The 144,179-nt window shown below is 39.8% G+C and overlaps 2 protein-coding genes and 3 non-coding genes across 5 annotated transcripts; 1 reads left to right on the top strand and 4 right to left on the bottom strand.

Annotated features, from left to right (window-relative positions):
• Positions 1-78,659: 78,659 nt before the first annotated feature.
• Positions 78,660-81,716, bottom strand: RPS12 (ribosomal protein S12). Its single transcript, XM_052645798.1, has 5 exons — positions 81,666-81,716; positions 81,365-81,481; positions 80,343-80,445; positions 79,798-79,899; positions 78,660-78,750 (listed from the first exon to the last, which is right to left on the bottom strand). Exons 1-5 carry the CDS (start codon positions 81,677-81,679, stop codon positions 78,688-78,690), a joined length of 399 nt encoding a protein of 132 aa, XP_052501758.1. The 5' UTR covers positions 81,680-81,716; the 3' UTR covers positions 78,660-78,687.
• Positions 78,875-79,004, bottom strand: LOC128053641 (small nucleolar RNA SNORA33). The gene has a single exon (XR_008199957.1). It is a non-coding gene; the product is annotated as a small nucleolar RNA SNORA33 (small nucleolar RNA).
• Positions 79,981-80,057, bottom strand: LOC128053642 (small nucleolar RNA SNORD100). The gene has a single exon (XR_008199958.1). It is a non-coding gene; the product is annotated as a small nucleolar RNA SNORD100 (small nucleolar RNA).
• LOC128053634 (small nucleolar RNA SNORD101) lies at positions 81,072-81,144 on the bottom strand. The gene has a single exon (XR_008199951.1). It is a non-coding gene; the product is annotated as a small nucleolar RNA SNORD101 (small nucleolar RNA).
• A 19,743-nt stretch (positions 81,717-101,459) lies between the features above and the next one.
• SLC18B1 (solute carrier family 18 member B1) lies at positions 101,460-134,780 on the top strand. Its single transcript, XM_052645885.1, has 14 exons — positions 101,460-101,502; positions 103,147-103,286; positions 114,430-114,525; positions 114,841-114,914; positions 115,625-115,772; positions 117,907-118,063; positions 123,553-123,689; positions 127,741-127,842; positions 129,149-129,240; positions 130,711-130,806; positions 132,469-132,543; positions 133,860-133,953; positions 134,048-134,100; positions 134,331-134,780. The coding sequence occupies exons 1-14, from the start codon at positions 101,460-101,462 to the stop codon at positions 134,395-134,397; spliced, it is 1,374 nt and encodes a 457-aa protein (XP_052501845.1). The 3' UTR covers positions 134,398-134,780.
• Positions 134,781-144,179: the final 9,399 nt, after the last annotated feature.

Genomic DNA, 144,179 nt, shown 5'->3' with positions numbered 1-144,179 from the left:
CTCACCAATATGGGAAAAAAAAAACACAAGTATTTCTTAGAGAGAAATCTTAAGATGACTAAGAATGACGAGTTTCTGAGACATACAGCAGCATGAGAAGAGCCTTAGACTAAAGATAATCATTCACAAGAGTCAAGAGAATGAAGAGAAAGAGAAAATAGGAGAAAAAAGTTTGTCAAGGGAATGAGGTAAGAATGAGTTAAGAACCATTGAACCTGGGGATTAAGATGAGAGAATATAACCATGAAAAGGATGTGACTTCCCCAAACCACATTAAATATTAATAGAGTTTTTAGGAAGTAAGGTTCTAAAAAATACTGATGTAGTGCCAAATTAATCAAACTGTACAGAATCCTTTTAAAGCTCAATTTTAAGTCCAGAAAGATATATAAAGTACATAAGAATTACCTTATATAGAATGAAGGAGTTAAGTCCAAACTGTTTTGGATAGAAAATAATGTTAAAGGATATCTACTTCCACGACTTCCACAGCTACTGCCCTACTGCACACAAACTTCACTGTGACCTCTCCTGGGCATCTGACACATAACAATATCCGGATGTACTTCAGACTCCTCAGATAACAGCCAAGTGGTGAACTCATCTCTTTCACTGTCCCCTCCTCCAAAAAGCTCCTCTTTGTCCATAAATGACATCACCATAGTACCAGGTACCTAAACTCAATGCCTCCCTTTCTTATTTTCATTCATGTCTTTGGCCAATAAAACAGTAAATCCTGTTGACTCTGCCCGTTCTATTCCTCTTACATCGATACACCTAACCACCACCTTGTCTAAGACATATGATCATTTCTTTCACCTGTTAAAGTCATCCACTGGCTCTGCTTTGCCTATAAATGAAAATTCAAATTCCTTGGTGCCGCCTATGTGGTTCTTTACAGTACCCAAGACGGGCATGGGGGTTACTTACTGGGGCTGATGTTTTGCTAGTCTGTGATGCAGAGTGCTTTAGTTCTCTGAAATTTTTTCTCCTCAGTCTAGATTAAAAAAAAAAAAAAAATGACCAGAGCACCTCACCAATCACATTACTCCCCCTGAGTCAGTTCATCAAACCTCTCTATCATATGACATATCATGAATTTTTCACAACTCTGGACATTTGAACATGTTATTTCCTCTCTCTCCAACTAGCAGGCTCCCACCCATCCATCAAGATTCAGCTCAAATATCACCTGCTCTATGAAGCTTTCCCCAACTGCCCAAGGCAAAGTTTATTTCTCTCCACTGCATTCCCGTAGCATTTTTGTACTTCTCTCATGAAATATATTTTTCATTTAAAATCTCAATAGCCAGGATCTCCAGGGCCAAGCACAATTCACAGGATATACTTAATGAATGTCTCATGGACAACTGAATCTAGAGGTGTCCAACATGACAGCTCCATCAGAGACAGGTAACAAAGCAAATGTATCAATTAAAATAGTTCCTTAAAGACAGATGAAAATCAGTTAAGTGGAAAAAGACTCCCAGAAGATATGATTGGCACAAAACTCAGGTTAAAAAATGAGCTTTAAAAAGGCTCAGAAGAAACATTTTTATTTCAAACCATTACTTACTTTTGACTCTAACCTTGAGAACATTTTTAGCTGAATGACTGTATTTAGACTTTGGGGGGGGGGGGGGGGAGGAATCTAAGTTTTTCACTGTTTGTTATAAACCAAGTAGTGCACCAACCACCCCTTACCTAGTCTTCAATCTTATTCACAAATGTGTCCACCTTTCTACCCTACTTCTGAATCCCTTGTTTCTATCAACATTCATGGGCAAAACTGAGTGGCAGTAACAGTTTGGCACTATCACAAAACTGGAGTAGAAACAAAGGAATGAGGGATGAGCTCCTGAGAGCCCAGCCAGCTGAGAACATTCTGATGACCCAGCGGGGATACTTGAGAGGCAGGCACATTCAGGGATTTGGCAATAGTTTGTTTACCTTCCTTGCTACCACATTTAACACCCAGCCATGCCAATTCCTCTAATGTGTTTCACCCTTTCTTACCTTAGCCTATGTGAAGAATATACTCATCTGTACTCAGAGTTCAGCCTCACCAGCTGATTCTATCACAAGCCCCAAAAATCAGTAACTTTTATTCTAGTCATTTTCATAAGACAGTTCTGTAGTTTGACACCTGTCCTGAGGCTCTGTGATTGACTGTAAGAAAGCTAGTAAGTCAGTTTTTAAACTCTACTTTAGGACTTCCCCAGCAGTCCAGTGGTTAAGACTCCACCTTCCAATGCACAGGGCATGTGTTCAATCCCTGGTCAGGGAATTAAGGTCCCACATGCCATGGGGTGCAGCTTAAAAACATTTTTTTAATTAAAAAAGAAAAAGAAACATGGCCCCCAAACTCTTCACATTCTCCTGTTGAGAAGTGGGTCAGTGTTCCCTCCTCTTGAATCTAGGCCATCTGATTGCTTGACCTACAGCCAGATGAACTGATGCTGTGCTTTTGTGTTCAGATCTCAAGAAATTGGAGTTCTACTTCCTGTCTCTTGGGACTCTTGCTGTAGGATCACAGGCACCAGGACCCTAAGTAGGCTAAGTAGTTCAAGTAGAGAGGAAGCAAGGCCCCCAGTTCACAGCCTTGACTGAATTCTCAAGCTGACAGCCAGCACCATCTTGCCAACCAACAAAGATTCTTTTCTTGAATGAAGTTTGGTCAGGCTCCTGAAATTTTTCCTAGGCCCGTCTGCGCACTTCCTTGTAAGATCCAGTTTTAGCAAGAACCCTGCTAAGTGAGTTTAACCAGAGTCCTCCTATCCTTGATATCTGATCACCCTTGATATCTGATCAGGTTTCTCATCGGTCGTCATCCACCAGATGATGTCTGGCCATACTGGCCTGTCTTCAGTAAGAATCCTGTTAGGTGAGTGTAGCCAGAATCTCCCTTTCCGCTGATGTTTCCTCTTAGTAAATTTCCATCCACTCCCCTCAACCGTGTTCCTTGGCTACAAATTTCCACTTGCCTATGCTGTAACCAGAGTTGAGCCCAATCTTTCTCCCTCTCTGTAAAATTTCACTTCAGTGGTCCCTATTCTTTTGGTGATGTTCCTGAAAAAAGCTTTGCCTTACCATCATTAATGAATGTCATCTTCAAAGTAAATCCTCCAGACCTCCTCAGGTAACTTCATCATCAGATGCTACATGGAACAAAGATGAGTTGTGCTTGCTAACCTAGCCCACATTACAAATTCAGGATAAAAATAAATGGCTGTTTTTATTTTAAGCATGTAAATTTGGGAGTGGTTTGGGAAACAACACATGTGACTGATAGAGCAGGTAATTGACTAATGAATGACAAGTGTTTGATTCCAAACCAAGTTTTCATATAAGAAAATCATACTAAACTTAGAAACTATTTTGCTTTAAAAATGTAATTTTAACCTTTTATTCTAGAAAAGTTTAAACCATACAAAAAATAGTGACATGAGTCTATCCACCATGCATGTATCCAAGACCGAGCTTGAATAATTAACAACTCACAGAAAATCCACCATGAATTTTAAAGCAAATTCAAGATGTCATATCATTTCATTTTTAAATACCTCAGAGTGTGTCTTTAAAAGACAGTAATTCTTTTTAAAACATGACAATACCATTTTCACTCTAAAAAAAATTCACCATAGTCCTTAATGTTTCCTTAATATCACTGAATGTCCTATTACTATTCAAACTTCCCCAATTGTTTCTTAAGTGTTTGGTTTGGTTTGGTTTCAGCTTGTTTGTAAGGATCCATACAAATATTTTGTTTGACTCATCACTTGTGTCATTTTAAAATCTATAAGTTTTCCTTTTAGTTCTATTTTTCTCTTTGTTTTATTTACTGAAGAGCCCTAGTCACTTGTCCATGAAAACATATGTGGATCTAATAATGTTCTAAGTCTCTGCTGAGACACTAGACTACTAGATCCATACCAAAGACTCTTGCTTTTTGGGAAAGGATTCATCTTGGCTGCAAAATTCGAGTCTGGTATAGATTTCTCCATACTGCTATAGAATATCTAGGAATAGGACGAGCCCCATCCATAGGCAGAGTAAGAAACTGCTTGTTCAGAATTGTTTGAGGAATTGCCTCTGCTCCAACCAAATTACCTTCCTACTTGGCCATTGGAATGACCCTGTGACTTTCAGATACATAGAGTCATTTGGCTGGGAAGGGATAATGCTCCTAAATCATTATCCTGGAAGAGATTCATTTTTCATAGTAGCCATTTCTTACTTCTCAAGGTTTTCTTTAAGTAACCAGATGCAGAAGTCAATTTGATGTTAGGAGGAGGTCATGAACATTCTAAGGCTTGAAATGTTCCAGCAAAACAAATTCATGTGATGTAAGGAAATTAAAGGTAGTCAAAACCCAATGGGTAGCCTGAGATCAGGTATCTCAGAGAGGTGTGAACAGATGTACTGAAGAGACCATAAACCAGCCTAGTTTATGAAGGCTATGTCTTCCTTCACCTTTTGCCTCCCTTCATGCCATTCCCATCATACATGTCCCATTGTGTAGCTAATGTGCAGCTAGTAACTTTTCCCTTAGCAAAAATTATACTCAGAAAAAGCATCTGAGAGGATCTGATACAAACACTTACCTTTTGGTTTTTAAGCCTTATTTTAATTCTAGAGTGAAAGTTTTACTTCTTATTAAAGAAGTTCCAAGCATTTTGGAAGGAGTTAGGCTTGTTTTTATCTGGAAGTCTTCCTCATGCCCTTGTTGGCACAGGTTGTGTTATCTGGGATATTCAAACATTTAAGAAAAATCTGTATGTATATATACACACACATTCTTTATATATATATATATATATATATATAATATATATAAATATTTATATACATATTATATATATATCACTTTGCTATACAGCAGAAATTTTAAAAAATTACAATTTTTTTTACAAAAAAAGTTGTAAATTAACTATACTTCAATAAAAATAAAGTTTTCTGATTTGTTTTGATCATAAAATCTACTAAAGGAAGATAGATGTTATTAGTGTCTGCTTTGGACTTTTTAGGGACTTCCCTGTAGCTCAGACAGTAAAGAATCTGCCTGCAAGCCAGGAAATCTGGGTTTGATTCCTGGGTTGAGAAGATCCTCTGGAGAAAGGAAAGGCAACCCACTCCAGTATTCTTGCCTGGAGAATCCCATGGACAGAGGAGCCTGGTGGGGTTGGGGGGTCAGAAGAGTCAGACACAACTGAGTGACTAACACTACTATTTGGACTTTATAACCTGGGTTAAACATAAGTTTTTAAAAACAACTGTAAAATATTCTTTAGAAATTTCCAGAGCCAATCATTTTACTGGCATCTCCTAAATATGGGGGGAAGTTTTGTGGCACCAGTTATGCTGGGCTTCCCAGGTGGTTCAAGGGTAAAGAATCTGTCTGCCAATGAAGGAGATGCAAGAGATGCAGGTTCAATCCTTGGGTCAGGAAGATCCCCTGCAGAAGGAAGCGGCAAACCACTCCAGTATTCTTGCCTGGGAAATCCCATGGACAGAGGAGCCTGGCAGGCTACAGCAGTCCATGGGGTCCCAAAGAGTCAGACATGACTGAGTATGCGCATGCCGGCACAGGCACACACCAGCAATTATGCTACCTAACAAGTCCTGGAATTATTTTAATGACAATTAGCCATTCCAATGTTGCTGGTTATCTCCACAAGGAACTCTATGCTTAGTTCTCTCTTGTCTTTCAATAAGAAAATAATTTTTAAAATAACAATGTCTACCCTTGTCTATGTATTTTGTTTAAACTTTTTTTTTTTTTAAGAGTAGGGCTTCTTCCTTAGTTCCTTAGCATTTGCTGGAGTGATGTTGAAATTTTTTATTTATTTTTTTCATTTGTTTTTAGGTATCTAAACTACTAATGAAGAACCAGCAACATACTTGGAGCAAATTATTTTTAACACCTCTCCCATCAACAAAATTATCCCCAGTTGTAATCATGTAATGAAACCATGTAATGAAACAAGTAATAATATGACCAGAGAAAAAAATGTAAGCAGTGAATTTTTTTTTACTGAACTTATATATATATATATATATATATATATATATATATATATATATATTCATGTTAGTAAAAAAAAATAAATGTTTAATTTTAAAATGTGGGGAAATGTAATGAGTTAATATTTTATACATTAAATACTTAAACATTTAAATGTATTTTTTGAAAAAGAAAAAATTTATACTCACATATTAGTCAATTACAATAGTGAATAATAGACAACAACACATTTTCTGTTTTGGAAGCTTAACTTCTGTAAACTTGTAAATAATTTTATCAAAATTAACCTTTGTATAATCATAGGCAATGTAGTTAGATTCTTTTTATCTATCTTTACTTGTAGTTGGTTAAAAAACATTTTTATTCATTTTAAAGTCACGTATGGATGTGAGAGTTGGACTGTGAAGAAGGCTGAGCACCGAAGAATTGATGCGTTTGAACTGTGGTGTTGGAGAAGACTCTTGAGGGCCCCTTGGACTGCAAGGAGATCCAACCAGTCCATTCTGAAGGAGATCAGCCCTGGGATTTCTTTGGAAGGAATGATGCTAAAGCTGAAGCTCCAGTACTTTGGACACCTCATGGGAAGAGTTGGCTCATTGGACAAGACTCTGATGCTGGGAGAGATTGGGGGCAGGAGGAGAAGGGGACGACCCAGGATGAGATGGCTGGATGGCATCATGGACTCGATGGACATGAGTCTGAGTGAACTCCAGGAGGTGGTGATGGACAGCGAGGCGATTCATGGGGTCGCAAAGAGTTGGCATGCTGCGATTCATGGGGTCGCAAAGAGTTGGACACGACTGAGCGACTGAACTGAACTGAACTGAACTTTAAAAAGTGTCTTTCACATAAAGAAAAATGAAGTTGCTCAGTCATGTCAGACTCTTTGTGATCCCAAGGACTATAGCCCACCAGGCTCCTCCATCCATGGAATTTTCCAGGCCAGAGTACTGGAGTGGGCTGCCATTTCCTTTTCCAGGGGATCTTCCCGACCCAGGGATCGAACCTCAGTCTTCTGCATTGCAGGCAGAGGCTTTACCATCTGAGCCACCAGGGAAGCCCTTACAAGTTGGTTTGGTTACTGTTCAGCTGTAATTACATATGTGTGTGAGCTTCAAATCAGCACATTTTAATTACTTATTCTTTAATAAATATTATTTTATATGTAAAAGCTCCTTCAGAAAACTTCCAGCTTTATAGTCAGATCACAAGACACAGAGACTCAGCTACACACGTTCATTTTTAGAGCATGCTCTTAAAGGTTCTAGATCCTTCTAAAGGTTCTAGATCCTTCTAGCTCACTTTGGGCACAGTTTGTGTTCACAGTTCCTGTGATACTATGGCAGTCTTGTTTGTAAAGTACTAGCTTAGAAATAAATAATGAGAGGCTGATGATCACTAAGAGGAAGAAACAGAACTTGAATTACTTTAATTCTGTCATTCTGTGTATTCACTTAGAATTTGTATTTATATTTCAAACTTTTCAACCTGTGGAGACATTTGAAAGTCCCTATGCATTGGAGAAGGAAATGGCAACCCACTCGTGTTCTTGCCTGGAGAATCCCAGGGACGGGGGAGCCTGATGGGCTGCTGTCTATGGGGTCGCACAGAGTTGGAAACGACTGAAGCGACTTAGCAGCAGCAGTAGACCTGATTCCAAAGAAATAAATGCAGATTACAGTTTCAGGAATGTATTGTGAAATAGAATTTTTATGATTTCAAACAAATATACAAATAGGAAAATTCTTAACCATAAGGCTAAGTGTGACAAAGAATCATAGAAATTCAATTATTTTAAAAACAGGTTGATTAAAAGCTGGTTGTATTGTTTTTAAATTCACTATGGGCAGCACATTTTTTTCTGCTTTCTCTCAAGGCAGACTGCTGCCAGCACCTTGGCTTTGATATGCCACTGAGGAAAGAATAGTAACAATCTGGGAGCTTCACTGGTGACTCGTTGCTCGGGTTCCATCCCTGATCTTGGAAGACCCCATACACCACGGAGCAACTAAGCCAGTGCACCACAACCACTGAGCCTGCGCTCTAGGGCTAGAGCCTGTGCTCTACAAGAGAAGCCACTGCAATGAGCAGCCTGCGCTCCACAACCAGAGAGTAGCCCTCACTCTCTGCAACCAGGTAAAAGCCTGCCCAGCTACAAAGATACAGCCTGACCACTGCGGGGGGCGCTCCACAGAAAGAGAGAGGCAGTGGAACTTCCCTCAGCAAAGCCGAGGGGTCCCGAGGAGAGGTGAGAGAGGTGAGCCTGCTGTCTGGCAACCTAGCCCCTCGGCGAGCGAGAGACAATCAGACGTGACAGGGGTCCCATCTAAGCAGTTCCGCTTTATTGCCACAAACTCTTGGTTTATATAGGCAAGCAAAAACGAGTGACTTTCCATAGTTGCACCAATCACATTAAAGGTCAAATAGTAATATGCCATAGTCGCCCCAATCACGTTAAAGGTCAAATCGTCATGTGCCTTCATTATAACAGGAGTCTATGGTGCTCACGCGCTGTCCACGGGCACGGAAATCAAGAGAGCCAATCAAAAACTTTAACAGACCATGCCCCTATCTCTTCCGCCAGGCGCCATCTTAGCTCTAAACAGCAAAGCTAGCCCTTCTTTTTTGAGGTTTCCCATTTAGGGCCCCACAGACCACTGCCTCCTGCTCAATGAACTCAGTAAATATAATATGCTTGAAACATCCTGAAATGATCGGCCCCCTCACCCAGTCTATGGAAAAATTGTTTTCCACAAAACTGATCCCTGGTACCAAATAAGTGGGGGACTGCTGCTATACGGGAGACAGTTATGTGCAGAATCGCAGCATAAGCTGGGGCTGTCCAGAAAAAACTTGAAGGGGGAGATAAAAACTGAAATATATGTTCAAAGGTGGCTTGGTGAGGAGCAATAGAGTGGTAATAACAAGACTGAGGAATTCTAGTTGGAGAGAGGCAGACAGTCTGAACAAAGTGAGGATGTGACACCTGCATGCAAATTCTGAGAGCAATGATCTGATTAAAGAAGACTGCTTATGTGGGGAAGAGAATGTTGGATGGTAAAATGAGCCAGACTTTGGACAGCTTGAATATTAGAAGCAGAAATTTGAGTCTGATATAAAAGAAGTCATTTTAGATATTTGAAGGAAATCCAGGCTGTAAGGAATCAGTATAAACAATAGTGAAGAGTGAGAGATGGAAAGGCAGGCAAACCATTGTGGTCCAGGCAGGAAATGCTCTCTGTACAAGCTGATTATGGCTGTGAAATAAGGGAGGAAAATAGATATTCATGATGCATAAAGAGATTGATAACAGATAAGATATTAAAAATAAGGGAGAGAAAGATGACTAAATTTCCAAGCCTGGATAAGCATGAAAATCATGAAAAGCCAGCTTGAAAAAAAAGAAAAAAAATCTGAGTCCTAAATATTTTAAAAATATTATACAGTAAATGGACTTATTTTTAAGAATTTAGTCATTAAACATGAGACTTTTCCTGGACTTCTGGAATTAAATTTTCTAGTTCCATGTTTTCAGTATTAAATGCTCAAATAAATGCAGAAAAATCTTTGGATTTATTATGAACTCTAGCAAAATAGACTACTGGTTTGGCACAAATTATTCTTGTTTTTAAAACCAAACAGTGGCAGAATGCCATGACTGTGAAACCATTGTGATGCTTCACCAAATCAAAACTGGATGAGAGTGACCATATCAGAAAGCATTGAATATTTATTGTGCCACAAAATTTTCAGTGTACTTACAGAACGTAACTCTTTTGGGTGAAACACTGAAATAACTAGTCAGTCTTATCCTCATTCAGTAATCATTAAGCTGGTATTAAGTGAAAAAATTGTCAGCAAGTGAATAATTCATAAAATTGAATATAAACTGTTATAACTTATGGACCTTTGGATCTACTGTATTGCATCTGAGTGCAATCTGAATCCACGTTTATGAAAATAAAACTTTCTAATCAGGATTTTACCTTTAGTGATCAACCTTTATATACACTGACTTTTTAAAGAAAATTTTCAGTTTAATTGTCAGTAAATTGTCAGTTTAATCTTTTGATAATTTTCAAAGTGGTACAGTTATCCATTTCCACTTTTTTTTTATTTACACAACTTATTTTCAAATAATTGTACAATATAGATTATAAATGAAGATTTAGCTACTTTGCTTTATTCATATAAGTTTTTACCAAAGCCACTGTGGGTTTTTTGGTTTTATATTATGTTATGTCCTTTGTCCAAGAAAAATGCCCTTTCATCCCATTTTGTACATCTAAATTTGGATTAGGAAAAGAAATGTGTGCAGATTACATCTTCATTTTTTCTTTTTAATTTCTCATTGAGACATCTTCCGAGTCCAAATGGTAGAGTAGAACAGTCTTAAAATGTTGAGATCACAACTTTCTGCTTCACATGGGACATCCAGAGCAGGGTCAGCACCAGTGGGAAACATGTGCGTTTTCTTGAACATGTCTGGAATAGCAGCCTGCTTTGCTTTACTAACCATGAGGAATTTCTTCAGCAGCAAAACTCCTCTTGTTTGTCTGATTTTTAATTTTATAAATATTTCCTCATTTTAAAGAGCTTCCAAATTCTGTTAATCTACCAACAATATGAGAGCAATGAGCTCTCTTACAAAACTTGCATCATGTTATCATTTCTATCAGAAACTTTGTCCTAATTGTGTTACACGTTCTGCATAATGACATGTTTTCCTTACCTAAAAACATGGTGATCTCTGAGACTTTTTTTCCACTGCTAACTGTTGAATGAGCTCTGAATTCTGTGGGACCAGCAAAAATGCAAAAGTCTACAGATTTCACCAATTAAGGATCAACTGGGCATGGTTCATACTACAGCAAAATGCTTTGGAAATCTCTTTGCCCTCCTTTCTAAACACCTTCTAGCAAGCACAATGCTGCCTATGACTTTCATTCTCTCAATTATTCATCTGTCACTAGCAAAACTTCTTGAATGTATTTCTTGTCTTTGAGACATAACAAGAGAATATAATGTTTCCTTAGCATGAAGAAATTGGTAGCATGATGGATGAAACTTCAGGAACATTACACTAGCTGGTTGTTTAAGCTTTAATAAAAAACACACTTGGGTCTTCCTTGCTAGATCTGAAACTTTACATGAATTGGTCTGCAAGGAAAACTAAGTACCATTTTTTGGTACATTTGGATTTTTACCTGTAACAATTACTCAGAAAAAGTTATATTTTCTAATTGTTTGCTATTGAAGAGCTTTCTAAATCCTAGAATTTTTTAAAAAAATGTTTCTAAGGTTTTAACATAGTACTTTTCAAATCTGAGCCATATTTAAAACATTTCTCACATATTTTTAAAAAATTGTTTATCACATCATATAGTTTTATCATAAGTTATTTAACATATATTGCAAGTATCAAATTTTAATCTACCTAAAACAGCCCTTCTGTAACTCTCTTTGTATAGACAAAAAAAAAGAGGCCTCAGTTCTATTCTCCAGATCAAGCCTTTTGACCCATCTCAACAACTAGACCTGTGGTTTGGTCAATAATTATGGTATTTTTTATGGGAGCCCTGAAATGTTGTATAAAATATGATTCTAGAGGGCAAGGAGGGTGGTCATTAGGTACAAAATATAAAATGAGAACCAAACATGGGCATTAAAAATTTACTGTTTTCCATTTTCACCCCAAGAAACCTTTGAACAATGATGCTTCTTTGTTTGGTAGGCTTATACATTAATTAAGCCTTACTGTTGTTTCACGTGACTATTATTTAATAATATTTCCATACAGACCATAGCAACTTAAATACATAAAAGATTAAACAAAATGTATTTGTTTTAAATTATCCATATCAGATAGATTCAAAATTATTAAAGATAACTAGGTGATCCTTTCTTTTATCCAGATAAACATGTCTGTTCCTTAAAAAGTACTTTATTTTAATGTGTAAAGATAAAAAAGATCACATTCATCTCATTGGATGACAATGAATGTATTGTTCACTAATGAAATCAACTCATTTCTGAGATACTTGTGATTTCTTCCCCAATCAGCATGTCACACCAAAGACTGATTACCGTGGCAGCAATTTGTTTCAGATTTACTCTGTCAGTTCAGCCATTGATGACTTGAGACCATCCTTATCTGAGGTTGAAAATAGAGCTTTTTGTTAAGACGGGAAAAAAAATGTTTGTTTTTTTAAGCCATATCATCTTTCTATTTGAGACACATAAGAGTGGTGGATATGACTCTAACGAACTTGAATGCATTTTAAAGTACTGCTTATGTACACTTGTTTTATGTATTTTTAGTCCCAAGGAGTTTTGATTCCACTGACTACCTTGAAAAAAAAGTAAAAATAAAAATTCAGATATTTCTGTTTCCCACCAAACATTAAAAAGAGATACTTGTACTGAGAACTAGGAAGAAACAATAAACTAAAGCTTGTGATTTTTCAAATTATATACAGTAGTAGAGTGGATCTGCTACTCAAACATTTTGGAAATTCCCTCTTTTTAGTTTAAATGTCATTTTATTTCCAAAGATTTGTACAAAAGCAGTATTTGTGTCACTAGGTCATATGTTCTTCAAATGTATTCTCACTTTCTTTCATCTAATCAATAATGACTCTCAAAAGTTTAATCTGGTACAGTCCAGGTTATTGCATATTAACAATTTGTTAACTAGGTAACATGATTCAAGTCTGACTGTATCTTCCCCCATGTACAGGTCATTGTTTAAATGTCTCTTTGGGGTTTTCAAATTAGCCAGTTCTATACTCAGTATTCATATTTAGCTCCAAAGTCAATGCATGGTGGCCAAGTGCTCAGGCTCTGAGGTCCCATGTTAACTGTGTAATCTTGGGCATAAAAGTTAACCTTCTTAAGCTCTACATTACTCAGTTTCTAGGGGCCACTTGTCATAGTGTCCCCTCACAGAGCTGTGTGAGGATTATATGGGATGTTTTTAAAGAGTTCAGTGCCAGCAATGTGATAAACTCTCAATAAATCCAAATTGCTATTATTGTTTCACATTGATTGCTTTATCCGTGATTCTGAAATTTTTCTTAAGCTCCTTTGAATCTAGTAGGAAGTCGTAATTAGTTTTATTATTTCCAAAGAGAATGTTTATTTTAATTAGAGTTCTTTTGTGTGCAAACAACAGAGATCAATTTAACATGATAACAAAAAAAAAAAAAAGAGAGAGAGAGAGAGAGAAAGGAAAGGAGGAGGGAAAAGTGTGTTACAACAAAGTTCAGGAGTACTGAAGGATTCCTTTCCCTAGAAAGCATAGTCTCTTCTAAGACTTTTGGCCATGTCACTGGGTCCAGTCACTCATCTTCCTTTCTTAACAAATATGTTTTTGAAAGTGGCTCTACTTCTCATTTTCCAACCCATTGCTTCAATCTAGCTTCTGTCCCCTACGGCATTACTGTATCTGTATTGATTTTCCAATTGGACATTTTCCAGTTTTCCAATTGCCACATTTAAGAGAGTTTTCTTCTTAAAATTATTATCTTACTAGCTCTCTCTGCTATACATACAAACTGAGAATGACAGTCCTTTTTAAAACCCTCCACCCCATTTATTACCCTTATGCTGCACATTCTGAGTTCTTTTCATAATTTGACACCTGTGCCTTTTATCCTCCTTTATGAGACCTCCAGCCTATGCCTGCCCCATAAATGTCTGTATTCCCAGTAATCTACCTTCCTCATAGTGCTCCACAGGGGTGATCTCGTTTTCTGTTAATACTTATCTGCTACTGATTCCCAAATGTAAGTCACCAATTCGACCTTTCCTCATCTCTTCTCTTTGAAACTTTCCTCAATGTGAATCTCCAAGACCTCAGATTCAACACATCCCAAACTATTACGTCTTCAGCAGTTAGGGTCCCCAAGGAAATTGCTGATGCACTTGACGTAAGATAATTTCAGGAGAGCTGATTATAAAGATACTGTGACAAACATGTTGCTACAGGGGAACCAACCAAGACTGTCCAATAACACATCTTGGGCCAATGGAATGAAGGGAGGAAAAGTTAATAAAATAATGAAATCTGAAAGGAAGAAAACCTGTACAATGAGAATGTTGATGTCTATGCAGACATCAATCAAGAAGGAAGAATAGGTGGTAGATTTGGAGGAGCAAAAAGAAGCTATCCAGCACAATACGTCCTTTTCACTTAGCATCCATTCTCATCTTTTGTTAGGTGAAAAATGTGAAACATCAACACAGGGAATTCAAGAAGTCCCACCAGTTACTGTGTAATTGCCAAGTATTATATAATTAGTCTGGACATAACTCCACGTGACTCTTAGAATATTAGCTTAACATGTTCTTCATATACAGTAGGGACTAACGAAAGAATAAAATAAACAGATAACAGCAAATAAAGTGTGCAGAAGTATCTCACAGAATCCAATGAGAGAAATATATTAACAGCTAAGCCTCCAGAAAGAATCAAAGTGGAAACTGGGAGACTCTTGCGAGTTAAGGGACTGTTCTTTCCAGCTCTTCTCAGTGTTTTTCTTAGTAGATCTACTTTCTTCTATTTTCTTCTTCTTTTTTGTTGCAGTTCCATCCACCTAACAAGAAATGAACACACCATACATCCAGACTTATACATCTCCTATGTTCAAGAGGCTAATTCAGATGTACACTAACTGTTTTAGCCTCGATATTTCCTGAGACACAATATTATGACCCCAGCTTAAGTCCGTATAACCACCCCTGAACAAATAAGCTCTGCTCATGGACACCTGCTTTGAAACCAGTGCCAGAGAAGAGGAACCTGAAGGATAATCTAAGAATGTCTATTACAGCATAAACTCTAAAAATAGAATCTAGGTCTCATTTATTCTTGCTTCTCTTAGAAGACATAGCTGTTTGGGGGTTATAAAAATACTAAAGTCTGGTTGGTTGATTTTAATTTTCATCAGCAAAGGAAATATTTCATACTTGAGGATTGTGGCTTAATTTTCCCTTAATATTTGCTTCTCCGTTTTGAGTAATTCTGATGTTTCTCCCAACCACACCCCACCCCACCCCCCTGACCAGTGTCCTTCCTACTTGTATTTTCCTAGTCTCTAAGAATATATTTTTTTTAATTTCTGATAATGGCTTTACTTGTCTCATTGGAAAAGAACTGGAGAGTATGCATGGCGTTCTAGTTATGATTTCACCACAATGGACTAGTGCAAAATATAGAGGAATTGTTTTTCATTACCTACCCTATTCCTCACATTGTGCTAAACTATGTAACCATATATACACTTCTATAGCTCTCTAGAGAATTTTCTCCTCTGCTTGAAAATTCCCTAATTTTATTTTGTAGTAGGTTATTGTCATCTCCAAGTAACTGAAGAGGAATTAAATTAAATAGTGTGTAGCCCAAGAATAAAAAGAATCACACATACCACACATATACACATGCATAAATTAAACAATTCTCAGCGATAATATTGCTAGTGATATGGTCAGTATTGTTATTCAGAAGCTGTTATGTTGGCATTATATAAAAGCAAATTAGTAATTAACAAATTAGATCATATTCTAATTCTTTTTTTTTTTCATATTCTAATTCTAACAAATTCTTGAGAACTAGGAATCGCCACCTGTGAGAAAACAGGTACACGTTTATCAGAAAGTCTAAAATCCTGTCATCCCGCAGAAACACCAGTATAATTCTATCATAAACAAACTTTCTTTTGCGTATGTATGTATTGTAGGTAATACAATCCTAATCCTAGATAGGATTTACTTAGGATTTACTTCAAAATAATATGGGAGAAAGAAAGTACATTGGGATATAGATGGAAAAAAGACTGGTTTGTCTGCTAAGTCACTTCAGTCATGTCTGACTCTATGCAACACTATGGACTATAGCCTGCCAATCTCCTCTGTTCATGGGATTTCCCAGGCAAGAAGACTGGAGTGGGTTGCCATTTCCTTCTCCAAGGGATGTTCCTAACCGAGGGATCAAACCTGCATCTCTGACGTCTCCCACATTGGCAGGCAGGCTCTTATAGGGCTTCCAAATTGGGGTGTAGATGAAAAAAAGACTGGTTAGGAGTTGACAGTTATTTGTTTAATCTGTAGGTTGAGTATGAGTATAATCTGAAGTTTCTATATATTTGGAATTAGTCTACCTTTTTAAAGTGAAAATCAATAAATTAATTAAAATGTAGTGTGATGCAATGAAGGAAACGCTAAACAGGATGATGGGAAACCTACCTGCATTCTAGTCCCCCATTTACAGTATACAAACAAGATGCAAAGTCAAAGACAAATCATTTAACTTCTCAAAGATTTGTTGACTCATTTGTAGAGGTCAGATAAAACATATTAGCCTCAGAACAAGAAAACTAAACCAAATTTTCTATGGATTTAATTATAAGCCCTCAGGACAATTATTTGATAAACATCTTCAAACTTGTCACAACCTCCGTGATTGAAATTATATTACAACAGAACACACTGAAGTTTAATAAGCCAATTCTCCATTGGGTTCAGTGTCAGTTCAAATTATTCAGACCTAACATGGGTAAAATTCATACTGTTAACTGAAAAACACATCTAATAAATAGCCAACCTTTGTAATTTAATCATAAAATTAGGTTTCCACTGATATGTGCGATTACAATCAATTATTATTTCTAAAATCTTTACTTAAATCAGTATTGAAAACAGCCAATAAGATCTGAGATATTTTCATTCTAATTTTAGGTTAGTTTAATAATTATAACCAAATCCAAATATAATAGAAAATAAAATAAAATATGCAATGTATTTTTTCAGAGTGGAATTTTCAGGATCAACTTTACAAGCAGCCTGTTTTCAAAGATGAATTCTGTTAAAATGAATATTAAAAATATTCTTTCAAATCAGACCTAAATCCACACATATAATGTAGTAAAGAGCTCATCTCAATTACGTATTTCTGCATCTACTTAGACGGATCTACAGAGCTTGCTTTAGGCTGTAGAATTTTTTCTTGCTTAGTACATTGTACTTACAAATAACCAGAAAAATTTGTACTTTTCCAGTCCAACTTAAAAAAAAAAAAGAACTCATTTTAGGATTTTCCCTTACTCATATACACACTCATTCAACAAGTATACACACATGTGCGAACACACACGCTTTAGTTGTACTAAACTTAATGTGAAATTTTAGATTAGCGTCTCATTTATTGGCAATTCTGGGAAAGGGTTTTAGCTTAATCCTCAGTTAATGAAACCCTTGCTTGTGAATTTCCTTTGTCAACACTGCATTTAATGTATAGTGCTTCATACCTGCTGGATCATCAAAACCTGCAAAGTGATTAGGCTCAATTGGAATGCGAAAGTTGGAAGGAAGGATTTTTGTAATATTTTATAAAAAGAAGTTACATGGGCTGGCTCTATTTAAAAAACTATGCTTCAGCTCCTGTGTATTTCTATTAAAAGTAATAAATAGCTATGCTTCAAACATAACAAAGCAGTTCCTAGAAATCAAGCCTGATTGATAGGTAATTCCTTGAGAGAAAGCAACCAGGTCAGATACTGGCTCAGAAAAAGTCTGGCCACTGTTCCTTCTTTTGCTTTGTCAAGGCTGGACACGTATATGGAAATGACTCCCAGAAAATTACAGCAAATGCCTACCCAGACGATTTGGGGAAATGTATATGTGATCATCAAACATTTAGGTTTAAAAAAGCTATCAGTGACTCATACACTATTTTTATATAACCCATTTTCAAAAATATGGGCTACAAGAATATTCAATAAATACAAAATGCCATTTTTTGGAGCTAGAGCAGGCACTTCCAGACTTGGCATTGTCATCCAATAAGGTGCTTCCCAGGTGGTGCAGTGGTAAAGAATCTGCTTGCAGTACCGGAGATGCAAGAGAGGTGGGTTCAGTCCCTGGGACTGGAAGATTCCCTGGAGTAGGAAATGCCAAACTGCTCCAGTATTCTTGCCCAGAAAAGTCCATGGACAGAGGAGCCTGGGGTCACAAAGAGTTGCACACAACTGAGCACAGCACAGCATCAGTTCAGTTCAGTTCAGTCACTCAGTCGTGTCCGACTCTTTGCGACCCCATGAATCGCAGCACATCAGGCCTCCCTGTCCATCACCAACTCCTGGAGTTCACCCAGACTCACATCCATCGAGTCAGTGATGCCATCCAGGCATCTCATCCTCTGTCATTCCCTTCTCCTCCTGCCCCCAATCCCTCCCAGCATCAGAGTCTTTTCCATTGAGTCAACTCTTCTCATGAGGTGGCCAAAGTATTGGAGTTTCAGCTTTAGCATCATTCCTTCCAAAGAAATCCCAGGGCTGATCTCCTTCAGAATGGACTAATTGGATCTCCTTGCAGTCCAAGGGACTCTCAAGAGTCTTCTCCAACACCACAGTTCAAAAGCATCAATTCTTCGGCGCTCAGCCTTCTTCACAGTCCAACTCTCACATCCATACATGACCACAGGAAAAACCATAGTCTTATAGTAGTATCCAATAAGGGACCCCAGGTTGTTAGTGGAGAATTCCTACTAGCAATGGTGACAATCAGAAGACAGACAAGGGCATTACAGAGATAATCAAAAGCAACAACACTTGGCTGTTAGTCTGAAAAATCTATGATGAAGTTAAAATTTCATTTTATTGAATAGTATAAAATACAGCTCTTTGATCATAAAGTCTAAAGAAGATTCTACCCTGATCACTTCAGCTTTGGTGTCTCTTCAAGGAAATGAATCCATAATTTCTACACAGCATCACTTTAAAACCATAATAGATCCTTAAGCAGAATAAAGCAAGAACCTCAGTGTGGAACCAAGAATTGACAGCAAAATAGTAAAATACCATCTGCATCTGAAGTTGGTCTGCTAAAAAGACTCCTTATGTTTCTATGAACAGTTTCCTTATTTAAAAGCTGAAAATAGTATGTCAATCAGCCACGTGCTTTTCAGAAACTATTGCATCTTATCAGTTTGGTAGTTGCCATTTTTATTGAAAGAAAAGCTAGGCAACCGAATAATTATGACTTTAATCCAAAATATTCTATAATTTCAGAGACATAATTACCTTGACTGAACTTCTGCAAAGCTTGGCTATGTACCATGCAAAATCTAATGCACACAAGGAACAAAAACTTCAGATGGAGGTCTGCCATTTCCTTCTCCAGGGGATCTTCCCAACCCAAGAATCGAACCCAGGTCTCCTGCATTGTAGACAGACACTTTACCATCTGAGCCACTAGGGAAGAGCAGATGGAGGCCTAACCCCCAGTAAAATGTTTTCCAGCTCTTCAGAAGGACTGGTTAACCTCTTATGCAATGGAACAAGGTTGGATAACCTTGTCTGTCCTTTCAGGAACAAAACCAAGTATTTGTTTCCATGACTTCTGGTCCTGATTTTATCTGTCTATTACTTCAGTTTGTGAAAAGGTAATCTTTTTATTTCTTATAGCAATACTGAAAAAAAAAGTGACAGTGTTAGTCACTCAGTCCTGTCTGACTCTTTGTGAGCCCATATACTGCAGTATGCCAGACTCCTCTGTCCGGGGAATTCTCCAGGCAAGAATACTGGAGTGGGTTGCCATTCCCTTTTCCAGGGGATCTTCCCTGAACCAGGGATCCAACCCAGGTCTCTTGCACTGCAGGCAGATTCTTTACTGTCTGAGCTATCAGGGAAATCCCTATAGCAATACTATTTATTAATAATAACAACAAAAAAAATTCTAGGAAATTTCTTGGCCATCCAGTGATTAGGACTCAGCATCCTCATTGCCTAGAGCCCAGGTTCAGTCCCCAGTCAGGGAACTAAACCCCATGAGCCATGTGGCCAAGCACAAGACAATGGTGTAAAAATTTTTTTCTAGATTCTTTGTTCTACATGAAGGGATGTCATGATAAATAGAACTTCGGGCTTGTTACAAAAAACCGAGAGAAAATAGAGGTATGCATACATGTGTTCACATACATATAAGGTTTTAGCACCTTATATTACAATGAGGATATTAACTTTTTAAGAAAACCATTCATCAAAAGAGAAAACTGCAGGAAGGGGAAAGGAATATACAGTCCTTTCCTCTGATACATGTGTGTAAATAGTCTCTCATCACCTTATTCTGTCTGATGGCAGAATATTCTGGGACATGTCATGAGACTTTGCCCCACTGTGATTAAAATATCCTTTCCTTTCATGAAGTGAAGTGAAAGTTACTCAGTCACATCTGACTCTTTGCAACCCCATGGACTGTATAGTCCATGGAATTCTCCAGGCCAGAATACTGGAGTGGGTCCCTTCTCCAGGGGATCTTCCCAACCCAGGGATCAAACCCAGGTCTCCTGCATTGCAGGCAGATTCTTTTTTTTTTTTTTTTTAATTTTATTTTTTTATTATATTTTTATTTTTTTAATTTTAAAATCTTTAATTCTTACATGTGTTCCCAAACATGAACCCCCCTCCCACCTCCCTCCCCATAACATCTCTGTGGGTCACAGATTCTTAACCAGTTGAGCTACAAGGGAAGCTGTTTAAACATGGGATCAGAACTCTTTCCCCTTCATGAATTGGGGAAGAGGGAGTGTTGTGCACTCCATCTTTACAAGAACATTTTGGAATATATAACTGGACTGATTTAAATGGTTGCAATCGGTGCTCTAGTATTAAGAGCCCCTGAAGAGCCTTGAGAGTGTGTGGAAGTAAAATCTCCATAAATACTAATGAGGTCAATACTCTCATATTTTGAAGGGTGTGAGTGAAGGTTTATAGGATAAATGGAGCAAAGGCAGTCTAGGCCTGGATGTAGAGATTTTCAAATGTTTACAACACTCCTGCTCCAGTGACAGAGCAAAGCTGAAACTTACAGTCTCTTTAAAACATGAGACTTTAGCCCATTATTTCCATAGTGGGTATTCTCTCCATTCTTTTACTGCTCCCTGAAATCATTCCTTGGGTTTATAAGTAAGTGTGCATTATTTTAAAAAGAAAAGCAAAAAAATCACAAATAAACCAGTTAAAGCAGCAATTTGAACAGGTAGCACAAACACCCTTTAAATCCAAGCATGTACTCCTAGAAGAAAAGTAGAGAAATTAGGAATTTTAAAAAATCATTCATTAATGGTCAGAGACCTGAAGGAATAAATAAAAGAATGGGGTCCACAAATTTTGCTCTATGATTTCAAACAGCAAAAGTACAAATTCAAACAGTAAACTATAAGATTTAGTATCCATAAGATTAAAACATTACATCTATTTGGAAAAAGTCCTCTTTATAGTGAGACTAGAGAGAAAACTTTCCCACAGGTTCTCACAAGTGAGACCCTGCATAATGTCACAAACAGCATCCTTAATGTTGATATATCAACAAATTTAATACAGGCATCTTTTTAATAGTCTGTGTTAAAGGCTTCACCTGATGTACAATTTCACAAGCACAGTAAGGGTGAATCTGGGCAGAAGCGAGAGGTAGTAATAAACGTTGTACAGAATTGCAGCGCTCTGTGGTTTCACCTTGGGATAGAATTTAGAACATCTATGAATGGGTAAATAGCATATATTTCAAGCAATATTCCATACATAATCACCTGAGCTTTCAGGGGCTATTGAGTGATACTAATATAAAGACTAACATTCCTGTAAGTACCAAGAGTTACCAAGTAACAGAAATATGCAACTTTAATGAAAGATAATTCTAGAGGAGTACTGGATTCACAATGAAAATATCAATGTGATATTCTTTATATAATGGAGGGAGAAATTTTAAAAAAACTTAACATTTGAGGAATGAAACTTATGTAATAATTTTAAAGTCATTGGAAAATGAGATTACTGATGATTAGAGTAACCATATATTAAAATCCATTGCCAATCTATAATTATTAAATTTATATTGTGCTGGTGCAAGATCAATGGAGCAGAGAAATTGTCTAAAACAGATTCTACTGTTCATAGAATATGAATCTGAACTTAATAAATGCTGAATAAGGTCTTAGAAATAAGATTTTAGAAATAAGTGAGAATTTCAAGAAATATCTATAAATTTTGCTGGAAAAAAATAAGCTATTTAGAAAGAAAAAATAATCTGAGATATTCAACAGTCACCATAGCCCAAATAAATTGTAATTGGATATGAAAACTTGTTGTAAAAAAAATTTTAAAATTATTAGAATATATAAGTGAAACCTGTTTAATCTCTTTAGGAGAATGCTTTCTTTACAAAACATTTAGTAAATGAAAGAGACATATGATAGATGCAATATACGAAATTTGGATTTTGCACAAAACTAAAAGAATATAAGAGGTTTATTTGGGAGACCTAGAAAATTCAAATATGAACTGGATATTAGATATCATGGAATTGTTATTAATCATTTTAATAATATTATAGTTATGTTGGAGAATATCCTTAGTCATAAGAATTATTATTCATAAAATATATACAATAAAAAATTTGTCAACCAAGTGTCTGAAGCTTACTTTCAAATAGTCCAACAATAATAAATAAATCTCTTTCATTGTATGTGTAGATGCACGTGTGTGTGCTTTCAGTCTTGTCCGACTCTTTGTGACCCAATGGACTGTAGAATCCCTCTGTCCATGGGGATTCTCCAGGCAAGACTGCTGGACTGGAGTGGGTTGCCATGCCCTCCTCCCGGGGATCTTCCCAACCCAGGGATCAAACCCAGGTCTCCCACATTGCAGGTGGATTCTTTACTGTCTGTGCCATGAGGTACACATACACACCCCAAAATATACATTCACACAAATACAAATATATGTATGTGTCATTTATATGAGGTAGAAAGAATAGGGGATAAAAACTGACAAAACACTGCTAGCTAGTGAATCCAACTGAAGAGTTTATAGGGCTCACTGGATTATTCTTTCATTTTTTCTGTAAGTTTAAATTTTTAAAATAAAGGTCAGAAGGAAAAATTTTTAGTAAGAACAACAGACTTAATGAATTAAAAATATAAAGCATCTGTATGTAAAATATGATACTTCTAAATCATATGGCAAATGTTATACACTTAATAAAAAGAAGTTTCATGAAAGTTGTCAAGGAAAACACTAGGACTCTGAAAGAAAAAATAAAATGAGCAAAAGATACAAACAGATGCTCCTCAGAAGAAATCCAACAGACTAAATATGGAAAAAAAAAAAAAAAAGTAGGTCAACCTCACTAGTTGTCCAAGAAAATGGAATACTATTTTTCCCTCTAAAAGTAACAGAGGGTTTTGGTTTTTTATTTGTTTTATTTTTAATGATTATACATAATATTACAAGAGTGCAAGGAGAGACATCTTTTCATTGTTGATGGATCTGTAAAATAGTATAGATAGTCTGGAAGAAATTTGGAAATGGTTTCAGAAGCATGAAAAAAAACAAACTTTGATCAAGTAATTATTTGGGGACACTTTATGGTAATAAAAAAATTAGGAAATTGTGTCCTAAAAAATGTCACATATGGCAGTTCTAATAAAGGAAAATATTAAACAACCTCAACATCCACTGTCAGGGTAAAAGGAAACACAACTTTTTCCTAAATGGCACATCCATTTGGCAAAACATTATGACACTATTAAAGACGTTTATGAAGATTTTAGTGACACAGAAATGTCATATAATAAAATGGTGAGTGGAAAAAACAGAGTATCAAGCTACATATGCAGTCTGAAAAAAAATTCATAAAAACTAATGAAAAATACTGAAATATGATAAAATATGAACAACTGGTACCTTTAAGTAGTGTTATCATCTATGTTTTTTCTATTTTTTATAGTAGTTCATATGACTCAAACTTTTCTCTATATCCACAAATGCTGTGAGTGTGATATGAGTAAAATTTATTTAGAAATCTTTGAAAAGACATTAATAAAGAGAAAGAAGAGAGTCTCCAGAGTATTCAGGTAACCAAAAAAACATACTGAAGTCCAGTCAATGCTAATATGGTTAACATTTATACATTTATATAGGTGTTTACATAAAATGAAAAAGAAATAGTTTGAAATAGATCATATACCTCAGAGATATAACTTTTGAAAACTTTTCAGGCAAGCTCTATTTTTCTGTGTTTTTATAATGGTCTAAATATTTCCTAGAATTTTTTTCCTTGTTTGTTCTGTTTAATTTTCTGTTTAACTTCAGATAAAAGAAGCTGAAAGTTAAGAGAACAGGTGTCACTGAGGCGTTGGGAGAAGGAAGTTGTGATAGTAAAACCTCAAGCACTCTGAACATACACTCCCTCACTGCATCACTTCATACTTCTCTGAGTAAATTAACCTTTGCAAGTCATAGATAATCAAGTCAATTATCTTAACAATAGAAATGTCTTACATCAAAAATCAGTTTGCTGGTAAAAACAGATGATCAATTTAAAATTTTCATATATTACATTTTAATCTTCAATTAAGTTTAAACACATGAACTGGGAAAGCCAATCATTTTGTTTGCACATTGACACTCTTTTAAAGTGTCCATCTATACCCCATCTCAAAGAGAATGTTCCCTCAGAACCCACTGAATGAGCAGCAAGAAATAAATGATCCATAGCTGAACGGACCAGCGGGACACCTAACCCAAGCAAAATCTCTAAGATTCCCTTTTCTGGGAACTTATAGTTGAAACACAGAGAGATTGAATTAGTTTTCTGAGAGCGCTCTACCTGTCCAGTTACTAGATTAGAGGCTACCAGCTGAAGACTTGCTCTGTTAATGAGCCAAACAACAAAGCCAATCTATGGGGGAAACCTAAAAAATGAATCAGAAACACATAGTGAACATAAGTGTTACACAGGAGAGACAGTTGATTAAGGAGCAGTGGCTTCTGAGGGCTTTCCAGTTCTCTGTTCCAAAACCTCACTCGTGCCTAGTGACACATTGCATCTTTGGTTTCATGAGATATGACTGGATATCTTATTAAAAGTCTCCCTGTATTTAAACACGAAGTAGGCAATGGCACCCCACTCCAGTACTCTTGCCTAGAAAATCCCATGGACGGAGGAGCCTGGTGGGCTGCAGTCCATGGGGTCGCTAAGAGTTGGACACGACTGAGCGACTTCTCTTTCACTTTTCACTTTCATGCATTGGAGAAGGAAATGGCAACCCACTCCAGTGTTCTTGCTTGGAGAATCCCAGGGACGGGGGATCCTGATGGGCTGCTGTCTATGGGGTCACACAGAGTCGGCCACGACTGAAGCGACTTAGCAGCAGCAGCAGTATTTAAACAAACTTCAGATGTTATTTTGTTGCTTGCAATCAAAGCATCCCTTGGTAAATAAGTACTTGTCCTTTCTAAATTACATTAAAAGTCCATAAGGCATGTGCTTCTTATCCACCTTTAACAGATTGACTTCCCTGGTGGCTCAGACAATAAAGTGTCTGCTTACAATGCTGGAGACCCGTATTCAATCTCTGGGTCGGGAAGATCTCCTGGAGAAGGAAATGGCAACCCACTCCAGTATTCTTGCCTGGAAAATCCCATGGATGGAGGAGCCTAGTAGGCTCCATGGGGTTGCAAAGAGCCAGACATGACTGAGTGACTTCACTAACAGATTAGGAACAAAATCAAATAATTTAACAGTATGTGATTACTTACTGTAAACCTAGTATTTCAATCCCAGTTCCTCTGCTATTAACTCTTCTGTGTTTAGAAGTAAAGATGGCCAATGCTGTGCTGGCAGCCAGTGAACACATCAGCAGAAATCTGCCTACAAGGTGGTATAACTGAATAAGTGCCACATCTAGGTTCTGCTGTAGTAGCACCGTGTGGGGAGACCATGGGTGATCAACTCAGTTAAAAGCAATCAGACCATTAACTTATAGGTTTACCATCGAATTCATAGAAAAAAAACAGGGAAATTTTACTTTGATATTACCGTTGACCAAAATGTATTAGGCTTCTATTTTAACCCCACCTGCAGTTTCAGTATTGAATGATTTTTGTCATCAAAATAAAAGCAAATAAAAACACTTTCTAACTCTAGCATTTAAAATTCTGATCTCAGACTTCCCTGGCAGTCCAGTGATTAGGACTACGCATTTTCAACTCTGGAGGTGATGGTTCCATCTCTGGTCAGGGAACTACGATTCCACATGCCAAGAGGCATGGCCAAAAACAAAAAAAAAAAAAAAAAAAAAGAAAAAACAAATGATAAAAAGAGAGGAAAAAAAAAATTCTGATCAGCAAACTCAATTAAACATCTTCAATCCTGTCCAATAAAAAAAAAAAAAAACAGTTAGTCATCTAGGATCTACTATATGCTCTCAAATTTCTCTGTGTTCTATATAACTAAAGATATATAGCTAATTTTCTAATAATTATTGTTTAGATACCATTTTTTGGTTGCCTGTACTGGTCTAGGTATTTTACACACGTTATTCATTCATTCAACAAGTATTTGCTTTATTGAATATACTGTAGTATACACACTGTTCATATGTGATACATACTGAAGAAAAAGTCCTTGCTCTCAAAAAAATTTTAGGCTTCATTTAATCATCACAATTAACCTGCTGTTGTTACCATTTTTTTGAGGTTAAATAATTTGCCCAAGGTCACACAACAGATGTATAGCCTAGGCTTCTTAAAATCTCAGACTCTTTCCATTTGACTACAGTCTCTCATTAAATCATTGACTATGGAAAGTGAGCCATATTTATAGCCAGGGGAACACTGTTGAGAAGCTGATAATCACTGATAATCCATGCCAAGACCTTCTCACATATATTAGTTCCTTGATGCATTTACTACAAATGTAGATTACTTCCCGTAAAGTAATGCTCCCATTGAAACCAATGTTTCCTAAAATACTTTAACAAACTTTGAAATTTATCATTGGATTATCACTGGATTGGAATCTGAAATACTCTACCATCAACATAAATAGCATCCCAGAGGTTCAATATAAGATGAATGCACATAATTTTATTAAACCAAATTTATTTTTAATTTGATTCATTCATATATATATACATAGTGTACCACTATTAACTTGATTCATTTGTATATGAAAGTACAGTGTATATAGTATACAGAATGTACAGAATATATAGTGTGCAAGAACATGTCATAGGTGCTGGGATACAGCAGCAATTGGGAAAAAATTCCTACTCCGATGGCATCTACATAAAATATATATTTTGTCATAAGGTAGCAAGTTCAGTAAAGAAAAATAAAGCATGGAAGAAGGTTGGGCGTATAAAGGACTAGGACTTGCAGTTTTAAATAGGCAAGTCAAGGAAGGTTTCATTGAAAAGATGAAATGTGAACAAATTCTTAAAGAAACTGAGAGGGTGAGCCACAAGGAGATTCAGGCAAAGTATACAACAAGTTCAATATCCCTGACATGGGTGCATCAGTGCTCTCAGGAGTGTCAGGATGAGAGAAGTATCAGGCACCAGACTATATGGGCTTCCCTGATGGCTCAGTTGGTAAAGAATCTGCTTGCAATGTGGGAGACCTGGGGTCAGTCCCTGGGGTGGAAGATCCCCTGGAGAAGGGAAAGGCTACCCACTCCAGTATTCTGGCCTGGAGAATGTCATGGACTGTATAGTCCATGGCATCACAAAGAGTCACACATCACTGAGCGACTTTCACTTTCACTTTCATGGGCCATCGTGGCCTTCCCAGGCAGTGCTAGTGGTAAAGAACCCACCTGCCAATGCAGGAGACTCAAGATACATGGGTTCGATCCTTGGGTCAGGAAGATTCCCTGGAGGAGGGTATGGCAACCCACTCCAGTATTCTTGCTTGGAGAATCCCATGGACAGAAGAGCCTGGCGATCTATACTCCATGGAGTCACAAAGAGTTGGACACGACTGAGCATCTTAGCACAGCACAGCACATAGGCCATCACAAAGGGATTGGCTTTTTCACTCTGAGTGAAATAGGAAGTCACTCGAAATTTTTGAACAGAGGAATGAATTAAATTGCCCATATCTTTTCAATTAATTTTTATTTATGTAAGGCAATTAGTCTAGAACCTTGTTTTTCAAAGTATAATCTCATAGGAATCAGCCATATCAAAATCACCTGCAAGATTATTAGAAAGGCAGAACCTTTGGCCATAGCACAGGCCTCCTAAATCTCAAGGTGATTCTTAGGAAGCACTTATGCCTGTGTCCTAATGCTGGTTTGGTTATTTCCTTAGCATGTAACTCTAGGCAAATCTCTTAATCTCTACACCTAAATTGCTCATCTCTAAAGTGGAAAGGGTCCCTGCTACACTAATTCAGAGGATTGATTAAAGGATCAAAGGCAATGAATTATGTGAAAGCACTTTGAAATCTATAGAGTGTCATTAGAAGTCTCACCTAAAATGGGCGTTTGCATACAAGGAAAATCCAAGGGGCCAGGGCCGGTGTCTGGAATGTCTTGGCCACAGCCCTCACAGCTGCCTTCACAAGCCCTGTGTATAAACAAAGCTCAGGAAACATCCCACTTGGTAAAACAAATACTCAGGTCTATGAATATGTCATGAATCTGAGTTATCCCAGGAGATTCATGGAGTGATATCTGATACAGCTGCTCTCCAGATCAAGCCAAGGAATTTGCCATCATGTCAGTGCACCTGCCACTGCTCTGTGACATTCCTGGTTACCCCCTTTCCGTGCTTCCCATCTTTATCATCAGACGACTGTGGGATGGCTGAGGGAACAAGGAAAGGCAGGAGGTAGGCCTTTCTGAGCAGTAGCTTGTCAGGTAAAAGGTTGGCAGGCTCGGAGTGCTCTCTAATAATGAAAGCAAACTGTCACACAGTCAATCCTTCAGCCCCCTGAGAACTGGCACTTGGATGTTTCTAGCCAGCAAGCCTCCTTTAATGAAAGGCTTAAAGTCATCAAAAATGAACATTCCATTGCTAAAAATTGTGTTCCACAAGACCCTGCTCCTGGAGATGTTTAAGAAAAAAAGGATTCTGAGCTCAGGTAAATTGGGAATATTGCACACCACCCTGGGTTTCCCAGGTGGCTGGCACAGTGGTAAAGAATCTGCCCGCTCATGCAGAAGATGCAGGAGACTTGGGTTCTTTCCCTGGGTTGAGAAGATCCCCTAGAGTAGGAAACAGCAACCCACTCCAGTATTCTTGCCTGGAAAATTCCATGGATAGAGGAGACTGGCATGCTAAATCCACAGGGTCCCAGTGAGTCAGACACAGCTGAGCACACAGACACACACACACACACACACACACACACACACACACACATAGACACACAGCTCACACACCATCACATCTCCTGGAGCAGAGCATAAAAAGAATCCTGTTGAACTTCGCCTAATCAGCATTTCCCAAATTTACTTGACTGCAGAACACTTCCTAGCAATATTGTCTACTAATACACCACAGTTTAAACAGTAGTTCCACTAAAAAGAACATATCTTAAAAATTACTGCCTTTTTTTTGGTTATAATATTTAATGTATTCTTAATAAGCACAGTAAACCATAGCATAGAACTACTTTTGTGGAAATTAAATAGTCGAACCTGGAAGCTACTTGATTACAGGAGCCATTGTTTTCACTCTTCAACACTTAACAGCACAAGGTATTGAGACAATTCTCAGTGAATGTTTGCTAAATTTAAAAAATTCAAAATAGAATCCATTTTTTACATGAGAAAAGATATTCTCACTGTATCATCAAGGATGTGATGAGTATTTATAATGGGTTTTATGTGATGGGTCTGTACATTCAAATAACTTATTTGGGTTGATGATTTGCTACTACTATAAGTAAAAAAATAAGGAAACATCATCCTTATGATGATGAAACAAGAAATTTATGCAAGAATACCATCAACCATCACAGTTTCTCAGCATTTATAAAATACCATGTTTCAATATTTCTAAAGAGAAACTTTTTTAAAAAAGTCTACAAGCAATAAACGCTGGAGAGGGTGTGGAGAAAAGGGAACCCTCTTCCACTGTGGTGAGAATGCAAACTAGTACAGCCACTATGGAGAACAGCATGGAGATTCCTTAAAAAACTAGAAATAGAACTGCCTTATGACCCAGCAATCCCACTGCTGGGCATACACACTGAGGAAACCAGAATTGAAAGAGACACGTGTACCCCAGAGTTCATCGAAGCACTGTTTATAATAGCCAGGACATGGAAGCAACCTAGATGTCCATCAGCAGATGAATGGATAAGAAAGCTGTGGTATATATACACAATGGAGTATTATGCAGCCATTAAAAAGAATACATTTCAATCAGTTCTAATGAGGTGGATGAAACTGGAGCCTATTATACAGACTGAAGTAAGCCAGAAAGAAAAACACCAATACAGTATACTAACGCATATATATGGAATTTAGAAAGATGGTAACGATAACCCTGTATGCGAGACCGCAAAAGAGACACAGATGTATGGAACAGTCTTTTGGACTCTGTGGGAGAGGGCAAGGGTGGGATGATTTGAGAGAATGGCATTGAAACATGTATAATATCATATGTGAAACAAATCGCCAGTCCAGGTTTGATGCATGATACAGGATGCTCGGGGCTGGTGCACTGGGATGACCCAGAGGGATGGGATGGGGAGGGAGGTGGGAGAGGGGTTCAGGATGGGGAACATGTGTACACCCGTGGCAGATTCATGTTAATGTATGACAAAACCAATACAATATTGTAAAGTAAAGAAAAGAAAAAAAGGCAGAAGCTAATGTCATTCTCTATAAAATAGCATGGAATGTGAATTGTAAGCCAGACGGTCTACAGGGATTTGGAATCACTATCCAAAATTTATAGTCCTTAGTTATCAAACTGCTAGTAAAGTAGAAAAATACATCCAGGGGGCCTTGATTGCTCTAAATCATGGCTGATGGTTCAGCATCGCATCCCAAACCTCTTATCTACACTGTGTCTTGAGAGAGGTGTTTGGGGACTGCAAAACTACCAGAAAAAAAAAAAAGAAAACAGAAAGGGAGGGCTGACTGCACAGGAGAAAAAATGCATTCAAAACTAAAACCAGAAATGTGGATGCTGATGCTAATAGACTTTCCTCAAGGAGAGAGCCCTGGGTAAGCACGTGTAACTTTGAAGTGACCCACAAACCTCTCCTCTTAAAGAACCTTCTCTATCTCACCCAGATTGTATTTCCCATAACGGGAAATAAAAGCCCTTTGGGTTCTGCTCAAATGAATGATTTGCCACAGTCACAAGACTAAGTGACTAAATATTCCTAGCAAGTTCATGTATTTATTGCATCTTGCTTTTAGAGAATTTTTTTCTTTTTCCAAAACTTGGCCTTGGAAGGATGAGAGAAATCTAACCTAGGAGCAAAATTCTGGTCTTCTTAGGCTCAGAAAAGAATTTGATATAAATTGCTCTTTTAACAAAATGCCCTTTGTTATAGCCCGAAGGGGAAAGAAAGGTCATTCAGTGCAAAAGCATTTTCTAAAGACTGTTGTAAGGACCCCATTGGTTTCTCACTAAATCTCAAGGACTGCCTGAGAATGTAACCCCTTTCCCATTTGTTTAATCATCTATACTATTTTCAAATGTTTCTTCATTGCTACTAATAATTGAACATCCTATTTTTAGTCTAAAATTTCAAATTTAGCATTTCTTTAGTAATTTTATATATTATACCAGATTGTATACACTATTTAGGGAAGCATTTATATGAATACACACACACATATTTACACATAATCTGTCAAACAGTGGTGATGAGAACTGGCTTTGGGTTTTCAGATACACCTATTATCACCATAAATATTTATATAAGACAAACAAAATGCTGATAAAAAACCCAAAGGAGGCTCAATAAAATATACTTTAAGAACATAGCAGACATTTAACTTCTCGAAACTTCAACTTTTCAGATGACATAATTTTGATAACCTGCAACCATAACGTATTATAAGGGTTAAAAAAAGATATATTTAAAACAGCCTTATAAATGTTAGCTACTGTTATTGATGCTGCTGTTGTTTTATTATCATTATTATTTTAAACTTCTTAAAATTAAAATTATTTTTAGTGAATCCCTATAGATTGTTATTTAATAGAAATTTACCAATTCCAAATATGGAGAAGCAAAAGAATACAGCTAATGTCACAGCCTAAATAAGAACTAAGAACAAGGTGTTCTATCTGAATTCTGAGCCTATTCTGAGTTCCATGCTAATCTCTTTTTACAATTTAATTAACACTGACAACTCAGCACTTTTGAAAAAAGAAAATAAAGGAATTCACTAGCAAGTAGGTTACACAAGTTTCCTGGTGACCAAAATTATGTCGTTCATATATGAATTGGATTTATCCAAACCATTGTTTGAATTTGAATATTTACATCAAAATTCATATAAAATACAAATTTATTAAATATGTTTTATGTACATTGTTGTGAATTTCAAGCAGGAAAAAGAAAGGAAAAATGTATATGTTTCCCCAAAACAAGATCTTTACTTTGTTCTGAATTCTGTTGAGAAAATCAAATAAAAATAACAATATTCCAATCATAAAAGTTTCTCATTTTGCTTTCTTGTTGTTCTAAGATTGTGTCTAAGGTTCTGGAATATGGGAAATTTTCACACTATTATTTTGGAAAATAAATACAAAGAATTTTCTACATGGGTGCCCTCTAAGTTGCTTCAGTTGTATATGACTCTTGGCGACCCTATGAACCTTAGCCCACCAAGTTCCTCTGTCCATGGGATTCTCCAGGCAATAATACTGGAGTGGGTTGCCATGCCTTCCTCTGGGAGATCTTCTCAACCCAGGGATTAAACCTGCCACTCTTGCATTGGCAAGTGGATTTTTTACCACTGAGCCACTATAACCTCTACTGCTGCTGCTGCTGCGTCGCTTCAGCCGTGTCGGACTCTGTGCGACCCCATAGATGGCAACCACCAGGCTCCCCCATCCCTGGGATTCTCCAGCAAGAACACTGCAGTGGGTTATAACCTCTATTGAATTCTAAATAGGGCAAAGACCATGCAATAATCTTTATCTTTGAATCCCAAGGCTGAGCACAATAAATATTTTCAGATCTACTGAACTCAGTAGAACTGATCATAAAACTCAGATTTTCAACATTTTTATCTATGACGTGAATGAATACCTTAGAGGTTTAAGAGATAAAGTTTTAATGTGCAAATGATACAACATTTGAATGGTTAATAATAAAATGCTATGAATACTTTATAATCAATAGAGCATCTTAATATATATTAAATACAGCAGTTAACAGGATACAGTAGCAGCAATATTAAGTGAGTAAGTCAGAACCATTCGAAACAATTATCCAAAGGTAAATTTAGGAAAAACTGAGTTACCTCCTCTCAAACGAGCTTGTTTCCCCCTTCTAGATACCATTTAAATAGGCAGTGAAATTAAATAGGTAGTGAAATTTAGGAAGAGTCTAAGTAAAGATGTAATATATTTAATTATATCTGATTTTAAATTTAAGGTGAATTACAAAAACATTGAAAAGGGGTTTTAAAACTTGATCTTAAAGCACATAAAGAGACTATTTCACGACAGTGCAAAAATAATAATAATTTGGCAGAAACAGCATTTGCTGAGCAATCACCAAACAAAATGTGCTGGATGATCATCTAATTTTTAAAAATTGATTGTTCTCCGATGTTGTTAAAATTATAGCAAAAAGTAGATTTTGATAGGCCTTTGGCTAGGAATGTTCCAAATTAGAACACTGGCAATTTCTGATCCTTAGACGGGGCCATGAAAACCAGGAGACTCCACCTTACACTTGGCAGCAATTCTACTTTCTAAGCACGAGGATCTCAGGAGACTTTTGAACCTGTAGGGTGGTGGGGACCAAGATGTGGCATCTGGGTTCCCTGGCCATGATTCAGCAAAGGGTACCCATTTCACATCACACAATTATCACAGTGGTAAAGATGATGGCCCCAGCTTCCACAATTTATTTTTTATTTAAACAGTTTATTTCCTGCCATTTCCCACAAAATAAAAAGACCTATTCAGAGGTAAATTTATGTCCTAGAAATTTCTGACATATGCAGAAATGTGAAAAGAGTTAGATTCTGACTATGTAATTTTATCCTCTGTCTTCAGCAAGAAATTTAGAATTTTCTCCAAACTCATACTTTCTTTTAAAATATTGTCATCTCAACACGACAGCAGCTTGAAGGAGTAAAAAAATTTGAGGGCAGGAAAATTAAAACATCATTTTAAAAGATTAAGGACTGCTATGGAGCAGTCTGAGGAGTTTAGAAAAATAGTCCAATGACTAGCATTTTGCCAGATCATTTGCCAAAATGTTGACATGAGAGTTCCCTGAAAACTTTGTCTTAGGTTTCCAAAAATTTCACTGAGGAAATTGCTAAAAGAATAAACAATCCATTCAACTGCATACAGTGAAGGGTAAGGTCCACATCTAGTGTGCACATTCTCTGTTTATAGCTGGGAAGAATTTAAATTACTTGCCTAGCATTCCTTTCTTCTTTTCAAGTATAAACTAACTCAAAAAATTAAGTAAAAATTGATGATCTAGCAATGTTTCTCTGGCTGCCATACAGTATGGGCAATGAGTTCTAGACTCCAATTTATTGGTTTGTCAGAAAGTTTGGTTATTTTCATCAATTTAGCTTTACATTTAACATTCCTCTGCTTAATTGAAACCATGCGGACACATTTGGTTAGCATCCACATTCCTACAAAAGGAAAAAGGGTACTTTGTTTCAAATTCTGCATAGTTTACCAGTAAATTTCATTTTTCTTGCAGTAACAATTAAATACACCATTGGCCCTTAATAGCAAAGCCTTTCTAATCCCTATTGTCCATGGGTACAGCCCAGCTCAAGCAAACATCCGGTCAGGTAGAGGGAAAAGCATCATCTATACCTTTGTTTTAATAATTATTTAAATAAATGGTTTTCCAGGGACTAATCCCAGGGTTTTAAAACATGGCCCTTGGAAAATTGAGCAGTTTATTTAACCCCCATTCTGCTCTACTTGCTCTTCTGGGACCCCCAACCAAAGTGCTGGCTGAAGGACAGGATCTAAAGGGTAAGCTAGAAAGTGCTACACATTATTACCAACTGTTCCTCTTGCTTTTTCAGTTGTATTGTGGAAAATAACTCGGGACTGGTTTATGAAGTGAGTTTAGAGAGGAACAGGTTTCTAGGATTTGGACTTTCTCTGCTTTGGCAAAATAATTCCAAAAAGCCAAAGATACAGCAGCAGGATAACAAGCATCTCTAAAATACAGCATTCTGAGATTGACTCCCAAATGAAAAAAAATGATGTCCAGTTGTCTTTACGTGTTAGGGAATAAGGAGGAAAAAAAGAGAAGAAAGTATGATCAAACGGATGAATTAATATGACCGCTAATTGACAGTGACAAGGTTGTTTTTGTAGCAGTTAGAATTGCCCTTGGGTATCTATGGATGTGTCTCCTGTCTGAGACAGAGCTCTTCTTCTTTCAAGCAAGTATTTAATGAGCACTTACTGAACAGTGGGATTCCTTGGTGGCCCAGAAGGCCACCAATTCGGGAGACCTGCAATTCGGGAGACCTGGGTTTGGTCCCTGGGTCGGGAAGATCCTCTGGAGAAGGGAATGGCAATCCACTCCAGTATTCTTGCCTGGAGAATTCCATGAACAGAGGAGCCTGGCAGGCTATAGTCCATGGGGTTGCAAAGAGTCAGACACAACTGAGCCACTCACACACACATTGCACTTACTCTCCTCGGCACTGCTGCTATCGTTACCACTTCTGTGGCCACAGAGACATGGACATGCAGTGCCTTCCCACATCGCACACTGGAGTCACCTCCAGCCTCTCCCTCCTCTTTCTCCTCTTCTTCAGGGACCTATGTGACCAAGCACTGAGGTCAGGGTGTCTGTCTAGCCAGGGACTGAAGCAGAGAGGCCACACTGGTGTGCAAAAAGCCAATAAGACTTGAGCAGCTGAGTGGTTGAGTGAGCCAAGTGTGGTCCAAAGGTCAAGGAAAGAGGAGTCAGGAAGAGAGCTGAGCACAAGAGTGAGCACAGAGGCAGGCCACCGAGGAGACGGTTCTCGCTAGAGAACCCACTGGCTGGCCTCTTGCCTCTGACTTGCCTATCCTTCTTCCCTATGCACAAAACCAGAGCTCTTCAAGTGTGTGAATACAGTCCTGTCACTGCTCCTTAAACTCTGTGAGTAATTTTCTATTCATCATGCAGGATAAAATAAAGCTCCTTGGCTTACGATGCTGTTGTGATCAGAGCCTTTCTCGCTGCTTCCACCCTTGTACTCAGTACTACAGCCATTCTGAACTTCTCTCCATCAACTTCTGAGCCTTTGCCTGGGAGGTTCCCTCAGAGAAGAATAATCTCCTACTCCATCCTGCTCTCACCACCTCCTTGACTACAGATATTAGAATTTCAGGTCTTGGTTTAAATGGTATTTTCCTCTAGATGACCTTCCCTGACCCTCCAAATTAGAGTTTCTCAGAGGGCAGCAGTGCTTATTTAAAATATTTCTAGGTCTACTCCATGTTAACTGAATCAAACTTCGCTGGGCTGGGATCCAGGAAACTACATTTTTGGCAAGCATTCTACTTATCATGTTTTAGGACCAATGATGTTGACTCTGAGATGATATAAGTAAAAATAAACAACCCATACAACACAATTCCCCATCAATCAAAATTGACCAATCAAGACAGATATGATAGTCAAAGTGGACACTGGCTATCAAGCTCTCATAGCTACTAGCCTGTACCAACAGGAACCAGATGCCCCATGCTCTGTTTCACTGCACCCTATCTTTCTTCTGGACAGAAATATATTGGTTGATATTTACTGAGCACTTCCTTTGTGCCAAATGTTGTTCTATACACTGTTCTTACTTCACTTCAATTAATTTTCAAGATAATCCTATAAATTAGGTGCTATTATTATTTTCATTTATAAATAGCAAAATTGAGACACAGAGATGTGAAGTCACCTGGCCAGTGTCACACAGCTAGTAAGTAGTAGAGCTGGAGTTCGAATGCAGTCTGGCTCCAGAGTCCTATCTTACACTGCACCTTTCATGGTATGTCTGAGGCTTCATTTTACTGCCAGTCTGGTTATTTGACTTTCTCACTACCTTGTGATCTCCATGGGGGCAAACCTGGTACATAATGGGCTGTCAATAAGTGTTAGGAGAATAATGGAATCATAATAATTTCGATTAGGATCAAGAAGAGTGGACAATAGAAAGCCTACCAATTGCTTGCATTATCTCCTAGGGTTCTGCAACTTGCTTTTAAAGAACTTCAAGGACAAGGAGCTCGGCAGCTTGCAGGAATTAAGTTGTGGCAACCATCTGAGGGCATTGAAATCCATGTACCCAGAAAATTCCAGCCATGGAATTAACTTTCCTGCTCCAAATATTCTCAGCCAAAGTGATGAATATAAAACTGACATGCATAGTTCGTCAAGTACAGCCATGTCAGAAAGATTAGAACCAATATAGATGCGACAGGCCTCAATACACCATGGAGTTAATTTCTTAGAAAAACCTCTCCAGAATGCCTGCTAGTGGAGCCAGTCAGAGCTCAACGCCTCGGTAATTAAGCTAGTTGTGTCATGAAGATTTGTCATGCAAAATCAAGGCACTGAGTCATTTTCTCCATGTATAATGTTGGTTTCTTCTCCCAGGGTGGAACACCGTGATTGTCACTTCCCAAAGCTCTGCTTATTCTTAATTGAGGTCCCACATTCACTATTCATAATTTCTGCAACACAAAGAAAGTGCTACTTCACTTCATCCTCTTCTCCTTCTTACCTTTTCTAGGCCTTTGCCAGCCTCACGGAGATTTTCGCTTAATGCCTTCCCTGACTCCAGTTCTTTACTCTCCAACCCAAACTGCATTTCTGCTAGATAAATAACTTTTCTAAAACCCTTAATTTATCAGGATGCTATGCTTTAAAATTTGGTCCATAAATCAATAGTTCATCATTACCATCAGTATAAAGTTTATACTCCTCAGACTAACTTTCAAACCCAAATATAATTTTACCCCTGTTTTAGCCACAGTTCCTCACCATCTCCGTTAACATAACTTCCCTGTCATCAGAGAATGTATATGATAAGTACCTCTGATCTTTTCTCTGAATACCCTAAGGTCCAACTAGTGACACCTCTTCCATTCAGGGCCCTTGGTCACTCAAGTCCATGCAGTCCATTCTCTTTTCTGAACTTCCATCACACTCATCCTTTGAACCAATCCATTTTGACACTGGTCATAGTCTGTGCTGATTTGCAGCTGAACTGCTCCACTTGGCCCACAGCACTCAGTTCAGTGGGGCTCAAGGACTACAATACTTGGTGGGTATAATTCAACTTGTAATGAGTCTAAAAGTATTCTCTTAGTGACTTCTTGCTACCTTAAAATTATTCAGATATTTGGGGGAAATCTGACAGTATTTCTTCACTGTAATTCTTTTAATAAAAATCAGCATCTTGGTATCCATGTCAAAGAAGAAGTCCAGAAATCAGTGCCCAGAAGAATATCTGGTAGACCCCTCAGCTCAGTTCAGTCACTCAGTCATGCCCGACTCTTTGTGACCCCATGGACTGCAGCACGCCAGGCCTCCCTGTCCATTACCAATTCGTGTAGTTTACTCAAATTCATGTCCACTGAGTCTGTGATGTCCTCCAACCATCTCATCCTTTGTCGTCCCCTTCTCCTCCTGCTTTCAACCTTTCCCAGCATCAGCGTCTTTTCAAATGAGTCAGTTCTTCACATCAGGTGGCCAAAGTATTGGAGTTTCAGCTTCAACATCAGCCCCATCAGCCCTTCCAATGAATATTCAGGACTGATTTCCTTTAGGATGGACTGGTTGGATCTCCTTGCAGTCCAAGGGGCTTTCAAGAGTCTTCTCCAACACCACAGTTCAAAAGCGTCAATTCTTAGGTAGACCCCTAGGGCTGCAGTAAGACATGAAAGGAGAGGAATTAACCATGAACAGAGTGAAAACTTTTGATAGTGTTCAGAAGTTATTGCACATTCTTCCATATACCCAGGGAAGCCACATTCTTTCCTAATCCATCCAAACATCCTCATGGTTCTTGCATTGCAAATCTTTGGGATTAGGCCCTATTCTCTTTTTTTTTTTCCAAAGTCAGTTTCCAAAAGAAATGCTTGAAGGATCCAGCTTTGCCTCTGCACTGAGTGCTCCTAACCTTAACCCTGGACAGCTTCCATTCTAGTCCTCTGAGAGTTCCCACTGTTTTCCACGGCTGGACGAGACCTGGACCATAGTGTATTGTCCCTACTTGGAGTCAGTCTCATAACTGGCCCTCTCCCAGGGTAGGGAAACAACTAGGAAGAGAGATTTGAGGACTTAGGAGTTAGAGGATCCAATTTCTTAATGTCACTTTGATCTGAGAGTCTATTAGCTCCAGGCTAGCTGATTTCTGAGCCTCCCTTGCCCACTACCACTTCCTACCCCCAGCCCTGACCATTCGCTCACAACAAATTTTGGTGCCTGTGCCACCCAGAACTGGGATCTAAGAAAATGATGGAAAGAAGCACAGCTGACCTAAATAGAGACTATGAATGTTAGGAATAACTGAAATTAGTACATTAAACTGTCATCAGCAAGTACCAAAACTGTAGAATTTTTTACTTTTTTGAAGAACCTCCATATTGTTTTCCATAGGGGCTGCATTAATTTACATTCTCAACAACAGTGTGGGAGGATTCCCTTTTCTCCAGATGTTGGTAATTCTAAGTAAATATTGGTTGTTAAAAAGCAGTAATAACACAGTTTAATTTATGATGCTATTAAAGTGCTACACTTGATATGCCAGCAAACTTGGAAAACTCAGCAGTGGCCACAGGACTAGAAAAGGTAAGTTTTCATTTCAATCCCAAAGAAAGGCAATGCTAAGGAATGTTCAAACTGTGGTACAATTGCACTCATTTCACATGCTAGCAAGGTAATCCTCAAAATCCTTCAAGCCAGGCTTCAACAGTATGTGAACCAAGAACTTCCAGATGTACAAGCAGGATTTAGAAAAGGCAAAGGAACCAGAGATCAAATTGCCAACACCTGTTGGATCATAGAAAAAGCAAGAGAATTCCAGAAAAACATCTACTTCTGCTTCACTGACTATGCTAATTCTTTTGACTGTGTGGATCAATAAACTGTGGAAAGTTCTTAAAGAGATAAGAGTATCAGACTACCTGGCCTGCCTCCTGAGAAACCTGTATGCAGGTCAAGAAGCAACAGTTAGAACTGGACATGGGACAACAGACTGGTTCCAAATTGGGAAAGGAGTATGTCAAGGCTGTATATTGTCACCCTGCTTATTTAACTTCTATGCAGAGTACATCATGCAAAACGCCTGGCTGAAAGAAGAACAAGCTGGAGTCAAGATTGCTGGGAAAAATATCAGTAACCTCAGATATACAGATGACACGACCCTTATGGCAGAAAGTGAAGAGGAACTAAAGAACCTCTTCATGAAGGTGAAAGAGGAGAGTGAAAAAAGCTGGCTTAAAACTCAACATTCATAAAACTAAGATAATGGCCACCAGTCCCATCACTTCATGACAAATAGATGGGGAAAAAGTGGAACCCGTGGCAGATTTTATTTCCTTGGGTTTCAAAATCACTGTTCACAGTGACTGCAATCACAAAATTGAAAGGTACTTGCACCTTGGGAGAAAAGCTCTGACAAACCTAGATGGAAGAGATATTACTTTGCTGACAAAGGTCCATGTAGTCAAAGCTATGGTTTTGCCAGTGGTCACATATGGAAATGAGAGTTGGAGCATGAAGGGTGAACACCAAATTGATGCTTTCAAATTGTGGTGCTGTAGAAGACTCTTGAGAGTCCCTTGGACAGCAAGCAGATTAAACCAGTCAATCCTAAAGGAAATGAGCCCTGAATATTCACTGGAAGGACTGATGCTGAAGCTGAAGCTCCAGTGTTTTGGCCACTTGCTGCAAAGAGCCAACTCACTGGAAAAGACTCTGAGGCTGGGAAATAGTGAGGGCAGGAGGAGAAGGGGACAACAGAGGATGAGATGGTTGGATGGCATCACGACACAGTGGACATGAGTTTGAGCAAACTCAGGGAGATAGTGAAAGACAGGAAAGCCTGGTGTGCTGCAGTCCATATGGTGGCAAAAATTTCAGCCAAAAGCAACTGAACAGCCACAACAAGAAAGCTGAGATAGAACAACCTGGTCAGACCACAGTGGCAATGTAAACCTGGAAGAGACTACTGGAGTCAAAAGATTACTTGGAGGCAATGCTAACAATTACCTTTAGAATTAAAAAAATTTTTTTCTGCTTCAATTTTCTTTTATGCTATACTTCAATAAAATTATAAGAAAAAACTATAGAAGATTTTGGGGGCTTGTTTTTATTTTTTATTTTTTTTTTTTAACATTATGTTCATTCTTGATTTAGTTGTTTTCCTCAAAAAACTCAAAAAATATTATTCACGTTAAGTTTGGAAAATATGTTTGCCATCTATGAAGAGCACATATTGAACAACTGAAGAAGCAAATTCTGTTTTGCTTCTCTTTTTTTTTTTTTTATTTTTATTTTTTTTAATTTTAAAATCTTTAATTCTTACATGTGTTCCCAAACATGAACCCCCCTCCCACCTCCCTCCCCATAACATCTCTGTGGGTCATCCCCATGCATCAGCCCCAAGCATGCTGTATCCTGCGTCAGACATAGACTAGCGATTCAATTCTTACATGATAGTATACATGATAGAATGCCATTCTCCCATATCATCCCACCCTCTCCCTCTCCCTCTGAGTCCAAAAGTCCGTTATAGACAGCTGTGTCTTTTTTCCTGTCTTGCATACAGGGTCGTCATTGCCATCTTTCTAAATTCCATATATATGTGTTAGTATACTGTATTGGTGTTTTTCTTTCTGGCTTACTTCACTCTGTATAATCGGCTCCAGTTTCGTCCATCTCATCAGAACTGATTCAAATGAATTCTTTTTAACGGCTGAGTAATACTCCATTGTGTATATGTACCACTGCTTTCTTATCCATTCATCTGCTGATGGACATCTAGGTTGTTTCCATGTCCTGGCTATTATAATCAGTGCTGCGATGAACATTGGGGTACATGTGTCTCTTTCAATTCTGGTTTCCTCGGTGTGTATCCCCAGCAGTGGGATTGCTGGGTCATAAGGGAGTTCTATTTGCAATTTTTTAAGGAATCTCCACACTGTTCTCCATAGTGGCTGTACTAGTTTGCATTCCCACCAACAGTGTAGGAGGGTTCCCTTTTCTCCACACCCTCTCCAGCATTTATTGCTTGCAGATTTTTGGATCGCAGCCATTCTGACTGGTGTGAAGTGGTACCTCATTGTGGTTTTGATTTGCATTTCTCTGATAATGAGTGATGTTGAGCATCTTTTCATGTGTTTGTTAGCCATCCGTATGTCTTCTTTGGAGAAATGTCTATTTAGTTCTTTGGCCCATTTTTTGATTGGGTCATTTATTTTTCTGGAATTGAGCTGCATAAGTTGCTTGTATATTTTTGAGATTAGTTGTTTGTCAGTTGCTTCATTTGCTATTATTTTCTCCCATTCAGAAGGCTGTCTTTTCACCTTGCTGATATTTTCCTTTGTTGTGCAGAAGCTTTTAATTTTAATTAGATCCCATTTGTTTATTTTTGCTTTTATTTCCAGAATTCTGGGAGGTGGATCATAGAGGATCCTGCTGTGATTTATGTCTGAGAGTGTTTTGCCTATGTTCTCCTCTAGGAGTTTTATAGTTTCTGGTCTTACATTTAGATCTTTAATCCATTTTGAGTTTATTTTTGTGTGGGGTGTTAGAAAGTGATCTAGTTTCATTCTTTTACAAGTGGTTGACCAGTTTTCCCAGCACCACTTGTTAAAGAGATTGTCTTTACTCCATTGTATATTCTTGCCTCCTTTGTCAAAGATAAGGTGTCCATATGTGTGTGGATTTATCTCTGGGCTTTCTATTTTGTTCCATTGATCTATATGTCTGTCTTTGTGCCAGTACCATACTGTTTTGATGACTGTGGCTTTGTAGTAGAGCCTGAAGTCAGGCAAGTTGATTCCTCCAGTTCCATTCTTCTTTCTCAAGATTGCTTTGGCAATTCGAGGTTTTTTGTATTTCCATACGAATCTTGAAATTATTTGTTCTAGTTCTGTGAAAAATATGGCTGGTAGCTTGATAGGGATTGCATTGAATTTGTAAATTGCTTTGGGTAGTATACTCATTTTCACTATATTGATTCTTCCGATCCATGAACATGGTATATTTCTCCATCTATTAGTGTCCTCTTTGATTTCTTTCATCAGTGTTTTATAGTTTTCTATATATAGGTCTTTAGTTTCTTTGGGTAGATATATTCCTAAGTATTTTATTCTTTTCGTTGCAATGGTGAATGGAATTGTTTCCTTAATTGCTTTTTCTACTTTCTCATTATTGGTGTATAGGAATGCAAGGGATTTCTGTGTGTTGATTTTATATCCTGCAACTTTACTATATTCACTGATGAGCTCTAGTAATTTTCTGGTGGAGTCTTTAGGGTTTTCTATGTAGAGGATCATGTCATCTGCAAACAGTGAGAGTTTTACTTCTTCTTTTCCAATTTGGATTCCTTTTATTTCTTTTTCTGCTCTGATTGCTGTGGCCAAAACTTCCAGAACTATGTTGAATAGTAGTGGTGAAAGTGGACACCCTTGTCTTGTTCCTGACTTTAGGGGAAATGCTTTCAATTTTTCACCATTGAGGATAATGTTTGCTGTGGGTTTGTCATATATAGCTTTTATTATGTTGAGGTATGTTCCTTCTATTCCTGTTTTCTGGAGAGTTTTTATCATAAATGGATGTTGAATTTTGTCAAAGGCCTTCTCTGCATCTATTGAGATAATCATATGGTTTTTATTTTTCAATTTGTTAATGTGGTGAATTACATTGATTGATTTGCGGATATTGAAGAATCCTTGCATCCCTGGGATAAAGCCCACTTGGTCATGGTGTATGATCTTTTTAATGTGTTGTTGGATTCTGATTGCTAGAATTTTGTTGAGGATTTTTGCATCTATGTTCATCAGTGATATTGGCCTGTAGTTTTCTTTTTTTGTGACATCTTTTTCAGGTTTTGGTATTAGAGTGATGGTGGCCTCATAGAATGAGTTTGGAAGTTTACCTTCCTCTGCAATTTTCTGGAAGAGTTTGAGTAGGATAGGTGTTAGCTCTTCTCGAAATTTTTGGTAGAATTCAGCTGTGAAGCCGTCTGGACCTGGGCTTTTGTTTGCTGGAAGATTTCTGATTACAGTTTCAATTTCCGTGCTTGTGATGGGTCTGTTAAGATTTTCTATTTCTTCCTGGTTCAGTTTTGGAAAATTGTACTTTTCTAAGAATTTGTCCATTTCTTCCACGTTGTCCATTTTATTGGCATACAACTGCTGATAGTAGTCTCTTATGATCCTTTGTATTTCTGTGTTGTCTGTTGTGATCTCTCCATTTTCATTTCTAATTTTATTGATTTGATTTTTCTCTCTTTGCTTCTTGATGAGTCTGGCTAATGGTTTGTCAATTTTATTTATCCTTTCAAAGAACCAGCTTTTGGCTTTGTTGATTTTTGCTATGGTCTCTTTTGTTTCTTTTGCATTTATTTCTGCCCTAATTTTTAAGATTTCTTTCCTTCTACTAACTCTGGGGTTCTCCAATTCTTCCTTTTCTAGTTGCTTTAGTTGTAGAGTTAGGTTATTTATTTGACTTTTTTCTTGTTTCTTGAGGTATGCCTGTATTGCTATGAACTTTCCTCTTAGCACTGCTTTTATAGTGTCCCACAGGTTTTGGGTTGTTGTGTTTTCATTTTCATTAGTTTCTATGCATATTTTGATTTCTTTTTTGATTTCTTCTGTGATTTGTTGGTTATTCAGAAGTGTATTGTTCAACCTCCATATGTTGGAATTTTTAGTAGTTTTTCTCCTGTAATTGAGATCTAATCTTAATGCATTATGGTCAGAAAAGATGCTTGGAATGATTTCGATTTTTTTGAATTTATCAAGTTTAGATTTATGGCCCAGGATGTGATCTATCCTGGAGAAGGTTCCATGAGCACTTGAGAAAAAGGTGAAATTCATTGTTTTGGGGTGAAATGTCCTATAGATATCAATTAGGTCTAATTGATCTAATGTATCATTTAAAGTTTGCGTTTCTTTGTTAATTTTCTGTTTAGTTGATCTGTCCATAGGTGTGAGTGGGGTATTAAAGTCTCCCACTATTATTGTGTTATTGTTGATTTCCCCTTTCATACTTGTTAGCATTTGTCTTACATATTGCGGTGCTCCTATGTTGGGTGCATATATATTTATAATTGTTATATCTTCTTCTTGGATTGATCCTTTGATCATTATGTAGTGGCCTTCTTTGTCTCTTTTCACAGCCTTTGTTTTAAAGTCTATTTTATCGGATATGAGTATTGCCACTCCTGCTTTCTTTTGGTCTCTATTTGCATGGTATATCTTTTTCCAGCCCTTCACTTTCAGTCTGTATGTGTCCCTTGTTTTGAAGTGGGTCTCTTGTAAGCAGCATATAGAGGGGTCTTGTTTTTGTATCCATTCGGCCAGTCTTTGCCTTTTGGTTGGGGCGTTCAACCCATTTACGTTTAAGGTAATTATTGATAAGTATGATCCCGTTATCATTTACTTTATTGTTTTGGGTTCGGGTTTATACACCCTTTTCGTGTTTCCTGTCTAGAGAATATCCTTTAGAATTTGTTGGAGAGCTGGTTTGGTGGTGCTGAATTCTCTCAGCTTTTGCTTCTCTGTAAAGCTTTTGATTTCTCCTTCGTATTTGAATGAGATCCTTGCTGGGTACAGTAATCTGGGATGTAGGTTATTGTCTTTCATCACTTTAAGTATGTCTTGCCATTCCCTCCTGGCCTGAAGAGTTTCTATTGAAAGATCAGCTGTTATCCTTATGGGAATCCCCTTGTGTGTTATTTGTTGTTTTTCCCTTGCTGCTTTTAATATTTGTTCTTTGTGTTTGATCTTTGTTAATTTGATTAATATGTGTCTTGGGGTGTTTCGCCTTGGGTTTATCCTATTTGGAACTCTCTGTGTTTCTTGGACTTGGGTGATTATTTCCTTCCCCATTTTAGGGAAGTTTTCAACTATTATCTCCTCAAGGATTTTCTCATGATCTTTCTTTCTGTCTTCTTCTTCTGGGACTCCTATAATTTGAATGTTGGAACGTTTCATATTGTCCTGGAGGTCTCTGAGATTGTCCTCGTTTCTTTTAATTCATTTTTCTTGTTTCCTCTCTGATTCATTTATTTCTACCATTCTATCTTCTATTTCACTAATCCTATCTTCTGCCTCCGTTATTCTACTATTTGTTGCCTCCAGAGTGTTTCTGATCTCATTTATTGCGTTATTCGTTATATTTTGACTCTTTCTTATTTCTTCTAGGTCCTTGTTAAACCTTTCTTGCATCTTCTCAATCCTTGACTCTAGACTATTTATCTGTGATTCTATTTTGATTTCAAGATTTTGGATCATTTTCACTATCAATATTCGGAATTCCTTCTCAGGTAGATTCGCTACTTCTTCCTCTTTTGTTTGGTTTGGTGGGCAACTCTTCTGTTCCTTTACCTGCTGAGTGTTCCTCTGTCTCTTCATCTTGGTTATATTGCTGGGTTTGGGGTGGCCTTTTTTATATTCTGGTAGTTTGTGGAGTTTTCTTTATTATGGAGCTTCCTCACTGTGGGTGGGGTTCTATCAGTGGCTTGTCAAGGTTTCCTGGTTAGGGAGGCTTGTGTTGGAGTTCTGGTGGGTGGAGCTGGGTTTCTTCTCTCTGGAGTGCAGTGGAGTGACCAGTAATGGGTTATGAGACATAAGGGTTTTGGAATAATTTTGAGCTGCCTGTATATTGAAGCTCAGGGGAGTGTTCCTGTGTTGCTGGAGAATTTGAGTGGTATGTCTTGTTTTGGAACTTGTTGGCCCTTGGGTGGAGCTTGGTTTCAGTGTAGGTATGAAGGCATTTGATGAGCTCCTATTGCTTAATGTTCCCTGAATTCAAGAGTTCTCTAATGTTTTCAGGCTTTGGATTTAAGCCTCCTGCTTCTGGTTTTCAGTTTTATTTTTACAGTAGCCTCTAGACTTCTCCATCTATACAGCACCGATGATAAAACATCTAGGTTAAAGATGAAAAGTTTCTCCACATTGAGGGACACTCAGAGAGGTTCACTGAGTTACAAGGAGAAGAGAAGATGGAGGGGGTAGTTAGAGGTAACTGGAATTAGATGTGGTGAGATCAAAAGAGGAGAGAGCAAGCTAGCCAGTAGTCATTTCCTTATGTGTGCTCTATAGTCTGGACCGCTCAGAGGTATTTACGGAGTTATACGGGGAAGAGGAGAGGGAGGAAGTAGACAGAGGTGACCAGGAGGATAAGAGAGAGGAATGAGAAGGAGAGAGACAAATCCTGCCAGTAACCAGTTCCTTAGGTGTTCTCCACCGTCTGGAACACACAGAGATTCACAGAGTTGGATAGAGAAGAGAAGGGGGAGAAAAGAGACAGAGGCCACCTGGCGGAGAAAAAGGAGAATCCAAAGGAGGAGAGAGTGGTCAAGCCAGTAATCTCGCTCTCAGGTAAACTTGGGTAGTGAAGTTTGGGTTTTTAAATGTACAAAATTGACAACAGAAACCTAAGAGCAAAGATTAAAAATCTAGAGTAGAGGTTGGATTTTAAAAAATACAATATTAAAGAAAAGAAGCAGAAGGAAAAAGGAAGAAAGAAAAAAAACACACAAGAATTATTTAAAAAACAAACAAACATAAAAACAAAACAAACCAAAAAAAAAACAAAAAACCACCAACAACCATCCAAAGGCTATATATGGTGTTTGCCTTAAAAAAAAAAAAAAAAGTCTTTTTTTTTTTTTTAAATAGTAATAGTAGGTTATAGAAATAAAAATTAGAGGATAAATAGAAGACTTAACAATTAAAAAAATAGTTAGAAAAAAAAGAAGAAAAAAAGGAAAAAAAAAAAAAGGAATGATTTTAAAATTATTAAAAATATATCTGGCCGTTCTCTGATGTTTTGGGCCGTGTGGGATCACTTCCAAGGTGGTTCCCTCTGTTTAACTTCTTCTGTTTGCTGGTTTTTTAGGCTCACTAGTTCAGTCGCGCTGTGGGGAGGGGGGATGCTGCAAACAAGTAGCACTGTCGTGTGCACAGTGTCTCAGCCCCGTCTGACTTGTCCCTTCTTGCGGCGTACAGACCGCTCCGGCTCTACGATGCTCAGCCGGGAACCGTCTGGGGCCGGCCCTAGGCTGCGTGCACTTCCCCGGTCCAAGCCGCTCAGGCCGCCCTCAGAGACACAGATTCGGCTGGGACTGCGCTTTGTGCCCTTCCCAGGTCCGAGTAGCTCAGGAGTTTGGCGAGCGCGATCGCCGCGGCGTGTCACCTTTTCTGCCGCTGCTGCTCAGCTTTCTGGGTGGCCCGCTGGCGTCCCCCGTGAGGCAGATGGTGACTGTCCAGCACCCCCAGAAGTCTTAGCAAAGAGGCCTGCTTGCAGTTAGGTAAGTAAAGTCTCTCCGGGTCTGCAATTGCCCCTTTCCAGTCCTTACGGCTCTGGCTGCCTGTCCCAGGCCGGGGGATGGTCTGCAGCCGGCTTATTCCGTTCCGTCCTTTGTTCTGTGCTCGGTCCTGGCGCTGTCTTATGTTCGAGCTTTTTGTGCGGTAGCTATCCCACAGTCTGGTTTGCTAGCGCAAGTTAGATCATTCTGGTTGCGCGTGGGGCGTTCCTGCCCGATTCTTACAAAGCACTGCAGCCCGCGCCTCCCGCGCGTCCCTGCCCTGCCCCCACTTCCCAATCGGGGCTTGTTTTTAAAAATAGGTCGCATTGCTTTTATTTTATTTTATTTTATTTTTAAGTTTTTTATTTTTTTAATTTTAAAATCTTTAATTCTTACATGTGTTCCCAAACATGAACCCCCCTCCCACCTCCCTCCCCATAACATCTCTGTGGGTCATCCCCATGCACCAGCCCCAAGCATGCTGTATCCTGCATCAGACATAGACTAGCGATTCAATTCTTACATGATAGTATACATGATAGAATGCCATTCTCCCATCTCATCCCACCCTCTCCCTCTCATAACGGACTTTTGGACTCGCATTGCTTTTAGAACTAGGAAGAGGGGAAGTGTCAAGTTTTAAGTCAATCATTCCGATTGGATGAAGAGACTGGAGAAGACTTATAAGTAGCACAGTGGTTATCTGGGAAGATTTGCTTCGATAACTACAAGATTTCTAGTCTGATGCTAAAGCACATATTTCTATTGTAATCCTGTTCACTGCCTTTAATGAGTTACTTGTTCACAGAGCAAAGATTAACTGAAATCTAGCTCATATTTTAATTGTCACAAATCTTTTATCCCTGATATAAATAAAAAATTTTACTCTGTTATCTAATGAATTGGAGAAACTATAAACTGGTAGGAAGGACAATCAGCAATAATTCAAAATGCCAGTCCAGCTCTCTGGTGGTTGGCCTTCCTGGTAACATCCTCTACCATCCAGAGTTCATACCTGAAGATCATCTCTGGCCTACACTTCAGTGTTTGGTTATTTCTTTCCAGAAGGCAATTCTGTTTCCCATATACATTTAATATAGTCATGCCTTTTTGAAATCAAATTATTATGATGAGATGGTTGGATGGTATCTCCAACTCGATGGACATGAGTTTGATCAAGCCCTGGGATTTGGTGATTGACAGGGAAGCCTGGCATGCTGCAGTCCATGGTGTTGCAAAGAGTTGGACACGACTGAGTGACTGAACTGAACTGATAATGTGAAACATATATACGCTTAAGGAGTCCTTATGTGACTCAAGTTTCATCTGGCTAGTGTTGTTGACATTGATAAACCACTCGACTTTGGTTTTCTTTTAGCTTACAAGGTCATTAAACAGGTTCAGTGGAAATACAGTCTATTTGTACAGTGGTGCACATTTGAAGACCCTTATAATTTGTCAATAATTAGACTCCTCCAAAGAAATATTTTACATTTGTTAAGGACTTGACTCCCAAAAGTCTTCTGATTGTGTTATCTGTTATAAGAATAAAATCTGGGCACTTTATCATTGTCAATAATTTTTTCCCAAGAGGATAATCTTTCTGAAAAATAATATCACACATCTATTTTTGGTAACTTAGCCAGGTGTGTGTGTGTTTGTTAGTCATTCAGTCATGTCCAACTCTTTGCAGTCCTGAGGACTGTAGCCCACCAGGTCCTCTGTCCATGGAATTCTCCAGGCAAGGATACTGGAGTGGGTTGTCACTTCCTTCTCCAGGAGATATTCCTGACCCAGCAATCGAACCCAGGTGTCCTGCATTGCAGGCAGATTCTTTACCATCTGAGCCACCAGAGAAGCCTTAACTTGGCTCTATACCAGATGAATTAGAATTTCTAATTTCTAAATTATCCATATTAAATAGAGGTACAATTAAGAAAGTTTTGTCAGAATGAGGGAAGAGGTTGGAATAAAACATAAAATGTAAGACCATTTAAAATCTTAAATAAAAGTCTAATTCACTTGTGAAAAAAATATGCAGTATACATTATTGCCACAAACAGTCTGTTTGAATATTTAAATGGCAGTTTTTCTAAACTATTGTTTTCTATATTTTTACTTGTGTTTTTGGCCACTTCACTCTCTATAATCAGGATATCAGTTATAACATTTAAAAGGATCATACATAATACATTTCAAACTTTACTATCTTGAAAATATAACTCCCATCAGGGAGTTTAATATGGCTTTCTTGGAATCTTGCCTTTATTGATATTTCATAAGGGTTACATCCATGAGTGAGGTCTTGGAAATCTGGTAACCAATGAATTTTTCATGACACAATGTAACTCCCTTAGCAATGTGGTACTAAAACCAGGGAAGTGACATTTCCCCCATTATCTTTGGCTGCAGCTATGAGTTTCCTTCCGAAGAGACCACAAAGCAGGACCCAACCACTTTAATAATCCTGAAACAACCAGAGTGAGTGAAAGTAATGAGCACAGACAGAGAAGTCTGGGAAAAGTGAAACGGTAGGGAAGGAAGTCCATGCTTGGAGGCAAAGACCTTCAGTCACCAGCATCAATTTTACACTGGTTTATAAACCAGGATATTGGGGAGAAGGGGGCTGAGAATAGGAGCTGGGAGGACGGTTGTTTTTAATATACTGTTTTTCCTTTTGGTTTTTCCGTTTAATCCTGTGGTGTTGAAAGCACAGCTTTCTCAAAGACGATTTGACCTATAGTCAACATTATAAATCACTCCCTAACCTCGTAAGCTGAGGGTCTGCAATGAAGATCTGTAATCAACACTGTAACTCATTCTTCTAAGCACAGAAGTTTAAAAAAAAAAATCCTCTAACCATAATCCTTATGGTCAAGTCTAGAAAACAAGTACAAAGATAAGAGAGCTTTTTTTTCTCAAAAAACTTTTTATACATCAACACTGCTTGAAGCCATTACTATTTCAGCTTTCTAAAATCAGTAAATGTAGGGAACATAGCAATGAGAATACTGTGAACCACAGGGTTAACAACTGTACTACTCCTCAAAATTTAAAACAGAATGAAAATCTTGGTTTTAAAGTTTCAGTGAATGTAATCATTTTTTCTAGTTATCTGGAACTGTTCCTATGTGTAGCATCACATCAACCTACCGACTTACTAGTAAACCGGCTGATTTCTGTGAAGCAGTTATACCATCAGCCGTGATCTAAAATACAGAGCAGCCCAAGTGAGGTGCCAGGAAAGTGCCAAAGATGACAGCTCTAAGAACATAAATAAGAAAATATATGACAGGAATGTGAAATCACAGTATGGTTCTGGATTTAGGAAACTTAGTGTCATTCTATTCTGTATGGATCAAAACAACACTAAATGCTTGGATCTGGGCATTACAACTTTAGATGAACAATACAAAATAAATGTCTACTGGAGAAGGATTGGTTTAGAAACCATGAGCTATGAGGAAAAGTTGCATAAATTAATTTTTGTGACAACTTGGCCAAAGAAAAATGAGGATAGGCTATGGTGATATATGTCAAAAACTGGAAGAGTAGACCAGTCTCTATAACTTCAAAAACACAACCAGGCACTGTTGCAAATACAATATTTTACTCCACAGAAATAAAGTGATAAAAAGAAATAAAGGTGGTTGAGTATTATTACTTTGAGCATCCAAGCAGAGATCCTGTGATCATGTGCCAAGGGGGACAATGAAGAAATTCTTAACTTTTCACCCAGCACTATGATTTTGTGGCTCTCAATGCATGATCCTTTGCCAAACATAACTTTTTATTTAAAATTTTTAGAGATCAAAAAGCCAGAAATCACTTAAAAGTTTCAATGTACATTAAATACTGTTACAAATTATACACTAAAATAATAGGGAAAGACAATAGAGTCAGACAGCACTTATATTTTGAAACATGTTGATAACAGCTTAGTAATAATACTTCTGGCAGGTGAAGACTATATTTCATGCAGTATAAGAGGAGAAACAATTTAAACATAAACAGTGGCACAGAATTTGAAGTTGGCACGACTGATGCTATCACTAACATTGCCTAGATTTCCATATGCTGTTTCTGCATGTAAAAAACAGGGTCACTTGTTTGCTTAGGTTGGACCACACACACAGAGGGATCATTCAAATCCTCTTGCTCTTCATACTCTCTTGTCCATGTCACTAATTAATCCACTTGCTCATCATTTCTCTAAACATATATATGCCGTTACTATAGAAGGGCATCATTTAAATCCATCTCCTTGGACTCTAAATGCTTTAAAAGCCTTAATGTGTAACTAGAACAGGCTATAATTTTAATAATATTTTCCATTACATTTAGGGAATTACTTGGTAGGAATGGACTAGAAGTTTTGAAATTAGCATGTTCCTTTTGCATGACTTATCTGCAACAGTTCCTCTGGTCATTACACTTCTTCATCTCCACACTTTAGTGACTGCTCCCAGAGTTGGATGAATACTGAGAACGATAACAATCATTAATGTTTAGGATCCACAGGGCATTGCCCATTTATCTCTATCATTTTTCCTTGATAATTTTTCTTTGTAGCACTTTCGCAACCCTGATTACAGAGTTGTAACCTTTATCCAAAATCCTTGGTACCACTTAACTTCCAAATTTGTATTTTTAGACTTTTTATGAAGGCTTTATGGCATACTCCCATCAGGTTTTGTGATGAATCCTTATAATTAAACACTAACATTCCTTCAATGCAGTGCATGGGCATTCATACCAAGAGGGATAAACAAAGACTACAAATAGCTTCACCTTTCCCCAGGTCACATTCTGCTGCCAGAGAAGTTCAAGTCAGGTCAGGTTTTGCTGCCAACTGAGTTAGGAAATACCTTTCAGTTTGAAGAGCTTTTTGAATTTCAGAATCACAGATAAAAGACTGTGGAATTGTAAATATTTATTCTTGGTCTATTTTCTACCCAGCTTCCCAACTAAGATTTAAGAACTGTGGAGACCTGAATATTTTGTTTATCTTTTTCATTGTATCTCCAAAGTCTAGAATAAAGACACACAATCTCAATAAACAGCTGTTGAGTGAATGAATGAATGAATGAGATGGTCTGGCACTAGAGTTCTGTCTCATAGAAGAACTCCATAATTTATACCAGATCCTCTCTCTTAAAGACTTTAAATAGTAATACAGAGAGTTTATTATTATTTAAAGAGTAATACAGAGTGGAATACAGGTGATGGACTATAAAGAACCTGAAAAACAAGATAAAACAAATCAACACAAAACTATCAATGGAAGGCATTAAGCAAAAACAATTAGGCAATAAAAGACACAAGCAGAAGTCATGAGGTAGAAACAGAGGAGAGAAGGTCATTCTTTGGTCAGAAATGTTAGAAATAACAGAGACAGTGAGAAAGATGCCAGAATCCACACAATAGACTCTAAGACTTGTGATTAGTGACACAATACAAAATGTCCATTAACTAAATCATTATCGTTTGATATTGTTCCTTGCAACTTGAAAATATCTGAGATGAACTACATAACTTCTCTGAGCCTCCAACCTTCACTTATGAAATGATGAGTTTGGAGAGAGGATGGCAAAATTTCCTTCTAAATAAAACGATTATATGCGGTGGTGGTTCTCAAACATTTGCATACAGAGTCACTTGGAGGGATGTTTAAACTCAGATACTGGACTCCACTTCTCAGCGTGTTTTTGTTTTGTTTCGTTTGGTTTTGTTTTTGGTGGCGCCACACAGCTGGATCAAACTCAGCCCTGGAAGTAAAACAGCCGAGTTGTAACCACCAGGGAATTCCCCAGGGTTTTTGATTTAAGAAGATTTGGGTAATGATGGAAAATTTGCCTTCTGAAGATGAAGGTGATGCTAGTAGGCTGTTCCCAGGACCACAGAGCAAGGACTGCTGATCTACTACATAAGCAGTATCTATTCTACAAAACACATGTGAGCCATTATCCAAATTCCAGTGCCCTTTGGTGTTTGTCCATCTATAAAGACATGTGCAAGCTTCCCACCTACTTTTGATATTCAATTTAATTTCCAGCCCTGAAATGTGAAAAACAATGACAGAATTTCTTTTCAATGCGATGCTTCTTTAACCATAAAGCTAATGTTTTTGAAATTAGATGAAACTCATGTTCAATATTGTCTCACAGAAACCCAGAGACAGCCTTGACAGAAGAGAAATTTCAGTATTTTTATTCTCTTTGGACCTACTCGTGGCAGCTGCTTATTTTCCGGTATTCAGAAATTTTTAACTTCAAATGACACAGCATGGCCAATCTATGTCCAACTGAGTTTAAGATACTCACAAAGTTGCTCACTTCCCTGGCAAGTTTTTATGAACTGAAAACTTTACAGCATAATTTTGATTGCTCTTAACAGTGCAAAAAAAGAAGCTACACAGCTTGATTTTTTAACACTCAGATCAAAATTATCACTAGAAAAAAACATTTTCAATGTGGCAGACTCAAAAGTAAAGTCTCAGAAAATCTAGAACCACCAAATAAATAGAATGACTTCTTTGGGCATAATTATACTTCAAAGAAAGTAAATGCTATTATTCACTTGAAAAGACAAGAAAATAGGTGCAAATCACTGTAAGTGCTCCATAGCTCACTGGAAAATGTCTTGGAAAAATATTTTATTACCAAATGACACCTTGGCAAAGCTAGCCACCCCACTTTCCTGTGGGAGGAAAATTGTGGTGGGGGCAGAGATAGCCTGGGGCAGTGTTATAGGTGATTGATCCACGGGTGATTAATTACTGCATACAAATATGGGTGTGACAAAGCATTTAAAAGGCACTCAAAGTGCACATCTGGGTCACCTGATGCTCTTCCGGAAATGAACAATGGATCCCTGAAGACTGAACTATGCATGGTGCCATAGCAGGAGAAAGAAGATGGAAAAGGAAGGATTAAAAAGTTGACAATGATCCTTTTTTTCTGAAGCCAATTTATTTTTCTTTGAGCTAAAAGGATTCTGCCTCAAGGCTGGAGTAAAGCAGCCTTTCCAAGAAGCCACATTTATCACACCAAAGAATAGCATCACAAAGGAGACAGCATGATAAATACCTGGTTTGGGGATCCCAGGATAGAGTGTCCAGAAATGAGGATAAGAATTTATTTATTTCCTTCAAGCCTGGGCTCTAGCTCAAATAATAGTCTCAGCAAAATTTGCTTTAAAATGCCCCATCTATTCATTGGTTTAAGACATTAGATATATTCATTACATGATGCTCCATCATATTCTAAAACACTTTATAGAGTTGTCCTCTGATCTAAGACACACATGCAAGTTATTTGTTATGGTGATTGCTTGCTTTGCAGGGTCTCTGCCCTTGACCCAATCCTATAGATCAATGTCAGGCCAAGTGAGATCTCCAGCAAGGGACAGCATGAACCCTCTCGCCAAGGTTAGGCTTTTGAAGCTAAAAGTTGGTCCCTGATTCCAGGATCAAACTGACTTGGGTTTAAATTTTATCTCCAAACTTAAACTTATATGACCTTAAGTGACTTAACCTCTGGAAGTCTCAATTCTCTCCAGCATAAAAGGAGACTAACTATAAATCATGCCTCAAAGGATGTTTGTGAGTGAAAATGAGGTATGATATATAAAGTGTTCATGTCTGGCACATAGTAAGTGTTCAATAAAGATCAGTTACTATTACTCTTATTCATATCCTTATTTTTTATAGTCGAGCTTCTATCAATGACTGTCCATTAACTCATTTGTCAGATTAATTAACCACATTAATTATTCATTAATTAGTTAATTAATTATCTATCCCATTAATTAATTATCCTTTTCTACTGTTGAGCATAAAGACTGATGCCCAGGGAATTCTGAATGCTCTCAATAGCAACCTACATCTGAGAAGCCTGTACATTGAGTTTTATGCTTAATAAAAGCCAAATAAATTTCTTCCCAAACTTGATTGTGGCACTATAATTCTTATTAAAATTTTGTAACTTAATAAATATTTTATATATTTATAAAGCAAAAACAAAGAGTTATTATCACTGTGGAAGCTAAGTGATATGCTTTGGAAAGATAAGGAGAAAAATGATTTCTGCCAAATTAAGTGACAAAACTACAGAAGGTTAGGGAGAAAGATCAAAATAATCTAGAAAGTTATGTATGTGAATTGCCTCATATGTATATTTAAGATCATTCTGAATTTTAAAGAAACAGAAGTGGAAACTGTAAAGAAGGCATTTTGGATGTTGCTTATTGAAAGAAAGATACTAGAGATCTCTAATCAGCAGACCAGTATGTCAAGAAAACCTTCTGGCCCTAAATCAAAAGATTGACAATAGAATGTCTGTACATATTTTTTAAGTTAAAATCTAATGTTTGGTATATGAATACATTGTTCCTCCTGACTCTATTGGTATTTTTGAAAGCAAACAATACAACACCAAGAGTGAACTCTAATGTAAACTATAGACTTTGAGTGATGATGATGTCTCATAGTAGGTTCATCAGTTAATTGTAACAAATGCATCACTCTGATGCAGGATGTTGATACTGGGGAAGTTACGCAGCTGTGAGGGCAGAGAGTATATGGGAAATTTATGTACCTCCCTCTCAGTTTTGCTGTGTGCCTAAAACTGTTTCTAAAAAAGTAAGTAAAATGTCTTTAAGCAAAGGTCCCATTGCTGGTCCCAACTGAATTTGATATGCGTGCGTGCTAAGTCACTTCAGTCCTGTCCAGTTCTTTGTGGCCCTTTGGACTGTAGCTTGCCAGGCCCCTCTGTCCATGGGATTCTCCAGGCAAGAATACTAGAGTGGATCACCATGCCTCCTCCAGAGGATCTTCCCAACCCTGGAATCAAACCTGAGTCTCTTATGTCTCCTGCATTGGCAGGGGGGTTCTTTACCACTAGCATTACCTGGGAAGCCCAAATCAGATAGTTCAGTTCAGTTCAGTCGCTCAGTCATGTCCGACTCTTTGTGACCCCATGAATGGCAGCACGCCAGGCCTCCCTGTCCATCACCAACTCCCGGAGTTCACTCAGACTCACGTCCATCGAGTCAGTGATGCCATTCAGCCATCTCATCCTCTGTCATCCCCTTCTCCTCCTGCCCCTAATCCCTCCCAGCATCAGAGTCTTTTCCATTGAGTCAACTCTTCGCATGAGGTGGCCAAAGTACTGGAGTTTCATCTTTAGTATCATTCCTTCCAAAGAAATCCCAGGGCTGATCTCCTTCAGAATGGACTGGTTGGATCTCCTTGCAGTCCAAGGGACTCTCAAGAGTCTTCTCCAACACCACAGTTCAAAAGCATCAATTCTTCGGCGCTCAGCCTTCTTCACAGTCCAAATTAGATGTAGCATTATTCAAATACTTACTCACTAAGCTGGTTTTAAAAGTTCTAAATTTAAATAGGTTAAGGAAAGGGAACTACTTTAGCAAGTAGATAGGGACTTGTTCTTGCGTTTTTCCCACAACCATAGTCAGTCACATAAAATAGTATTTCCTGTAATACATGAGATTCAGGCCAAAAAGTGTTGCCATGAGGTAGCAAAAGAGGGGCGTTTGGAGCAGAATTTCTCAAGCATTGCTCTACTAACTGACATCCTCAAAATCATCAGGAGAGCTTTCTAAAAGTATAGATTCCTTAGACCCATGTCCATTATTTGGATACAATCATGGGTAAGACCTAGGAAACTGTGAGGTTTTCTTAAAGTTTCCTAGATGCTTCTAATGGGTAACCAGGTTTGAGGAAGGCTAGTGTTGAGCAGTACTGTCTAATCTAAATATAATGCAAGCCACATTTTCTGGTAGCTGCATTTCAAAAGGATTTTCTAGTGGCCTCATTTGAAAAAAAAACATTTCTTACTAAGACATTTTCTTTGAATCAATAAGCTCAAAATATTGCCATTTCAACATGTAATCAACACAAAAGTTATTAATAAGATATTTTACATCCTTTCTACTTGTACCAAGTCTTTGAAATCGAGTGTCACAGCACATCTCAATTTGGACCAGCCACACTGCAAGTACTCAACAACCACCCATGGCCCAATCTGGTTGCCATATTGGGGAGACCAGATCTGAAGTGTAACGGAGTAAATCATCTTAGTGACGTAGACTATCTTAGTGATGGTACTTTAGTTTGATGGTTCACAACTACTAAGTGCTTGAGGCAAGAAAGTGATTAGAAAGGTCAAAAAGGAGAATGAAATAGTACGGGAAATGAAGGATGAATATGATACTTAGCTCTTTGTTAACTGGAAGGTTTTTGTACTGTAAGTTAAGGAAGAGAGCATAAATATTCAAAAAACTAAAATAAAACTAATGTCTATGAAAAGAAGAAGGGGAAAGGTTGGAGAATTCTATTAAACAAAAACTGTCTACCACACAACTCTAGTTTTTGAGTCCAAAAATAAAATTCCTACAGAGTTCATGCTCACCTTTCAGAAACCTGTGGGACAGTAGAGTATGGAATAGAAATATCTCTATGGGGGTTTCCCTGGTAGCTCAGTGAGTAAGAATCCACCTGCCAATGCAGGAGACATGAGTTCAATCCCCCATCCAGGAAAAGCCCACATGTTGGGAGCAACTAGTAGTTGTGAGTCACAACTACTGAGCCTGTGCTCTGGAGTCCAGGAACCACAACTACTGAGCCCACATGCCACGACTACTGAAGCCTGTGTTCCCTCGAGTCGGTACTCGGCAACAAGAGGAGCCTCTGTGATGAGAGGCTCGCACATGACTGCAGAGTAGTCCCTGCTCACCACAACTAGATAAAAGCCTGTACAGCAACGAAGACTCAGCACTGCCAAAAACAATAAATAAATAGATTTTTTAAAAATAAATATCTTTATGGAAAAAGTAAACTGCCCAGTATAAAAGCAACTTAGAGAAGCTTTTCCAAATGTTTTAAGCTGTGCACACACTTTTTTCATTTATCACGCTATAATGTTAGTGAAAACACATTTTGGAGGCTGAAATAATGAGTCTGAACAAAGAGCTTAACATAGAACTGATGCACATTATCCTTTGGGAATTTAACTAATTTTTTTTTTAAGATTTCAACAGTAAAGTATTCTAACCAGGAATATCACAGCGAAAAATGCTATAAATCAAACAAAACATTTGTGAAGGAAAGCTCCTTAATTCCTCACCAAACACTTGTATCAATGAAAAAACAATCAGAATAGAACAAATTCAATGTCAAAGGTTAATACAGATGTGTGAAGTATCGGATTGCAGACGCTTATTATACAGTGTGTAAAAAATTCTATAGGAGCCCCGTGTTTCATCTGAAGCCTAACACTGCACCTCAAAGTATATGTGAATCTAACATATGAACTGCATTTTTTCATTTTCCTCTTACCTAGTGACTTTCAATGGCACAAAATCAGCTTTTGAAGTAACTATAGAGGCATTGATAAAATTCTAATAATTTGATTTAAAACTGAACTCTTTGATTTATGATTCATAAGTGCATAAAATGATGCTACTGATCCTCCATGTGCAGACACATCTTTTATTTGTTCACCCAGTAGAAGCACAGGATTTTCACTGCTCTGTAATCTATACTTTAGATCAGGTTAGAAGTGGCCAAGGAAATACAGGATGCAAATTATAAATAAGCAGTAACTTGACAACATGAGCATCTAGTTTATAAATTCATACACGTAAGTCACAATGGCTGTATATTAATGATTGACATATTAATATAGATTTTTCTGTAACTCCTTTAGCAGTAGATTCAAAAGGTGTATAAAATCACAGCAATTAACTTTTAGCAAAGTAAACAGATATGTATCTCAATGTATCTCTTGGATAGATTTAATAATTGGCTATTTTCAATTAACAGATTCTAATCAAGACAGCATTAAATAAGCAAAACATTACACTGAGACCAAGTGTTAACTCACTGGGTTGGTCTGAAAGTTCTTTTAGGATTTTCCATATGATGTAACAGGAAAACCCATATGAACATTTTGGCCAACCCAACATTAATATACTGTAGTTAGTGCTCATTTTTCAGTAGATTTTTATTTACTCATTCAAAGAGTGCTTGTATCTTTAACATGCAAAGCCCTTTGTTAGGTGCTGTACTAAGTTAAAATTATAATAAAGAACACTTAGTTCTTTTCTTAATTTCTAAAAATTGTTTTATTTATGGCTTGCAGGATCTTAGTTCCCTGACTAGGAACTGAACCCATACCCCCTGCAGTGGAAGCACAGAATCTTAACCGCTGGACCCCAGGAAAGTCCCATAATAAAGAAAAATCTGTGCTTTATGTTCAGTCTATGAGCTCTGTGCATGCTTGCAAACACAAACACAAGGCCAATACACACATGGTTGAAAAACTATGCCTCTGATCCCCTGAGTGCCCAGCCTCCCGCTTTCCCCATCACAGGTGAATATGAAATTTTCTCCTGAATTTCTCTCTACCCTTGTAGAACTGATATAAAAACTTGCTCCCAAGTTCTGCAGCATCTGATTTTTTTTTTTCCTTCAGTTTATTTTATGTTCCTCTGACCGTGTAAGTGCCTCTTATTTATCCTCCACAGATGGCTTCTCCTTTAGAGCTATTGTGACGCAGGAGAGCTTGTGGTAGTCTGTTTGTTAATCCTAGTTAGCAAATCAGTATCATGTAAGTATCAAAGGACATGCTAAATAAATTTAACAATTAAGGCAATATTAAGGTTGGAGGGTGCAGATGCCAAGAAAATAGAAAAAATGAGTTATTATCATCACCTCTCCATGAATATTTGACTGGCTGGAGTTTGGTAGTGAACAAAAAGCAACATCAGTCTATAAACTTCTCCAAAATGTATCCTTACTCATGTTCCTACTTTTGTGATGCTCACCATGGACTTGAACCATGTGACATCAGATTGTTCTATTCTCTATAGGGACTAAGAGGTGACCATGTGTTGTCTGTATCTTGAAAGCAGCAGGATATTCTAACAGAACTGAATGTGGAGTATATAGGAAAGAAAGGAGGCAAGTTTGACTCCCAACTTTTTAGCCTGAGCAATTAAGAGGCTAAAGTTGTGATTTTTTGCAATGGGGAGGAATCAGGAAGGAAGGAAGTTTTTCGAGGAAATACCAGATGTTTGAGAAGCCTGTTACATATTCAACCACAAATGTCAAGTAAGCAGTGTGAGTATGCATCTGGAGTTCAGGGAAAAGGTCTGCAACAGACATATAAACTGGAAGCCCTCCACATCTGTGTGGATGAGACCACTAAGAGTGTGTGCGAACAGAGAAGAGATTCCAGGGATGAAACCTGCATTCTCCAACATTGGGTCAGAGACAGGATGAAGAATTGGTGATGCAGACCAGTAAGAAGGAGCCAATGAAGTAGCAAAAAACAGAAGACTAGAAAATAATTCAGAGAGGAGGGAGTGGTCAACTGTCAAATGCTACTGAGAAGTCAAAAAAAGGTAAGGGCTGAGATGTGACCATAAAGTTTAACAACAAGGACATGAGCTTGAGCAAATTCTGGGACTTAGTGATGGACAGGGAAGCCTGGTGTGCTACAGTCCATGGGGTCCCAAAGAGTTGGACATGACTGAGTGACTGAACTAAACTCACCAGTGACCCTGAGAAGTTTCAGAGAAATTCTGAGTGAATACATGACTGGAGTGATTTTAAGATGAACTGGAAGCAGAACTGAAGACAGGGAGTATAGGCAACTCTTGTGGGTAGTTCTGCTCTAAATGAGAACTGAGTAACAGGGATGATATCTGACGGGGATTTGGGATCATATGCTTTGCCCATTGACTTTGTCACTCTCCTCTCACCTCAAATCTTCACCTCACCCTATATGCTGATTCTAGCTGGTGACTTTGCTTATTATAGTGAGGGAAAAAAAAGAAGCAGTCAGGAAGAAACATCAAGTTGCCACCACAATTTTAACCTCCTACCTGCATTCTTATATATTCAACATGAAACCAGTTGGTTTGGTTGTATGCTTTTCTGCAGTGGTGTTTGCCTATGTGGTTCATGGATGGACCAGGAGAAGTACTGTATTAACCAGGGTTAGGGGAAAGACAGCCTGATTGTCAAAGTCAGATTTCCCTGGTGGCTCAATAGTAAAGCATCCGCCTGCCAATGCAGGAGACGCAAGATATGTGGGTTTGATCCCTGGGTTGGGAAGATCCTCTGGAAAAGAAATAGCAACCCACTGTAGAATTCTTCCCTGGGAAACCCCAGTGACAGAGGAGCCTGGAGGGCTAGAGTCCATGGGGTCTCAAAAGAGTTGGACGTGACTTAGCAACCAAACAACACGATTGTCAAAGTCAGGGCCCTGCCGGTCTAATAGAACGACTCAATCTTGGTATAATGTGTCAATAAGGGGTTCATGATCTGAGCCACAGTCAGCTCCCAGTTTTGTTTTTGCTCGCTGTATAAAGCTACCCCATTTTTGGCTGGTATAATCGATCGGATTTTGATGTTGATCTTATGGTGATGTCCATGTGTAGAGTCTTCTTTTGTGTTGTTGGAAGAGGTGTTTGCTATGACCAGTGTGTTCTCTTGGCAAAACTCTGTTAGCCTTTGACCTGCTTCAGTTTGTACTCCAAGGCCAAATTTGCCTGTTACTCCAGGTATCTCTTGACTTCCTACTTTTGCATTCCAGTCCCCTATAATTAAAAGGACACCTTTTTTGGGTGTTAGTTCTAGAAGGTCTTGTAGGTCTTCATAAACCATTAAGTTCAGCTTCTTCAGCATTACTGGTTGGGGCATAGACTTGGATTAATGTGCTATTGAATGGTTTGCCTTGGAAATGAACAGAGATCATTCTGTCATTTTTGAGATCACATCCAAGTACTGCATTTTGGGCTCTTTTGTTGACTATGATGGCTATCCATTTCTTCTAAGGGATTCTTGCTCTTAAATTAAAGAAAGTAGGGAAAACCACTAGACCATTCAGGTATGAACTAAATCAAATCCCTCGTGATTATACAGAGGAAGTAGCAAATAGATTCAAGGCATTAGATCTGCTAGACAGAGTGCCTGAAGATCTATGGCCGGAGGTTCGTGACACTGTACAGGAGGCAGTGCCCAAGGCCAGCCCCAAGAAAAAGAAATGGAAAAAGGCAAAATGGTTGTCTGAGGAGGCCTTACAAATAGCTGAGAAAAGAAGGGAAGCTTAAAGGCAAAGGAAAAAGGAAAGATATACCCATTTGAATGCAGAGTGCCAAAGAATAGCAAGGAGAGATAAGAAAGTTTTCCTTAGCATTCAATGCAAAGAAATAGAGGAAAACAATAGAATAGGAAAGACTAGAGGTCTCTTCAAGAAAATTAGAGATACCAAAGGAACATTTCATGTGAAGATGGGCACAATAAAGGACAGAAATGGTATGGACCTAACAGAAGCAGAAAATATTGAGAAGAAGTGGTAAGAATACACAGAAGAACTATACAAAAAAGATCTTCATGACCCAGATAACCAAAATGGTGTGATCACTCACCTAGAGCCAGACATCCTGGAAAGTGAAGTCAAGTGGAACTTAGGAAGCATCACTATGCACAAAGCTAGTGGAGGTGATGGAATTCCAGTCAAGCTATTTCAAATCCTAAAAGATGATGCTGTGAAAATGCTGCACTCAATACGCCAGCAAATTTGGAAAACTCAGCAGAGGCCACAGGACTGGAAAAGGTCAGTTTTCATTCCAATCCCAAAGAAAGGCAATGCCAAAGAATGCTCAAACTACTGCACAATTGCACTCATCTCACATGCTAGCAAAGTAATGCTCAAAATTCTCCAAGACAAGTTCAAAGGTACATGAACAGTGAACTTCCAGATGTTCAGCCTGGATTTCGAAAAGGCAGAGGAACCAGAGATCAACATCTGTTGGATCATCAAAAAACCAAGAGAGTTCCTGAAAAACATCTACTTCTACTTTACTGACTACAACAAAGCCTTCAACTGTGTGGATGACAACAAACTGTGGAAATCTTAAAGAGATGGGAATACCATCTGACCTGCCTCCTGAGAAACCTGTATGAGGTCAAGTAGCAACAATTAGAACTGGACATGGAACAACAGACTGGTTCCAAATTGGGAAAGGAGTACGTCAAGGCTGTATATTGTCACTCTGCTTATTTAACTGCTATGCAGAGTACATCATATGAAATGCCAGGCTGGATGAAGCACAAGCTGGAATCAAGATTGCCAGGAGAAATATCAGCAACTCAGATACACAGATGACAACACCCATATGGCGAAAAGCGAAGAAGAACTAAGGAGCCTCTTGATGAAAGTGAAAGAGGAGAGTAAAATTTTGACTTAAAACTCAACATTCAGAAAACTAAGATCATGGCATCCAGTCCCATCACTTCACGGCAAATGGATGGGTAAACAATGGAAACAGTGAGAGACTTTATTTTGGGGGGTTCCAAAACCACTGCAGATGGTGACTGCAGCCATGAAATTAAAAGACACTTGTTCCTTGGAAAAAAGAAAAGCTACGACCAACCTTACAGTATATTAAAAAGCAGAGACATACTTTGCCAACAAAGGTCAGTCTAGTCAAAGCTATGGTTTTTCCAGTAGTCATGTATGAATGTGAGAGCTGGACTATAAAGAAAGCTGAGCGCCAAAGAATTGATGCTTTTGAACTGTGGTGTTGGAACAGACTCCTGAGAGTCCCTTGGACAGCAAGGAGATCCAGTCCATCCTAAAGGAAATCAGTCCTGAATATTCACTTTCAATACTTTGGCCACCTGAACAAAGAACTGACTCATTGAAAAAGACCCTGATGCTAGGAAAGAGTGAAGGTGGGAGAAGGGAATGACAGAGAATGAGATGGTTGGAAGGCATCATGGACTCCATAGACATGAGTTTGAGTAAGCTCTGGGAGTTGGTGATGGACAAGGAAGCCTGGCGTGCTGCAGTCCATGGGGTCACAAAGAGTTGGACATGACTGAGCAACTGAACTGAACTGAACTGAATCTTGGTAGAACTGCCAAGATGGCAGCAGCTCACAGTAGCTTTAAAGTTCAGGGATTTCTTAAAACCTGCAGCTTTCATTGACTATTCCTTCTACATTTTGCCTCTACACTTAATGAAACTTACTCTTCTTAGCCCATATCACCACTTGTAGTTACGTATTACCTACTCAGTATATAAAGTAGCTTTCTATTTTATTTCTTTTCTAAGTTAGCCTAAATTATAATGGGAAGACTGTTGGTTAATCTATACCATACGTATTCCCCATCATAATATTCAGTTGTCATCCTTCCAGGATAAAGAGCCTCCATTTCAGCCTAATCATTCTTGGCAGTGTTTATATCCCTAATACACAAAATGTGGCTACAGTTCATAGTCACATCTTCATTGTTAAGCACCATTTGAACAAAATATCTTACTAGGCATTAGGGAAAGTACATAAGAAGAATGTTTCCTACCTTCAAGAAACTCTTACTCAAGTATGCAATTTATAAGTTAATATGGGCAGCACAAATGGGCAACCAGAAGGAAGGACAGGGAAAGAAGAATGATTATCTGACCTCTTTGCTCAAAGACCTAAATTGTAACTGAAAACAAACAAACAAAGGACCCAAAGTCAAAGGGTTTTCAAGGAAAAGACCAAGATTTTCAAAATACTTATTTTGCTTCTTAGGCAAAAACAACAGAGTAATTCTACAGAAATAAAGTGAACACAATGTGTTAAACATCCAGTATGCTAGTACAGAGCAAAATTTTCTTGTTTGGGAAATACTGCTCAGAATAAAAGTTCCAAATGACCACAACCAATGCTCTTAACTCAACACGCATGTTATCTATGGAGGTACAAAGCCAGTTGAGAGCTGAAGCCAAGAATAGAAGTCTGAACAGACATAAACTCCCACTGGGCAGAACAGTTTTCTATAATCTTTTAAAATAATCTTCAGACCAGCTTCTTTGAATCCCTTAGGAACAGGACCCTAATAAAGTCCATGGCCTATGAAAGCTATTTATAAAACTTTTCTGAGAAGGTTACACAAATATATTGTCTCAAGCACTGTGTAATGAGAAGTTGTAACCTATTCCTTAGAGGATATCCAAGTTTTTAACAGATCTTAAAGCTATCTTTATGTAGGTTAGAGATTTGCAAGGAAAAAGTAGTCTGATTATACTTTTTATATGTATTCAAATCTGCTGTGATAATTCTTTATCATCATAATAACCACCATCATTTATCTTCTAGACGCTAAACTAAGGACTTTACATATATTTTCTCAGTTAATCTTCACACACACACATACACACAAAACTATGAAACAGTAATAGTATTTCTATTTTAGAGAAAAAGAATGGGGATTTAAGTAAACTTAATGACTCTTCTAGCATCTCATAATAACTAACCAGCGAAACCAGGATTCACACCCAAGCCTCCACCCCAATCACTGACCATAAAGCCAGTGTGGGCTGAGCAATCACTATGTGTATGTATGTGTGTGTGTGTGTGTGTGTGTGTGTGTGTGTGTGTGTGTGTGCATGCATGAGCACATGCACACACAGCTATACCCTTATCAAGTGGTATGGACACTACAACAACCTATACTAACCAATCTGATGCCCAGACATCAGCCTTACAAAAACACCAAAAACCTGTCAAATCCCATTTTTAAATTCTTCATATGTCAAAAGGGATGAAAATTAGTACCAGTGTCTTTATTTACAATTATTTAATGGGGAGATCCAGCATATTGAAAAAGAATGGAATGGGTTTTAAAATCAGATATTCCCTCCCTACTAAGTATAGGCTCCGTGGTAAAGAATCCGTCTGCCAATGCAGGAGACGAAGGTTCGATCCCTGGGTCAGAAAGATCCCCTGAAGGAAGAAATGGCAACCCATTCCAGTATTCTGGACTGAGAAATCTCATGGACAGAGGAGTCTGGTGGGCTACAGTCCATGGGGTTACAAAGAGTCAGACACATTGAGTGCACACACGCTAAGTATGCAAGCCAGGATAAACCTCTGACCGCATTATGATTAAATGCCTATGGTTTTCATTTATTCAAATTCACACTCAAGTCATTATTTCTGATAAAGTAATCCTGCCAGTGATATTAGCTGCCAAGCGGTAAACTAGATTTCAAGTTCATCTGCTGAATCCATAAATGCTATATTTATGCATTTGTTAACCCAAGATTTTAATGGAAAAAATGAACATATTAATAAAATGCTTTATTTAGAACACACAAGTCAAATTTATGCCATTAAGGAAGGGTTGCTTTTTCAAAATGGGGCCAGGGTAGGGGAAAGGCAAGCACTACCCAAAGTAGATTATATGCAGATATGAGGAAATTAAAAATGAGAAGTAGAAGTAAATGAAAATGAGCAACAGAAATCCATATTTCAGAGGTAAGGTTTTTGGGAAATATCTCCTAAATGAAACTTTAAAGAATATAGAATTCTTAAATGAAAGTTGAGGCTGGAATGCAACTCACCAAAGTAAAATAATCCTTTGAATCTTTTCTCTTCTAACCAGAGTAAAGACCTAACATAAGTAGCAAGAAAATTTCTCAATTTCGGCCCTCATTTTCTCCTCTTTTTCTTAAAACCAATACATGGTAATTTGCCATCGTTAAATTTCCCGAAAGAAGCTAAGAAAGTATACAAGTTCTTCACACACATGCAAATTTATGTATATAGATAGATAGATATAGATATATAGAGATATTGATATATATGTATTTCAGCAAAATATATCCCAGTTGCACACTGCAGGCTTGTATTCCCTGGAAGCTGCCCCCTCAAGGAAAGCAAACTGGATACTAAATAGAAGCTGAGGTCTTAAGATCTTGAGGTCCATAGGTTTACCAATCTGATCATTTCTCTCGTGTACTAATATTGCAACAAAACAGATGGTAATAGTGCAGATGCATGCATGTAGTTTTTTCGGCCTGAGATCTGGGTTCCTTATTCCTTATTATTAAGATCACTTTAGAAATTTGAGAAGAAATAAGGAAGATGAGTTTACTGTTCTTAGAAAATTACGACTCCATAGGATAAAAAATAGAGATTAGAAATCCCCCAGCTGGGGAGTCAAGGTCTTAGGCATGTACAGCTTTCTAAATCCCATAAAAATCTGAACATCTGACCCATTTCATTTTTACAAGGGAAGGGGCGATTGCTCTGGAAAATATGCGTAAAAATCCGCAGCATTCAGAGGCATTAACCAGTTTTATTTCACATTTGTTTCCTGTGTATCCTGCTTGATAGACACACTGCAGCACCTGCTGCTGTAAGTCTGCTCTCCGTCAGCTTCCAGCCTTCTCAGTAGAAAGCATTGGTTTGTGCAGCTTTTCCCACAGCTGAGGTCATGCTGCCCTCTTCTGGTCACTGCACAGAATGTCCTGAAATGACCCTCGAAAGGAATGCAAAGTGGAGAATGAGAGATTGTTGTCTCGTTTATAAAGTGTTTTTCAGCCAGTAAATTAAAACCAATTTTATTCAAGATGGCAATGCTATAATAATTTTAAATTTGGTATGTTTTAGATAGAAGCTATTCCTGAGAAGTTTTGAAGTCTTTATCTAAACATTAAATTGATAGCTCTGATGTTTTTGAATATGGTTTTCATATTACCTAAATTTTAATTATCTATTTTGTACAATGTAAACAGAAATAAAACATTTTAAAATATTAAAAATAACAATCATGTATGGTAAACTGTAACATTGGCTAAGGCATTCTATTTCTCTCCAATGAATCCAAATTTAGAAACACTCAAAGGAAAGCAAGGAAGTGGAAGACAAAAGCTAACAACAACAGAAATTACACTGTAATTTTACCAAAGCACAAATACAAGAAAATAAAGGCACTTTTCAAAAGGTTCGTCTCTAACTTTCAGAATCTGAAAACATATCCACTAGAATTCCATATCTCAAAAAAATAGTTTTTCTTCTGCTCTTGTTATCACTGCAAATCAATAACTGGCATATTAATGCAATTGTCTCCCCAGATTTTTGTGGACAGGAACTGCATGTTAGTCTAGCCTGAGAATCCATGTCTTAGGCTCATTCATCTTAAAGAGATCTTTGCCGAGATTCTTCTCGGCAAACATTAGCAACATTCTGTCAACACTATGGAATGGATACCTAATCCTGGATTATTTTTTAAAAGTCCAATTCCCCTAACAACCAATTATAGATAGCAATATTCCTTTATTTATAACTGCTTCTAAAAATTACATTAATTTTTTACTTTATTTGATGGCAAGGCAAAGAACTAGCTGTAATCTTTTGTAAAATACTCTCTCATGCTTTCACCTTCAGGCAGGTTTTCTTCACATCACTCATTCCTGGACAAATGGCTCCCCTCATCTTTCCTTCTCTTTTAAGGCACATCGTTGAATCTGCTAGTTGACCTGTGTATTAAGGGCCCAACAAGGATTCTGTTGTTAAGTCCCTAATTCAGGAGACTCCATTGTCCAACATCACTGCTGGTGGCCTAAATTGAAGAGAACAAGTGCAGATCAGGCAAACACTGCACAACCTCAAAATACATAGTGCAAACGATGGCCTGAGGGAGATGATGCTTATACATATTGGCTTTGTAAAAGACATTCTTCCACATCTGTACACACCTCCATGGAAGCTAACAAATTGCCCTTGTTAGCTTATTTTTCAGGCACTAAAAAGCGTTTCTGGACTCACTCATAGTATATTTATGGTCCTCATCCCTGATATTCTTCATCAATACACCCATATCAATTTACAAAGTATATTCCTTCCACATACATTAAACAGACAATACTTTAATCTTCAACAAAATGACAGTTCCTATCATCAGTTTAACCACATGTCCAAAGGCTTCTTGGAGCATATCCTGGGATATGGGGCTCTGTCCTCTCAGATGGAAAATGATGGAACCAAATGAGATCATTTTTCAGGTCTTTCCAACTGAAAAAATTCAGGTTCTAACTGCAAGTAGAGTCTGCAATGGGAGACTTGGCCTAAATTCCCAGCTCAGTTCTCTCTAGTCAAGACAGAGCATCTTCTCCAGAAATACAGGAAGAAAGTAGCAAGGCCACATTTTGGTCAGCATACACAGTTACTTCTAGAAAATAACACAGCCAGCAATGATACTACTAACTCTAGAGAATAATTTATCACAGTCACCATTAATGATTATCTTAGATGATCATATTAAAGAATATCACTTGTGCCATTAAGTAGAAGACTTTGTCTAAATCCCTAAATTTTGTATCATTTAGAAATAAGCTGAGAGGTAATCATGATAGATATTATAGAAATATAATGGTTTTTTTTACACTAAATGATTCATCTTAAATAGAATCCAGAACCCGGAATTACCTAAGAACCTCTTCCTGGTAGGCCCTCTTCAAAGGACTAAAATCAAACATGAAGCAGTTTGGGAACTGCCTCGGACAGCAAAATGTCAAGATAAAAGAAATGTCTTTATTTCTTTTCACAGTTGTTTAACTTTCATTATCAAAGTACCAAAGCAGAAATCAAGGAATCATAGAATTATAGGAGTAAAGGAACAGTTTACATGCTGTTCCACTCAACGCTACATCAGTTCAGTTCAGTTGCTCAGTTGTGTCCGACTCTGCAACCCCATGAATCACAGCACGCCAGGCCTCCCTGTTCATCACCATCTCCCAGAGTTCACTCAGACTCACGTCCATCAAGTCAGTGATGCCATCCAGCCATCTCATCCTCTGTCGTCCCCTTCTCCTCCTGCCCCCAATCCCTCCCAGCATCAGAGTCTTTTCCAATGAGTCAACTCTTCGCATGAGGTGGCCAAAGTACTGGAGTTTCAGCTTTAGCATCATTCCTTCCAAAGAACACCCAGGACTGATCTCCTTTAGAATGGACTGGTTGGATCTCCTTGCAGTCCAAGGGACTCTCAAGAGTCTTCTCCAACACCACAGTTCAAAAGCCATCAATTCTTCGGCCCTCAGCTTTCTTCACAGTCCAACTCTCACATCCATACATGACCACTGGATTAACCATAGCCTTGACTAGACGGACCTTTGTTGGCAAAGTAATGTCTCTGCTTTTCAATATGCTATCTAGGTTGGTCATAACTTTTCTTCCAAGGAGTAAGCGTCTTTTAATTTCATGGCTGCAGTCACTATCTGCAGTGATTTTGGAGCCCCAAAAAATAAAGTCTGACACTGTTTCCACTGTTTTCCCGTCTATTTCCCATGAAGTGATGGGACCAGATACCAGGGGTTTTGTTTTTGTTACATGTTGTTTATATGTTGGGGAAATTTTTCTTTGCTTATTTTCCAGTTTAGATAAAGCAATAAATAAGACTTTGCATCTCTTATCCAAACTGGTTGGTAACTGCCAAACGTGAATGCCTTACTAGGAAAGCAGAGTTGAACTGTATAGGTAGAGCAAAACATTTTACTTTGCTGCTGAGAAAAAATTTCAACACATAAGTACAAGTCTGGGGACTGGCAATGATTAAAGCATACAGATACCATTGCAGTTGAGACCCACCAGGGAAAATAACTACTGGGGCAGTACCCAATGCAATAGAAGTGTGACTGGTCAGCTAATATGCAACTAAATTATATTTATTTTCAACTAATGATTTCTAATGTTAAGTGAATGCTGACCTTCTAAAATCAAAGGTGAATGGTGACATTCTTAAACTGAAGAAAATAATGTGTAGAATAAATAAATCTTTTTAGCTATTTCATAATAACCTGAATATGCATCATTTCCCTCTCTCCCCCTCTTCCTCCCCTCCCCACATCTCCCTCCTTCCATCTCTCTTCCTGTCTCCTTCTCCACCTGCCCATCACTCCTCTCCAGTCTTGTCTTTCTCTGCCTTCTTCTCTCCTGCATCCCTCAGAAATATAGCTTGCTTTAAAAATGTTACCTTCACTTGCCACAAATAATCTGTAACCTTACTTGAAAATGGAGAGTCCTGAGATTCATCCAACAGGCAGGTTTCTGCTTCATTAAAGACACTGTTGTTGTCCACTGTTCTACTAGCCTGATAGGAGAAAGGTCCTCAGAAGTTTTACCAAAATACAGAAATTTCTTTGAAGAGAAGCTCATTTCTTAACCTGTCTTATTTTTACTACCACCCAAAAGGATAGTTTCAAACTGTAGCTGAATGTTAGCTAAACCTCCATCTGCCCTGCAGTCTATTAGCAAGAATCCACAGGGCAGCAATACAACCTGGGACCATTTGAATGAGCCTCACTTTACACAGCAACACTAGGCAGGCAATAATAAAGGTAATAACAAGTTTTATGCCTTGACCAGTAATTTAAAAATCTAAAAAAATCTCACAGTTTCCTCTCCACATAGGGCTTTAAACTTTGCTTCTGCACGTTAACATCATCCGCATTATCATTTTAATATTTTCCTGAAAATAAAATTATAGACTCTTTACATGACAGAAATCTGGAATCAAATTTTGAACTGGATTATTTTATTTCAAAATGCAGCTTGTGAGATAGAAAAGGTTTTATTTCTTCTTTAAAATTATACATGTATATTCCCTACTGAAATAATGGCATAACTGTTATCACTTTATGATCCATGTGTGGGTAGGTACCTCCCAGCAAGACACAACACACACACATTTAGCCACACATCTGCTGACCTCTGGAACTCACTAAAGTATATCCAAGCATCAAATCTACAAGAGAAGACAGGATTTTTAATTTGCAGCGTTTTGTATGTTAATACTTTATTTTCCCCTTACAGATCTCATATTTATTTTTTTATGTGCATTTTGCTCCTTTTAATCTGGTGTCAGCCCTGCAAAATGCCACAAGCCTTTGACCCCATATTTCTCTAACAAGCCAGCCAGGTTCAAATGGGATTTTTATATCTGTTTGTAAATTTTAGCTGGGGGCAGTTGAGAGAAGGAAAAATAAAGACAAATACTACATTTGTGTAAGGTTTAATTCACATCAGTTGTACAATAGTGTGCTGTTGGCATGTGTCTCAATAAATAGGCTTCAAAAAGAAATTACTGCAGTGTAAAAATAGTTTCCCTGAACTCCTGTGCTTTTTACTGTTCCCGGGTCTTATAATAGCTTTTAAAATTATTTTTTCAGACTCTTAGAGCCATGTACCCCATATTGTGATAAGATATGTTTCTCTGCCCTGCTCCCTAGAGGAGAGTTGGAGACAGGGGAAGTTGAGACAGTTTGGCACCATCCTAGTCTAGAAGAGGCCCAACTTGGAGTCATCCTGTTGCCAGAAAAAATATATATATATAAGAAATTAAAGTGTCAAAAATGGTTGAGGAATTTAAGCCTATGAAGAGAACTCTCAAATTAACTAAATATAAATTGGCAGTTCATATCTACTCATCCGACAGAAAATATTTGAATGCCTACCACACCAAGCGCTATTCTAGGCACCAGAGATACAGCTCAGAACAAAGTCAGTGCTTCCATGGAGCTATACCGTGGATTATAATCCAGAGTACAGCTGTGGCTTTGCTGCTTTTGAAATTATGCCCATTTTCCAGAATAGGCCTGCTCTGAAACCTTTTGGCTTTCAGGTGGCATCGGATAAATTCTTGGTATAGTGCAGAGAAAGAGGCTTAATAAGAATATACAATCGACTATCACAGAGCAAAACCTCTTCCTCTAGGAACATGTAGAGTTTCAATATCTTAGTTGTAGTTAGTCACCACTATTGACTTCCCCAGCTAGGGAGTGTGGATTCTGCAATATCACGACAAAAAGCAAGCGCAACCAGAAATAGTACCCTAAAGCCCAGCAATTTTCCAGGGGTGCTAGAAGAATCTTTTTCTCCTGGGAGCTTGCAGTATAGCCTATGCTTATCTTCACACGGATAGGTAGCTCTGACACTAGCTTCTTATCGCCCTCTGCTGGCCAGGTCTGAATTCAGTCTTTTAAACCTGTCCTGATGCATCCAAGTGCTACGTGTTCACAAAACATAGAAAATTGTTAAACCTTTATATTAATGCTACTTAAAATTAACCCTAAGAATATCTTGTACCATTATTTCATTTCTTCAAGAATTTTTTACTAAAAACGCAATGTACATTAAAGCAAAAGAAGCAAAACATCCACCTTTCCAGAAACAACCATTAAAACCTTGATGTATAACTCTTTCTTCTGCAGCGATGTGTCCTTATATTCCTTTAATTTTTATAAAATGTGGTCTTACTGTACATTTCCTGAATATTGCTTAAAAATAAGCAATATTTTTAAGCAAATGCCCTTCCACTCTGTCCTTATAGCACCATAAAATCCCACTAAGATGTACCCTTTATCATCAGAAAATGCAAGATTAACAGAATCTTCCAGGTTGGCGGAGCCATGGAATAACCACCAGTCTTTATTTTGTTTCACAACGCAGTTTAGTTCCTTAACAGTAAATTTGAGGCTCAGCTTTTACCTACAAAAACACTTCGGTTTCTTCTCCTGTTCATTCCCTTCCCAAAGCCAGTATGCCACTGAAAACAAATTAGGAATGTATGTGGTGATGGTAGTCACTGAACATAAGTCAACACTCTTAAGGAAGGTACGCTTCATACAGACTAGGAGAGAGCTTAGAAAACTGTCCATTTCAGTGCAGGTCTTAAAAACTCAGGGTAACCCACCTCCCTCATTTCTAAGTCTTTTCAGACAAAACCCAGGTTGCAATGCAATTCTAATCAGCTGACTGTGACTCGGCCTTGTAGGTTTTGGATAAAAAGCTAAAGTATCTCACACGTGATAAAGCATTAATTTAGGTGTGCTTATGCCATCTGAAGTGTAAGCTGTGCTTTTTAAAAAGGGTTGAAGTTTTTGCCGAGAGCAACATCACCACCAGTCCTTCTGAACACTGATGTATTATTTATGTAGCCCAAACTGATCACCCTCTGGGAAATCTTCGACTTTGATCCCCAACTACTCCTCTACCCCCAGCACCTGAGCACCTGCAACGAGTAAGACTTCCAACAGGTTCTCGCTGGGAGGTTGGGAAGGTCTACAGCCCAGCCATGACACCTCCATTGCTTAGATATTACCGCTTCAAATTCTGCCTTGCGGATTGAGCATCATGAGGACTCCAGCTGGGACAATGCCCTATCCCTCTGTGCCATCATCCTGCCCCATCCTCAGCCTGGAATGAAGGCCAAGATCTTATTTCTCCTCCTTGGTTAAATACGCTCTCTTCCCACTATCGATCAAGTGTAGGGTGCATTCAAATCTTTGTGCCTAACATTTTCCTTGAGCCCAGCTCTTTGTACACTCATCTACAAAGAAATTAAAAAAGCAAATTCAAGCACCATATTAAGGGTTAGTAATACTAACAGATATTTAGTATCTTCAGTAATACTAACAGATATTTCCATGTTTCCAGGCTTTGTAACACCTCTGCCTATATAGTGGTGAAAGGTTATTGCTGAAATGAAAAGACGGCCAGGATTCTTGGCCTCCGGAGAATTCAATCCGGGGCGAGACGAGCTTGATCGCTCAGAGCTTTGTGTAATGAAGTTTCATCAAAGTATAAAGGAGATAAAGCTTCTGACATAGGCATCAGAAGGGGGCAGAAAGAGTACCCCTTGCTAGTCTTCAGCTGGATGTTATATAGTCACTAGCAGTCTGTTAATGAAAGAAAGGAATGTCTTAAAACTCAGAATGGCAGCAGGCCCTTCACCCATACGATGCATTTTGGGATAACCTTGGCATCAAACGGTTCTACCCGGGCCATAAAATGATTAACTTGAATCTTGTACGACAGATTACCATACAAATAGCTTTGTCTACATAGATTAGGGGAACAATATCTGAGCATAACATACTGGTTTGTCAAGTAGGTTGAGCCATGAGGCGGAACTGACTTGAAGAGAGTTTGGGGTAAATGCATAGCACATTAGCGCAGTGTGCATAAGACAAACACATTAGCATAAGACAAACTTTTCTATAAGAAAAATGCATTGGTTATCTCAAAGTTTGAGAATAGTTAACTTCAGGTGAAACCAGGTGTCATTATGGCAACACAGTATTTTAAGAGAAACCTCCTTTTAAATTTGTATAAAGAAAAAAATATTGCTAGTTTCCTCTTGCCACTTAAGAGATAGAACTGTCTGACACTTGCAGGCTATTTCCTCCTTTTGGAGACCCCTGGCCTTCCTGTTACCCTCTCAGTGGTTTCATTGCCTCAGGAGGTCTCAGCCTGATACAGCGTTCTTACAGTTTTTCTATGGATGTCCTGGTTGTTCTTTGTTAAGAATTTGAAGTGGCTTATCAAAAATACTCATACTAGAAATTTTGATAGTATCAGGACCAGGCAAAAAATTAGCAACAGGAAAAAAACTGCCATGGAGGTTATCTTGCAGCTCAAGTGAACTGGAAGTCTCTCTCTCCCCCTGGGAGAAAAAACCAGTATCGTGTCATGGACTGGCCAGAATTCCTTTGGTAATGACAATTATTTTCCCCACTAAAGACACCTGCTTCTGCCCTGACATTTTGGATGAGCTCCCTCATATAAACCTGGGCTTCCCTGGTGGTTCAGATGGCAAAAGTTTTGGTCTGCAATGCAGGAGACCCAGGTTTGATCCCTAGGTAGGGAAGATCCCCTGGAGAAGGAAATGGCAGCCCACTCCAGTACTCTTGCCTGGAAAATTCCATGGACAGAGGAGCCTGGTGGGCTACAGTCCATGGGGTCGCAGAGTCAGGCACAACTGAGCAACTTCACTTTCAAACTACAGACAAGTCACAACCAGAAATCACAACTGTAATTCTTAGAGCTGGGTTTTGAAGGATGCGCCTCAGGAGAGGTAGAACAGGTTATGAAGAACGTCACTTCACTGCAACTGAGCAACGCAAACCCAACACGGGGGCCACTGAAACCTGGTGTCTATGGGCTGTGAAACAAGGTAGAAGCACGAGCAGAGGACAAAGGATCTAGCTTGGGGAACACAAGCTAGCTAATTAGTGCAGAGCCTAGTAAAGCCACTCAGTCTAGGTCAATGAGCTCTTCCTCTTGCTCTGGAAGTCGCTCAGTGTCCCAACTCTGCAATCCCATAGACTAGCCTGCCTTGCTCAGACTATGGAACTCTCCAGGCCAGAATACTGGAGTGGGTAGCCGTTCCCTTCTCCAGGCCAATACAGGGATTGAACCCAGGTCTCCCACAATGCAGGTGGATTCTTTAGAGCTAAGCCACCAGGGAAGCCCCTTACTCTTACACAAAAAAAGGGAAAAAAAATCAGTTGTTCAGCCACTGAGTCCTGTTCAACTCTGCGGCCCCATTTACTGCAGCTCGCCAGGCTTCTCTGTCCATCATCTCTTGGTGTTTGCTCAAACTCAAGGGATTTGTGCCATCATCCTGCCCCATGATGGACAGATCCATGGGACTGCAGTTAGACACAACTGAATGACTGAACTGAGAGTAACAAAGGCCAAAGCCTTCCTAGCACTAATTCTGAGAAGGGCGAGTAAATATGAAAATGCACATTGCAGTAGTTCTATTTTTCCTAGCCTGAATTACACTATTTCCCATAAAAGATCACAGATGGTTTTCCCACTGCATAGACTCAAACAGCAACAAATACAGTACAGAGAATCTATTAAGACATATAAAAAAACTGCAATTAAAACCAATTCCTTTTCCCATGTGCCCTGTCACTGCATATTTAGACTGGTAGAGAAACTCAAAGTACCCCACTTGGTTATCTATAAGGGAATTTCATATTCCTACAATCTCAACTTCACTCAGGCTTGAAGTACACAGATCACCATTGCCTTTCCCTGAGAATTTTGGGGACTTGAGCACATGAAAGCACATTTCTGTGGCTGATATTTAAATTAAAAACCCCGACCTGCCCTAATGGGCATGTACAAAGTGCACCTGCATTTCACGTACCTTCTAGTGCCCCACGGCCTAAATCCAATCCAGTCCCCTTTCTATTTTGCTTATTTGTCCAGTTCACTTTTCTAGGCTATAGGTTGGCTTGTCAGTCTTAAATATCCACCCAATAAAACCCTGACCATCACCAAGCCTATCTTCACTTGGGCTCTTCTACTTGCCAACTGAAAATTACTTACTGGTTGGAAAAAATGCTTTCACTTAGAAACCAGGACAAACAGCATGCATCCAGATATTTTGCAATGAATCTTTTGTCCTTCATTAACACACTTTAATTTTACTGCCCCAAATAAAAAGCCAGAGATGGAAAACAAGAACTCAATTTTTTATTTCATCATTTCTTGCATTTGAAGTACTCCTCGATGACATCCTTGGCCTGAGATTCTTTGCCATAGTCCTAAAAAACAAATGTGATTTTACTAAAATTTACAAACTCCCAAGTTGTTAGCACTAGTTAGTGAAGCTTTACAAAAAAAAAAAAAAATAGCACAACTTATGAAGTATTTCCCACCATTAAAATGTCTTGTAGCCATTTTCAGGGACCTTAATGACTTCAATGTCTTTAAGGCTCGTAACATGGCTTTCCTATTGCCAGCATTTTTTAAATTTCTGCAGAAACACATTCAGGTAAGCAGATTTTTTGGCTGGCTTAATTATGGTTTATTTCCTTTTTCTGTAAGACTTTCTACATCTGTTGAGAATTACACCTTTGCTTTTATGTGATTTTTGACTTATTATAGGGTTAACTCATTACTGACCAGGAGATTTTTGCTGAAACTAACACCTGTGGCCTGGCCAAAAATTGTTTCATTTACACTTTCAGAACTATTACATTCAATATTTATAATGTATACAACTGTATTATCCAGTACCATGAGTTTCATTTTCACTTTCTACATCAAAATCAATCACTTAGATGTTTTTGCTTATTTTCAATCTGCCTGTGATCTGGGAGACCCGAATTTGATCCCTGAGTCAGGATTACCCCTGAAAGGGAATGGCTAGCCACTCCAGTATTCTTGCCTAGAGAATTCCATGGACAGAGGCTCTTGGTGGGCTACAGTCCATGGGGTCCAAAGAGTCAGATACGACTGCATGACTAACACACTGAAAAACAATCATCTGACACACTAATGTCACTTGGGCAGAAGGTATCTACATAAAACTTCTTCAAAAATCCACACAAAATTCCACGTTGTGTCATTTCTGACAATTTTACCATAACATGTTTGTGCTTGTAATATACACAAGGATGGGACAAAAATCTAACCACAAAATGTAACAGTCATACTTTGTATAATGAACCCTCAATTACTTTTAAGCTCTAAAAGTTTTGCATGGTAATGTAACTAGTATCATTTCTCCGAACAGACATTGATATACATCTTGTGTTAAGCATGGTTACCCAATACAACATTTATGCCAGACATAAATATCAACTTACCTTAACCACCACACAACTGCAACCAACCACTTTACGGGGTTTTCCCTCTCTGTCAATTTTACAGAGGCCTACCCATTCCCCTAGTTTCTTGTTGTCATCAACCTATTAGGGGGAATAAGAACAAAAATAAATCACCACACTAGTAGGCACTAATACTACTGACAACACATTAGATGAAAGGTGGCTGCAGTCAGATAGGGTGACATGGCAGTTTCCTCACCACGGTTCAGTAGAGGGAGCCAGCTGTCATCATGTACAGCCCAAAGAAACCTATCAATACCCTGCGCAGATTATCCTCTATCTACATAAAACTAGCATTTAAATCTTCAGGAATAAAAATGCTTCCCTAACTAGCTTTAGCATAGCCAACAAATGCCAAGTTTGTGATGCTTTTCAGACCTGCAGAAGAGAGTTCTTTACAAACTTTCTCTGGTATGACAAAAATCATTATGCATAGCCTTTATGTGGACACAGGTCTGTAACTGGCCTAATTTACAATAAGCTAATTTCTCTTTCAAAAAAACAAAATCCAAAGAGTAACTTACCTTAATCAGGTTGATTTGATGCTCAGCACAAAGGGCCTCCACCAACTTGACATACATAGGCTCATCACAGTTGGATGCAAGCACACATAGATGGGCTTGGCGCCTGAAATACAAAATCCAATAGCAGAAGCTAAAATTCGGGTCTAAACCCACTTGCAGTCTGTTTAAGAGATTCATCTTTGCACTGGATACACTGGCAAAAACCTAACCAGGCATTGGGAGAACACAACTTCAGTCTGACGTAGCTGCCAGAAAGCATATTTCTTACTTCCATCTATCTACAGAACCATCTAATCTTCAGTAACTTGTAAAACTCTAAATTTCACATATAGCAATTGTTTAACTGTTATCTGTTACTGGGCCCAATCTAATATTGCACAGTATTTTCCCGCACAACAGTAAAGGAGATTCTACCAGCTTTCCAAGAAAGGCTGGTCCCCTTGGCAAATTTACCCCAAATGAATAGATTTATATTCATTCAACTTAGTGGGCCTTAATTTTGGCTTTAAACCTTAACAGTTGTTTTGCTAAGATAACCAGCCCAAAAACCTCACTGATTAAATTTACAAGTATTTCTCACCCACACTGACCTTTACAGCTACTGGTTACTAACTTCATGCTAAATCCAAACGTTTCTGCCACAGTAATTTAGTGGTTTAAGTCTCCAAAATTCAAAAGGAAGGTTCCCATCTATTCCCGAACAGTGAAATTAGCCCCCCAAACCTACAGGTTTGTCAGACTATGAGATTTCACTCATAGAAGGAGTGAAGGGGTATCCGACAACTTAAGTCATCATTCAAACACTGTAGTTTTACTTCAAGAATCAAACGTTCATCCCCATTCAAAACCCACACACTCAGCGGGCCATTAGAGTTCTGAGCTGATACCTTTTCCTATGTTTCCTGTAGAACGGATGTCATTCAGAACTTTTGTGCTAACACCATGAACTTCACGCTTTCTTCCCTCGGCTGCAGTTTTGCTCCGGTTCCAACAACCCACAGTATTGAGACTGATACACGTACTTGTCTAAAGCTTTCGCAGCTTCGCGAATTCCACGTGCTAAGCCATCGTGGATGAGGGCGGTCTTCAGCACCTCTTGCAGAGCAGTATTAACGTCCATTACACCTCCAGCAGCAATGCTAAAAAACAAAAAATTTAGGTTTTTTAGTGTGGTAAATTCTCGCCCCCCATCTAACGCCTTGGACTCGGCAGTAATCAGCAAGGTAGGCCAGATACGCTTACGGCTCCACGGAACATCTAGAAACCACGCTACCGGGTGCAGGCCCACGCTTTGCCCGCCCCACCACCCAGCCCTGGGCTCACCCTTCCTCGGCCATGGCGGTGGGTTACGGGTGGAGCCGAATCTTGAATGCACTGCAAAACAAACAGCAGTAAGTTACTTAAACGACCCCGATTAGTCCCACATCCTCAACGCCAACTCCAAATAAAATGCAGCCACGCTGCATAACCAACACTCCTACTTTGCCCCACTCACCCCGAGCCTCCGCCTCCGCGCGGCTCCGCGGCGGCAGGGAAAGAGAACAAATGCGTCCGCATGACGGTATTTAAGGGTTTCCCAGGACCCCTAGTCGCATGCGCACTCCCTTCTATGGAAGAGCTGGCTCTGGCAATGCCGGGCCTGGAGAATTTCTGTTTCCGGATTGAGGCGGTCCTGAGACAAGACTCCTACTAACTTTCTGACTCTGCTCGGCCGGTCATTGGCTCACGAAATAGGCACTAATGCGGGCAGCTTCTTAACGTCATTTCCTGCTGGAGGCGCAGCCTGCGGAGGCCCAGGGAGCTTCTACGGAGCGCGAGAAGGGCCAGGCTCTGCTGTCCGCGCGATCTTGTAAAGCTCTCGGAGCCCTGGCAGCCCAGGCTGAGGCGGAAAACTAATTTTAACCCTTCCTACGCCGTAATTGTAATTTCCTGTCGACCCCGCTAACTGGGCCTTCCTGAGCGGCACACTCACTTCGTTTCTAAGTCACTCTGAATGTTCGTGAATTTGTCAATCTGTGGGTGATCGCGCGCGTGCTTGTGTGTCCGTGTGTTTTTCTGAAACGACAGCCAACACGTTTTCCCTACTTCTGAAGCACATCTCAAATTCCACTTTGCTGACCACTGTTAAGTGAAACCCCTGGCCAGCCTAGTGATTGGTTACGGTTTCCTAATGTAGTTGGTTCTAAAAGAAGTTTTGGTTTGGGGGGTTTTGGTTTTAAGGTTTTGTTTTGTTTTTAACACTAAATTGCCCCGTGGATTCGTAATCCCGCCCAAATCCGGTTTCAGCAGGTGCATTTGAAGCAGTGTACCAAACATAGGGACAGGGTCTGGGAATACAGAGAAAACGTAGTCTGAGAAATCCGGCCTTAATTTCGCCTTCCAGGACTGGCGGAGTTAGTGGAATCTTCTCTGAGAAGTCAGTTTTAACTTTGACTTTCTCGGAAAGCAATATTCTGAATTTTGCATTGACTGACCATTCCCCCACCAGCATTTCCAACGCTAATGAAATACATGGTAAAGAAATACAGCCTGATGCCATTTCTTGTGTTCTAACTTCCTCTTCTGACAAGTAGCCAAGATAGCAATTAAGCGTTTGATAGGTGCTAGCACCTATGAATCCAGCGAACAACGAAGAGCAAACAGATAACGTTAAATTCTTGAGTACTGTGAAAAAAAAAAAAAAAATGAGTAACATGTTCAGACTGTGAGGTAGAGTTAGCCAGAGTAGTGATATACTGGAATTTTAATCCATGTTGTTCAGTATTAACTTTCAAGCTTCTGTTGTATAAATGTTGAACCTACTTATTTCCATCCATGCTGCTGCTGCTAAGTCACTAGCTCATCCTAAAAAGTTGTTCACTTATTCACTTAACTATTGAGCTTTTGGGCGGGCGTAGGGGGGCAGAGTTTATAAATATGAGTATATTTATTCCTGCTGCTCTCATGTTTTTGGTGAGATTAAGATTTGAGGCAAAGTTGATAACACCTGAAGGCCTCAGGGGAGTTAATAGCTAGAGTCACTCTCATACTGGCAGGTTATAATGCTTAGTGTACACAAATATGTGTCTGAAATACCTATGAAAAACAAATTCTAAAGTTTGTGTGTTTTAGAAATGTTAACGATAATAGGTAATTTTGTTTAGATGTCAGTTTATGTACTAATTATTATGTTTTCTCCCTTAAGTATCGTCGAAACTTCATGTGGTAGTGGTGGTGTTAGCCCTTTTAATAGGGAAAGAAACTTAGGCTTAAGGAGTTGCCCAAGCTACACAGCTAGTAAATGTGGAAACTGGTATTTGAGCCCATTGACTTCAAAGCTGATGCTTCTAACCCTTCAGCCATTTGGATGATTGCCCAAATGTGAGAGGGAGATCAAGATTTCAAAGATAACTCTTGACATCTCACATTTGGCAATGATACCACTGGTTCTACCTTCATCATGTAAAAAGTCACATAAACAGAGAAAGGGAATATTGCAGCGTCAGGCAGAAAAAGAGACAGCAGTAGAAATCTGAGTTTCTGAATCGTCTAAGTGTAGATGTACTAGTTTGCTAGGGCTGCCATAACAAAGTATGGCAAACTGGTAGCTTAAATAACAAAATTATTTTCTCATAGTTTTGAAGACAGGAAGTTTGAAATCAAGGTATTTGCAGGACTGGTTACCACTAAGGGGGGGATATCTGTTCCACGCCTTTCTCTTAACTTCTGAGGTTTGCCAGCAATCTTGATGCTCCTTCGTTTGTGACAGCATAACCCCAGTCTTCACAGGATGTTCTCCCTGTGTGCATATCTGTCTCTGTGTCCAAATTAATTATATAAAGAATAATTCTATTTCCAAATAAGGTCTTGATATGGGGTGCTGGGGTTGGGACTTTGACCTATATATTTTGTGGGGACACAATTCAACCCACGACAGATGTCAAAAAAGAAGGGGATGAAGAACAGTTTAAATAATAGGAAAGATCTTTGTGTTGAACTGAAAAAAGGTTTACTTGAAAGATCAAAGGTGGGAACAGAAGCTAAACCAGTGCACAGGAAAGATTTTATATCAGGGAGTGGTGGGGACTAGCTGAGCTGAGTTCAAATTCCAGCTAACTCTGTGGCCGTTGGCAAATGGCTTATTTTTCTGAGTCAGTAAAGTGATAATACTAGAATATTGTGAGGAGTAAAAAGATAATTGTTGAAAGTGTTCACCACTGCCTGTGAAGCAGTAGCTCTTGTTCAGTCTCAGTCACGTTCGACTCTGTGACTCCATGGACTGCAGCCCGCCAGGCTTCCCTGTCCATCACCATCTCCCAGAGCTTGCTCAAAGTCATGTCCATCGAGTCCGTGAGGCTCTCCAACCATCTCATCCTCTGTCGTCCCCTTCTCCTCCTGCCCTCAATCTTTCCCAGCATCAGAGTCTTTTCCAGTGGGTCAGCTCTTCACATCAGGTGGCTGAAGTACTGGAGCTTCAGTTTCAGCATCAGTCCTTTCAGTGAGTATTCAGGGTTGATTTCCCTCAGGATTGACTGGCTTGATCATCTTGCTGTCCAAGGGACTGTCAAGAGTCTTCTCTAGTGACATAGTTACTTACCTTATAAATAACTTCACAGGAGAATACATGGAAAGGTTCTTAATATAACCTTTCTCCTGTCCTAAAGCATCTAGCATTTAGTACAGTGACTTACATATTGGAGTTACTAAGCCCGTGTGTACTAAATGAATTCATGGAATGAAATAAGATTAAAGAAGCATCTGGATAGTCAGCACACCGAAAAGAAAGCCATGTTGACATCTACTGTGACAAATTAATGCCTGTTGTGAGCTAGTTGGAGGCTATGGGAATCCCAGAAAACCACTTTTAATTTGAAAACTTTTAAATGTTTCCACTTTGGGGAGTAGAAATAAATATAATGGATGGACATGGAAGCTAAAAACATGAAAACAACTCAAAACTATTATCCCCCTGAAGCTCCAGAACATAGGTCTAGCCTCAGCTTATGTAGCATATGATTTTAAACATATTGAAGAAAAATAATTGTAGCTGAAAAATAGCTGTAGCAAAATCCAATTATATCAAAGGATGAATCAAAGGAGAAAGCAGTTGGTGAGAGGAAACAGCATAAAAAAGAATGCAACAGATGAATGAGAGTGGAGTGGAATAGATTAATGAAGTCTCTAAGTAGCAGTTTGTAAAAATAATGTAAGTTTTCTGAAGTCTTACTAAAAATGTTTCCTCAGCCCTTGTTTTTCTTGCTACCAGATGCTACCCAGAGCTGTCTGGGTGCTGTGGCGGCTCACCACAGGCTTGGTTCAGGATTGGTAGGAACGAAACAATTAGAGGCAATACTTAATGTTCATGAATAAACTAATTATAAACCAGCAACATGGGCAATTTATAGACCAAGTAAATAGTGGCTAATGGAGCAAACCCTACATTAACATTAAATTTATTCACTTGGCCAACAAGGAGAACCTGGGTGTGCAAAATTCAGCTCCCAATACTGCTTCCTATAGACCAGCTCTGCTGTTATCTGTGTAACTTTTTTTTTGAAAAATGGGTCCTGATGCTCTAACATGTACTCGACAACTGCAGTTTTTATTGAAGAATCATTGGAATGAAGCCAGGTCTGCTGCTGTGCTTAAAATTAGAGCTATATTAAAGGGCGCGGTGGGGGGCGGGGGGGGAGGGGGTGGCGGCTGCTTCCCTGGTGACTCAGACAGTAAAGAATCTGCCTGCAATGTGATTTCTGGGTTGGGAAGATCCCCTGGAGGAGGGCATGGCAACCCACTCCAGTATTCTTGCCTGGAGAATCCACATGGACAGAGGAGCCTGGTGGGCTACAATCCATGGGGTTGCAAAGACTCTGACACGACTGAGCAACTAAGCACATATATTAAAGGGGAAAAAAAGTCTTTCTTACACAACCAGTTTTAACCCCAACAAAGAAGTTAAAAGTCAGACTGGTAATTAAGAATTCTTCGTATAGACTCCACTCTATACTATTTTCTGACTCTGTAGTCTTGGTTAAAGTACTTGTAGTCTCTGGGTCTCAAAAGTGCTTCAGCTATAAAATGAAGTAGAGAATTGATGAGATGCTCTTTAGCACATGGTTTGGACATTCTGTGTCATCATTTAAACACTAATCTTAACTTTAAGTAAATGTTGAGTAAATCTATATGGTCTGCCATAGTTATTTTGCAATATTGTATGACTTCAGCCACATGACACTTAGCTGTAGTTGCTGACAGCTTCCCTCCCATGTCTCCAGATTACAAATGGTTTCTTTATTTGTAAATGACAACTGTTCCTTTTTTATATTAGGACAAGGCAATGGCACCCCACTCCAGTCCTCTCGCCTGGAAAATCCCATGGATGGAGGAGCCTGGTGGGCTGTAGTCCATGGGGTCACGAAGAGTTGGACATGACTGAGCGAATTCACTTTCACTTTTCACTCTCATGCATTGGAGAGGGAAATGGCAACCCACTCCAGTGTTCTTGCCTTGAGAATCCCAGAGACGGGGGAGCCTGGTGGGCTGCAGTCTATGGTGTTGCACAGAGTCGGACACAACTGAAGTGACGCAGCAGCAGCAGCAGCAGCAGCGAGCATGTTTAGTATAGAAAATTTGGATAATACTGTATCAATTATAGTTCATTGCATGCAACAGAGTAACCTATGGTCTACGTAAACCTCCCCCACCCCCGCCCACTGCCAAATGAATATACTTTATAGCAACTAGTTGGCTCTGAGAATAAAAGGGTTTGCTGAACAATCAGGTTTAGGGAATGATAGAAACAGGGTGTCTCCAGAGATTTTGGTTACAGGAACTTTTACAAATTATTTTAAGTTAGTGCTTCTCAAACTATCTGGCTAACTATATGACTAAATGAAGACCTTTCACCCAATCCATCACAGTTAAATAGTTTAATAAAATACAATAAATATTCATTACTAGTGGTTTTGCAAGACTAACCCTCTTGCAGATAACAAATGTAAGTCTAAAAAGTTTAGAAACAACTACCTGCAGATCCTGGAGGATGGCCCAAAGCAGACAGAAGCGGAGAGTGGGGTTGGAGACTGATACCTGGGAAAAGGAACGGCCCTGGCTGCATTCCCACGTTTACGGTTTTCAGTATGAGGGGAGCCCCCAGTCAGCGCCACGTGGAACAGCTAATAGTCAGAGGTCCTCGATTTTACTGCCTTGAAAACCAGAGGACAGAGTTTAGAGCAAACACAGCTGCCAAAATTGGAGGGGAGGGGTAGTCCCAGGAAGGAGAGAGCCAGAAAGGTGAAGACCAGTGTTCTGTGTAGTGATTCTGTGTAGAGCTAAATCTCTGATTGGCCCCTGTACACATGCGTAGTGTTCAGTGTTGTTCAGTCACAAAGTCCTGTCCAACTCTCTGACACCCTGGACTGCAGCACAGCAAGCTCCTCTGTCCTTCACTATCTCCCGGAATTTGCTCAGATTCATGTCCATTGAGTCGGTGATGCTATCTAATCATGAAGTTTGAGCCAAGGTAGCTTAACTCTGCTGAAATTAGAAAAGAAAAAGCAATCAATATTCTTTGAAAGAACACAAGAGAATCCAGAGTTTCTACAATGTATTATTCATGATACATTATTTTTCTGCTATTAATTAAAAATACGTACAACTATTAATTAAAAATACATACAACTATTTAAAGCAAAAAATTGTAATGCTTACAAAAACTAGAACATAAATAATTGGAAGCTGACACTGGATAACTGGACCTATATGGTGGTAAGGTTCTCATGCTTTGCATGAAGTGCTACAATATTAACTCAAAATAGACCAGAAATGTTAGGAATGTGTTTTGAAAACACTAAGCAGCCACTAAAAAATAACACAAAATGACATAGCTAAAAACACAATAGATAAATGCCAATGTAATTCCAAAATTTGTTTTCAGTTAAACAAAAAGACCATAAGAAAGAAGAAACTAATTTAAAAAAAAAAAAAGATGGGAAGATATAAAACAAATAATAAAATAGTAAACTTAGGGGACTTCCCTGGTGGCTCAGTGGTAAAGAATTTGCCTGCCAGTGCAGGAGAGATATGGGTTTGATCCCTGGTCTGGGAGGATCCCACGTGCTGCAGAGCAGCTAAACCTATGTGCCACAACTATTGAGCCGGTACTCAAGCCGTAACTACTGAACCCACGCACCACAACCACTGAAGCCCCCATGCCTAGAGCCTGTGCTCTGCAAAGAAGAGTAGCCCCACTTGCCACAACCAGAGGAAAGCAGAAGCATCAATGAAGACCTAGCACAGCCAAAAATAAAAAAGTAAATAAAATTTTAAAAAATAGTAGACTTAAATCCAACCATGTCAGTACTCACCTTAAATGTAAATAAACTATTTGCTCAAATTAAAAAATAGAGATCATTAGAATGGATTTTTAAAAAATCAACTATATTCTATTAGAGATGCATTTTTAATATTCAAGACATGGATAGGTTAAGAGTAAGAGGATGGAAAAAGATATTTACCATGCAACCAATAAACACTGGATGTGATTTTAGGCATGTAGTCCCTGAGTGGTATGTACAACCCTCCTGATGTGTTACCAAATAACTTATGATAAATTCATTTTCTGCTCAAATGAACAGAAGTCAGTTATTTTACTAGAAACAGGGAACCCTGATTGATACAGATACTATAAAGAAAAATAAAGAGGGATGAAGGGACAAAAGGTTATGGGGCTATATTTTGGATAGAGGGGTAAGATTGAACTCAAAGGAGGTAACATTTAAACAAAGACCATATTATTATTCCATTTTAGTTTGTAAAGAAAAAAAAATGTTTCATATGTGTATATATGTCTAGATGAACATATAAAAATATGAATAGATAGTTGTGGTAGGCTGATAATGGATCCCAAAGATGTGTCCACATTCTAAATCCCTGCAAGTTATAAATGTTACCTTTTGAAAAAAAGGGGCCAGGTGTGATTAAGTTAAATATCTTGAGATTAAGAGGTTATTTTGGATTTTGTGTCAGTGAAATTGATCTTGAACTATTGGCCTGCAGGGCTGTGTTATTTTAAGCTGCCAAATTCAAGGTTATTTGTTACAGTGGGTGCAGAAAACTAATAACATGATAATATTTTCCATGAAAACACTAAGGATCTGGAAGGAGGATTGGAAGGAGAGTTTAGATGTGAGAGGAAGATAGGAGTATGAATATATGTACCACAAAATCTTTATGTAAATTAAAAATAGTTGGAAAACAAGAATATACATTTTATGAAAATATACAGAAACAAATTTTGTATTAAACATGCAAGAATGATTGTTGATGGGGAGAGAATGGGACTAGGGATACAGAGAAAGAGATGACAACAAATGAAAAATTCAGTTGAAGAATTGATTGGAAGATGAAGTTAAGGAAAATTGTTATAAGATAGAGCAAAAAGAGAAAGAGATGAAAAGTAGAGTAATAAGTAAGGGGACCAGTCTAGCAACCCAATAGCTGCATAAAGAACAATCTGGAAAGCAAGAACAACAACAAAAAAAAAAAAAAGAGAGAGAGAGAGAGAGAGTGAGAGAATGCAGTCATCAAATAAGTAACTCAAAAAAATTCTCTTCTATGGTTTGATGTTAGATTGGAGCAAGAATGTAGAGTGAAATAAGATTGGAGAAACTGGCAGGGGTTAGATCAAAAAGATTCTGGAGTCCGCTTTAAGAAAACTTTGCTAGAGCTAATCCTATTTAGTGTCTCTACAGGCTCTCCTTACCTACTTGCTTTCCCAGAAATATTTACATAATCTTCGAGACACACTGTAATACAAGTAAACAGTTCTTCCAGTATGTTTCTCTTACAGAACGCATTGCATTATAATAAATTGTTAATCAGTGTCTGTTTTATCTGCTAGAAGGGAGTATATATGTTACCTAAGGGCAGAGACTGGACGGGGCTCACTTATTTTTGAATTCACAATGCCTGGCACAGGATAGTAACTCAATAGTTCTAAGTTATTGTATTTTACCTTGGCCCCACATTAAGAATTTTCCATTTCTTAAACTTTAACCCTTCCCAAACAGTAAATCCTACTTTTGCATTCCAGTCCCCTATAATATAAAGGACATCTTTTTTGGGTGTTAGTTCTAAAATGTCTTGTAGGTCTTCATAGAACCGTTCAGCTTCTTCAGTGTTACTGTTTGGGGCATAGACTTGGATTACTGTGATATTGAATGGTTTGCCTTGGAAATGAACAGAGATCATTCTGTCATTTTTGAGACTCCACCCAAGTACTGTATTTCAGACTCTTTTGTTGACCATGATGGCTACTCCATTTCTTCTAAGGGATTCCTGCCCACAGTAGTAGATATAATGGTCATCTGAGTTAAATTCACCCATTCCAGTCCATTTTAGTTTGCTGATTCCTAGAATGTTGACGTTCACTCTTGCCATCTCCTGTTTGACCACTTCCAATTTGCCTTGATTCATGGACCTGACATTCCAGGTTCCTATGCAATATTTCTCTTTACAGCACTGGACCTTGTTTCTATCACCAGTCACATCCACAACTGGGTATTGTTTTTGCTTTGGCTGTATCCCTTCATTCTTTCTGGAGTCATTTCTCCACTGATTTCCGGTAGCATATTGGGCACCTACTGACCTGGGGAGTTCCTCTTTCAGTATTGTTATGCTCCGAGCCCATATCTCCGAACTGACCGAGAGAGCAAGTCCACCACAGTATTGCAAACGCAAGAAGGGAGTTTGTTTATTCCTAGCGCGCTAGGGCCCAAGTCTCATCCCACACAAGGGAATCTGACAAGAGCCGCGAACAAAGGAGTATGGCGGCTTATATACAGGCAGTTCTTTGTCTCAGTTACAGGAGTAGCTGGCGTTACATGATTGACCAGGCAGGATGAGCGCATATCCTGTCTCTTTCTGGTAAACATGACTCAGGTCCTAGAGACCGTCGTTTGGTCCCTAACATTCCCCCCTGTCCTTAGATCATATAGAGGAATCTTCCTCTTGGTCCTGAGACACAGTTTGATATTGTTGTCGAAGCACAAACAGCTGTACTGTATTTATGCGTTCCTTTACAAAGGCTACAAGTCTATTGATAATGCATGGGCCAAAGGTAAGCATTAGCAAAAGTACTAGCAGGGGTCCTAGCAAGGTGGAGATTAAGATAGTCAGCCAAGGGGATTGTTGAAACCAAGATTCAAACCATCCCTGTTGAGCCTCACGTTCTCGTTTACGTTGGGCTAGTCCTTCTCTCACTTTGGCCACAGATTCTCTAACTATTCCTGTATGATCCGCATAGAAACAGCACTCTTCTCCTAGGGCAGCACAGAGTCCCCCTTGTTGCAGAAAGAGCAGATCTAATCCCCTCCTGTTTCACAGAACTACTTCAGATAGAGAAGTTAGAGACGATTCTAAATGACTAATAGATTGCTCTATACGGGTAATGTCTTCATCTATGGCCGCTCTCAGGGAGTTAAATCCTTGGCCTTGCAGGGACAGAGCTGTTATTCCGGTTCCAGCCCCGGCCATTCCAAGACCGAACATAGTTGCTATGGTTATGGTGGTAAGAGGTTCCCTCTTAACTTTATAAGTTCTTTTTGGAGGATTTAGAGTTAATTTCTGGGCCCAATAATCATATATTGCTTTTTCTGGTCGGTACAGAATCTTTGGCATGACAGCCACCATAACACAGAATTCTTCTTTGGGGTCAAAGATTGAGCTATGCAGGCATGGAGTTAGCCCCATGTGTGAACAGACCTACCATCCCCCCATTTGAGGTATTAACCATTTAGCTACAGGCAAATCATCAGGCTCGACGACATGCACACAAAGTGGAGACTTTGCTGGTAACACCGTGCCCATGCATAAGCCCTTTCCCCATACCTCTTTTATCGTCAGACCCACCTTTCGGTGCCCCCAATGACATTGAGGAGGATCAGTGCTGTTGGCCAAGTCATAAGAGGCATTGAGGCCTACTGCTTCATAATAAGGGGGAATTAAGTTGTAACATAACCAACAAGATTTAGTTGCCTCAGGATGGGTCTGATTCAGGGTGGCATAAGCTGCCCTAATCAGCTTCCATAGGGGATCTATTTCAGCGAGCGCTTCTGCTTCGGGACTCACTGCCAAAGATGTTGGCATGGAAGTCGTTAGGCGGGGGGTTACAGCCAGCTTTTCTACTTTGTTGGGCCCGATACTGTGTACAAGAATTGGCTCTAAGACCTGGCTCACTACTATAATCCCTTTCCCATCAACCCCAAACCCTCCTGATTCCCTCGCCTGTAGCCCCAAAGATAGGCCAGAGATCCAGGTCCCCTCTTTTTTGCTTTTTTCTGGATTGAACCTTATTCTGACTTGTGCATAATTGCAACTTTCACAGCTAAAAGTTGGATCTCCGAGGACCCTAGGGAGGGGCTTGGCGAATGAAAAATTAAGTAAATCTCGATTTGCTACTTCCCAGCGCCGAGGTCCATCATTAGAAGTAACACAATCCCAAGTTTTATAATAAGAGTCTTGTGCCCCCCCCCCCCCACAGGTCTTTCAGTCATGCCTGGGTGCGCCTGGGCATGCCCAGAACCCTTGTTCTCGGAGATAACCCCTAGTCCAAGGCACATTTACCATCGGCTTAAGGTCAAAGTACAAGTCTGGCCACCATGTGTTTGGTGGATGTATTGCGGTAGTGGAGTTTAGCACCTCTCGTGTTAGTCCATTTTGCAGCTTCCAGGTGATTTTGACGGGTTGATGCAGGTTCACGCTGGCAACTCTGGAGCAGAGTAACTGGGTCATCCACAAGAGGGCCCAGCCGAGTTGTCCTGGTCCTGTTGGCGCCTTCGAAGCTTTAGCCTCAAGGGGTTGGACGGGTGCAGAGATGCTTCCCATTCTTTCTTAGCGTCTTCTTGCTCTGCTGAAGCAGCTGGGCGTACGTGGTTGCAATGCACCGAAGGCCCGATACCGTCAACCTTTAGGGCAGTTGGGGTGGTAAGAAGAACAACATAAGGACCCTTCCATTTGGGTTCTAGTGCCTTGGTTTGGTGCCTTTTGACCCACACCCAGTCTCCTGGGCCAATGTCATGTGAGGGAATAGTTCCCTTATTTTGACCCACATGTATTTCCCGGAGCAGTTTCCAGACACGAGAGTGCACCTTGCTTAAGGCCATCAAGGCCTCTTGGAGTTGCCCCAGCATGGGAGGCGGTAGTTTTTTCCCTTCAAATATTGGACATACAGGGGGAGGTCTCCCATACAGAATCTCAAATGGGGTCAGATTAAGTTGATGAGGAGTATTACGCGCACGGAAGAGGGCGAAGGGAAGGAGGGTCACCCAGTCCCCGCCAGTCTCTATAGCCAATTTAGTTAAAGTTTCTTTTAGAGTCGGATTCATTCTTTCTACTTGCCCTGAGCTCTGTGGACTGTATTCACAATGTAACTTCCATTTAGTCCCCAGGGCTAGGGCAAGGCTCTGAACTATTTGACTCACAAAGGCAGGTCCATTATCAGAGCCGATGGTCACTGGCAGGCCAAACCTGGGAACTATTTCTTCTAAAATCTTTTTTGCCACTATCATCGCGGTTTCTCCCTTTGTAGGAAAAGCTTCTACCCACCCTGAGAAGGTATCCACCAACACTAACAAGTACCGGTAACCATACTTGCCAGGCCTTACCTCGGTGAAATCTATTTCCCAGTGTTGCCCTGGTCCTTCTCCCCGATACCTCAGTCCTGCATGTTGTCCTTTTCCTGGCCTCATCTGTTGACACGCCTTACAAGCATGCACTATGTTCTTTACAGTTGTCTGGTGCCGGGGAAATCGCAGGCGCGCAGTTTGAAAGAGCATCAGAGTCTTCTTTTCTCCCAGATGAGTAGACAAGTGCAAATGCTCACATAGTTGCCGTCCCAACTGAGCAGGGAGTATCAAGTAGCCGTCTGAGTCTCTGTACCATCCATCTTTATCTTTTTGAAGGTTGGTGTGCTTTTGGATCCAAGCAAAGTCTGTGGATGAATACTCAGGGGTTGGGGGCAGAGTTCCCATACCTGGAGATGGAAGTCGGATCGCCAACACAGGGGTAATGAAATCTTTATCAGCTACTTTTCGAGCTGCCAGGTCTGCGGCACGATTCCCTTGTGCTGTGGGGCTGTCACCCTTTTGATGTCCAGGTACGTGTACTATTGACACAGCCCGAGGCATCTGTACAGCCTCTAAAAGTCTACAGATTTCAGGCAAGTTTTTAATTTCTTTTCCTTCAGCTGTCAAAAACCCCCGTTCCTGATATATCGGGCCCTGGATGTGTACTGTGCCAAAAGCATAGCGACTGTCAGTGAAAATAGTTATTCTTTTTCCTTTGGCTCTCTCTAATGCTTGAATCAGGGCAATTAACTCTGCCTTTTGTGCTGAGGTATCCGGGGGAAGGGCCTCTGCCCATATCGTCTGTCCAGAGCCATCTACTACTGCGGCTCCCGCCTGTCTCTGTCCATCTTTTACATAACTGCTGCCGTCTGTGAACCATTTTAGCTCACTGTTATCCAGTGGAGTATTGGTTAAGTCCTTTCGCATTGCTGTTACCCCGGCCAGTATCTCATCACAATCATGGAGGGGGCTATTTTCCCCCGGATTGGGCAAAAGAGTGGCCGGATTTAGAGTGCAGGGTGTTTGGAAATGAATCTGTGGGGTGTCAAGTAGCAAGGCCTGGTAGTGCATCAAGCGGGCATTAGAAATCCATTTACCTGGGGGTTGCTTTAAAACTCTCTCTATGGCATGAGGAGTGTAGACCAAGAGTCTCTGTCCATAAGTCAGTTTATCAGCATCATGGACTAAGAGCGCGGTGGCCACGATGATACGGAGGCAAGGTGGCCATCCGGCTGCCACTGGGTCCAGTCTCTTGGAAAGGTAAGCTACAGGTTGCTTCCATGGTCCCCATCTCTGTGTTAGTACCCCTTTTCCTATCCCCCGCTTTTCATCTACAAATAATTGGAAAGGCTTAGATGGATCAGGGAGGGCAAGGGCAGGAGCTTCTAGCAAGGCTCGCCTGAGCTCTTGGAAGGCCTCTTTCATTGGCTCAGTCCATTTCCAGTCCTTGTTTTCTTTGGTCCCCTCATATAGGGGCCTGGCCTTTTCTGCAAACCCCAAGATCCATAACCGGCAATATCCCACCGTTCCCAGATATTCTCTCACTTGTCTAGGGTTAGCCGGCTCAGGGATCTGGAGGATGGTTTCTTTCATAGCCTGTGTTAGCCACCTCTGGCCCTGTTTTATCTTATAACCGAGGTATGTAACCTCTTGTTTGGCAATCTGGGCCTTTTTGGCACTAGCCCGGTAACCTAAAGTCCCCAAGGTTTGGAGAAGGTCACCTGTTGCCTCTTGGCACTCTTTCTCTGTAGCCGCCGCCAGCATAAGGTCATCAACATATTGTAATAAAACAATGGTAGGGTGTTCAACCCGATACTCACGGAGGTCTTCGTCCAGGGCCTCATTAAATAACGTGGGCGAGTTTTTGAAACCCTGTGGTAAGCGAGTCCATGTCAGCTGCACAGGGGTCTGACCACCGTCTTCCTGCCATTCGAAGGCAAAGATCTCTTGGCTTGCGGGGGCAAGAGGCAAACTGAAAAAGGCATCTTTTAAATCTAAAACAGTGTACCAAATGTAGTTTGGAGGCAAGTTGCTTAGCAATGTATAAGGGTTAGCAACCATAGGATGAATATCATTCACCCGTTTGTTGACTTCTCGTAGATCTTGAACCGGTCTAAAATCAGTTCCCCCAGGCTTTTTCACAGGCAACAGGGGAGTGTTCCATGGGGACCAGCACCTTTTCAGGACTCCAGCATCTATGAGGCGTTGTATATGAGGAGTAATTCCTTGTCGAGCCTCTTGACTCATGGGATACTGTCGTACCCTCACCGGGGAAGCACTGGCTTTCAGTTCCACAATGATAGGGGGCCTCTGTTTGGCTAGTCCCATTCCTGCAGTTTCAGCCCAGGCCTGAGGGTATCTTTGAACCCATGGTTGTACTTTGGGGCTTATTGTCGCTGGGGCCTCTGGCAAGTAGAGTCTGTATTCATCTTTTAATGCCAGAGACAAGATCTGAAGAGGATGCCCAGTCCCATCTAAAACCGACACTTGTCCATGGTCGAAATGAATTTGGACATTTACTTTAGACAGTAAATCCCTTCCCAACAAGGGCGCTGGACACTCAGGTATCACCAAAAAAGAATGGGTCACCTGGTGGGCCCCCAAGTTCACATGCCGTTTTGTAGTCCATCCATATCGTTTAGTCCCGGTTGCTCCCTGCACCCAGCTACTTTTCTTAGACATGGGTCCATCTTTTTGGTTTAAGACTGAGTATTGGGCTCCCGTGTCCACCATGAAGCCAACTGGTTTCCCCTCCACATTTATAGTTACCCAGGACTCGGGGAGGGGCTTCGAGCCCTGACCCCCCTAGTCGCTATCCTCACCCGCGTAGAGGATATGACTGTCTGGAGAGGGAGTCTAGTTTTTGGGGTTCTTGGGCCCCTCTTTTAGATTTTTCTTGGGGCATTTATCTTTCCAATGTCCAAACTCTTTACAAAACGCACATTGGTTTTTCTCAAGCTTACGCCTTGTCGTTTTTTCTTCAGTTTTTGAGTCCAATCTTTTCCCTTTCTGGAACCTGTTTTTGTTTTCAACCCCAGCAAAAAATATCTGGGCCAGCTCTTTTTGATTTTTATGGTTTTCTTCAGCTCTAAATTCTCTTTCTTCTCTTCTAATGCGCTCCTCTCTCTCTTCTGGGGTCTCTCTGTGATTAAAAACTCTCTCGGCTGCCCTCACTAGATCTTGCAAGGATTGTTCATTTAACCTCTCTATCTTTTGTAATTTTTTTCTAATATCGGGGGCTGCTTGATTTACAAATGCTAACATAACTGCTGCTCGTGACTCATCTGCCTGTGGGTCCATAGGGGTATACTGTCTAAAAGCTTCCATTATCCTTTCAAGGAAGGCTGCTGGGCTCTCATTTGGTTCCTGCCTCACTGAATTTATTTTGGCCAAATTAGTTGGCTTTCTGGCGGCCACTCTAAGGCCAGCCATAAGAGTCTGACAGTATGCCCGGAGACGCTCCCTACCTTCAGCGCGTTCGAAGTCCCAGTTGGGTCGCACCAAGGGGAACCCCTCCTCAATGAGGTTAGGCTGTATTGTGGGCCTCCCATCCACCCCTGGCACATTCTTTCGAGCTTCTGACAGGATCCGCTCACGCTCTTCTGTAGTGAAAATCACCTGTAACAGTTGCTGACAATCATCCCAAGTGGGATTATGAGTAAAAAGGATAGACTTTAAAAGATCAATAAGACCCTGCAGTTTTTCAGAGAAGGAGGGAGTCTGGGTTTTCCAATTGTACAAATCACTAGTGGAAAAGGGCCAATACTGATATGTCTGCTCTCCACCCTCTCTGGCTGGTCCCGCCCAGACCAGAAACGCGTGAACAGTGGAGGAGGGGACTTCTGGGTTTTCTTCCGCTACATTGGCCATTTCTCTTGTTTTTCCCCGAGTTCCCTGGGCGGGGCCCCCTTCTCTGGGATGAGCTGAAGGCTCGGTTCTCCTCCTGGCTTCTCCCGATGAAACCTGTGAAAGCAAGGACGGATGTGGATCCGCATACGGGGGTGGGAACAATTCGGTCTCCAGATCTATCAGATTAGGATACAGAGAAGATTCCTGGAATACCGGCTTTGGTCGATTTTCGTCCTTTTTTTCTTCTTTTTCTTCGGAAGCCTTCATTACTAACACCTGTGGGCTTGGTGAGGTTGGAGTTGGGGAAGAGGGACGGGGAGGTTTAGGAGGAGCGAGAACAAAGGGTTTAAGCCATTCCAGCGGGTTCCTCACTAGATCCTGCCAGACCAGAATGTAGGGAGTCTGATCTGGGTGCCTGGCAGGACTAGGAGTAAGCACCCTCTCTTTAACTGCCTGGATAATTTGGGGATTGAAGGTTCCCTCTTGTGGCCATCCGACATCAAAGGTGGGCCACTCGACAGAACAGAAAGTCACCAGTTTGCTCTTCTTTACCAGTAACGAAAGATTCTGAGCTCTAGACTTGAAATCAGAGAAGTGGTTAATCATAAGAGATAAAGGAGTAGAAGTTGTTTGTCCCATGATCACAGAAAAGTACACTGGGAGCTAACAGAGCACACAAAGAGCAGCGTAGACACCACAAATAGACAAACAGATAACAAACACAAGGTGGCCACCGACAATGCACTCAATCTTACCTGCAGGATGTTCACAGAGCCAGCTGCCTCCCCAGCACGAAACCAGGCCCTGGCCTTACGCTGACTTAATCCAGTAACCAGAGCCAGCTGCCTCCCCAGCACGAAGCTAGGCCCTGGCCTTACACTGACTTAATCCAGTATCAGAGCCAGCTGCCTCCCCAGCACGAAACCAGGCCCCGGCCTTACGCTGACTTGCCTCTGCACTTTACAGCCAGATGCCTCCCCAGTAAGATACTAGGCCCCGGACTTAATCTGGGTTTCTGCAACGTTAGCACCGGTGCTCAGAGCTCTTATCTCCTAACGAGGTTACTCCCTTCTACCAGGAGAGTTGTCCTCCCCGGCGGGACGGAGATCCCGGACGAGCCCCCAGATGTTATGCTCCGAGCCCGTATCTCCGAACCGACCGAGAGAGCAAGTCCACCACAGTATTGCAAACGCAAGAAGGGAGTTTGTTTATTCCTAGCGTGCTAGGGCCCAAGTCTCATCCCACACAAGGGAATCTGACAAGAGCCGCGAACAAAGGAGTATGGCGGCTTATATACAGGCAGTTCTTTGCCTCAGTTACAGGAGTAGTTGGCGTTACATGATTGGCCAGGCAGGATGAGCGCATATCCTGTCTCTTTCTGGTAAACATGACTCGGGTCCTAGAGACCGTCGTTTGGTCCCTAACAAGTATCCTATCATTTTGCCCTTTCATACTGTTCATGGGGTTCTCAAGGCAAGAATACTGAAGTGGTTTGTCATTCCCTTCTCCAGTGGACCACATTCTGTCCAAAATTACTGCAGATGATGACTGCAGCCATGAAATTAAAAGACACTTACTCCTTGGAAGAAAAGTTATGACCAACCTAGACAGCATATTCAAAAGGAGAGACATTACTTTGCCAACAAAGGTCCATCTAGTCAAGGCTATGGCTTTTCCAGTGGTCATGTATGGATGTGAGAGTTCGACTGTGAAGAAAGCTGAGTGCCGAAGAATTGATGCTTTTGAACTGTGGTGTTGGAGAAGACTCTTGAGAGTCCCTTGGACTGCAAGGAGATCCAACCAGTCCATTCTGAAGGAGATCAACCCTGGGATTTCTTTGGAAGGAATGATGCTAAAGCTGAAACTCCAGTACTTTGGCCACCTCATGAGAAGAGTTGACTCATTGGAAAAGACTCTGATGCTGGGAGGGATTGGGGGCAGGAGGAGAAGGGGACAACAGAGGATGAGATGGCTGGATGGCATCACCGACTCGATGGATGTGAGTTTGAGTGAACTCCGGGAGCTGGTGATGGACAGGGAGGCCTGGCGTGCTGTGATTCATGGGGTTGCAAAGAGTCGGACACAACTGAGCAACTGAGCTGAACTGAAATAGTAAATCAGTTGAAGATAAGTGAAGCCTCTATTTTTTTGTGCCAGAAAACTGTCAGGGTGAGGATAACATAGCAGCCTTCACTTTCCAGAGCCAAGCCCTCCACATACTTTATCACCAGTGCTCACAACCACTCTCCATGACAGGCATTACAATCCCAGTCACACAGATGGAGAAACCGACCTGTGACGCAGAGTCACAGTCAGCTAGTACAGACATCCCTGGATATCTAGGGATATCTGTTCCGGGACCCCCAACACCGCAACACAGATGCTGAAGTCCTCTATGTAAAATGGCATAGTCTTTGCATATATCCTATAGCACATCCTTCTATGTGCTTTAAATCATTTCTAGGTGATTTATAATACCCAATGCAATGTAAGTGTTATAAATGAAATTTAAATAATTTACAAATAATTGCTCCTGCTTGGCAAATTCAAGCTTTGCTTTTTGGAAATTTCTAGAAAAAAATTTTAAAAATATTTTCAATTTCCTTCCTCCTTATTTGAATCCCAAGAATGCAGAAGGAGGGTATGTCCTGCTGAGAGCAAGTGCCTGAACTGAACTTCAAGCCTCTCCTTCCAGAAGTGGTTTTCCCAGCAATTCCACCATGTGTCTTCAACATTCATTATAATTCTTGCAATTTTTTTTTTAAACTCAGAGGACTTCACATCAGTTAATTCATTTCCAGGTTACTAATGTCTGGCTTCAGTGGTTACAAACACTACGCCATTCACCCATTCTAAAGAATAACTCACTCAATAAACTGTCCTGGCTACTCTCCGCTTCTGAGATGGGCTGCATTCTGCCTATGGAATATGCATCTCTCTAAATAAACTTGATTTTACTTTTAAAAAAGAGTCGTTATAAACCTAATTTTCTAATTCACATTTGCATTTTTAAGTTTCACAGTCGTATCCGACTCTGCGACCACGGACTGTAGCCCGCCAGGCTCTTCTGTGCATGGGCTTTCTCAGGCAAGAATACTGGAGTAGGTTGCCATTTCCTTCTGCAGGGGACCTTCCCCACCCAGGGATGGATCACACGTCTCCTGCATTGCAGTTGCATTCTTTATCACTGAACCGCCAGGGAAGCCAGTTTTCAATTTTATGTACTACTATCTTTTCTGTGTCTATATAAGCTTCCTTTCTTACTCTTGGTATTCCTAAATTTTACTCATTTTAAGATATGGGGTTCAGTTATATGAAATACAGACCTTTTTGTTTTCTTTCCCACACAGAAAGAAAATGGACAAGACATGAGTGTTTGTGGATAGGACAGGTCCTGGCTGTTGGATAACAGGCTGAGCCTTAAAAAAAAAAAAAAAAAAAAAAAAAGTCATTGCTCCGCCCCCGCCCCGCCCCGCCCCGCCCCGCCTCCGGGAGCTGGTCTCGGTTGTCCAGATCTGCGTGGAATTCCGAGCCGCGCGGTCCTTAGGCAATCCGGGATGTCTAGGCCGCGCTGAGCGGTGGCCGTCTGCGCTTCTGCTCGTTCGAGGTCGAGTCCCAGGGGCTTGGACCTGGGAGCCGAGGCGCCGGAGACCGCGCACCGCATATGGACTCACCGGGAGACTCCGAAGGCCCACGCCCCCCAGGAGGTGACGGAGAGCCGGGGGCCAGTTGCCCCTCTGTGGCTTGGGTTCTGTGTCTTTAACAGCGATTGAATTGCCTTTAGCTTGGTTTGTTTTAGAGAGATTGGAAAAGGCAGGGTCCTGGCAGTGGGTATTTTTTCTCCCTGGAAAGGGTTAAAGTTTGGCGTGACAGGATGTGGTCTTTGATGACTTTCTGTGGCTCTGTTTTTACGTAGTGTGTGCGTTTAAGAACGCATTCAAATAAGTATGCCCTTTCAGTTCAGTTCAGTTCAGTTCAGTTCAGTAGCTCAGTCCTGTCCGACTCTGCGACCTAGGAAAAGGCAAATGGTGACGTTTCCAGCCCCACTGTTATCCCCCTAACCCCTTTAACTCTTTCAGTTCCTTTCCTCGTCCACTACCAAAATTTTTAAAACTTCTTAAGGCTTCTGTTTCACGGATTTCTTTTTCTAGACAACAATGGCAACCTCTGAAAATACAGAAAATACAAAATATATTTCTTAAACTTCTTTTCTCTCAAAACCACTTATAATTTTAAAATTGCAAATAGATTTACTGGGTGTTTGGAACTGAGTAATTGACCTGATGTCTTTAAATGAAATAGTAATTTAGCCCTGGGAATAAATATTAAATTAATTGATGCAGAAGACCAGGAATTACTGTAAAACACTACTGATTTATAGATTTATGACACTTGTTTTTCCAGGAGCTGCCACTAAGTATTACTTCTCTAGCTGAATGATTTAGTTTGTTTTTTCCTACTTACACTTCCCTTGACTTCAATAGTCTTTCTGCTGTTCAGTCAGTAAGTCATGTCTGACTGTTTCAGATTCCATGGACTATAGCCGGCCAGGCTCCTCTGTCCATGGGATTCTCCAGGCAGGAATACTGGAGTGGTTGCCATTTCCTTCTCCAGGTGATCTTCCTGAGCCAGGGATCGAACCACATCTCCTGCTTGGCAGGCAGCTTCTTTGCCACTGAGCCACCTTAATAAACCACTAACAGGAAGTGGTTAAAACATGATTGAGTCCGTGTAGCACACGAAGCTAGTAACCTGTGAAAGTGGACTTCCCTAGCGGCTCTGACAGTAAAGGACCCACCTGCAATGAAGTAGACCCGGGTTTGATCCCTGGGTCGGGAAGATCCCCTTGGAGATGAGAATGGCTATCCTCTCCAGGATTCTTGCCTGGAGAATTCCGTGGACAGAGGAACCTGGCGGGCTACAATCCAAGGGGTTCCAAAGAATTGGACACAACTGGGTGAGTAACACTTTCACTTTTCAACCTGAGAAACTACATTACTTCAGAGGACAGTACCATTTGGAGAGCATCCTGTGGCCTCATCATTCTTGAAAGAATCTATTAAAGGTGAAACAAATAAGCTTTAAGGTGAAGGCAAAACAAAGCAGATGGTTTGATAAATTCTGCACTGAAATTCTAATAGGGAACAGTAATGTAAATGAAAGTGGTATGTTTTGAAAATTGCAGTGATAGACAAGGATTGTGTTACATTAGACCAAATATGATATATTCAAAATAGCCTTTAGCTCAGCAGATATTACCTTCAGAGTACATTGTCTGTACACAGAAATTTCTGTACTTTGGTCAATAGCCCCAGTTACATGTCTTTAACTGCAGACTATTTGCTTTCAAGGTGATGGCCCTCCAGGGGGTGCAATGGAGACATCCAGGCGGCTTTCAAGAGAACAGATTTTTGTACTGATATCAGCAGCTTCCATTAACTTAGGTTCCATGATGTGCTATTCTATCCTTGGACCCTTTTTCCCCAAGGAGGTAAGACATTTTGATATTCATATGAACTATTGATGTTTTTAAAAAGCCATTGACAAATTTCACTTGACAGTATGGAGAATGTGAAAACCTGCATATAGCAAAGATAATGTATAGAACTTAAGCCAACAGAAGAATTCTTAGAGTATTTGCTACCAGAAGGAAAAAAAATTAGTCATAACATCATCTTGAGAAGTAATTCACCTAAATATAATTGACCTTCTGGAGATTGCTTTGCTTACCATGAAGTCTGATTCATCTGTTTGGCTTCTGCAACCGATAAAAAAAAAAAAGGAAGTGCACTGAATAACTGAGATTTCAATGTTATTGCGAAAGATCTATATTAAGACAGTTAAAGTTCCCTGGATTTTGGGTTTATGAATATTTTGGAATTAGGAAGACATGGTCCACTCCCTTTTCTGAGTTGAATTACGTATGAAATTTTGTATGGAATCTAGTTGCAATATTTGTGCCAAGGAGGAATTCTGATTAATATTGATTCAGTTCAGTTCAGTTGCTCAGTCATGTCCGACTCTTTGCAACCCCATGAATCGCAGCATGCCAGGCCTCCCTGTCCATCACCATCTCCCAGAGTTCACTCAGACTCACGTCCATCTAGTCCGTGATGCCATCCAGCCACCTCATCCTCGGTTGTCCCCTTCTCCTCCTGCCCCCAATCCCTCCCAGCATCAGAGTCTTTTCCAATGAGTCTACTCTTCTCATGAGGTGGCCAAAGTATTGGAGCTTCAGCTTTAGCATCATTCCTTCCAAAGAAATCCCAGGACTGATCTCCTTCAGAATGGACTGGTTGGATCTCCTTGCAGTCCAAGGGACTCTCAAGAGTCTTCTCCAACACCACAGTTCAAATGCATCAATTCTTTGGTGCTCAGCCTTCTTCACAGTCCAACTCTCACATCCATACATGACCACAGGAAAAACCATAGCCTTGACTAGATGGACCTTAGTCGGCAAAGTAATGTCTCTGCTGTTGAATATACTATCTAGGTTGGTCATAACTTTTCTTCCAAAGAGTAAGTGTCTTTTAATTTCATGGCTGCAGTCACCATCTGCAGTGATTTTGGAGCCCAGAAAAATAAAGTCTGACACTGTTTTTACTGTTCCCCATCTATTTCCCATGAAGTGATGGGACCGGATGCCATGATCTTCGTTTTCTGAATGTTGAGCTTTAAGCCAACTGTTTCGCTCTCCTCTTTCACTTTCATCAAGAGGCTTTTTAGCTCCTCTTCACTTTCTGCCATAAGGGTAGTGTGATCTGCATATCTGAGGTTATTGATATTTCTCCCGGCAATCTTGATTCCAGCTTGTGTTTCTTCCAGTCCAATGTTTCTCATGATGTACTCTGCATAGAAGTTAAATAAGCAGGGTGACAATATACAGCCTTGACGTACTCCTTTTCCTATTTGGAATCAGTCTGTTGTTCCATGTCCAGTTCTAACTGTTACTTCCTGACCTGCATACAGGTTTCTCAAGAGGCAGGTCAGGTGGTCTAGTATTCCCATCGCTTTCAGAATTTTCCACAGTTTATTGTGATCCACACAGTCAAACACTTTGGCATAGTCAATAAAGCAGAAATAGATGTTTTTCTGGAACTCTCTTGCTTTCTCGATGATCCAGCAGATATTGGCAATTTGATCTCTGGTTCCTCTGCCTTTTCTAAAACCAGCTTGAACATCAGGGAGTTCACGGTTCACATATTGCTGAAGCCTGGCTTGGAGAATTTTGAGCATTACTTTACTAGCATGTGAGATGAGTGCAATTGTGCGGTAGTTTGAGCATTCTTTGGCATTGCCTTTCTTTGGGATTGGAATGAAAACTGACCTTTTCCAGTCCTGTGGCCACTGCTGAGTTTTCTAAATTTGCTGGCATATTGAGTGCAGCACTTTCACAGCATCATCTTTCAAGATTTGAAAAAGCTCAACTGGAATTCCATCACCTCCACTAGCTTTGTTTGTAGTGATGCTTTCTAAGGCCCACTTGACTTCACATTCCAGGATGTCTGGCTCTAGATTAGTGACCACATCATCATGATTATCTGGGTCGTGAAGATCTTTTTTGTACAGTTCTTCCATGTATTCTTGCCACCTCTTCTTAATATCTTCTGCTTCTGTTAGGTCCATAGGTCCTTCTAATTATAGCATTTTATGTGATGTTTGGGTCTATGGATAATGGCACAGACACAAAGAAATAACCCCTAGAGAATCCACCTGGAATCTGGAGGTTGGTGAGGCATAGTATGGAGGAAATGATACTGTCTTGGCTGGGTGTACACAATATGCCTGTGTGTTCTGCTTCATGCCCTCTTTGAAAGCCTCAGCTCATGATGCAGGGGTCCTTCCCAGTTCTCTGACTTCTTTGATAACATGTGGTCCTCCCTTCTGTGTGCTACAAAAGACGATAAACATGGCTTCTCTGCTAAAAGAACAGTAGTACAACCCTGTGCCCATTAAGTTCTTTTTAGTTTTCAGTGTACTTCCCAACATGTTTATCCCATTTGGTTTTTGGAGCAGCTCTGTAAGATAGGCAGAATAGTCAGAATCCCATCCTATTGCAAATGAAGAAACAGACCCCAAAGTTAAGTGACTGGCCCAGTTCAGTTCTGTTTACTAAATGGGAGTGGGATGTTTAACCATTTCCCACCCTAGGGTGTGCTAGGTATTGGATGTATTAGGGCTGGAAAAAAATTAGGAAAATGTCCCTCTCTCATCGGTCCATTGGGAGGGAAAAAGTATGAAAAGAAAGTTGCAGGGTATTTGAATCTCCTTGAAGAGGATGTCCAAGGTTTAAGGAGACTCTAGGGAAGGGACTGGGTAATTTTGCGATGAGTGAGGCTGGCAGATGTGGGAGGGAAGGAGAGAAGGAGTAATACTGAAAGGGACTTGGCAGGGTAAGCCCAAGGTGAGTCTTAAGAAATGTTAGTTCCAAGGTAAACAAGAGAGGCAAGTGTCCTCTAGGTTAGAAACTCACAGGAGACAGTCACGAAATTAGCAAGGTAAATAGCATGTTCTTAGGGAACCATGGACAATGGTGGGGCTTGTGTCTGGGTGCAGTAAGGTCCATGGGAACTGAGGATCTGAAAAGGCAGGTTGGTGCTCAAATGCAAGCAAGGGTCCTCCTATGCAGATCAAATATGTCAGTGAGAAATCATCAGAGATATTTGGGCAAGACAGATTAGACTGGACAGATATGGATTTGGGGGAAAGAAAATGAGGAATGGAAGCTGTGGAATTAAGACAGAGAAGAACAGGAGTAGTGGCCAGCTAGATAGAAGGACATGTCCAATTCAGCTGGAACTCAGTGAGAGTAACCAGTTAAGATTTTTGTTAGTGAAATACAGTGGAGAAGGCAATGGCAACCCACTCCAGTACTCTTGTCTGGAAAATCCCATGGACAGAGGAGTCTGGTAGGCTGCAGTCCATGGGGTTGCTAGGAGTCAGACACAACTGAGCGACTTCACTTTCAATTTTCACTTTCATGCATTGGAGAAGGAATTGCAACCCACTCCAGTGTTCTTGCCTGGAGAATCCCAGGGACGGGGGAGCCTGGTGGACTGCCGTCTATGGGGTCACACAGAGTCAGACCGGACATGACTGAGGCAACTTAGCAGCAGTGAAATACAGACAGGAAAAGTAGGCTGTGGGTGTGTGCTTTCTTTATTTTTTCTTAAGCGTTTGATTTAGTTTTTTGCTTGCAAGAGGCAGGAGAGAGAGCATTCTAACTTTAAAAGGCATAGACATGAAGAGTGAGCTCTTCTTTTTCATTTTTAATAAAAGCATTAGAGTTGACAAACACACTGGCAAAACTTGCTCTTCCCCCTATTTATTCTGTTATTCATTACTGTTTTGTTTGTGTTTAGTTGCTAAGTTGTGCCTGACTCAGTGCAATCCCATGGATTGTAGCCTGCCAGGCTCCTCTGTCCATGGGATTTCCCAAGCAAGAATACTGGAGTGGGTTGCCATTTCCTCCTCCAGGGAATCCTCCTGACCCGGGGATTGAACCCTCATCTCCTGCACTGGCAGACCGTTTCTTTACCACTGAGCCACTGGGGAAGCCCCATCATGCTTCTTGTTAACGAGCTAATTAGGTCAAGGAAAAACAAGGTTCTTCTTCTTAACTTATGGTATAGAATTAATGTTTCTACTTATCCTTTTTCTGGCCCCCTCCTCCTTTGGCAGAGGATAATGAATAAACTATTGTTTTTGACAACCGTTCTTGCCATCCTAACATGCAGCAGGATCCGCATGTCAAAAGCAGTATTCAGTTGCTGCTGCGGTGTGTGATTCTAGAACGTGCTAAGTCCCCATCCCGCTTTCACAGAGAATGTGGGAACCTGTGCAAGATGGAAACTGGTAGGCCTGCTATGACCATAACACAAGTAACTTTTGCAAGTCTGTGTCCTCATCTGTAAAAGGGGGCCAGCTAAAAGTACATCCCTTGCTTGTTTGAAACCATATAGATCAGCATGGCTCATAGTGAGGGGCCAATAAATGTTAGTTGCTGTAACTACTATATATTTTCAGCCAGACTTGAGAACTAAATAACTTTCAGATCTATTAAGCAAATGACATGGATATAATTTGACCTATGAATGTTCTTTCTACATCTTTTTTTTCGGCCACATCTCGGCCACTGGGATCTTAGTTTCCCAACCAGGGATCGAACCTGTGCCTCTTGCATTGGGAACATGGAGTCTTAACCACTGGACCACCGGGGAAGTTCTTGTTTCCACATCTTAATTGACCCCTTTAATAACACCTTCCCTTTGAGTTACCTATTCTATGTGATTAGGGCGGCTATAACAAAGTACCACAGACTGGGGACAACAGAAATGTATTGTCTCATGGCTCTGAAGTCCAAAATCATTGTCATTGGTAGGGTCAATTCCTTCTGAGGTCTATGAGGAGAGGATCTGTCCCAGGCTTCTCTCTTTGGCTTGTAGGTAGGCATCTTCTCCGTGTGTCTTCTCACATTATCTTCCCTCTACACGTGTCTCTCTGAAGACACTTCCCCTTTTCACAAAGATACAAGTAATACTGGGTTAGACTCCATCCTTCGTGACCTCTTTCAACTGGTTACTCCCGCAAAGACATTCTCTCCAAATAAGGTCACCTTCTAAGTTGCTATGAGAAACCTAGACAGTGTATTTAAAGCAGAGATACCACTTTGCCAACAAAGGTCCATATAGTCAAAGCTATGGCTTTTCCAGTAGTCATGTGCAGATGTGAAATTTAGACCATAAAGAAGGCTGAGTGCCAAAGAATTGACGCTTTTGAACTGTGGTGCTGGAGAAGACTCTTGAGAATCCCTTGGACAGCGAGGAGATCAAACCAGTCAATCCTAAAGGAGATCAATCCTGAATATTCATTGGAAGAACTGATGCTGAAGCTGAAGCTCCAATACTTTGGCCACCTGATGCAAAGAACTGACTCATCGGAAAAGACCCTGATGCTGGGAAAGATTGAAGTCAGGAAGAGAAGAGGGTGACAGAGGATGAGATGGTTGGATGGCATCACTGTCTCAATGGACATGAGTTTGAGCAAACTCCAAAAAATAGTGAAGGACAGGGAAGCCTGGCATGTTGCAGTCCATGAGGTCACAAAAAGTCAGACATGACTTAGTGACTCAACAACAACAACAGCTGAAGTACTGAGAGTTAGGACATCAGCATAAGAAGTTTGAGGGACACAGTGAGCCCCCTGGCACCCCGTGACGCTTGATGTGGTAGAAACATGGAATCCATGTTCCTGTCTACATACAGCATAACCTTTGGCTAGGATGCCAATAAAGACATTTTTCATGGTGAGAGCTCTCTTTTCTCTATACCGTTATCTCGTATGATGATTAGTGATGGAAATGGTTAATCCTGAGTCTCATCAAATTATGGGCCGAAATCCCACCCAAGCAGTTTCTAGAATGCTTTAGGTTCAACTTCTCCACTCTCTCCCACAACCAGGCACTTAGGGACTGCACTTCAAGGGTAGGACGTGCTTCCCAGGGTGAGAGGGGCTTTCCTTCCTGTAGTTTAGCAAGGAAAAGTAGAGTTCACCTGGACTTCCCTGGTGGTCTATGAGTTAAGACTGTGCTTCCACTGCAGGGGGTACAGGTTCAATCCCTGGTCTGGAAGTTTCACAAGCCATGTGATAGGGCCAAAATTAGAAAAAGATAGAGTTCACCCATTTGGATTCCTGTGGTATGATGCTTTGTGAAATGTAGGATTTATTTAGAAACACAATGTAAGAATATATTTTTTTAAAGACAAAGATTGAATGATTATCATAACTTCCTATAGGAAGTGATAAACTTATTTTTTATCTTAAAATTGTAGTTAGAGTGAAAAGATAAATAAATAGAATTAAGACTGTTGTGGATGACAGATTTTAAAGGGAGTATGTGTGTACACACACATTTCTGTATTCAGAGTAGAGTGATTTGTGGAAGAGCTGAAGCTCTGGGAAAGGATGAATCTAAGTCACATCTTCTAACTATATTCACTGCTGGCTCCTGTGTGATGCATAGAAGGTGCTGGATAAATGACCACTGACTGCCCGAGAGGACAGATGTGTGTTTCAGACTTAGTGCTTCATGGTTTGCCAAGTTGCCAGTCTTATCTTAAAAAATTAAACTCATATTTTAACCCCTTAAATGGTTATACCTAGAACCTGATCTAAGGATCCACCATAATTCCAAGGTTTTAGAAAGGTTTTCAAACCTCTGTCTATTCAGTTGTACAACACAACTAATAGTAGCATTTGAAGTTCAAAAGAAGTAGTTTTAGAATAAACACTATATCATCCATAGCAATTGGAGAATGTAATGGCAACCCACTCCAGTATTCTTGCCTAGAGAATCCCATAGATAGAGGAGCCTGGCAGGCTACAGTCCATGGGGTCATAAGAGTCAGACACGACTTAGTGATTAAAGCACCAGCACCAGCACCACCTGTAGCAAATTTAGGAGCCACCATAGAGTAGTCCATAAACAATCATAGGAACCATTGATGGGCGATAAATTACTCCAGATGTTTCAGCAGCATGTTGGGAGGAGAGGGAGCTTCTTTCATCTGTGTCATTGACGTCAGGAAAGGAAACTGTATCTTCTGCGAACTGTTAGGTAGTTGGTATCAGAAATAGAGAACTGAATGGTCTGAACGGTCCTTGGGATGACTCATGTACTAGCTTAAGGAATTTTCTGTTAGATTTTTTTAACCAGCAAAGTAAAGTGGTTGTTTGGGATTTTTTTGGGTTTTTCAGTGGCTTTTGATCCTGTAACTAAATGTGATATTGAGTTGGAAAACCTTCCTCCCTTGTGTTTCACCTTTATGCTCACACTGCTACCACACTCACAACACATTTGACACCAGATGTGTAGGTCCTTTCCCCACACCAAGCAATTCTCTGTGACACCAGTTGGATGTCCTACCATTCAATTCAGTTCTGACACTGGTCTGTATTAGCCCAGACCCCACAAGCTAAGAGCTCAGTCCCATAAGACTGCCCTCCGCTTCAGATGCCAATTGCAAGTAGCAGGTCTCCATGTTACCCCCAACTTCTGTCCAACTTGGCTACAAGTTACAGGTTCCCATGTGTTGTGTGTGTATGTGTGTGTGTGTGTGTGTGAAGCTTCTTCAGGCATGTCCAACTCTTTGTGACCCTATAAACTGTAGCCTGCCAGGCTCCTCTGTCTGTGGGATTCTCCAGGCAAGAATACTGGAGTGGGTTGCCATGCGCTGCTCCAGGGGATCTTCCCTACCCAGGGATTGAACCTGTGCCTCTCGTCTCCTGCATTAGCAGGCGGGTTCTTTACCATTAGCACCACTTGGGAAGCCCTCCCATGTGTTAGGGAAATTAAAATGGAGGAAACCTTGTTCAGGCTTCAGAAGCAGGAGAGTGGGCCTCTGACTTACTTCTGACCTGCCTGGACACCACGGATCCTGCCTGCAAGCACAGCTAGTGCTTAGATAAGAAAAGGAGTGGGTCTTGGAATTCTTGAGCCTCTGAAGATCTGGCCAATCCCTGGGGTCTAACAAAACCCTATGATTCACAAAGCGAAACAAACTGGCATTGTAGACGTTAAAAAAGAACCCCAAAACCAGAGCTGCAGCTTTGCATGCAAACTGATGATGATATCAGTTTGAGGCCTGGGATTATAAGTGGGATCCCCCTAACCACAATTTGAAGTCTCACCCATGGGGTGGACACACCACTCAGGACCCTTTCCCATTGTGACTCCAGATTGCTATTAACAAGAGACTTGGCAGATCTGTTCAAGTCTGGAGGTAGGTTGTTGGTGTATTGTCTATTAGTTTTGTCTCTCGTTTCTATTTCTTTTTTTTTTTTTAATGACTGCATGTTGAAATTAAGTCAAATCTATAAAAATAGAAATTATTTATTTGTGTGTAATGAATGGTTTCTTCTGTTAACAAATCCTTTGAACTTATAGGTAAAACTTTAGGCAAGACACAGTGACCCTCCCACTTCTCCAGCTAGGATTCAGTTACTTGCTGGAATGGCTTCCACAACTCAGGGAAACACTTGCTTAACACCATTATAAAAGGATGTGATAAAGTATATAGCTGGGCATGTAGATGGAAGAGATACAGAACGGGAGGTATGTGGCAGCCCCCACGTCCCGTGCAGGTGAGCCGCATTCCCAGATCCTCCATGTGTTTACCGAGCCCAGAGGTCCCCAAATCCCACACCTTAGGGATTTTTATGCGGACTTAATCACATAGGCAACTTAATCAGTTTCCAGCCCTTCTCTGGAGAATGGGGTGTGGAACCAAAAGCTCTAAGCTTCTAATCATGGCTTGGTCTTTCTGGTGACTAATCCCCAAGCAGGAATCACCAAGAGTTACCCAGGAGATGCCAAGGAACTAGGCACTTGGTGTCAGGAACCAGGGTCAAAGACCAAATATTAGAACATTATTACTCCTAGGGCTCTTATCACTAAGGAAGTTACAAGGATAGTCAGAGTTTTGTGCCAAGAACTGGGGGCAGAGACCAATAAGTATATTTTCTATGAAATCAAAGATACCAAAAAGAAAGCATTTCAAGATCAACTGTTGGCTTAGTTCTACAGGAGATGCAGAGCTTACATTTCCTCAACCAAGGCTTTTTGTTTTGCTTATACTCTAATTCTGATTTTGGCCTGCTAAAGCTAACAATTCTTATTTTGGTTGAGGGTAGACTTCATTGAGGTATCATTGTTATACAAAAATTTACACTTATTTAATATGTGTATATTGATGAGTTTGGAAATATGCTCACCATCTATGATGTCATCACTGCAATCAAAATACTAAACTTATTCAGCACCTCCAAAAAATCCCTTAGGTTTTCTTGTGGACTTTTTTTTTCTTCTTCTTTTTGTGGTGAGAACATAACATGAGTTTAACAGAAAATTTATATCTAAAGAGGTATAATTCCCCACTGCCCCCTTCCCAAAGTCCCTGACAACCACCATTCTAAGCTCTGCTTTTATGAATTTGGCTATTGTAGATACTTGATGCAAGCGGAATCATGCAGTGTTTGTTCTTCTATGAAGGCTTACTTCGTTTAGTGTCATTTCTTCAAGATTCATCCATATTGTTGAAGATGCCAAGATTTCCTTATTTTTGAGATGAATAATATTCTGTGTTATGTATATACCACATTTTCTTTGTCCATTCATCTGTCGATGGACATTTGGGTTATTTCTATATTATCTTAGCTATTTCTTAGTTGTTTCTGTATTTATCTTAGCTAGTGCCACAGTGAGCATGGGATTGCAAATATCTCTGAGATGCTGCTCTCAATTCTTTTGGGTATATACACAGAAGAGGGATTGTTGGATTATATGGTAGTTCTGTTTTTAATGTTTTGGGGATCCTGCAGATTGTTTTCCATAGAGGCTGCACCATTCTGCATTCCTGCCAACAGTGTATAAGGGTTCTGATTTCTTCACCTCCTCACCAACACTTGTTATCTTCTGTGCTTTCAGTTATTTCTCTCTGTCCTAACTGGTGTGAAATGATATCTCATTATGACTTTAATTTGCGTTTCCCTGATGATTACTGATCTTGAGCAGCTTTTCTTATACCTGGTGGCCGTTTGTATGTCTCTTTTTTAGAGAAATGTCTGTTGAAATCCTTTTCTCATTTTTACGTCATGTTCTTTGTGGTGGTTTTTTATTAATAGATTATTGAATTGTAGGAGAGTCTTACATATTTTGGATATTAGCTACTTATATGGAGATGGTTTACAAATTGCTTTCTCCTATTCTGTAGATTGCCTTTTCACTCTGTTAATCGTTTTCTTTGCTGTGAAGATTTTTAGTTTAGTGTAATTCCATTTGTTTGATTTGTCTTCTTGCTTAGGTTTTTGGTGTCAAATACAAGAAATCATTGCCAAGATCAATGTCATGACCTATATGGGAAAATAATCTAAGTAAGGGTAGAAATGTGTATATGTATAACTGATTTACTTTTCTGTACGGTGAACTAACACAACATTGTAAATCAACTATACTCCAATAAAAATAATTTTTTAGAAGTCCCCCATCCACCGTTTTCTTCAAAAAGTTTTAGCAGTTTCAGATTTTATGTTTAAGTCTAGTTTGCTTTGAGTTTAGTTTGTGAGTGCTATAAGATAGGGATCCAGTTTCATTCCTTAGCACGTGGATGTCCAGTTTTCCCAACATCGTTTGTTGAAGAGAATATCTCTTCCCCATTGTGTGTTCTTGGCACCCTCATGGAAGATGGATTGACCATGTTTGTTTAGGTTTATTTCTGAGCTCTCTGTTCTGTTCCATTGATCCATATGTCTGTCTTTAGGCCAGTATTGTACCGTTTTAATTACTACACCTTTGTAATCTATTTTCAAAATCAAGAGGTGTGGTACCTCCAGTTTTGCTCTTTTTTCTCAAGATCATAAAGTTAAATGAGTGAATTATTTTCATGTCAGAGAACTAAGTTTTACTACCGTTCCCTTTCCCTTCTTGGCCTGTTTATTCTGAAATAATAATCTTTGAAATTGCTTTACAGATAAAGGTTACAGGAGGGTGATCCTCTGATCTAGTAGCTCCATTTTTTCCCATACTGTTGCTAATTTATCTTTCAAACTTTTTCTTTTCTGTTTTTTTTTTTTTTAAGGCTGAAAAGAAAGGAGCCAGCAATACAGTGATTGGTATGATCTTTGGATGTTATGCTTTGTTTGACTTTCTGGCATCTTTGGTATTTGGAAAATATGTAAGTATTAATTTTTTTAAATGGTGTAATGAGTTATTCTAATTACAAGTCTAAAATTTCCACTGATGCAGAAATAACCAGTATCTTATGTTATGAACTGTGCTTCAGTTGACAGTTCCATTCTTATGGTTGATTGATTTTTAACTTCTTCCATGTTTGTAAGAATGCATGTTGTCATTCTGCTAAAGAATTACGTTTTGTTAACTGTATATATATTCCCCAAATCTTCTGTTTCCTGTTACAGTGGACTTGTTTATGTCACTATAGACTTGTAGCAGTCATCAATTTACCACTTTTCTTTGACGTTTATTATAGCTTGTACAGATTGGAGCAAAATTTATGTTTGTAGCAGGAATGTTTGTCTCAGGAGCAGTTACAGTTCTCTTTGGGTAAGTCATGTTCTGATATGTTTGGAAGCCTGAACAGATTTCCTAATTTATCTTCAGTTGAAAATGTTAATGTTTTCTTTAAATCAATCATTACCATTGATTATCAAATGCCTGGCATATGAATAATGGTGAAGGGCGTTGGATGGTGTGGAGAATGAAATAAATGACATTGATCTTAAGAAAAAAATCCTCTAGGGGATCACCATTAAGTTGGCTGCTGAATCTGTTCTTTAGGACTTCTGTGACTTGAGTGACAGAAACTTAACACACTTTTCTGAGTCACAAATTTTTTTGGCTTAAGCAAAAAAGTGAGTTTCTTGTCTAAACAATCAGCTAAAGAAGATCAGAATGTAGATGTTAAGATAATGTTATCAGAAGTCTTTCTCAGGTTCCTGATTTTGCTTTTTTTTTTTTTCCGCTTGGGGAAGACCTAAATCTAAGTCTTTCTGCATAGCTTCTTGTTAGATTGACTCTGCATTTTTTAAAGGCCTACTTAGTATTATTATTTAAGACATCAAATATGTCAGTAGAAAAGGACAATGAGGCTGCTATTATGACTCAAATTCCTCCTACTAAAAATATAACAAAGAAACTCTTAAAAATTCATATTCTAAAGTGACTTATTTTAATGATTGAAGTGTTACTGTTTTCAGTGAGTACAGTTAAATAAAATCAATTTGGCATTTGAGGATTGTCTTATTCTTTTTTAGTCTCTTGGACCAAGTTCCAGAAGGAGCAGTGTTTATTGCTATGTGTTTTCTACTGAGAATAACTGATGCAATAAGTTTCGAGGCAGCAATAACTGCGTCTTCTTCTATTCTTGCAAAGGCTTTTCCAAACAGTGTGGCTACAGTATTGGTTAGTATTTTATACACTTTTCCTATTTTCCTTTTAGTGTAGCTAAAATGTTTGCTTGACCTTTCAAGCCAAAGCTGGGGCCCATTCTTCTAGACCTGCTTTTTTTCTACTCTCTGTGTTTGTTACCTTTTACCCCAGTTTCTACTTTCAGCAGCAGGCTGTCAATAAATGTACCCTTAGTCTTACTTAGGTGCTTTTTCTGGGCTTACAAGCCCCTAAATGGGCAAAACTAAATACTCTTTTTTAACCTCTTAAAAAAAAACCTCCTTAGTAATGTTTGCTATCTCTCTGTAGCCTAGATTGTGGCTGGGCTGCCTGAAGCAGATTTATACTACAGTCCTGCTTGCACTTTTCCCAGAGTCATGGAAAGGATCTTAGAGATTGTCTTGAATTCCATATGTGCTTCTGTGCAGTGGGTCTGAGGACGGACTTCAGTTCACTTCAGTTCAGTTGCTCAGTCCTGTCCGACTCTTTGCAACCCCATGAATTGCAGCATGCCAGGCCTCCCTGTCCATCACCAACTCCTGGAGTTCACCCAAACTCATGTGCATCGAGTCGGTGATGCCATCCAGCCATCTCATCCTCTGTTGACCTCTTCTCCTCCTGCCCCCAATCCCTCCCAGCATCAGGGTCTTTTCCAATGAGTCAACTCTTCGCATGAGGTGGCCAAAGTACTGGAGTTTCAGCTTTAGCATCAGTCCTTCCAATGAACACTCAGGACTGATCTCCTTTATGATGGACTGGTTGGATCTATTTGCAGTCCAAAGGACTCTTAAGAGTCTTCTCCAACTTACTTTACCACAAAAATCCAGAGCCTGGTAGCATCATATTGACATACATTCTCATATATTGCCCAGATGCCTTGACATGGAGTATTAGTGACATAGCAGATTCTTGTCCCAGCTTTTAGCGGCTGCATTCTCTCCTCTGGACTCAGGCATTCCTGAAGGACTCCTGGTTTGTATATGAGAATAGGCACCACCCTCAGCTTCCCTGGTGGCTCAGAGGTTAAAGCGTCTTCCTCCAATGCAGGAGACCTGGGTTCGATCCCTGGGTTGGGAAGATCCCCTGGAGAAGGAAATGGTAACCCACTCCAGTATTCTTGCCTGGAGAATCCCATGGACGGAGAAGCCTGGTAAGCTACAGTCCATGATGTCGCAAAGAGTCGGACACGACTGAGTGACTTCACTTTCTTTTCTTTCTTTCACTTTCTTTTCTTTCTTTTCTTTCTTTCTTTCACTTTCAGAGACCTCAGATCTAATCAGCTCAGTACCATGTTCCCTCATTTACCCATATTAATACTACAGTTTGAAAGTTTTGACCATCAGGTAAACTATTTGCTGTATAAATATAAATATCCACACTTTTATTAAGTATATACCCATATATATTTACACAGTTAATGTAAGTACATATATCTGTATATGTATTGTATATCTGGATAAATTCACTTTAGGTTCTAAGCAATTTGTCATGCCATGCTGGCCACTGTAACAGATATACTATTTCCATTTCCAAAAAGTATATTTTTCAGAAGGGGTTCAGAAAGATGCTAGTTGGTTGACATGCTCTGTAAAACAAGGTTTTGTGGCTGAACATGTTTGGAGTAGGGCTTTGCTGTCCTGCAAGTTAGAGCTGGTCAGTTCACATTAGCGTGAGTTGTTTTTATTTTATGTGTGAACAGACTATAACATTTGCCCATTTTCCCACAGTACTGCTGATTTGTCTCGTCCATTAATAGTTGCTGTCATGGTACTCTTGGGAAATTAGTCTTTTGTCAGTACTTTTTCCCCATTCTTTGTTTGTCTTTTTTTTTTTTTTGCTGTCCATAGTTTTTCATATTTTCATGTAACCAGAGTTATCAGTCTTCTTTTGTGTCTTCTGAGGTTTTATGCCATAATTAGAAAATTTGCTTCACTGTAAGGATTAGGAAAAAACTCTATATTTTCTTTTTCTAGTACTTTTATCATTTCAATGTGCATGTTTAAATTTTTGGTCTGTCTTGGATGTGTATGGGTGGTGTGTGTATAAATTGTGAAGTGGATAGAATTTTTTTCAGAACTTTCCATTAAAGCTTTGTTCATTTTTCAAATGAAACATATTAATTCAATTTCTTTTGTTTTCCCATTTTTAGGGAAGTCTTGAGACTTTCTCTGGACTGGGACTAGTGCTGGGGCCTCCTTTGGGTGGCTTTTTGTATCAGTCCTTTGGCTATGAGGTGCCTTTCATTTTTCTGGGATGCATAGTTCTGCTGATGGTTCCCCTCAACATGTATATTTTACCCAATTATGGTAAGACCTCATTTATTGTTCATTTTAAGAATCTTAAATTTAAGTATTTTTATGCCTTTGTAGGAGACCAATTTAACATATACACTCTTTCATTTTATATAACCACTAATAGATTTGTAGTGTATGCGAAAGAATCAATTCTCTTTTCAGAAATGTTACGATAGGCAATTAGTTTATATAAATTGTCATAAATTCTTTCTGACTTACAGAACTAGCAAATATTAAATTTCTTATCATAAAACATATGCAATGCCCACCAGATGTCTTCCTGAATTCTAAATTAAATCTTTCCATTACAAGGCACTGTGACAGGAGGACAAAGTTAGACCTTCCTTCCGCAGGTTTCTTGTAGCTGTGTGTACAGCACAGCTCAAGTGTGAGGACTCTGGGCCACATCAGGCAGTAATGGAAATCATCTTGGCTCCGAAGCTTCATGCCCTGTAGGAGTCAACCTATCCCATAACAACGCCATAGGCACAGCTGCCAGGGTCTCCACGAGGCACATTCTGGGTACAAGAGTCCCCAAGCTCAGGGAGGCACAAAGCATCGAGTACTGATGGTTAGTTTATAGTTCCTTCTGTACAGATTAAATTTACCAGTCAGGGATTATTTTCATTATAAGCCAGATTGCTGAGTAATGGAGTTGGCATTTTACCATTATCAGATTCCTGCTGCGACACAACCACCAAGTTAGCTGGAGAGCTGGAGGAGAGCCTGTCGTCTTTCTGTGCATATTGATGGTTGTTTCTGTAGTCAGGCATCCCGGACTGGCCTTCTGTTGGGTTCACAGGTGAACACTTGGCTATTAACTAAGAGACTGACACCAGGTCAGATTCTCTTGCAGTAGGGGAAAGGGTTCTGTTTACTCTTTATCAATAACATCATATAGGGGAAAAAGATGGCTTACTAGTTAATTGTGGGATGTGGCATTTAGAACTTATGTGATTAAGCGCTGGACTTGCCCCAGCATCAGTAATTCTTTGAGTCCTGGCCTGCTCTCCTCATCTCTGCCCCTCACTCCCACAACATGGTATCTTTTGAAGCCCCTCGAATCACTGTCAGCCTAGTTACTTGGTACTTACTTCTCTTTGTTCATCAAGAGGCTCTTTAGTTTCTCTTCAGTTTCTGCCATTAGGGTGGTGTCATCTGTGTATCTGAGGTTATTGATATTTCTCATGCAACCTTGATTCTAGCTTGTGCTTCATCCAGCCTGGCATTTCGCATAATGTACTCTGCATACAAGTTAAATAAGCAGGGTGCCAATATACAACTTTGATGTACTTCTTTCCCAATTTGGAACCAGTCAGTTTTTCCATGTCTGGTTCTAACTGTTGCTTCTTGACCTGCGTACAGATTTCTCAGGAGGCAAGTAAGGTGGTCTGGTATTCCCTTCTCTTTAAGAATTTTCCACAGTTTGTTGTGATCTACACAGTTAAATGCTTTAGTGTAGTCAGTGAAGCAGAAGCAGATGTTTTTTTCTGGAATTCTCTTGCTTTTTCTATGATCCAACAGATGTTGACCATTTGATCTCTGGTTCCTCTGCCTTTTCTAAGTTCAGCTTGAACATCTGGAATTTCTCGGTTCACATACTATTGAAGCCTGGCTTGGAGAATTTTGAGCAATACTTTGCTAGTGTGTAAGATGAGTGCAATTGTGCAGTAGTTTGAACATTCTTTGGCATTGCCTTTCTTTGGGATTGGAATGAAAACTGACCTTTTCCAGTCCTGTGGCCACTGCTGAGTTTTCCATATCTGCTGGCATATTGAGTGCAGCATTTTCACAACATCATCTTTTACGGTTTAAAATAGCTCAGCTGGAATTGCATCACCTCCACTAGCTTTTGTTTGGCCCACTATGCTTTGTTTTGCTTCCTAAGGCCCACTATGTTTTTATGAACAAAATGGTTTGGCAAGCTTTCTGTTAATCTAAGTAAGGATCTTGTATTTAGATGGAATGGGGAAAACTGATATATATAATAAATCTCACAATTTATAATGTTAAAGCTATAAATATAGATTTAGGTGTTCCAATTAAGGAGTACCTTTAAAAATTACTGTTTTAGGAAAGCTTATAGGTAAGTCTGGAAAGTTAAATTTCCTTTTATTTTGATGATATTGGCAGAATTTTGTACTCTGTAAGTTCTACTCCGCTCGTTTACTTCCTTTTAAACCCATAAACACTGTGGATTTGGGTTACTAAGAGTCAATTTCAGCCCCTTGCTGTCTCTTATCCTTTATATCTGCTTGCCAAGTCTCCTCTTCTGTATTGTGCTAAAGAAAAATCCTGTGCCACCCCCGCCCCCCCCCACCACCCCAGCCATGCTATTTGGCGTGTGGGATCTTAGTTCCCCGACCAGGGGACCAGGGATGAACCCATGCCCCCTGCTGTGCAATGCAGAATCTTAACCATTGGACTGCCAGGGAAGTCCCTAAAGAAATATTTTTAAAACACAGTCATGTACATGACAATCCTTTTTTTTAATTTAATTTTTTAAAATTTATGTTTTTAACTGGAGGATAATTGCTTTAGTATGTTGTGCGGATTTCTGCCATACAAAAATGTGAATTAGTCATTAGTATGCACATATCTCCTTCCTCTCGAGTCTCCCTCCCCCCACCACTCCCTCCTCCCACCCCTCTAGGGATGCCTGTGTGTGGTGCTCAGTCCCTTTAGTCAAGTCTCACTCTTTGAGACCCTGTGGATAGTAGCCTGCCAGGTTGCCCTGTCCATGGGATACTCCAGGCAGGAATACTGGAGTGGGTTGTCATGCTCTCCTCCAGGGGATCTGCCCCACCCAGGGATCGAACCCGCATCTCCTGCATCTCCTGTGTTGCCAGTGGATTTTTTTTTTTTTAACCACTGAACCACTGAGGAAGCCCCCTGTAGGGATGACAGTCCTCTTAAGAAAAATGCCTGAATCCATGAATTGTGAGCTTTACCTTGAAAGCCACTAGAAGCTGTTGTTAGAGGTTTCTCAGGCAAGTCATATGAGCTGGACTGCCTCCCACTTCCACTCTATCTGACTCCGACTCATCCTTCAAAACTTAATTGTATGACCTCTTCTGGAAAGTTTCCCTGAGCCCTCTCAATCAGTGACCTAAATGCTGAGGCAGGGGTGCCGCAGTGCTCCGCATGCTTCCTGTCCCTCCACACCTGAAGGCCTCTCCGCTTCCTTACCTCTCAGAGCAGCTTCCTGTGGCAGGCATTGTCAACCATGGAGTCATGTCCTCCAAGAAGAATGTATCAGAATTGGAGGAAGCAGAGAGATTACTTAAGGAGGTTGGAAAATCTCCCTGGGTGATTCTGCTGTGTGTCTCTAGAAACAGGTATCACCCTAAGTTTTCATTACTTGGGCTTCTTCAACAGCTTAGCTAAACTCATGATGTGTTCATTTTCATGGACATTCCTGTATGTTCTTATGGTGATAATCCCCTTTCCCACTCTGCATGCAGAGAAAGGGACTATTTATTTCATAATACTTTGTCTTATGCCATAGACCCATAATACTTCTATATACACAATAAATGTAATCGATTAAAGTTGATCCTTTATCATTGTTATTTTAAACATTGGTAATACACAATCCGAAATCCATAACCAGTCAAGTCTCCCTGCTGGCCTGCCTCACTGAGCCACATGGTGGGCTTAGCCCTTTTCTAAGTCAAATCAGTAGCGAAACAGGTTGGGTTCGCATTTGGTTCATCATTGACTATTTGGCTAATAATTAAGAAATTATCCCTCTTATCCCTCTTATCCTGACAAATATAGCTGGACCACACTTGATGCTTCTTTTGTTCTTTGCTTCCTACCGAATCATTATTTACCAAGAATTTATTACATAATGAGTTCTGTTGAAATGAGGATAGGTCAGTGCTGCTCTGGCCCTCAGAGCTTCGTGGCCTAGCTCACTGCACAGTCTCCTAACTCGCCTCCTGTCTCTGTTTCCCAGGAGACCACAGGTGTAGCTCTTTGAACTGCAAGTCTGACTCATGTTTGAAACCTCTAGTGATTTCCTGGGCTTCTTAGCCTACTTTACAAAGCCCTGCATCATCTTATCACTACATCCTTCTGCGGTATGATCTCTCCTCCCGACACTCCAATGTCCACCCTCCTTCTTTATTTTTGCTCCTTCATTTCCTCAAACAGAATACTTTCCCCTCGCTTTCGAGTCTCACAATGAGCCATTCCTGGATAATATGCCTGGGTTATTCTTTCCCCCTTCTTTGCTTGCTCATCTCAAGCTCATCCTTTAGACAGTAATTTAGATATTACTACTTTCATAAATTCTCTCCTAAACAGCTTTCCCTCTTTTTTAGGCAACCCTCTCATATGCTCCAATTGCTACCCTCCTAGCTCCATCCTGGCTCTCACTACACCTTTTGGTAACTTCTCTGTGAGGTCAGGATCTGAGTTTGTCTTCTTTGGCTTTGTGTGCCCAGTGATTTGGCATGATATCAGACTCAGCAAAGATTTTGTTGAGCACATTAGTTGGAAGATAGGAAAGTCACCCAACAATAAACCATGTAAGATGAAATGCAGTTTAGGTTGCTCAATTACATGGTAATGGAGGTAAAATTTGCAGGATGCTTAGGACCAGAACGAGGCTTTACAAAGTGGCTAGAGATTGAAAAATTGCCAGGGGAAAAAGAAGGGAGTTTAGGATATGATTGGAGGCTTGGGAACAACCATGCTTGATGCTTGGGACAATGCAGAAGTTGTGTTGCTGCTGGGAAAATGGCAGCACCTGAGGTTGGTGCTTCCCTATAGCTCAAAGGACTTTCCTGTAACTCAAACGGTAAAGAATCTACTTGCAATGCAGAAGACCAGGGTTCGATCCTTGGGTTGAGAAGATCCTCTGGAGAAGGGAATGGCAAGCCACTCCAGTATTTTTGTCTGGAGAATCCCATGGACACAGGAGCCTGGCAGGCTACAGTCTGTGGGGTTGCAAAGAGTCAGACACGACTGAGCAACTGACACGAGGTTGGCTCTCAGCTGACCCTGATGCCAAATTGAATGCACCCGTGATTCACTAACATCCCTTTCAATCCAGTGTTTTTCTGTAAGCAGAAAAAAATAGTCTTGTGTTCTTTGATTGACTCAGATTCCTCCTCAGCACACACACATTGTTGCCTGATAAAGTGTCTGGTTTTTCCTACCACCAAGGGCAACTTCATGTGTTCTCTCTCCCATCTGGGGAAAGCCTTCTAGATGGTGACCTGTAACCAAGACCACTTCTCCTCATGCTCTGACGCCAGTTGACTTCTTTTGAGTCTGAGAAATTATTTCTTAACTACCTGGGAATGGCTTCTAGGTTTGAATAACTTATATGCAAATGTTGATAATGTGCAGTTTTAGGCAAACTCAGAGACATGGTTGTTTTGATTACTGGATAAAGATGGCGTTACCAATTTTACTTTTGAAAATAGACTGAAAGATTAAGTTCATCAGTGTTAATTACTCTAATTTCTTTTTAAATTTTTACCCCAAAGAGTCTGATAAAGGGAAACACTCGTTCTGGAAACTCATCACTTTACCCAAGGTTGCCTTTTTATCCTTTGTCATCACCTCATTCAGCTCCTGTTTTGGCTTCCTTGAGCCTACACTGTCCCTCTTTGTTTTGGAGAAGGTGAGTAGCCTGGTGATGAAAACTCCCCATTGTGGTAGGTGCACATAATTGCTTGTTCTCAGGCCCTGCTTGCTAGAAAGTTCTGGGTGTGGCTGCAAGGAGGAGGCAGAATGAAATCTATACATCAAGAGAGCCTGTACCTTCCCTCTGTGATGTCCCTATAACTAGGGGTCTGATTTGTGTAAATGAAAGATGCCTTTCATCTGGTCTCTTTCTCCTAGGCCTCGCTCTGGTCATCATAGATCTGGCTTGGGCAGCATCCTGACTACTTAACAAGGATACTTTCCTCTGTTTTAATTCCACTGAGGCATTTGAGGTTCTGAGTGGCTCATTTAATGTGAGGTGTCCTTCTTTTCTAACAGATCCCCTCTGGATCCATTTACTTTTAGTCTTTTGCATATATGTGAAAGACTATGAACTGTACTGATCTGAAATGGGAGAAAGGAACCAGGAGTCTCTGTATTTTTAATGCTGAAAATGACTGAATTTTAAAGTTTGATGTCATAGCAATTTGTTCTTTGATATTTTTGAAAAAAGATTATTAAGAAATAATGCAATAGAGTATATTACCGAGTCTGATAGTTAATTATACTAGAGAGTTAATCTGTGTTTATAAAGACAGAAATCTACTAGCTGCAGCCCATGTTCACTTTGAGGCCCCAGAATGAAGAAAGCACCATTATCAGAAACACAACCCCTTCAAGTCACTCGACAGTTTGGGGTATTCTACAGGTAAACTTGGGGACTGTAATTTTACTGTCAGGCCCAAGTTTTGGAAAATAATATAATATCACAATTAAGCAGTGAGCATCTATGAGGTAATGCATAAGAAAAATATCTTGTGTTTTCAATGACACATTCCATTCACATTATCACCAACGAGTCTGCTTAAGAGTCATTTTTCTTCCTTTTAAGAACTCTGTCCAAATCTTGAAAAATTTGTAACAATCTTTCATAAACCCAGGTTGCTCATGTCTAACTTATAAAAATCTTTAGAAATGTACTTCCCTGTTTTTCTATCACACTTTTTTTTCCTGTTGCCCTTTTTCTGCCTTATCTGTTGTTTGAATTGACTTTTTACTGTCCCATCATTGGTCGACCAGTCTTTTAGGGAAGGAAGGGGTCCACCCCGTTTTAAAATCAGAAGAGGATATTTCTGACTTTTATATCTTGCTACTGTCTTTCAAGGGCTAATTTTAAGCTTGAATTATGTCATAAAAATTGTTAAAACATATACTGACCTAAGTAGATCCCATGTGCTTCATTAAAGACTAGTTACTATGGACTGAGGTTCGTGACATTGTACAGGAGACGGGGATCAAGACCATCCCCATGGAAAAGAAATGCAAAAAAGCAAAATGGCTGTCTGGGGAGGCCTTACAAATAGCTGTGAAAAGAAGAGAAGTGGAAAGCAAAGGAGAAAAGGAAAGATATAAGCATCTGAAAGCAGAGTTCCAAAGAAGAGCAAGAAGAGATAAGAAAGCCTTCTTCAGCGATCAGTGCAAAGAAATAGAGGAAAAGAACAGAATGGGAAAGACTAGAGATCTCTTCAAGAAAATGAGAGATTCCAAGGGAACATTTCATGCAAAGATGAGCTCGATAAAGGACAGAAATGGTATGAACCTAACAGAAGCAGAAGATATTAAGAAGAGGTGGCAAGAATACACAGAAGAACTGTACAAAAAAGATCTTCATGACCCAGATAATCACGATGGTGTGATCACTCATCTAGAGCCAGACATCCTGGAATGTGAAGTCAGGTGGGCCTTAGAAAGCATCACTATGAACAAAGCTAGTGGAGGTGATGGAATTCCATTTGAGCTATTTCAAATCTTGAAAGATGATGCTGTGAAAATGTTGCACTCAATATGCCAACAAATTTGGAAAACTCAGCAGTGGCCACAGGACTGGAAAAGGTCAGTTTTCATTCCAATCCCAAAGAAAGGCAATGCCAAAGAAAGCTCAAACTACCACACAATCGCACTCATCTCACATGCTAGTAAAGTAATGCTCAAAATTCTCCAAGCCAGGCTTCAGCAATACATGAATTGTGAACTTCCAGATGTTCAAGCTGGTTTTAGAAAAGGCAGAGGAACCAGAGATCAAGTTGCCAACATCCGCTGGATCATGGAAAAAGCAAGAGAGTTCCAGAAAAACATCTATTTCTGCTCTATTGACTATGCCAAAGCCTTTGACTGTGTGGACCACAATAAACTGTGGAAAATTTTGAAAGAGATGGGAACACCAGATCATCTGACCTGCCTCTTGAGAAATCTGTATGCAGGTCAGGAAGCAACAGTTAGAACTGGGCATGGAACAACAGACTGGTTCCAAATAGGAAAAGGAGTACGTCAAGGCTGTATATTGTCACCCTGCTTATTTAACTTATATGCAGAGTACATCATGAGAAACGCAGGGCTGGAAGAAGCACAATCTGGAATCAAGATTGCCGGGAGAAATATCAATCACCTCAGATATGCAGATGACACCACCCTTATGGTAGAAAGTGAAGAGGAGCTAAAAAGCCTCTTGATGAAAGTGAAAGAGGAGAGCGAAACAGTTGGCTTAAAGCTCAACATTCAGAAAATGAAGATCATGGCATCTGGTCCCATGGGAAATCCCATCTATTTCATGGGAAATAGATGGGGAAACAGTGGAAACAGTGTCAGACTTTATTTTTTGGGGCTCCAAAATCACTGCAGATGATGACTGCAGCCATGAAATTAGAAGACGCTTACTGCTTGGAAGTAAAGTTATGACCAACCCAGATAGCATATTCAGAAGCAGAGACATTACTTTGCCAACAAAGGTCTGTCTAGTCAAGGCTATGGATTTTCCAGTGGTCATGTATGGATGTGAGAGTTAGACTGTGAAGAAAGCTGCTGCTGCTGCTGCTGCTAAGTCGCTTCAGTCGTGTCTGACTCTGTGCGACCCCAGAGATGGCAGCCCACCAGGCTCCCCCGTCCCTGGGATTCTCCAGGCAAGAACACTGGAGTGGGTTGCCATTTCCTGAGCACCGAAGAATGGATGCTTTTGAACTGTGGTGTTAAAGAAGACTCTTGAGAGTCCCTTGGACTGCAAGGAGATCCAACCAGTCCACTCTAAGGGAGATTAGCTCTGGGTGTTCTTTTGAAGGAATGATATTAAAGCTGAAACTCAGTACTTCGGCCACCTCATGGGAAATGTTGACTCATTGGAAAAGACTCTGATGCTGGGAAGGATTGGGGGCAGGAGGAGAAGGAGACAACAGAGGATGAGATGGCTGGATGGCATCACCGAATCAACGGATGTGAGTTTGAGTGAACTCCGGGAATTAGTAATGGACAGGGAGGCCTGGCGTGCTCCAATTCATGGCGTCTCAAAGAGCTGGACACGATTGAGCGACTGAACTGAAGGAAATTAAGGAAAGTGAGAATGACTCAGATAACCAATAAATATCATATCATATTGGTAACAGTAACAGAGTTATGAGGTAGCTTATTATTATAAAAGCCAAAGTGTCATACCATCTAATTCTTTAATTAGATATTAATATCCCTTTGAGATGGATAGTGTAGATATTATCGTCGATGCTTTGTACAGCAATGCACTTTAGTCTGTGGACAGACAGCATACCTGGGATTGTTGTTTGACATGCAGATTCTTAGGCCTCTTCCCAGACTTTTTGATTTAGAAATTCTTGGGCTGGGGTTCACAAACCTCTTATAACAAGTTCTCCAGGTAATCTTTTCTGTGTATACTAATGTTTGCAAAGCACAGGTTGACATGTAAAACTGCTGTGGTTCATAGAAGGGTAATTATACAATATTTGCTATCAAATGCTCACAAAGCAAAACATCCTGTATTTCTGACCTCTGGTTAGGTTTCTTCTCCTATAATGAAAAAAATAATCTGTTTACAAGCATAAGACAAAAATCACGAAGGATGCTAAGTGTTAGTCGTAGCCTCATGGCAGGTGATAAGAGCTGAAGAGATGCAGAAGGAAAAGATAGATATTTATTTTTTTTAAATGACTTAACCATGTAACTTTAACACAGGATTTCTTTTACAGTTTAATTTACCAGCTGGATATGTGGGACTGGTATTCCTGGGTTTGGCATTATCCTATGCCATTTCTTCACCACTGGTGGGCCTACTCAGTGATAAAATGCCAGTATGTACACTTCATTGATATTTAAGAATGACTTTTGTATGTCTGGTGGTTGTCCAACTGTACTTCTGGAGTTCTGCAGGGCTATTGATTAGAATGAACATATTCAAATTTCTTTAAATGTTATCTTTATTGAAGTATAGTTGACAAATAAAACTTTAGGATATTTGAAGTATATATCATGGTGATTTGGTATCTCTACACTTTGTGAAAGGATTCACTCCATCTAGTTAGTTAATATATCCATCCCCACAGTTATCTTTGTGGGGGAGGGGGAGCAGTGAGAACATTTAAATTCTTAAATATTCATTTTTTTTTGAGCTGATGGAGAGGTTTCAGTGTGAGATCTCAGTATGTTCCAACTTGTTATCACCCTGAGCAGATTCACTCTTTAATTGCCTCAGCTGGGAAAAGTGGAAGCTTATGCCAAAACTGTTGAAAAACTCCTGAATTAGATTTTCTAAAGGAAAAAATTCCCTTGATGAAAAAAAGTGGATTGACCTTAATAATCAGGACAGAGCTCAAAGGTACTTATGACTTGACCACCTTGAAAGGATAAAATGTAGTTTTTCTACGAAAGTGAAAGGACTGGTCATGACAATATGCGTTATTATCCCAGAGCCACCCTGAAAGAAAATTTCTTCTCTTTTCCTTTAACTAGGTTTAAATGATTCAGTCTAGATGACTAGTATAGAGAGCTTAGTACTATTCACCAAGTCTCAAGCTTCTGTGATACTAATGCTTATTTTCATGTTTCCCCTCTTTGTTGCACGTGGGTATATATTTATGAAGACTGATTATGTGGAGATTACTTGGTAATCCAGGTGACAAAAAGCAAGTGTCTTAAAGTGTTTGGAGCTTAGTTTTAAGATGTAGCCGTTTATATAACTGAATGGATGTCATACCCTTGTAATGTTTAGCCTGCTTTTCAGTAGTTTATAAGAAAACATTTTATTTGCTACTTTTTAAAATGTGAATTTTTCTAGATAATGCATCTACATGGCTGTTTCTTGTGGTGACTGCTTCTTTTAAATTGTTATATTTGAAACAGTGCATCATTTGCAAAATCCACAATATACTCCCATTCCAAGGGATCTTGTCCTTTGCTCACACCCTGTCTTGAGGTATACTGATTACACTTGCTTTTGTGTTTACCATCTACCCTGTTTTCTCTTACATGTAAAATTTCGTTTTCTTCAATGTATTGATTTTTTTTAAATATCATGATTTGTATTCCTTGACGATTTCTTTATATTCTTGGATTATGGGAGGTTTTAACCTCTAAGTCTCTTTGGACTTTCTTTCTCAGCACCTAAGGAAATGGCTTCTGGTTTTTGGAAACTTAACCTTAGCAGGTTGCTACATGCTCTTAGGACCTGCCCCATTCTTGCACATTAAGAGGTAATTTTTTTTCTTCTTGCAAATTTTCAGCCAAATATTATTAAGAATTATTTTTAAAAATTTTGGTGTAACACTGATACGCTTAGTATCTTTGAATCTTATTATTTAAATAATTATCAGATTTAGGACTATATTGAAATATTTGTTTTACTGACAGTATTTACTGGATGCTAGCAATGGTCTAAGGGAACATCAATGCATAAAATCTATATCAAATGAGAAAAACGCTTATTTTTCCTTTGTGTTTCAATTGCAATTTGTACTTTATTTTAAAAATAGCATTTGTTATCTACCCTTAGCTGATTGTTCATAGAATACACTTTTTTTTTTTCACTACTTCTTGCTCCTTGAGGTAGGAACTAAATTTTTTTTTTTTTCTGTGTCACCCTTAGTATGTGGTAGCTGCTTACCAAAGCTTGTTTATTATAATTTCTTTGCTAAAATAAAGTGAGCTACTTAGAGTTTTTTAGGTACCTCTGGGACAAAACATGACATGGAAAAAAGCAAGGATTTCAGAGTCCTTCATGTTTGGGTTTGTATTTGGACTTTCTGCCTTCTTTGGTGTATGAACTTGGGTAACTCATTTAACTTCCAAGAGCCTAGGTTTTCTTATCCACACACACACACACACACACAAAACAGGTGATAATAGTACCACTGGAATAACTTTCTAGGCTCAGAATGGAGTCACTCCAGCCCAGAGTGCCATATCAGCAAACCAAAGCTTAGAAAACTTTCATGTCCCAGTAAATGCTCCTCCTGACCAGAAAGCAGTCAGCCAGTCACCCCCGAATCGCCAACCCTGCTCTGGCTTTCTCACCCCAGACAAGATAGGCTGTGTGGCCCTGGGCAATCAGATATTTTTCTGATTTTCTCTTCCTTGTTCTTTACTCTTTACACTGTAAAAGCTTCCTGCCTTCCATCCCATTTTGCAGTCCTCTGAAAGGAGACCATACACCTCATGAAGTGTTAAGTAAAGTTTGCTTCTATCACCTAGATTGTCTTCTTTGATTGTTTTAACAGACTCACATGGCAGGGTTGCTGCAAGGATTCAAAAGAGCAGTGGATGTGAAGTAACTGACATAGGACCTGGCATGGAAGTTATAGCAGGTTCCTGTCACTTCCTTTACCACATCCCTTCTGTGCCCTTTTTCAGTCGATGGAATTTTAAAACTAAGTGCTTGAAGGAGTGACGTTAACATTGACATTTTAATCAACTTTGAAAGGATTTTATATGGTGATAAGGCAAGTTGACTCCAGGCATGTGACATGTGTGGCCAAAGACCTTGGGACAGAAGAATGAATGGATTTTTTTCCATCAAAATGTAAAGATCAGATGGGAATAAGAATCAGACTAGTCTTGTAATCTGTGAAAGGAACTTCTGCCAAGATCCTGCCTGCCCTTTTTGGCATGAAGCTTTGTTGTCTCTTTCAATGTTAATTTTTTTTTTCTCTAAAACTTTTTTGCAGTCAACTCTGGTTGTTGGTGCTGATATTAGTCATAAATGGTATCTCTGCTGGAATTGGCTTGATTCCAACTTTCCCAGAGATTCTCAGTTGCGCACAGTAAGTTACTTCCATTGCTTGAACTGTTGTAATTAACAGTAAACATCACAAGCTTTCTTGAATTTCTCAGTTTTGTAGGATGTTGGATATTTTTTTACACTACTAAATCTTCATGATTTCATGTCACACAATATTGTTATAATATTATAAGCAACTATACAATAATATAAATGATAATATAGAGTAATGTTAATACAGTGATAGGTAAAATGGGTTGTGGATAGGAGCTTAGCTCGGTTTACACCTTGGTACAGATATACTTTTAAAAAGTCAAAGCATATATATGTATATGCATAACTGAAGCCCTTTGCTGTACAATAGGAATTAATACAACATTGTAAATCAATCTTACTTCAATAAATTTTAAAATAAAGCCAAAGTACAGTGGAAAGACCTCAGCATCATTCCCTCTCACAATGGAGGTCCATACAAGGACACAGAGTGACCAGGTAAAATGATTTTAGCACCAATTCCAGCGTGTGTGTTTCTTTCCCTCACACCACCAAGCACTTCTCTGAAACCAGGTGGGTGCCCTGCAATTCAATTAATTCTGAAACCATTTAGCTGGAGATAGCAGCAGATCCCACAGGTTAAGGGCTCTCTCTGCTTCAAAAGCTAAGTTCAAGTGCAAGTTGTTACCTGTGCTTCTGACCCACTGACTGTAAATCAGCAGTTCCCATGACTTGGATTTGATTAATTTACTAGAGTAGCTCATAGATCTTAGGAAACCAGTTCACTTGTCAACAGTCAGATGACAAGATACAAAGGGCAGTGAGGTCCCATGCAATGGAGCCTCTATCTGGGCCCAGCCCTGTGGCACGTGGAAGCATTCTGGCTTCCCAAGCTGGGAGCATTCTGAACTCAGTTCCTTTGGATATTTATGAAAGCTTCATTACATAAGCATGGCTGATTAAATCATTGACCAATTGGCAATTGATTTAATCTCCAGCCCCATTCTCATCCCTATGGGGAAGGGATTTGTGGGGCTGAAAGTTCCAACCCTCTAATCCATATTGATTCTCCATGCAATGTGGGTGCTGGTCCCAAAATCATCTCATTAATACAACAAAAGACACTTTTTAAAAAATAGCTTTCATCTTTTAGGAAATTCCACAAATTTTAGCTCTGTGCCAGGAATGGGGAAGAAGACCAAATATATCTTTTTATTATGAAGTACTGTACCACAGCAGGCATTTGTCACTTGGCCGTCAGTCTTTAGTAGATGTGATGGTGAAGAGCACTAAGTGAACTTGAGCAGGAAAATAACTGTTGGTTCTGATGTGCCAATTCAACAATGCTCATAGGAATAAGGAGCTGCTTCTGTACTTTCTGAAAGTTGCCCATTGTTCTCTTTACATGTTCGTTTCATCTTAAGATTTCTTAATTGTATACTTTAATAAACATGTAATGTAAGTGGGTCATGATTCTTAATATTATATCCTATATATACAGTAGAAGCATTTCTAGAAAACCCTGCAGTAACCATAACTAGGAGAATATCTTCAAATGAGGTTAACTTTTTATTTTAGAAATGGAGTGTTCTTGCTGTTGAGTTTGTCCAGATTATCCCTGGTTTGGTTTAGTTCATCTACCATACGCTATTCCTTTGTTTCATTTAAGTTTCCCTTTTAACCATGAATATACTCTTGTTTCTTTTTGCAGTGAAAATGGATTTGAAGAAGGATTAAGTACCCTGGGACTTGTGTCAGGTCTCTTTGGTGCAATGTGGTCAGTTGGGTGAGTAGCTTTGGAATTTAATTCACACTTGTAAGTTGGAGACTACTATTCCAATTTTACCGATGGAGAAATTCAGACACTCAGAGATCAGATGAACTGCAAGAAGCTGCATAATTCTCGTAGGGCAATGCTGCAGTTTTGACCCATGCTATCTGACTTCAAGATCAGTGGTTATACCAACAGTTTTAACAAAGTGACCACAATGATCTTATATACTTTGTCTTATGTAAGTGATATTTTAAAGTTCTTTTAACAGGAGCATGTCTCAGGTTTAAAGATGTATTCATTTATTCATTCATTTTTGTATCTAATTTTTACTCTGTACTAGGTTGTTGTTCAGTTGCTAAGTCGTGTCTGACTCTTTGCAACCCCATGGATTGTAGCCTGTCAGGCTCCTCTGTCCATGGGATTTCCCAGGCAAGAGTACTGGAGTGGGTTGCTATGCCCTCCTCCAGGGGATCTTCCCAACCCAGGGATCAAACTCACATCTCCTGCGTCTTCTGCATTGGCAGGCAGATTCTTTTCCTTTGAGTCACCAGGGAAGCCCACTCTGTACTATACCAGAGACAGAATTATATGCTAGCTGTGTAGCTATCATCAGTCAGTATGTACTGAGTTATTTTAAATACAAATACCTGGAGAGAATATAATAAAGACTCTTTTGAATGCATGCCATCTTTTTAAAATTCTCATATAAGGCACCAACTTTTCAGAAGCAGTCATAATTTTAGGATTGTTTAAACATTTCAAGCATCATCCTTTTCAGGTAGAATTATTTTCTTACTTTCCTTGTGGCTCAGCTGGTAAAGAATCTGCTGGCAATGTGGGAGACCTGGGTTCAGTCCCTGGGTTGGGAAAATACCCTGGAGAAGGGAAAGGCTACCCACTCCAGTATTCTGGCCTAGAGAATTCCATGAACTATACAGTCCATGGGGTCGAAAAGAGTCAGACACGTCTGAGCGACTTTGACTTTCTATTTTCTTACACCTAATGCCCTGTTCAGGGTTTTCCAGGCGACGCTGGTAGTAAAGGATCTGCCTACAAAGCAGGAAAGACAAGGGTTTGGTCCCTGGGTCGGGAAGACCCCCTGGAGGAGGACATGGCGACCCACTCCAGTATTCTTGCCTGGAGAGTCCCATGGACAGAGGAGCCTGACAGGCTACAGTCCATGGGATCACAAAGAGTCGGGCAGGACTGAGCAACTTAGCATGCACACACGCGTAGTTTCAATACAATGAATTGAAGAGGTCATGTAGCCCATAAGAAGTAACTTTTTTTTGGCTCTATTTAATCCTCTTTCTTCTTTCCATTGTTAGTGCTTTTGTAGGACCAACGCTGGGGGGATTTCTCTATGAGAAAATTGGTTTCGAGTGGGCAGCTGCTCTACAGGGTCTCTGGGCTCTGACAAGCGTGAGTATTAGTCTTTTCCTTTCATTTTTCTTATGTTTATGGAGAAACATGACTTGAATAATTGATGTTAATCATATCTTTCATTGTGTTAAAGGGACTAGTGATGGGCTTGTTTTATCTGTTGGAGCACTCGAGGAGAAGGAGGAGGTATGGTCAGCTCTGGAGCTCTTTTCCTCCCTTTAAAATTTGGCTTGTGGAAGTGGAAAACAAACAGCATTTTACACCCATTCTTCCAGTCTGAAGATCTCTGGGCACTCTGTGCCTCATCACTTGATAGACACATATATGGAAATAGTTGGGTAGTGATGTAGGTACTGAGTTGTTTTTTTTTTAAGGTGAGAAATATTGAGGTTGGCTTCTTTTTTCCTTCAATATAGATCTGAACTTCAAAATATCCTTGGCACAGAGGAGGAACGGACTGCTCTCTTGGCTGATGAAAGGTAGCCTTAGGATTTCAACTAGTACAGGACTGAAAGATGGATGCTCCTGGCCTTGAACATCAGTGTTAGACTTTCTTAATTTTTATGCACAAAACTCCGTGGACTTCACACCAGCATCCTGGAAATGTTAACGTAGTTTTGGGTAATCCTGTGTGGGCTACACATCCTGTCGTCCTGAAGAACTGGCCTACTGAACCAGTCATATTTGAAATCTTAAATATGAGAGGAGTCGTTGAAAATGAACAGAAGTTTGTGATTTTGAGTGGCTAGACTTGGCCTTGAAGATGTTGTTGACTCTAGGTATCCTGTTTCATCTGTTTACTTTTTATTGAGTGCACTGATTCTGTGAATGTACCTTTTTTATTAACAGGAAAAGAAATGAATTTATTTGACATGCCTATAAGTAATGTAAAGATAACTCAAAATATGTAGAATAATTACTGTGAAATCAGTTTTTAAAATAGTTGCTTTCTTTGTGTCCTGAGTTTTTGTTTGTTTTTGTTCAAAAAGCAATTTCCAGCCTATGGTATAAAAGCTCTATTGTATATCATGGCCATCAGCTCTTCTAAAACTTTTGTTTGTGTGAAAGATACAAGAATAATATCACTTAGCACTTCCAATTTTGTAACATACTGTGAATTAGGATCTTGATTTATAAATAATGCTTGGTTTAATGTTATTCATTTCTCTTAATGTCTCTGTTTTAGTTCTAACATTAAAAAAATTAAATATTTCCAATAGATGTATCCCATTTCCAGAGCAGGTGAGTCCACAGGAATACTTGTTCTGTGTTAGGGAAGGGGTTCCTCTGACTTCATGTAAAATCCATGTCGTTGTTTTGAGTGAATCTCTGCTGTGCAACTCTGATACCTCCTGATCCATTTTCATAGTGTAGTAGCCACATTTACCACCCTCCCCAATTTTTTAGTAGACTAAATGGTTTTTCATCTATTTAGTAATTCAAACATATTGAATGCCTTCTCTAAGCAGACATTGTGCTTGGTATTACAAAGTTGGCTGTGATCAAGATAAACAGTCTAGCCTTTATGGAACTAATATTTCAGTGGAAGGGATAAACAATAAATACCAGAATCTCTATCTATGACAGAAGAAACCTGGTGATATGAAAGAGTAGTTGGCTGGAGTTGATTAGGTGTGAGGATCCTCCTTTAGATAAGGCCTCTCTGTGGAGGGGCTTTTGAACTGAGATCTGAAGGATGACAGTGAGGCCGCCATTAACAGGGAAAAGCCCTCCTCAGTTTGTACAAACAGGCTTGACATGGTCAAAGAGAAGGCGGCGGTGGTCCACAAGGCTGGAGACCAGTAAACAGAGGAATTTGGAGAGGTGGGAGGGGGTGGCTTTTGAATGGAGGATGCCAGAATTTGATTCATACTTCAGGAAGCTCATTGTGTTTGCATACTAGGGGCAGAGGGAGGTCTTTGGAAGCTTTGAGAAAGTCATTAATGAAGTGGAGAGAAAAGGACGTGTTTGGAAGTGGAAGCAACAGGGCTTGTTGATATGGAGAGAGGAGAGGGAAATTCAGGACGACTCCTAGGATCCGGCTTGAGGGTATGGGCGGGCAGCGATGCCTCTTAGTAAAATGGGGAAGAATGGGAGCAGAGCAGGTCCTGAAGAAGCAAATTAAAACTTGCCCTTTCACACCCCTAGAAGGGAAAAAAAAAAAAAAAGATCACAACACCCAGACTGGATAATACGGACAGAAACTGGACCTAAGGACCATTTCGGAAGGCTGCTTGGCATTAATTCCCCATACTGAAGATTCCCAAGCCCAGTGAACTCTTCTTTCCCCTCTTTCCTCCAAGCCCCGTAACCCTGAGAACTCCACAGGGTGGTCCAGGGCGTGCCAAGCCAAGCACAAATGGCTTATATCACTCCTCCCCCGCTTGCTGGAGCGGCACTAGGACTGTGACCCCGGGCCGCTGCACTCGTGTGCAGTGCGGAAAGGGCCAGGCCCGGAGCATCCTGGCTCCATTCCAGTGCTTTTCTTCCTTGGGCGAAGGCTAGAGGAAAATACGGGGCTGCCGCTCCTCCGCGCAGGGGTCCAAGATGCCGCCGAGTGCCTGCAGTTCCCATTTCTGCCACATAGGACCGCTGTTAAAGCACCGCCGGGATCCGTCAGCAGCTCAAAGCAGGGCAGTGGCGCGCAGCTTGCACCGCCCGGACCTGGCGTCCAGACGTCACTCAGGACTGTCGGCCTATTACCGTTAGCGCGCTGCTGACTGTCGGAGAGCAGTTCAAAGTCAGCGCAAAGATTCCAGGCTGTCTGGCGAGAGAAGTTTTTGTTCCCTCTCCCAAAACACCGATGTCCATACGTGCTGTGGGTATTGGAGTATTTAAAGCCACTTTGTACCAAACCAGCTTTGCACTTTCCTCATGTTATGATTTTGAAATATTAAATGACAGAAAGGTTAGACGTATGAGAAATGATAGCAGAACTTTTAACAATGAAACCAAGAAGTAGGTCAAAACTATCAAGGGGAATCTTTGTGTTTATTGCGACCCCATGGGCTGTAGTCCGCCCGGCTCCTCTGTCCAGGGAATTCTCCAGGCAAGAATACTGGAGTGAGTTGCCATTTCCTTCTCCAGGGGATCTTCCCCACCCAGGAATCGAACCCAGGTCTCCTGCATTGAGGCAGATGATTTATCGACTGAGTTGTGGTCTTCTAAATGTAACAACATGTAACAAAAGTACCCAGTTTAAAATAACTCCTTTTTTTTTTTAAAATGAGGCTGAATGTAGAATATAAGTAAAAAATATCTTTTATGTTAAGATCACATTGCACCCTATACAAATATGACATAGACTAATCCAAAGAAAAAATAAATGGCAAATAAATAAACATCACAGGTTTTTAGAAATTAAACTTAAAAAAATTTGTGATAATTGTTGATTCACATGTAGTTATAAGAAATAATACCCAGAGATCATCTTATTCTTTATCCAGGTTCCCACAAGGGTAACAGCTTGTAACATAGTACAATATTATAACCAGGTTATATTGGTAGAGTCAAGATAAAGATTCTCAGTCTTCAGATTGCCCAGGCTGCCACTTTTCTTTCACACCTACTCCTTCCTTAATCTCTGGCAATCACGAATCTGTTCTCCATTTCTGTAATTTTGTCATTTCAAGAATGCTGCATAAATAAAATCATGTAGTATGTTATCTTCTGGGATCGCCTTATTTCCTTCAGCATAAGATTCTTGAAACCCATCCGCATTGTTGCGCATGTCAGTAGGTCATTTCTCACTGAGTAGTATTACGTGATATGGGCATACACCTGGGTTGTTTATCCATTGAAGGGCATTTGGGTTGTTTTCAGTTTTCAGGTAAAACAAAGCTGCTATTAATATTCATGTACAAGTCTTTGTGTGAAAATGTCTTCTCTGGGATAAATGCCCAGGAATACAACTGTTGAGTTGTAATGTAATTGCATGATTAGTTTTCCCCCTGTATAACCCATATATTTTATATAGGAAATTAGATTTGGACAATAAATAGTAAATGTTATACATCAACAAAATATTCTATTTACTTGCTTATTAAGTTATCCAGATTTAAATATGTTAAACATACCTTCTCATATCTAGCTGGCAAGAGAGGTGGGTAACAAATACTGAACTGCCAACTGATTTTCATTAAATACAATTAATAAGTGAGAAGTAAAGAGCTGGTATCTTTTATTTATATACAATCATTGCAAAAGGGAATGATCTAAAGACTAGTTATGATGGGTTTTTTCCCTTTGATATCAGTATCATATGTCTTCAATTTATGAAATAAATGCAGGAGAGTAAGACTCTGAAACAGCATACTTAGAAAAAGTAAAATGTTATCCAAAGTATTAACAAATGAAACAAAACTTCACATATTCAGTTTTCCATTAAGAACAACTTGCAATTCTTAAAATATTTGCACTGTTTTCCGTCAACTACAAATTGGCGTTTGCCATGGGTACTTACCCTCTATCTCTATGAAGATTAAATTATTTGCTGCCACCTCTATTGAGTTTCAACACCCTCTGAAAGGAGTTCAGTGTGGAGAGCAAAAGTGAGGCACTCTGTGCTCAGGGGGAAAAAAACTGGCAGGACAGGTCTTCACATCGTTAGACATTTTCAAGAGCCTATTTTATGAGGCCAACTCTTGTATCTCCTCATATCTAGAAAAGCACTAAAATCCTTCATGGTGGAAACTGTTCCTCCTGACTAGCAGAAAACTTCTGGAAAAACATGTGCTTGATTGCATGTATTTCCCCCTTCACCAAAATCATGTATATACTGACCTTCCTCCATCTGTCTCTTTGAAGCAGTTTCTCAGAGCTCTCTGAAGTGCAGTCTCCCAGGCTGCAGTCCTCATTTTGCCCAAAATAAAACTTAACTGGCAACTTCCATGTTGTGCGTTTTCAAAGTTGACTTTCTTTCAGAAAATCGACAGATCCACTTTGAATCCCAGTTTATTTATAGGTGACAATCTAAGAAACATGATGTTCAGTAATAGCTTGTGGTTTATAGTTTAGCGCAATTGCATCAGCAGTACCAAAACAATCTGGAATGTATTTCTTACTGATCATGGTCAACAGTAGCACAACAAATGCAAAAAGCAGTACATTATTATCATTTTTAAGTTTTCGTCATTCAAGGTAAGTTTGAATACCAAATCAGTTAAGTCACATTGTTATATGTTTCAAAAATTACAGCCATGAAACCAGTTGTTGGCTGATTTCAGTTTCTTGTTGGCATAAAATCAGTTTCAAATCAGAATTTGAAAAGAGCTTTTTTTTTTTCTTTTAAGAGAATTAAAGCCAGTGTAGGTAAATATTTTGTTTGAACACATTGACCTGAAACAAATAGATGGCCAGATCTTTCTTCCAAAAACATGGGTTTATTTGGAATCAACAGAGAACTGCAATTCGGGGTTCGTAGCCATGGTGAGCCATGCACAAGTCCCCACACAGCAAGGGAAGAACACTTTTATAAAGGGAAAAAGGAAGTTGGAAGGGCTCTGGTAAACAAACAGGCCTTGGGATTTCATTGGCAGAATCCTTTCCAGGAAAGAAGATGAATTTTTCTTTTCCCCATTGGGCTCTGCTATCCTTGCAGGGTATGAGAGCTTCCCTTCTGAACTTCCAACTCTATTTAATTGAGATTTCTGTTTACTAAATTTTTGCAAACATCATATTAATACTTTTCATTCAAACCTTTTCAGAATGTAAGTGAAATGAATGGTTATATTCATTTCCTCTGTTGTTTTCTATTGCTATTGCTGGTTTGCTGTTGCCTCTTTTATTTATGTATCTGATGACCATCAGAGTTACCTGGTTGTCAGTGTGTCCATTCCTAAGAGCTGGGTCCAACCTGCAGATCTGGAACACAAACAGTATGAGGACAAGGATGTGCATTACGTACCACTGCCATCTGGTAGTAAGGAAGTTGCAAAATTTAATTACATGCATGCCACTGCAAACTCTCTGAAAGAAAAAATATACTTGAGGTCAAACACATTGTTAATTGGAAAAAAAAATAACCGCACAAGAAAGAAAGATCTCCTCACACTTTTTCATTCCTGTACCTGGTGAATTTATCTTGATTTGTTCTCAGGACTCAGAGGAGCAAGAACTCCCAAACAGATTCAACATATTAATTGATCTTCCATATAAACAAATTTCACTTAGCAAAGCCTAAGATTTGGATTCTGAGTGGGTCAAAGCAGACAAGCACAAACTTCAGCTTTTCTTCTCTGTCTTTGAATTTAGTCACTTTGGTGAATGGCCCAGCTTACAAGAAATAGAAGATGCTGCTCATAAAAAAGTTCCTCCCTCACTGAGACCTCTAAATCCTCCACAAACATTTGCCTGACCTCTTCTAGCACAGGGAACAAGAGGCTGTGGGAGGTACTGTGACCTCGCCCTCCTTCCGAGTATGACTGTCACTCAGGAGGGGTGGAGATGTGACTAGTTTTTAAAGCAACCCCCAAGCGGTTTTCCAGAGCAGTTGTACCATTTCACAATCTTCCCAACAGTAATGTATGACTAACCCAGTTTCTCAGTAAGTTTTTTTGTGTGTGTATGTTTAAATAAATAGGTTTAAACAAGATAAAATAAAATAATAGAGTGATGCATGAAATAGGAAGTTATTGATCAGAGAGCAAATCTGTGGGACTGCTAGGGGAAAAACCATCCAGATGAGCTCATAGAAATGGACTGTAAGTTAATAATTCCAAGAGAAGCCATTCAGGTCAGGCTGACTTTAGAAGACAGGAAACATGAATGATTCTGTGGAAATGAGAAAATACAGAAGTGAACTAATTGACTTCTTTTAGCAAATTAGTGGCCAAGAACAGGTAGGCATCTCACCTGGGAGATTTAAAGACCTGTGTCAAAGCTGTAGTGGGCATTACCCTCACCAAAGGGCCTCCACCTTTTGGGTGTGAGATAATAATAACAGCAAAAGCTATTCAGCCCACTTATCAACACTTTCCAGCTGAGAGAAATGTAAGGAGAGGATGTGTAACTGGCTCATGGCCGTACACACAAGGAGTGGTTCAAACCCAGGAATTCTGTCTTCAGGGTCCATACTTTAACTATTATCCAATATGATCATGACACTCATCAATACAGTGGGAAAAAATTCATGCCATCTAAGCAAATAGTAATTAGATGCAAGACCATGCAGAATTTAGTTATCTCTACCTGGAGGGAAGTCCAAGAGTGGATATGTTTTACAATAGAAGAAAAATATGCTAGAGAGAAAGAATATGGAATAAATGTAAGAGTCAACTTTAGTTAGGCCTTGAAGGCTAGGAAGTGCCCAGCTTCTATTGTTCTATTACTTCTCCTGGCTATTTTGTCATTGTTCAATAGAAATCATGTATTGAGGTGACCAAAAAATTCACTTGGGTTTACAGTAACATCTTATGGAAAAAACTCAAATGAACTTTTTGGCCAACCCTATAGTTCCATCTGGCCTCTATGACTGTTTGAAAGAAAACCCCACTAATCAGAGTTGGCACACTAGAATAATATACATACTCCTTTTCCTGGTGCCTAAGGTGCCCCTGGTCACCTGCTCTCTATACAGAAAGTAAACCAAAACAGAAACTCAGAGGTGACTGAAGGAGCTACAGGTCATGGAAAGAAGAAAGCAGATAGGATCCAGCCAGGGGTGGGTGGAGGATTTCACGTAGACCAAACTTGTAAGTAGTTACCTCAGGCAACAAACATGCTTTTACACATCCTTGCCCATGAAGAACAAGGTAAATTATTGGTGAATTATTGTGGTGCCCTCATATTGCTCAACAAAACAGTAAATGTACCACTGCTTGATGCTATTCTATTTTTAACCTATCTTTTCATTTTTTCCCCCCATGTAAGTATCTGAGATTTCAGTTTTATTTTTATATCCTATGTACCCTTTCAAATACAAAAAAAGGTCTTAATGACCCAGATAGCCAATGGCATGGTCACTCACCTAGACCCAGACATCCTGAAGTGTGGACTTAAGTGGGCCTTAAGAAGCATTACCATGAACAAAGCTAGTGGCGGTGACGGGATTCCAGCTGAGCTATTTCAATTCCTAAAAGATGATGCTGTTAAAATGTTGCACCCAATATGCCAGCAAAGTTGGAAAACTCAGCAGTGGCTACAGATCTGCAAAAGGTCAGTTTGCGTTCCAATCCTAAAGAAAGGCAATGACAAAGAATATTCAAATTAGCATACAATTGCACTCATTTCACATGCCAGGAATGTAGTTCTCAAAATCCATCAAGCTAGGCTTCAATAGTACATGAACCGAGAACTTCCAGATGTACAAGCTGGATTTAGAAAGGCAGACGATCCAGAGATCAAATTGTCAACATCCGTTGGATCATAGAAAAAGCAAGGGAATTCCAGAAAAAAATCTACTTCTGCTTCATTGACTATGCTAAAGCCTTTGATTGTGTGTGTGTGTTCATTTGCTTCAGTTGTGTGCGACTCTTTGTGACCCTATGAACTGTAGCCCACCAGTGTCCTCTGTCTGTGGGATTCTCCAGGCAAGAATCCTGGAGTGGGTTGCCATGACTGTGCAGATCACAAATTGTGGAAAATTCTTCAAGAGATGGGAATACCAGACCACCGTGCTGATCTCCTGAAAAACCTGTATGCACTCCAAGAAACAACAGTTAAAACCAGACATGGAACAGTGGACTGGTCAAAATTGGGAAGGGAATACAAAAGGCTGTATATTGTCAGCCTGCTTATTTAACTTACATGCAGAGTACATCATGCGACGTGCTGGGCTGGATGAATCACAAGCTGAAGTGAAGATTGCCAGGAGAAATATCAACAACCTCAGATATGTAGATGATACCACTCTAATGGCAGAAAGTGAAGAGGAACTAGAGAGCCTCTTGATGAGGGTAAAAGTGGAGCATGAAAAGCTGCTTAAAACTCAACATTCAGAAAACTAAGATTATAGCATCCGGTCCCATCACTTCCTGACAAACAGAAGGATAAAAAGTAGAAACAGTGACAGATTTTATTTTCCTGGGCTCCAAAATCATTGCAGATGATTGCAGCTGTGAAATTAAAAGACGCTTGCTCCTGGGAAGAAAAGCTAGACTGGACGAAACTAGATAGCATATTAAAAAGCAGACACATCACCTTGCTGACCAAAATCTGTATAGTCAAAGCTATGGTTTTTGCAGTAGTTATGGTTTTTCATGTACATATGTGAGAGTTTGACCATAAAAAATGGATGAACTGATGCTTTTGAATTGTAGTGCTGAAGACTCTTTAGAGTCCATTGGATAACAAGGAGATCAAACCAGTCAATCCTAAAGGAAAATCCTGAATATTCATTGGAAGGACTGATGCTGAAGCTTGAGTTGAACACCCTTTCAAGTGCAGAGCTGGAGGAGCACCTCATTTGGGTGGGACATGACTCCAAAACGTGGTTAAAATTCAGGCTGGTTCTGCTTAAGTTCAGGCTGATTTGGCTCAAGCAGCATTTTCTTTCTCAGAGACTGAGTCAGAGAGGCATGCTAAAGACCAAAGTGCAACCCCAATGAGGACAAAACATTGTCCTTTACCACTAAGTTCTTTTTTGGGGGTACAGTATTATCTTTTTTTTTTTTTTTTTTTCTTTTTGGTGTATAGTATCAAAAGAAAGCAATTTGAAAAGAAAGGTCTGGTTTTTCTGTTTTGTTTACTTATTTTTGATGCTATTCTTGCTACATATGAGGAGATGCCATCGATGACTGTACAAGCTATTTCCAAATCTTTGTTAATGCTGTTTCAGCCTTGGAAACCAGGAAGTGCTGAGGCTTGAGTCAGAGCCAGGAGCTACTCCTTGCCTTTCTGGGCCTTGGTATTCTTATTGTGCTCTCACTGCCCCATGGATGTGCATCTGCCAGGTGCAGCTGTGCATGTTCCAGGAGTTGGTGCACAGGTGCTGTGTTCCTAATTTCATCCTCAGCACAGTGCCCCAAATGGACTAGATCTTCAACTGAAAAATAGTGGTTCTGTGTCCCTAACATAAATTGTCTCCCCTTTTTGTTAATTACTGTCATTCCATCATAGTCTTGCAGAGGACTTTCATGTGTCTTTGACTCTCAGGACAACTTTGTGAAAATGATAAATCATGTATGATTACCTGAACTTTTAGGTGAGAAATAGAGGTTCAGAGAAGTGGAATACAAAGCAGAAACTACATGTCTAGGGAATTCCCTGGTGGTCAAGTGGTTAAGAATTGGTGCTTTCACTGCAGTGAGCCTGGTTTCAATCTCTGG

This window comes from Budorcas taxicolor, chromosome 9, assembly GCF_023091745.1.
Source record: "Budorcas taxicolor isolate Tak-1 chromosome 9, Takin1.1, whole genome shotgun sequence".
NCBI classification, from domain to species: domain Eukaryota; kingdom Metazoa; phylum Chordata; class Mammalia; order Artiodactyla; family Bovidae; genus Budorcas; species Budorcas taxicolor.
This window is presented reverse-complemented; position numbering and strand designations above follow the sequence as displayed.

What these genes read in the sequence shown, in the direction of transcription:
- SLC18B1 (XM_052645885.1), top strand. Translation starts at nt 101,460, where the DNA reads ATGGACTCACCGGGAGACTCCGAAGGCCCACGCCCCCCAGGAG. An exon ending in GACCCTTTTTCCCCAAGGAG is followed by an intron (nt 103,287 to 114,429) that starts GTAAGACATTTT and finishes TTTTTTTTTAAG; the next exon opens with GCTGAAAAGAAAGGAGCCAG. An exon ending in GAGATTCTCAGTTGCGCACA is followed by an intron (nt 130,807 to 132,468) that starts GTAAGTTACTTC and finishes TTCTTTTTGCAG; the next exon opens with TGAAAATGGATTTGAAGAAG.
- RPS12 (XM_052645798.1), bottom strand. An exon ending in GCTGCGAAAGCTTTAGACAA is followed by an intron (nt 80,446 to 81,364) that starts GTACGTGTATCA and finishes TTTGTATTTCAG; the next exon opens with GCGCCAAGCCCATCTATGTG. An exon ending in ATCAAATCAACCTGATTAAG is followed by an intron (nt 79,900 to 80,342) that starts GTAAGTTACTCT and finishes TCCCCCTAATAG; the next exon opens with GTTGATGACAACAAGAAACT.